At 42.9% G+C, this 144,179-nt stretch overlaps 1 protein-coding gene across 1 annotated transcript; it reads right to left on the bottom strand.

Annotated features, from left to right (window-relative positions):
• Positions 1 to 57,471: 57,471 nt before the first annotated feature.
• On the bottom strand, positions 57,472 to 121,880 carry SLC28A3 (solute carrier family 28 member 3). Its single transcript, XM_075276729.1, has 19 exons — positions 121,691 to 121,880; positions 119,567 to 119,619; positions 112,213 to 112,302; positions 111,572 to 111,627; positions 108,671 to 108,762; positions 107,162 to 107,351; positions 106,192 to 106,336; positions 103,803 to 103,916; positions 101,459 to 101,536; positions 99,926 to 100,006; positions 98,576 to 98,656; positions 98,131 to 98,256; positions 97,652 to 97,782; positions 95,281 to 95,449; positions 80,480 to 80,677; positions 79,124 to 79,205; positions 71,416 to 71,514; positions 68,939 to 69,065; positions 57,472 to 57,615 (listed from the first exon to the last, which is right to left on the bottom strand). The coding sequence occupies exons 1-19, from the start codon at positions 121,878 to 121,880 to the stop codon at positions 57,489 to 57,491; spliced, it is 2,229 nt and encodes a 742-aa protein (XP_075132830.1). The 3' UTR covers positions 57,472 to 57,488.
• Positions 121,881 to 144,179: the final 22,299 nt, after the last annotated feature.

The raw sequence follows: 144,179 nt of genomic DNA, 5'->3' as shown, positions 1-144,179 counted from the left end.
TCCCTATTGTCTAAGTCTTTATTGTATCTGTACCGCTTTTGGTAACCTGATCCTTATGCAGGAACTTTGGATTTTGGCCATGTATGGTGAAAACCTCAGGATGTGAATTGGTTAACCAAGGCAATAATACTTATCTTGAATTATCGAAGATATCCTGATCAGTGCGGCACATTAGAATTATGTTAGCATTATTTGTTTACCAGTTATTTAACAGCTGTACGAGGACACATACATGTGGCGACAGAAGCAGCTCCCCGATGCCTCGCATTAGACACATAGAATTATTTATATTTTATTCCCTCTAACAGCCATAATTTGCTCAATTGTTAAATATAGTTGCTTGATGTGCAACATTTGGCTCAGAATGGTTAGCAGCACTTTAGACAAACTGCTCCTGCTGTTTTGTGTATGATCGCTTCATGAATAAATCATCAGCTTTATATTCCCCATTTTGCAGAATCAACAGAGCTTATTATCCTTGTCAGTACAGCCACCTGAGGCTTCCTAGGCCTATACATACTTAAGAAGACATCAAGCCTGGGTAAGACAATCAGCCATTGTTTGCTTACTTGGTGTTTAATACAAATAAAGTTTTATCAGCAGTAGGTTCTCCGAGCTTCCCCATTGTGACTCTGATGCTTTACATATTAACCATTCTACATTAACCTTCACCTTGGTTGGGTCACACAATGATGGACATCACAAGATCTATCAAAATATATGAATTTGTACGCGAATAACAGGATGTTCCTTCAAGGGGCTCAGTGGTAAGCGCTGTCACCTTGCAGAATCGGGGTACTCGCTTGAAATCCAACCAAGGCCAACATCTGAATGGATTTTGTACATTATCAAAGTGTCTGCAATGGTTTCCACCCACACATACTGATAGGAAATTTAGATGAACAGCAAGATAAAGTGGCACTTGCCAATCTTGATGGAAACAAAGCACATTGCAGGCAGCATTAGAAATCCTCGCTTCTTCTGACTGGGATATGGAGAAGGATGGGTGTAATACATAGAAGTTGAACGTGGAGGGTGGGAGTCACTTGAAACATATCTCAGGCATTATCTTGTGCAGAAAGATGAGATTTTCAACTTTTTCATGACATTAGTATCATCGATCTAACCATATTATTATCATCATTATTAGCATCAGGCTGGGGGCTGCATATAAATGTCCCAATCCTATCTGTATTTTCAGCTGGTGATATAAACTTTTAAAGTCATATTACAATAGGAAATCTGAGAATCACATTCTTCTTATTTCACCAGAATTATGGTTATAAATTTAGTAATGCCTGAGATGTAAGTGTTTGAAGTGATCCCCGCTCGTCCCTCCCTCAATAATCAGCTTCTCTGTATTATACCTGTACTCTCTGTATTCCTTGTTAGGAAATTGGACAAAATCTGTTAATAATGTATACTGCAAAATGTATTAATGACAAAAATACTGCTAGAATATCAAAAGTTGTTTAAAAGTTTAGATTCAGTTTAGGTGTTTACAAGTTGGAATGCAGAAACTTTTTATTATCAGGATTGGTAAGTGCCATGTCATCCTGCTGTTGAAAGACACATTGCCTTTCACTCTAAAAAGTTGAACATCACTATGATCTGTGTGGGGGAATTTAACTCAGTAGAAGCAGTGGTGCGGACCCAAACAGTCAAGACGGGGGCACAAAATATGCAGCAAAACTGGTTTAGTTAGAAAAGAAAAACAGGAAAATAAATAAGCCTTGACTTCAGGCACAAAATGATCAAAACAAAATACAGCACTTCAGGCAAAAGCAAAACAAAAAAACCTGCTCGTCTGAGCAACTAACTAAACAGAACTGATAACCTAACTATACGTGTGGCTTACTTCCAGCCACATGAACAAAACAAGCGCAATATTGTCTCACCGGACTTAGGGTTACAGGACGGAACCATACACCTCCTTTCACCTTATGGCACTGCACTGTAATGCAGGAGCTGCAGCCTTTTTCTGGCCCAGTAATGAGCCCGGGATCTACACCTGGGCAGAGGCCTACTCTAGATCCACTCTGGACCACACATACGTTAGAATTCTGGAGCTGATATATCTGGACTCCAGCAGTCTGCCTGTCACCTTCTCACATCTGTTACACAAGTCTTAATATATTAGCCATCTAGAATTTGTCTAATAGATTTGTCCATCTAGTTTGTCTAAGAATAGTGCCATCTTTTTTCTTATGTAGGGGGATTTATATTGTGGGCCCCCCTGGTGGTGGTGTTTGCAAGGTGCTGTAGAATATGTTGCCACTATATATGCTAGATAAGTAATTAATTATGTACATTGTAGCACATTATTATTTATAATACATAACCGCTACTAAACCTAATTTTGTACAGAAAGTAAAAGTTTTCTGCACCATTGCCGACTAAATCTCTGTCTTCTTATGCACAATGGAGTTATGCATTACAATACCCTCCATTAACACTGGCAGCTATAATGCCCCATAAAACAGTTAAATCCACAGTACCAATCATGAATATCAGTACCTGCCATGCTGAGCTCATACATTACAAGTTATAGTTCTTCCATGTGCTACCAGCCACAGTGCTAAAAATGAACCATATCAGCCTGTCATTCTGATTTCTTTCAAAGGCTTGCCCACAATAAGGAAAAAATGTCTGTGCTTTTTATGGAAAATTATTCCATCGTCAATGGACAATACTAGACACAGCTTATGGACAAGAGTGGAACTGATTCTTTTCTATAGACTTGAATTTATCACCATTATATTTGGATTTTATTCCTTTCTCAGTTACAGAAGTTTTAACATCATATATGTCACATTTGGGTTGTGCTTGTTTGCTTTTTATTAATTTCATTAGTAACTGCTTGGCTGCTTTTTAGCTTTTCCATAGTAATGTTGAATTGTAAAGGGCTACCGAGAGTCTGAACAATCTATTCACCTCCTTTCTTATCAGACTCAGGCTGCTATTAGTAGCAACCCAATTTTTTTATACTGCCAGTTCTGATCGACTGCTATGTATTAGCATTACCAGAAAGTCAATGAAAATCTGGAATCCTGATACCAATAAGATGATACAATTTGTATGCACAGTGCATACATTTACACCGTAAGACACGAACAGGAATAATAACTACCAAAACACTGTTTGGAGTCTTACTGTATATTATTAATACAAATAAAAATTTTAACAGCTATGCTGATAGCAAGTTCTAAAATGTAAAGAAAGCTGTGGTGATGTGCAAGGACTTTTAATAATGGTAAGAATGCAGCAAATCCTCTAAAAGGTCAAAGAGATTAGCAGAAACAGATGAAAATGCTGTATTTTTCCAGTGTATGAATGTCAGAAAGTTGAATTATAACTGTGCATAATTAAATGCAAAAAAAGACTGTTCTAAAATAAGTGCTATGCAACTAAACAATGTGCAAAAATGTTCCAGGGTCAATAGCGGCTTTAAGGTAACTGGAGACAGGACCATTATCAGGGGAGAAAAGAAGCAATGTTGAGGCTCTGTCATTTGGCTTCTAAAGAATGCCCCTGGATAAAAGAGAAATTACATAACTTTTCACTTTTCTATGGAATGATTTGCTATAACTAATGACTATGGATCAGTCAGACCTATAAATTTGACACTATGGTAAAAGATGTTGAACAGTCTTAGGCCGATTTCATGTGGCCTTGAGTTCACAGTCTGGTATCTGCCTCACTGTAGGTTAGTATTTTAACAATATTTTCAGAAGTTGAACACAATGGTGTACCAGGAAACTGTTAGCTCCCTGCTCCAACATTCATCATACAAACCCCACTGTGTGGTTTGGCACATGCATGCACAATATGATGATGTCATTGTACCTGATGAATTGAACTGGACAAATGAGAGATGCAGACAGGTCTGTAGTGGGCAATAAGGGAGCATTATACTATGTGCGACCACTAAGTGGGTATTTTACTATGTGAGGACCACACATGTTCTTTTCTTCTTTACCTTCTATCAGTCTCCTTCCTTGCAGCTTGCGCACACTCCTGTACAATCCAGATAGCTCCGCCCACACAAGAGTCTGATCATATCCTAGTGGGCTAAAGGACCTTTGATGTTGTCATGACATCATCAACGGTCCTTTAGCCCATTAGGATTTAACATCTACTGCAAGAAGAGACTCCCGGAGTGGATGTTCAGCCAAGGACAGGTGAGTATAAGTGGGTTTTTTAAAAAAAATTTTATACACTTCCCCTGGGCTGGCATTTAATGGAAAGGGGCCCAGTCAGGCCCCTTTCCATTAACAATATGTATAGCAGTCAGGGAACAAGGCTTTCCTGGACTTATGTGGTCACTGCCACACCAGTTCCAGCTGACCGCGGACCCCATACCCTTCTGGGCCTGGTCGCAGTCGCACTCCCTGCGACCATGATTGTTACGCCAGTGACTGCAGCCCATCATTGGCCTCTGAAGCTAGATGATGTAATTTGATTTATCATAACAGCAGGACATGAAATGATGAGGAATGCCAGAAAGGAACGGGGCCCTACTGCTGAAACAGCAGAGGAAAGAAATGGTGAGGAACACTACCTTTTTACTTTTACACAAATTCCTGCTGTTGCTAAAATTTGGCAACAATGTTGCAACCCTAATTAAGACCCATCTCTTACATGGTCCTAAAGAACTAGAGTTAAATCCCTGCAGAGCCATATAATAAAAAGTTATCAAAGAATTAGACATTTCCCTAAAAGATATCACTAAAAAGTACACCTGGTCCCGCAAAAAAAGACACCCTACACATTGTTGTGCATGGAAATATAAAAAAAGGTTATGGATGTCAGAATATGGCGACTTTTTGAAAAAATATTTTTTCTAAGTTTTAGATTTTTATTAAGGGGTTAAAATGTAAATAAAACTATGTAAGACTGAGATACTACTGTTTCCACCATTTAACAGATCTGTCCCTGATATATCCATTGCAGTCTAAGGCCTTACTATAACTCCTAGGCAGCATGCCCGCTGCCTCATGGTTATGTTTGACTCAGACCTCTTCTTCACCCCCCCATATCCAATCACTCGCACGCTCATGCCACCTCCACCTCAAAAACATCTCCAGAATACGCCCTTTCCTCACCAGAGATACACTAAAGACACTTATTGTCTCTGATTAATTCTCGCCTTGACTACTGTAACTTCTTACTAATCGGTCTTCCCCTCACTAAACTCTCCCTTCTACAATCTATTCTGAATGCAGCGGCCAGGCTCATCTATCAGGCTAGACGCTACAGCGATGCCTCTGGTCTGTGCCAGTCGCTACATTGGCTGCCTATTCATTATAGAATAAAATATAAAGTTATCACTCTCATCCACAAGGCTCTCCATAATGCTGCACCTTTCTACATTTCCTCCCTCATCTCTGTCTACCGCCCAACCCGTGTTCTCCGTTCACTCAATGACCTAACACTTACATCCTCTATTATCAGAACCTCCCACGCTCGTATACAAGACTTCTCCCGAGCTGCACCACTTCTCTGGAATGCTCTACCCCGGACAATCAGATTAACTCCCAATTTCTACAGTTTCAAACGCAAACTAAAGACACATCTTTTCAGACAGGCCTATCACAATTTCTAATGTAAACCCTTCCGTACCGTAATTAGAATCCCTAAAATTAACCCTCATCTGTCCCCGCTCCCACATTACCCCCCACATGATATGATGCCATTTCAGGCTAACTTTATATGTCCAAGCACCATCCACATGTTAAAGGACACGACTGGTGACGGCTCATAAAGTTTTATGTTTGTGTAATGACAGTAACCTCTATTACAAAAGTGTCGGACCACTGTATAAGCAATACTACCTCCGATGCTGCCCCTGCTACCTCTTGTGTCACTCCCTCTATGTCATAGATTGTAAGTTTTCTCGAGAAGGGCCCTCAGTCCCATTGTATGAAATGACTATTTCTTTGTAATGTACCTCTGTCTGTATTTGAACCCTACAAATTGTACAGTGCTGCGGAATATGTTGGTGCTATTTAAATAAAATTTATTATTATTATTATTATTATTATTATTACTATTATATTATTAACCTTACTGAAACATGTAATACAGATGACTTTGTACAGAATAATACATTTTGGTAATATGAACAACAATTTGCCCTGTGGACATTAAGCCCTCATATGGCTTTATGAACGGAAAAATACAAAAGTTATGGGATGTTGAAGGTGCGGAGTCAAAAATGAAAGTTGAAAAATGTCACTGGTGGGAAGGAGTTAAAGCAATGGGGAATATACAAGTGCATCTCAATAAATAAGAATATCATCAAAAAATTATTTTTTTTAGTAATTCAATTGAAAAAGTGAAATGCATATATTATATTGAGTCATATCAAACATTGAACTTTTCCAAGTGTTTATTTCTGTTAATGTTGATGAATATGGCTTACAGCCAAGGAAAACCCAAAAGTCATTATCTCAGAAAATTAGAATATTATATAAGACCAACTGTAAAATAGTTATTTAACACAGGATTGTTGGCCAAATGAAAATTCTGTCCAGTAAATGCCATCAATACTTGGGGGGGGTTTGGGGGCTCCTTTTGCATGAATGACTCCATCAATGCAGAAATGTGGCATGGAGGGATCAGCCTGTGGCACTGCAGAGGTGTTATGGAAGCCCAGGTTGTATAATAGCAGCCTTCAGCTCATCTACATTGTTGGGTCTGGTGTCTCTCATCTTCCTCTTGACAATACCCCATAGATTCAGGTCAGGCGAGTTTGCTGGCCAATCAAACACAGGTATACTGTGGTTATTAAACCAGGTATTGGTACTTTTGGCAGTGTGAACAGGTGCCAAGTCCTGTTGGAAAATGAAAATTCCATCTCCAAAAAGCTTGTCGGCTGAGGGAAGCATGAAGTGCTTTAGAATTTCCTGATAGACGGCTGCGCTGACCTTGGTCTTGATAAAACACAGTGGACCTACACCAGCAGATGACATGGTCCCCAAACCATCAGTGATTGTGGAAACTTCACACTAAACCTCAAGCAGTTTGGATTGTGTACAGACTCTCCACTCTTCCTCCAGACTCTGGCACCTTGATTTCCAAATGAAATACAAAATTTACTTTAATCTGAAAACACCTTTGACCACTGAGCAACAGTCTGGTTCTTTCTCTCCTTGGCCCAGGTAAGCCACTTCTGATTTTGTCTTTTAGTCATGAGTGTCTTGACACATGGAATGCGACACTTGTAGCCCATGTCTTGGATATGTCTGTGTGTGGTGGCTCTTGAAGCACTGACTCTAGCAGCAGTCCACTCCTACATTTTTTAATGGCCCTTTCTTAACAATCCTATCAAGGCTGCAGTTATCCCGGTTGCTTGTGCACCTTTTTCTGCCACACTGTTTCCTTCAACTCAACTTTCCATTAACATGCTTTGATACAGCACTTTATGAGCAGCCAGCTTCTTTAATAATGACCTTCTGTGGCTTACCCTCCTTGTGGAGTGTGTCAATGACTTCCTTCTGGACATCTGTCTAGTCAGCAGTCTTCCCCATGATTGTGTCACTGAACCAGACTAAGGGACCTTTTTAAATGCTTTGGAAGCCTTCGCAGTTGTTTTGGGTTAATTATTCTAATTTTCTGAGATAATGACTTTTGGGTTTTCCTTGGCTGTAAGCTATAATCATCAACATTAACATAATATTAATTTTATGTGTAAATACTATTTATTAGAGCCATTAATTCAACATCTGCAATAAAAAAGTAACAATTTTAGAGTTTTTGCAATTGTAATATTAGGTGGTTAATGTGTGATCAGCCATTATATTATATGGAACCACTACAGAGGCATTTGACTGTGAGATGGACCATAGAGGGTTATTATATTGTATGGGGTCACTAAGGGACATTAAACTATTGGGGGACCCACTAATGAAACCTTTGCACTGTGTCCACCAAATGGCCCTCATGTATGGCCAGAGTATTTGTAGAGGGTCCAGGGGTTATGTTCATAATACAGACAGTAATATGTGTCTGAAACCAGCCCTACCTTATAAATATGCCGTGGTCTGCAGCCGGTCTACATCTTAGGAGCGCAGAGGCACAGAGATCAGCACATGGTGATGCCCTTCTAACAACATTTCAGCCTTTCCTCTGTGCCTCTGTAAGATCATCCTAACCTAGGAATACTTATTATTTATACACTGTTCAGAGTATTTATATGTAAGTTTCCCCTTCCATAGATGTAGTTCCTCATAAACACAATAGTCATAAGCCTTATGTGCCTACAGTTAAATCTGACCCTGGCTAACATAAATTGTAGTTGTTTACTGTACATGGAAGGGAATTCCCTTCTGTCACATAGAAAACAAGGGCATTTTGTAAGCATATTGAATAAACCATAGAATTAATAAACCATCACCTGTTACACAAATCACATGTTTATTATTTGGCTTCTGAAATTTTGAGTCAGTTCTCTGAATCTCGTAATAGAAATATTGGCAATGATAGTCAAAGATGATACGATATGCTTATCATTGTGCCTTATGACTAAACTAAGCTCTTTAATATGCAGAAACTCAATATCAATATGTATTTGTACCTAACATCATCCAGCTACATCAATATGTCTGTGCCCAACATTGCTCAGATACAAGATACACAGCCTTCTTTCATTAAAAAAAAAAAATCACAAATTCACATGTAAACATATTGACACTGAATTTAAAGGGGCTCTATCAGCAAAATCATGCTGATAGAGCCCCACATATGCGTGCATAGCCTTTAAAAAGGCTATTCAGGCACCGTAAAAGTTATATTAAACTACCCCCCCCCCGTTTTAAAATAATAACCTAAAAAAGAATGTGCTCTACTTACCGAACATGCACCCTGGGCGGGCATTCAGGGTGTGTCTTCATCTTCTTCCACGCCTCTTCTTCCTCCGATGTCCTCCGGTCCCGTCTTCCTCCAGCGCTCGCGAACGGCCAGTGATAGCCTGGGTGCATGCGCAGTAGCCGTAGTAGAAGCTGCATGCTACTGCGCATGCGCCCAGGCCGTTTTTTTATATCAGTGTCCGCGAGCGAGCGCTGGAGGAGTACGGGACCCGAAGACATCGGAGGAAGAAGAGGCGGGGAGGAAGATGAAGACACACCCTGAATGCCCGCCCAGTGTGCACGATCCGTAAGTAGAGCACATTCTTTTTTAAGTTATTATTTGAAAACGGGGGGGGGGGGGGGGTAGTTTAATATAACATTTACGGTGGCTGAATAGCCTTTTTAAAGGCTATTCACGCATATGTGGGGCTCTAGCAGCATGATTTTGCTGATAGAGCCCCTTTAACTACAATCTTATATTAGTGGCCAAAAAATTATGACCTACATGTTGCCTTTTAATGTAGAGGAGGATTAATATTACCAAATAATACCACATAGGACATGTCCATGGCTGAAAATAAAACACAAAGAACACATATTGTAACCCCCCCCTATATATATATATATATATATATATATATATATATATATATATATATATATATATATACATATTCTTCTATAGTGGTTCTAAAGGTTTTATTCACAGAAGCTTAACTAATCAACAACTTGTAGCATTGTCATTTTGCATTAGGCGCTTCCTACACCATGATGTAATAGTACAATACAGTATAGTACTACTGTATATTATTATGGCTTTGAAGTGACATTGTGACAATGGATTAATGGTTGGTTTCATCAACAGCAGCCGGTAACTACTTACTGCCCAAAGACTAAATATGGCAATCCCGATGTGACAATGGTCAACGGTGACTGACCAATCACAAAAGAGGAAGTTTTATATTGATATATGTTACAGAAACAAGAGTGTGAGTCTATTTCAGTCCTACCGCCAGTTCTGCTGATTATCCCAAATGAACCCCTCACTGGTGGTGATCCTAGTCTAGGGATCATCTCCCTTCAGCCCATAATCTGACTTTTTTCAATAATAAAGGAAAACAAAAAAAAAAATACAGTAAATAAGGTAGTTTAGGTAATAGACCTCTGCAAGATTGTTTGACACATCTTTTTCTACAAAATTGTGTAACATCTCAGTGAAACACTAGGAAAAGAACTGGTTAATCTGCATTTATTTCATGTAATTTTAACCCCTTAATGATGTATGCCATAATAGTTTGCAGATATCGGGCAGAAGCAGTGCGACCACCATAATCACTGATTCTCCTTTGTCCCCACAGACACATGCCCCTATCCCTACTTTGTGCCCCTTTGGTTCCAGTCCCTGCCTCTCCTCTTACATTTAGTTGCTAATATAGCTCTTATGTGGAGAGACCACGGAAACTATCTGGTTACTATGACAACTAGGAACTTTGTGAAAGCTAACAGGTCTGTCATAGGAATTAACTATTGAGGCTTTCCTAAAAAAAAAAATAAAAAAAATCATATAAACCTCCTTTCCCTCGAACACAAATACAATTAAATAAAGAAAAACAAACATAAACAAATTAGTCAACCCTGCATGCAAAAATGGCTGAACTGTAAACATATAAAAATATTTATTTCATATGACGAAGACCATAGTCAGGGGTTAGCACTGCAGCCTTGCAGCACTGGAGTCCTAGGTTCAAATCCTGCCATGGGCAACATCTGCAAGGAGTTTGTATGTTCTCCCCGTGTTTGCATGGGTTTCCTCCGGGTACTCGGGTTTCCTCCCACACACCAAAGACATACTGATAGGGAATGTAGATTGTGAGTCCTATATGGGACAGGACAGTGCCTGACAATATCTGTAAAGCGCCGCGGAATGTGATGGCGCTATATAAGTAAGCATAATAAATAAATAAATAATAAAAATAAGAAAGGTCACAATAACTAAATCGCTGTTCTTTCAACATTTAACCTCCAAAAAAGTTAAATAAAATGATCAAAATGTTGGGAAATCCCCATAATAGTATAAATAAAAAATAAATCTTGTACCACAAATAAGGACACCTTACACACCTCTATACATAAAAACACAAAATAGTTCCAGCTATCAAAATATAGCAACTAAAATCATTTTTCTATTTTTAAAAGTTTTGGATTTTTGCTATTGCTATAAACACGTGACAAAAACTATATAAATTTAGCTGTAGCTAAATATAGCTGTATATACAAAAATAGAAATATTTTGGAAGACGGAGTAAAAAAAATGAAAAATGGATACGGTGGAGATAGATTAAAAGGAATCCGTAACTAGAACCCAAAATATCAACTCAGATCCACGGAAAGATGGGTCAGGGTCACCTGAATCAAACAGTGCTTTCCCCTTTTGAGTTGGTGCCTCTGTTGCCAAAAATTAGTTTTTTGGAAAAACAACGGTGTTGCCGTTGTTCCAAAGAGATAAGCAGAAATCTTAGTTGTGCCAAAGAGCTAATTTGCATATTTACACAAAAGTAATTTATTGCCAATGGAGACACCAATTCAAAAAGGTAAAACCAGGTTTTGATTCGGGTGACCCTAACCTATCTATCTGGGGCTGAGTGTATATGCTGGGTTCTGGTGATAAACTCCCTTAAATTGAAATGAATATTATTGCTGTATAAGGCTTGTGTTGCTTTAAGACGAGCTAAAGGTACAGCTCTTGACTTAGAAGTTAGATTCTGATTAGGAAGGGAAAAAGCAGATCCTTCACTGAACAGGAGAGGAGACCGAGTGTAAACTAGAGCTCCTTGTTAGGTTGGCAACCTGTAGTCAGGAGATGGGCCTTCAGACGGCTCACTATATGGAATCAGTGTGCTTGACAGAGACTGGGATGGACCTCCTAGTTACAATCCAATCTATTGAACTCATCTGATCATGTTTGACACCCTTTTGGAACCTGCCCCTTATGATCTAAGCATTGCAGGTATTTTTTGGTGTTTAGTTGAGAGAATTGGAGAAGGAGACTATCCTAGCAAGGGAGACACTGACTGATTCCAGGGAGAACCATCTCCCAGATCCAACTCTATCTTTTTGGTCCCTAAGAATTGTGCCTCCATTACTTGGAAGATTGCTGTTGTTGTAGCCTACCTTACTTTAAGTAATCCGTGAGTTTTTACACCATTCAACCTTGTCTCCTGAATCCTCAATCCTGTGTTCAGCAAGGGCACTCCAACCAATATCAGAGTCAGGGAGGCTTACTGCCAGGAAGTGTCCAGGGGATACTGCTACCATCTTCGATACGATAGCCTTGAGGAGTTCTGGATGTTTTTGTCAAATTTACTATAGCCACCATAAGCCCCACCGTGACCAAATAGTTCTCCCATCTTCCCAGTTTTCCTGAGTTGCTGTAATTGATGCGTCACAAGCTTTATCATATAATTGGTGTGCCGCAAGTTTTATATCTAATCACTGTTACTACATAAGCAGACAAAACTATATTACAATACTACCTGATTGGTGAGCCACAGATTTTCCGAAATAAATTATGTCTCAAGTTTTACTCCTAATTATTGTAGTTTGAGTTTTACTTTCTAAGGGCCCGTGCACACGAAGTTAACGTGAGCGCATTTTAGCATAATACACGTGTATAGAATACACGTGTAAAAATAACACTCCCGTTGACTTCAATGAAATTTTTTACACGGGTAAAAAAACGCGTCACGTTTTTTGGCGCATATTTTGACGTGTTTTTTACATGTGTAAAAAATACAGCATGTTCATTTTAGCTGTGCAATTGTGAGTGATTCCCCATCAATTTAATAGCACAAGAAAAAAAATGCAACAAAAAGCGTTGCAGAAAAAATGAAATGTTTTTGCTGTTTTTTTGTTTTTTTTTATTTTACCAGTGTAAGAAGAGAAAGAAGGAACTGTTGCACATTCAGTCTGACAGATTAGTCTACATTAAAACAAATGTGGAACACAGCGGCCGAGAAAAAATATATTTTTCACGCCCACTTTACAACTTTGGGTCACTTGTTTTAGTGCATTGAGGGATCTATAAAACAGGGCATGACCTATTTTTTTGGACAGCCCATTAAAGCGTGATTAGCCTCCATTCACATATAGTGAATTATTATTATTTTTTTTTTAATGTAGATTGTGAGCCCCACATAGAGCTCACAATGTACATTTTTTCCTATCAGTATGTCTTTTTTTTTTTTTAGAATATGGGATAGAAATCCATGCAAACACAGGGAGAACATACAAACTCCTTGCAGATGGTCTTTTGCCCGTGGCGGGATTTGAACACCAGGACTCCAGCGCTGCAAGGCTGCAGTGCTAACCACTGAGCCACCGTGTGGCCCTCCTCATATAGTGAATTTAATGCAGTTGTGTGAATGTAGGCTTGGATAAGAAATAATATCTATAGTTTGTGTTGTATATATCTGCAAAAGCCAAAGGAAGCTAAATTTTTATCAATAAATTAAATTACAAAAATGATTTTTTTTTAGGTCAAAATGAATAGAATTCAAGGAGAAAAAAGATGCTGAAAGGGCATCCATAGCCTTTAATTCAATGTTTTAGGCTTGCACAATCACAATGTAAAATGTTTGTGGCGCCGTGCTTCACCGAATACCATGGTAACCTCTGTTATTGTGAAGGACTTGATAGACTGGACTGATTTCTAAAATTATAGTAGAGAGTACCAGAATGGTATTATATATACAGTATATATATATATATATATATATATATATATATATATATGCAACAGAATTGTTACCAAGCTGCACTAACAGGCACATTAACATCTTTGCAGATTCTACAAAGTGTTTTTATCAAAATGTCGTAAAATGAGACAAAAAGCAGGTAATTTGCTACATGTAATTTGTGAATTGTTATGTATGATACATTTCAGTGACTGGAGAAAATGAAGAGACATGCCTCTGACAGGTTCTCTGACATAAAGTGGAGACAAAACCAGGCGATATCATCTAAACAATTTTATCTGTAAATTAATGGGCTTTAAATGTCACCATTGTGGAAGTATCACTTTTTCATGAAGAAATGGTGCAGCCATTGATTTAGACTAGAGATGAGCGAGTAGTATTCGATCGAGTAGGTATTCGATCGAATACTACGGTATTTGAAATACTCGTACTCAATCGAGTACCACTCGCTATTCGAATGTAAAAGTTCGATGCAGAACCAGCATTGATTGGCCGAATGCTATACAGTCGGCCCATCAATGCTGGTTCTTCTCCTACCTTTAGAAGTCTTCTCCGTGCAGCTTCCCTGCGGCGTCTTCCGGCTCTGAATTCACTCTGCCAGGCATCGGGCCTGGGCAGAGCCGACTGCGCATGCCCGCTTGTAGTGCAGACATGCGCAGTCGGCTCTGCCCAGGCCCGATGCCTGGCAGAGTGAATTCAGAGGCGGAAGATGCCACGGGGACGCTGCATGGAGAAGACTTCTCAGAGGATCCAGCCCGACCCTCACTCGTGGACTTGGTAAGTATAATTTGATCGAATGTTGCCTACCCCTGAAACGAGCAATTCCCCCCCATAGACTATAATAGGGTTCGATTCGAGTAGTCGAATATTGAGGGGCTACTCGAAACGAATATTGAATCTCGAACATTTTACTGTTCGCTCATCTCTAATTAAGACTAAGTTCACACTTGTGTCATGTTTTTCATTTATAACATAAGGGAGGGCATATGCAAAATCTGTTGACATCAACGTGCACCTTTGACTTTTAACAAGGTCCATAAGGGTTCCAGAAATAAGCAGGATTTAGATTAATAAATTACAATTTGTAATATTTCCCTGCAAACTTATGTATCAATCTGTACAGCTTCTCCTGTTCTAGAACATTCTGCTGGCAGATGGAACATGTTCAATGTGACAAGTTTGTTTAAAGTTCAGCAAATAGCCAAAATAACCTTTGGCCACGACAACAATGAAAAATAGATTCATCAAAATTGATAGCTGAGCTGTCATATGTAGTATAGTAGTGGGGATCATAAATGATGGAGGTTTTAAGATAAATAATAGATAAGATAATCCTTTAATAGTCCCACCATGGGGAAATTCAGTGTGTTACAGTAGAATGGATAGTACAGTATTATATTCAAGAAAGAACACATACAAGCTCATAGCAGATAGAAAAAGATACTATAGGAGTAATAGTAATTAAGAAGAAAAGGACTTCAGGATCATTTAGTTCTCTGTGCGGAGTGATCTTCGCTTGGCCTGATGTAGATTATACAGCCTGATCGCGGTTGGGAGTAAGGACTTGCGATAGCGTTCCTTCTCACACTTAGGGTGAAGCAGTCGGTCACTGACAATACTGCACAGTGCTATCATGGTCTCATACATGGGATGGGAGTTGTTCTCCAGCATGGAGTATCCTTATATCACCCACCACAGTACTGGGTCCAGGGGGCTCCCCAAGTCAGAGCTGCCCTTCTAACCAGCCTGTCAAGTCTGTTTCAGCCCCTGGCTGGTATGCTACTCCCCCAGCAGGCCACTTCGAAGAATATGGCTGATGCTACCACAAAGTTGAAAAAGGCCCTGAGAAGTGCATTAAAAATGGCAGTAGTTGCTGAGTGAAAAACGGAAATCCTCTTTAACAGCAAATTAATAAATGGTTATTGCCATTGGCTGATGGGTATTACATGGTAGAATTAAAACACGACATCACTGCTATAAAAAGCTAATGTCTCAATATTAGAAAATCCCATTTTTCCGCAAAGTGGCAACTAAATATGTAACTTTTTTTCAGGTTTCCTTGCTTTATAGACATTTGCCATGCAATGCAGCAGTAGAGTAGGTTCTGGGCTTGTACATTTGTATGCATTTGGTGGCTTCTTTTTTAAGATACATAGCCTCAAATGTTAGGTACGTACGATGCGTCATGTTGCTAACCTGCAGAAAAAATATAATCAAGAAAAGTGCCTGTTGAACTGTATAATGTAAAAATAGTTTCCATGACAACAGTGACATACATGCTGTTCAGTAGAGATCTCATAGCGTTGTTAATTATAATCTTACTTCCTTTTACGGCAGGTAAATTACCTTGGTGTAGCCTGTTGCTAGAGTACACATTCACTATGTCCGCGGAAAATAATTACACATTATTTCAATGGACAGAAGACATATTTAGCAACATTTCTGCATGTACCTGCACAAGGCAGAAAGAAGGGAACTATTGCATTAGCTTTTATACATGAAGCAATACAAGTAGAGCTAGTAGTTTGGAGACATACATATAGCCTCTATATAATAGTTATAGGACAGATATTGAGATCAGTTCCAGGTTTATTATAGTTCTTCCACTCTTTCATTTGAGATTTTCACATTAGGTTTGGTCTTCCATAATGATGACATGGTATTGGATTTTCACATCATGTAAGTTTCCAACTTACATGATGTCGGTTTTAAAAACAACTTTCATCAAACAGATGAGCCATTGTGACCTGGTTGGCGAAAGTGACCAATGAGCCAGTACATAGACTTACTTAAAGAGCCTACTGATTCCAATTTATAAAATCTGGAGAATCCCTTTAATGGAATTTTATAGGGAATGCATTAGGTGACATTATAGAGCAGGGGTAGGGAACGTACGGCTCTCCAGCTGTTGCAAAACTACAACTCCCAGCATGCATACTTGCTTTGCTGTTCTGGGAACTCCCATGGAAGTGAATGGAGCATGCTGGGAGTTGTAGTTTCACAGCAGCTGGAGAGCCGAAGGTTCCCTATCCCTGTTATAGAGGAACATCATATACAAGGAAGTGCATCTCAGTAAAGTAGAATGTCATCAAAAAGTAATTTTTTTAGTAATTCAATTGAAAAAGTGAAACACATATATTATCTTGAGTCATTACAAACAGAGAGAACTTTTCCAAGTGTTTATTTCTATTAATGTTGATGATTATGGCTTACAGCCAAGGAAAACCCAAAAGTCATTATCACAGAAAATTAGAATAATTAACCCAAAACAGCTGCAAAGGCTTCCTAAGCATTTAAAAAGGTCCCTTAGTCTGGTTCAGTAGGCGACACAATCATGGGGAACACTACTGACTTGAAAGATGCTCGTAACCTGAGTGAGTCTACCCACTTTAGGGTGGGGTTTGATAAGTCCATATATGAGTCAAGACATGGTCATAATTGAAGAGACTGTTTCCCAGTTAGAAACTATTATTTTTGTCAATTAACAAAATTAAGTGAATGAGCAAAACAAAAATCTAAATCAAATCAATATTTGGTTTGACCACCCCTTGACTTAAAAACAGCATTGATCCTTCTAGGTACTGTTAGGCCCGGTTCACATGATGGAAAAGGAAGGGGAAAATTGTCTTCCTTTTCTGCTGCTGGCTTTTTTGTACGGCTAGCTGTCATGAGATGCCGATGCAGCGCTGGGGTCAGCGGCGGGTCAGAGGCTATTTAGACTACGTTTTGGCTGCAATCCACTGCTGGTTATTCAGTTTCCTGGTGGCAGCTCCCCCCTGCATTTCTGCTCTGCTCCTGACCCTGCACCTCCTGTACCTCCTTCAGTGTTCCATTTTTTGACCTAGGCTTGCCTTCCAGACTACCTCTCCTTGACCTCACAATTTGGATACCTTCTGACCTCTTGTGGATGACCTCAGCTTGTTTCCTGATTACTCCTGCTTGAGCTCTGCTTGGCTACTCTGTGACCTCTTGTGTATGACCTGGCTCTCCTGACTACGCATTTGCTTATCCCTCCTGCTACCTCATGACCTCCTGTGTACCAACCCGGCTTGATTGACTTAGTTTTGGGTATCCCTGGAACCTGCAAGACCTCTTGTGTACCATCTTGTCCTGTATGACCTTCCTGCGTGCTTCCACTATCTCCTGGCATTCCTCAGAACATCTCTCTCCTTGCTGACCAGCTCCTACTGTTTCTTCATCTGCTAACGTTAGTGTTTCTGGGTCCTCTGCTACTTGGGGTGTGCTGAGAGTGCGGCACTTTCTGGGCAGTTGTGGTTCTGGGTCCCAGAATTTACAAAGTCCAACTCCATCATCAGGAACTCTAGTGAAGACCTCCGGGGCCTGGTTCTGCTGTGGTTAGGAGACCATTGTACACTCTGGACCGTTTTGGCCTTGGTGTCTAGAGATTTTGGTCACCCAGGACTAACCTTCTGTTATTATAGTATCAGGTTCCTAACATTGCTCTTTTGGCAATATCATAAAAGGTACACTTGCACACAGTTTTGAAGGAATTCTTGTCATGTAACTGATTATCTATAAAATGATGGTAGTCTCATACCCAAAGCTGTAGCGGATGGTGGTAAAAGGAGCCTGAAAGTCAAAAGTTCAAAACATCAAACCCTTTTTGGTTTTGGCCCACCACCGTGTGCCGGCGCCCGTAGCAGTTATTGTATGTCCTATTTCAACTCAGATCTGCATCCAGAGGACGCAGATCTGAGTTGAAGACATACGCGGGTGAAGCGAGGAGCTGACACAGGTCAGCTCCTCGCTTCGCCGCTGCGCGCCTCTCTCGCTGACACATATGCGGCTGAAGCGAGGAGCTGACCTGTGTCAGCTCCTCGCTTTGCCGCCGCCACTACTACTGGCTTGTAAACGCGATGTGATGACGTCACATCACGTCTACAACTGTGCGCCAGTGAGAGAGAAGGAGAAGCTAAGTGTAATGTCGTGTACACTGAGGTGGAACGTGAAACTGGGGGCAGATGAAGGAGAGGATGGCATGACACTGGGGGCAGAGACGGAGAGGACGGCATGGCACTGGGGGAAGAGATGGAGAGGACGGCATGACACTGGGGGCAGAGATGGAGAGGACGGCATGACACTGGGGCAGAGATGGGGGGACATGACACTTGGGGCAGAGATGTGGGGACATGAATATGGAGTCAGAGATGGAGAGGACGGCATGACACTGGGGGCAGAGATGGGGGGACATGAATCTGGGGGCAGAGATGGAAAGGACAGCATGACACTGGGGGCAGAGATGGAGAGGACGGCATGACACTGGGGGCAGAGATGGAGAGGACGGCATGACACTGGGGGCAGAGATGGAGAGGACGGCATGACATTAGGGGCAGAGATGGGGGACATGAATCTGCGGGCAGAGATGGGGGGACATGAATCTGGGGGCAGAGATGGAGGGACATGAATCTGGGGGCAAAGATGTGGGGACATGAATCTGGGGGAAGAGATGTGGAGACATAAATCTGGGGGCAGAGATGGAGAGGATGGCATGACACTGGGGGCAGAGATGGAGGGGACATGAATCTGGGGGCAGAGATGGAGGGGACATGAATCTGGGGGCAGAGATGGAGGGACATGAATATGGGGGCAGAGATGGAGAGACATGAATCTGCGGGCAGAGATGGGGGGACATGAATCTGGGGGCAGAGATGGAGGGACATGAATCTGGGGGCAGAGATGTGGAGACATGAATCTGGGGGCAGAGATGGAGAGGATGGCATGACACTGGGGGCAGAGATGGAGGGGACATGAATCTGGGGGCAGAGATGGAGGGGACATGAATCTGGGGGCAGAGATGGAGGGACATGAATATGGGGGCAGAGATGGAGAGACATGAATCTGGGGGCAGAGATGGAGGGGACATGAATCTGGGGGCAGAGATGGAGGGGACATGAATCTGGGGGCAGAGATGGAGGGGACATGAATCTGGGGGCAGAGATGGAGGGGACATGAATGTGGGGGCAGAGATGGAGGGAACATGAATCTGGGGGCAGAGATGGGGGACATGAATCTGGGGGCAGAGATGGAGGGGACATTAATCTGGGGGCAGAGATGGAGGGGACATGAATCTGGGGGCAGAGATGGAGAGGACGGCATGACACTGGGGGCAGAGATGGAGGGGACATGAATCTGGGGCAGAGATGGAGGGACATGAATCTGGGGGCAGAGATGGAGGGACATGACACTGGGGCAGAGATGGAGGGACATGAATCTGGGGGCAGAGATGGAGGGACATGAATCTGGGGGCAGAGATGGAGGGGACATGAATATGGGGGCAGAGATGAAGGGGACATGAATATGGGGGCAGAGATGGAGGGGACATGAATATGGGGGCAGAGATGGAGGGGACATGAATCTGGGGGCAGAGATGGAGGGAACATGAATCTGGGGCAGAGATGGAGGGACATGAATCTGGGGGCAGAGATGGAGGGACATGAATCTGGGGGCAGAGATGGGGGACATGAATCTGGAGGTAGAGATGGGGGACATGAATCTGGGGACAGAGATGGAGGGGACATGAAACTGGGGGCAGAGATAGAGGGGGGACATGAATCTGGGGGCAGAGATGGGAGGACATGAATCTGGGGGCAGAGATGGAGGGACATGAATCTGGGGCAAAGATGGGGGGACATGAATCTGGGGGCAGAGATGTGGAGACATGAATCTGCGGGCAGAGATGGAGAGGACGGCATGACACTGGGGGCAGAGATGGAGGGACATGAATCTGGGGGCAGAGATAGAGGGGACATGAATCTGGGGGCAGAGATGGAGGGACATGAATCTGGGGACAGAGATGGAGGGACATGAATCTGGGGGCAGAGATGGAGGTGACATGAATCTGGGGGCAGAGATGGAGGGGGGACATGAATCTGGGGGCAGAGATGGGAGGACATGAATCTGGGGGCAGAGATGGAGGGACATGAATCTGGGGCAAAGATGGGGGGACATGAATCTGGGGGCAGAGATGTGGAGACATGAATCTGGGGGCAGAGATGGAGAGGACGGCATGACACTGGGGGCAGAGATGGAGGGGACATGAATCTGGGGGCAGAGATAGAGGGGACATGAATCTGGGGCTAGAGATGGAGGGACATGACACTGGGGGCAGAGATGGAGGGACATGAATCTGGGGGCAGAGATGGAGGGACATGAATCTGGGGGCAGAGATGGAGGTGACATGAATCTGGGGGCAGAGATGGAGGGGACATGAATCTGGGGCAGAGATGGAGGGAACATGAATCTGGGGGCAGAGATGGAGGGATATGAATCTGGGGGCAGAGATGGAGGGACATGAATCTGGGGGCAGAGATGGGGGACATGAATCTGGAGGTAGAGATGGGGGACATGAAACTGGGGACAGAGATGGAGGGGACATGAAACTGGGGGCAGAGATGGAGGGGGGACATGAATCTGGGGGCAGATGAAGGGTGTATATGAAACTGGGGGAGAGATAGAGGGGGGACATATAATGTACGGGTGACTGTAGGAGGATTATACTGTGTGCGGACACATGAAAAATTAATGAGAATGGGCGGAGTCAACATGACAGTGGGTGGGGCTAAATTTGTCCCTTTTTTGGTTCTTCAAAAGTTGGGAGGTATGGGTACAGGGGGCAATGGAAAGATGTTAGAAGGTGGACGGGGGGGGGGGATTGTTGGGGCATCGGGTGTGCGGCACTGCAGAGAGGGAACTGGGGCAATAATATATAATATATAAGTTTTTAGCTGGAGAACTACAAAGCACACAATACCTCCAAAGGTATGTGTGCTTTGTATTAATAATGATGTAGGCCGCTATGCTACTAGCATAGCAGCCTGTTTGGGGGTGGGACTTTCACTTTAAAGGAGTGTTAACATTGCGTTTTTGGCCTCCCTTGCCGGGATACGTTGGTAACCAGTCACAATCAGCTCCCCACTTATCCCTGCACGGAGAACTGCAGGCTCCCTTTTTTTGTTAATGGCCAGTTCTTCGTGCAGGGATAAGTTGACAGCTGATTCTGACTGGTTACCAACGTATCCCGGCAAGGGAGGCCAAAAACGCAATGTGAAAAAGCCCTGAGGATTTATTAAGAGGGCTCTTATAGATGGTGTTGGCTCTCTATAGGGGCTGTCACACGTAACAGACTGTACCTGCAAATAGAATCTGATTAAGCTTTGTAAAGCTGCTAAATAAAGGGAAATGTAATACATAATTGGTATGTCGCAAAATAAGGTAGTTTTAAAATGGCGGGGGGGGGGGGGGGCAGACACTTAGGCTGTATGGGGCCCCAAAATTCCTGATGGCGGCCCTGTATGCACTTACATAAGTAAGTATACTGGACATGAATGAAAATCTACTAGGAGGTGCAGTAGGTGGATGCTGGGAGGGGCTTCCTGGAAAAGCTCTGACACACTCACAACCAGGAACTAGAAACCAGGAAGTATTGCAGGGAAATATGACAAATTGTAAAAATGGTCCAAACACAGATAAAGGTGTTTAGTTATGTTTATTCATTCATATGACAAACATTTCCTTCCTTTATTCACATTTTTTTAGTTCAGTCAGGGAAATCCCTTTTTAACAAGTTTTAGGTGTTGTACATGAATTGTGAGAAAATGAACTTTGGGCTTTTTTGTCTGCTTTAATCTATTAGGCTGCATTCACAATATGTAAATTTTGTTGTTAGAGGTGGATACTCCTGGTTTTAGCTGATAAAAACGGCATCAGGATTTGCATGTGGGAATCGAGTCATATGGAAGTTTTAAAGACTTAAACTTGTTTTCGAATAATAAATTTTATTTAGCTTACTTGTATAGAGCCATCATAATCCACAGCGTTTAACAGACATTATTGTTGGTCACTGTGTCCCATGTAAGACTCACAATCTAAATTCTCTGTCAGTATGTCTTTGGAGTGTGGGAGGAAACCCACACAAACACATGGAGAACATACAAACTCCTTACAAATGTTATGTTTGGCAGGATTCAAACCCAGGACTTTGGTGCTGCAGTGCTAACCACTGAGCCACCAGGACAAAAGTACAATTATTAGTAACACCAGGAATAATATCAGTAACTATAGCAAGAGTTGGAAATGATTTTTTACAGTTCTTTACACAATTTAATAACATATTTTTCTTAGAGTTTTTTCCTTAACTATTCCAAATAGTTTGGTGCTGGGAAAGAAGACAGGCAACACATCTCTGCCAGGATACCAAGTGTTGGCATGTAAACTGGGTTTTCTGAGAGTGTAATTATCTTTTAGGGACTCTTCAATGGCAGAAAGATTGGGAATAACTGTCAGGTATTAGCTCATATTTTAGGTTTATTCAGAAGTGATCTGTAACATTAGGGCAATAATGTAGTTGTCATATTCCATGATATAAAAGCTAGAATGTCCCACAAACGTATCCATCTATTTATCAGTCTATCTAGAAATTCCAAAATCAAGGTCACGCCAGTAAATATACCAGGGTGCTCACCTCGGGGAATAGACTCTAGCCTACTAGATAAACAGCAAAAAAGTAGACAGCGCTCCGAATGGATGTGAAAAGCAGTGAAGGAAGTTTATAGTACCATGTGACGTTTTAGCTTAAACATGAGGTTTTCTCAAGTGTTACATGGGGAAATAAACTTCCTTGACTGCTTTTCACATCCATTTAGAGTGCTGTCTACTTTTTTTTTTGTTGCTGTCTATCTATCTAAAATGCAAAAACTGCAGTCGCACTCCGCATACAGCAGTAGGGCATATGGAAAAAGAAATCCAAAAAGCATTACTAATATAGTTAAAACACCTAATATAGTCTATAAATTAGAGGTTCTTTGTTATATACATTTGATCAAACAGTAAGTAGCCCACCTGCCACGACAAGGTGACATCATTCAGATGGGACCCTACGCTAAATTATTATACCTGTCTTGTATCCAGAATGGGTCTACAGTGTGAACACAGAGTAAGTAGGATCCATTTGGAGTGCTGCCTACTTTTTTGCTGTCTGTCTATCTATCTATCTATCTATCTATCTATCTATCTATCTATCTATCTATCTATCTCCTATCTATCTATCTATCTATCTATCTATCTATCTATCTGTCTGTCTGTCTGTCTGTCTGTCTGTCTGTCTGTCTGTCTGTCTATCTATCTTCAACATCTACTGCAATGTCAAACCAAATCAAACAGGCTTTATTGGCAAATCCAAATAGATATTTGGCATTGCCAAAGCTAGTAAAGTGTGTGTGGGGGGGGAGCTGGAGTCGAGGGGGAGAGTATAAGGGGGTGGGGTGGGGTGGGTGATTTGGGGTATAACAGTCCGTGTGTACGTTTTCATATACATCAATACTTTATCCAGAGTTCATACTGCTCCTTAGCCCATGTGACCAAACAAATAGCCTAGTCCATAGTACCTGCCAGTGGGTTTGTTTGTCCATATAATTACTTAGAATGTTTTTGCTGTCCTATGTAATTACAGATGTTTTAAGATTGAGAGTGTGTTGCCAAATAAAGCTGGGACATTCAGTAGCATATGTGCCCCCATGTGTGCATGTTCATCTACTTGTCTCAATTAAATAAATGCACCTATTGCTCAGGACACAGGCCAATCATACGCTAATGGACATATTATCTGATGTAACACTGCCTACTACGCAGTTGGCAAAATTGCAACAGGCTTTAGTGGTTTAAAGAGCTTAAATGTTGGTCTCTTCCTTCCAAAGATTAAATCTCGTCTGCTCCTGCATTCAAGTGTTGTAATAACGCAAAGTGATGCTGTAATATTATCCACTGACACTTTACCACTCATGTTCATTCAGCTAATGGCGGTTAACTACTGCTATTCTGGAGTTAGTGGTCTATTTGTAATAAGCAGGCTCTCTGTCCTTATATACTGGATAGTAACTGGACATAGCTATTGACATGCACTTACAGGTTCGGTGTATTTGTCTGCCAATTGTGGAAGTGAATGTTCCTCTGTTTTGACATATTTGAGAAAATATTAAGCACATTAACTTTTGAGCTATTAGTTCTTACCCATCGTATTTTATTTTACCTGTGGGCCTGTGGTCACTATTGAATGTATTAATATTCTACGTGTTACATCATATTGCAAACTGAACAAAACGTTGGAGTTTACCATGAACTGCACTCCTATTCCTACACTATGCTTGGGATGCATGCTTAAATGGAATCTGCCATTGTAGACAATCAGTCTGATCTGTAGGCAGTGTGTTATAGAGCAGGGGGAGCTGAACAGGGAGAGGAGAAGGTTTCAGATAGAAAGAAATAACTAAATAAGGTAATTCTCACTGAATTACTGTCTGTCTCTCTTTCTTTCTCTCACTATATATATATGAAACTATGCATTGCGGTTTTGAAAATCGCAGCATGTCAATTATATCTACGGAAACGCTGGTGGCTTTCCCATAGATATAATTGTAACAGAAAGTCCGCGGAGGAAAACTCTGTGAACTTTCTGTTCAAAGCGCAGCGGGAAGAACCGCAATGTGTTCATGCCGCGGTTGTTCCTGCAGCACTTTAGCGTGGCGTTTCCGGCTCATGAGGGCCTTAGCCTTAGAGACTGGATTGTGCAACAATTCCTTGTCAGTGGAGCTGAGTTGTGCCTATGGGTTGCACAACAGGAGATGTGTGGTGCCGCCTGTTTGACATCAGGTATTATCCCAGCTGCCTGTGGGGAGAGATGGCTTCCTGTTTAAGGGCCGCTCCTGTGCTCTGTGGGGAGAGGAGATAACTTGAGTTGAGACAGAGGGAAGACTTTTAGGAGAACAGGCCAGATCATTAGTGAAAGACCACTTGAAGGAGATCAGGTGAGTTGTGAAAGCCATGTGATCTAGTCACACAGAGGAGACAGTTAGGGGACACCTATGTTAATACTTTAGTCAGTTACCTGAACCAGTATACCTTAGAAACACCTGGCGAGCAGGAGCTCAGGACCAGTGGTGGGAGGCAACGCATCTTTAACAACAGCAAAAGGACATCATTTGCTCTCCACAGCCCAGAGGCCCGTAGAAGTTGCTATTCTATATTCTACATCACTGCTAGTGCTGTCATTATACCAAACCTGCTGTAGTTCAACATTAACAGTAAAGAGAAATCTGCTGTGTTTAACCTGGTGTTGTGTATGTCCACTGGTGGGCAGTTTTTGGCTCCTTGGGGGCCAGTGGAGAAGCAGCAGGTTGGTTGTAATGGCAAGGAGGAATGCCTGTGAACCCCTGATTACACCTTGACAAATGAAGGAACCTTATTGTTAGACCTGTTGCTTGGGCCTGAATCACAGGTGACAGTAGTTTTACAGAGATTTTTCTAAACCCACATTGTGAGAGGTCTAGACGTCTGTAGCAAAATGACCGATTTGTTCAAGTTTCTTAGGCTGCTTTCACTTGGAGTAACACTCCGCTCATTCTGACACGTAAACACATGTCAGAGTGAGTGCAGTAAAACAGAATCCCATTGAGTTCAATGGGTACGGTCTTACGCGCGCTACCTATTGAACTCAATGGGAGGCTTTTTTACCTATTGCTTTCAATGTGATACATGTGTGCTGACACAGATATCCTGAAACTGGTGGGTTCGGTACCTCAAACAAGCTTAAGAACCACTGCATTATACCTGTAGGAAAATTGCGGCTGTTTTCATATGTATAATTGATATGCTGCGATTTCAAAAACCGCAATGGTTTTGGAAGTTGCACCATATCCACTGCACATATTTTTCCACAAAGTGTGGATGGGATTTGCTAGAATCCCGTTCACTCTGCAGGAATTGTAAAATGTCGGGTTTTCCTGTGGTGTTTTTGCTACATGGGGCCCCATCCCTACTTTGCGGTAAAATAAAATACACACTGTGATTTTCGATTTTGGAAATCAAAGCATACCTACGGAAATGCCGGTTGTTTAGATATAACTGAAGCAGAATGTACGCAGTGAAAACCTTTGTAAACTTTCTGTGCAAAGGAACAGGAACAAATGTGAAGCGTCACCGCCAGAGTCTTTCCTGCAGCGTTTTTTTTTGCTACAGGACACCACATGGGGCCTTAGGTGTAAGGGGTTTTCTAGCTCATTTTTATTGATGATCTATCCTTAGAATAAATAATCAATAAGAGATAAGTGATTCCCCACTGATCAGCGGTATGAAGGAGCAATAGAGCCTGTTTATATCACACTCTGTTTATAGTGACTGGATCCAATTCCAGCCTTGTCATATAGACGTGTATAGGACCAGGTTCTAGTTACATTACATGGCCGCTATGAAATGAATGGCACTATGTAAACAGTTGGGAGCCCACTTGGACATGCATGCCTCCCCCATTCTGAACCTCTAGCTACACCTCTGGCCAGGCGATGTGGTTCAGGCCACTATGGGACATTATGCCATGTGGAGGAGCCACTATGGGATTTTATACCCTGTGAAGGGGCCACTATGGGACATTATACTGTGAGAAGAGACCACTGTGGGACATTATAGTGTGTTTAAATGGGGCGTTATACTATGTGGGGGCAAGGAAAGGGGCACTATGTCATGGTGGGAACCAAGTCAAAAGAATGCTATTGGGCCGAGTCTTTGCTAGTTAAGTCCCTGTATATATTTATTATACCCTGTCTGTGTATGTATTTATATATGTATCTGGGATGGGGGCCCACTCATTCTCTGCATTGAGCACTTCCATTAATACAGATGAAAAGCATTCATTGAAGTGTTAACAGAATCAGGTCTTGTTCACATGGTGGAATCTGGCGCTGATTTTGCAGCGGATTTCACCCCCAAATCATCAGCAGAATCTTCCCTCATTCTACCTCTCATTTAAAACAATTAAAGCAGGACTCAGAAAAAAAAGAGTGTCCTGCTGGATCCTGCTGCAGACTCTGCGCTGATACGAAGGCCATGGTTTGAGACTCCCCGCTGATTAGACTCATTCATTTGGGCAAGGGCCTGCTGATGCTCAGTATCCACCACTGTGAGCCATGGAGAAAAAAATAAAGAGGTATCCTGAGCAGATGTCTGCCTAAAATTCCTCTTTACTTTCTGATGCCTGAACGGTTTCTATCAACTTGCATGGAATGGACTGTAATACACTCAACTCCAGTAGGTCTGCCTCAGCAAAAAACACCACCCAATTTTGGTTGTTTTTTTTTCTTGCAGTGCACATGGGTTGCTCCAAAAGGGGCCCACTGAGGCACTGTTGCCCAAGGGCCCACAAAAACCTGTGGCCGGCCCTGACAATAGTAACATTATAAGAACATGAATGGGACCCAGGGATTGCACTACTACCTATTGTGTAATAGAAGTGAAGTTCTAGGAGACTTGGGTCTTAAAGTCTAAGCTTTTTTTCATCATTATTTTTTCAATTTACTGAGCCATATGGGGGCTTACATTTTACATGATGAGTTGTAGTTGTAGTACTATTTTGGGTACACATAATTTACTGATAACTTATATTACATTTATTTAGGGTGAGAAGGGATAAAAAGGGTAAACATGCCTTTTGTTTTCAGTTTTTTAAGCCATGCATTGTGCAATACAGCTAATACACTCAGTGGCCAAAAGTCATGAGAAGGTGCCAGATGCGCCATTAATAGCGGTTAGCCCCTCTGCCAGCCCTGATAACTGCAGCAAGATGACAAGGCATGGACTCCACGAGGTGTTGGAAGAGTTCTGGAGGGATATTGATCCATGCAGTCTCCACTGCAGCCCACAATTGGTCCTGTGCATTTGGCACTGGGTCCATGGAGCAGACACTGGTAACCACAGCATCCCATAAATGCTCTATGGCGTTGAGGTCGGGTGAGTGGGCAGGCCAATCGAGGGTTGTGAGGTCACTGGTGTGTTCATTAAGCTAGTACCGTGCCACCAATGAGCGATGACATGTTGCATTGTTCTGTTGGTACACAGTATCCCCATCAGGGAACTCTAACACCAAAAGGGGTGCAGATGATCTGCCATAACTTGCACGTATCGAGCACCAGTCATGGATCCCTGCACCCAGACCCATTGCGACCGTGTGAACATGGTCCAGACCATAATGGAGCCACCTCCCCCCTGGACATGTCCCTATTGGCATGCAGGATCCATGGCTTCATGGGGCATACGGCACACTCTCATACACCCATCAGCTCTGTACAACTGAAATCGTGATTCATCAGACCATGCCACATGCCGTCACTGTTCCATGGTCCAATGACAATGGTCGTGGGCCCATGTCAGTCTTTGAGCCCTGTGCGGCATCAGCAAAGGGACACGGGTTGGGCGTCGACTGTTGAAGCCTATGTGGTGCAGTTCTCGGTGTACAGTCCTGGTGGGAATGGGGTCCTTGCGCCACACATTCAAATCAGAGGTAATTTGACCCACAGTAGACCGGCGAGAGCCCCGTATGACTTTGCGGAGGTGACGTGACGTCCGTTCATCAAATACTCGTGGTCGACCGGTGTGCCGGTTTATGTGGCTGCCAACATTGTCTCTGCAATATTGCATGTCCACGCAAGACACTCTTGAAATTCTCAGAAACTCAAGTTCCTGGGTAATCTCCATGCGTCTTGCACTGATTATCATCCCATGTTCAAAGTCACTTAACTCGCGACGTGCTGCCATGTTCACGAGACACCTGTCTGCATCAGACTGCTCAGATATCCAGGCAACACTAGCGCCATCGGACGCATCGAGTCACACTGTTTGAGTGTCATATTTGACATGACTGGCACTGGGACACGCCTTCCCATAAGTTAATAATAATAAACATACCGTGCTAAGTTCCCACACTCTGACACTGATTTAAAAAATGCTCATACTGTACATCCTGGTTAAAGAAAATGTATGCAGTATGTTCTTCGAATTAAAATGCCTTCACTGTGCCCACTGAATAAAAATGTCCTCAATGTGCCTCTGATTTAGGAAAATGTCCTCATTGAGGTGTCAGATTAAGATAATGCTACCAAAGTGCCATTGATTATAAACAAAAACAGTGCACCACTGTGCCCCCTATATAGCTGTCTAAAACTGTACACCCTGATTAAGATAATTCTCACACAACGCCCCCTAATTACAAAAACAATGCTCCCTCTATGCCCTTTTAATAAATATATGCCTTACACTGTCCCTTTAATGAAAATAGCCGATCTTACCAATTTGCAAACAATATTCCCCTTCTGATGCATTGGTGCAGACTAGCTCCAGCCACTTCTGATCTACGGAATAGAATGGCTAGATAAAATCTTCTGTTGCTTGTGCAACAAACAAGGTGCTGAATGGTGGTGCAAGGAACTTAGTCATATTGCATTGCATCTGTAGAACTGGTGCAGCACAAATATTCTGCTTCTTAAGAACACAGATTCAATAGAATTTAAAGAATAGACCTGAGCTTTTCATATTCGGTAATCAGAAAAACAAAGTACACCCTGATCTTAGAACATTATCCACAACACACAACAGATTCCATTGTGTCATTATTTATGTACAAAAACTAAGAGCATTCCTCTCAACTGTCTCGGATTCTGCAGTATAGTCCCAGATTCTGAGGTATGTCCTGGATTCAACTCATCTGCGTCCGGAGAGGAGAATACAGTGGTGAACAGTAGTGGACAGCTCCTACAACCCCACAGTGTCCCTCTGTGCTCTGGGCCCGGGAGCTGTAGGCGCGATGTGATGACGTCACTCACATTGTATCTGCAGCTCTCTTAACAATCCGTGAGAGGAGAGTTCACATAGCAGCAGGGGAGCAAGGAGAGGTATGTATCCGTGTTTTATTGTGTTAAACTAGAGGCAGATGAAGGGGGGGGATATTAAGCTGGAGGCAGATGAAGGGTGCAATTAAATTGGGTACAAATGAAGGGGGAAATTAAACTGGGGGCAGATGTAGGGGGGTAATTAAACTGGGTACAATTGAAGGAGGGCAATTAAACTGGAGCCAATGAAGGAGGACATTAACTGGGGGCAGATGAAGGGAGGACATTAAATTGGTGGTACTTGAAGGGGACCTTAAACTGATGGCTTAGAAAGGGGGCATTAAGCTGGTGGCAGTTGAAGGGACAATTAAACTGGGGGAAGATGAAGGGGACATTACACTGGTGACAGATGAAGGGGGGGCATTAAACTGAGGACAGATTGAGGGGAGCATGGGGGCAACATGGTAGCTCAGTGGTTAGCACTGCAGCCTTGCAGTGCTGGAGTCCTGGGTTTGAATCCCACCAGGAACAACATCTGTAAGGAGTTTGTATGTTTTCCCTGTGTTTGTGTGGATTTCCTCCCATTCTACAAAAACATATTGATAGGAAAAAAAATGTACATTGCGATCCCTATATGGGGCTCACAATCTTCATTAAAAAAAAAAAAAAAAAAAAAGATTGAGAGGAGAATTAAACTGGGGACAGATGAAGGAGTGAACATTAAACTGGGGGGGGGGGAAGGAGGGTGACATTAAATTGGGGGTAACTGGAGGTCAGCATTAAACTGTGGAGGTAACTGGAGGGGGACATATCTGCCTCTAGTTTCCCCCATTTTAATATTCCCACCCCAGCTCCAGCTACCTCCACGGTTTAATGTCCTTCTCCAGCTGCCTCAATGTAATGCCCCCTTTTAGTTGGGGCATGAGGATAGGGACTTTATAGTGTGGGGCAATTGGAGGTGAACATAATGTAGGGGCATATAATGTTAGGGTGACTGTCGGAGCATTATACTGTGTGAAGAAAAAGAAGAAAATCTAGGTGGCACTACTGTTAACTACTAGCAAAAATTGCAACACTCAAGTGTATGCTAGGCTTGATGAAGCACATTCCACGTGTGAAACGGTCGTTGCCTTTTCACTCCTCTCTTCTTATGAAGATCGACTTGGTTTTATGAAGATCGACTTGCAATAAAAAGTTAAGTTGTTTCAATACACCTGGGTGAGTGCCCCCATTTTTCTCTTCTATTTTGCATAATACTGTGTGGGTGCACAAAGAAAAATGGGTGAGAATAAGCGGAGACAACGTAGAAGTAGGTGCAGCTAAATTTGTTGCGGCGTGCATAGCGCGCCACATATTTTGTCCCACTTTCTGTCCTTTGAAAGTAGGGCAGTATGCTACCAGGAGCTGTGTCTGTGTTTCCAATGGAGGTTAGGAATTGCCCCTAGTGTGGTAAAGTGGCCCCACACAGTTTAATGACTTTTTTGCATCCTCCATAGTATAATGGCCTCAAGCAACATACAGTACACATGCTTTCTCTGTTTGTGGACCCTGGGGTACAAGTGCTGCTACACATTTTATCATCAATTACATTGTGCAGCACCCCATCCTCCTTGTTGTTCACTGAGCTCCGGCGATCTCACAAATAAATCTTATGAGCACTGGAGCAAGGAAGGGATCTGGTGGCTGGGGAGCTGCGAGAGGTAAGTAATGATGAAATGAGTAGCAGCATTTGATGTCCAGGCTGTTCTGATTGAAGCACTCATTGCTGACACAACCAGTGGGTCTATTCCAAGAGCTCTGGGCTCCAGAACCTGCCTGGTTTGGACAGATGCTGTCTTCAGCCCTGCCTACATTGTCTTCAGACTTGTCTCTTATCAAGCACTTCTGAAACAGCATTGGTCGGCAATTGCAAATGAAACTGGCAACAATCTTAAAGGGATTGTATAATTATTCAACACATTTTAAACTAAAAGCGTTTACCTTGAAGGTCCATGTCGCTGGTTTTAAATTTGTCTTCATTCTTCATTGTGCTCAGAAAGCAAAGGGACGTCCCCCTTGTGCTCTGAGCACAGCGTTGTCATCCATTACAGTGCCGCCTTTCTTCTGCTCCAGTGGCCATTCTCCTCCTTTTTTTTTACAGCAGACCACTGCAAAAAGGCCAATGGAACAGCCGACTGCGCATGTTCGTCAGACATTTTATGGTGGTCTCTTACACGAGACGTTTACTTCTTGGTGTTGAAATTTCAATGTTGAGTGTATACTGTACATTTCCCTAGTATAACTCCTTTAATGGCCCTCTGATCCTCTAAATGTGGAAAGGGTCAAAAGATTACTACATTGACAGGAGTGCCAACCATGTTCATGTGACTGCCCTTTCCAATTGCATAAACTTTTTAGAAATGCTATAAAGTGAAAAGATCTGTCTTAGTTTAGCTATATTGTGTAAGGCTAGGTTCACATCTGCACCCGGTCTTTGCTTGGGGATTCTGTTCCCCATTCCTTTTGAAAAATGAGCAGAAACCAGAAGGATCCCATTATAGTCTATGTGGTCTGCGGGTTTCTGACTTTTTTAAGCGGATTATGTTTCCATTTGGGGGGTCCCCAAGCAAACCCCCCAAACAGAAACCTTAATGCAGGTGTGAACCTAGCATAAAACATACGATATGTGAAATATAACATAACAAAAAGGATATTTGTATTTGTTTTGTTCCTCTGCTTGTTTGTTTTTGTTATTGATTCTTAATGTGTATTGTACCCTCCAGATCTAAATTTGAGAACGTTGTCCACATTACAAAATATCAAACTTTTGAATACATTTTGGCGTCTCCTTATTTCTGCTTTCAGTTAGTCAACTGGCTTCCAGTTGAAAAGAGCACTACTACCACCACATGGCTAAGGATATGTACAGCAATTTCTATTCGGGAAAGTCTCATATGAACTGAAAGATTGCTACATGAAATAAACCACATCACTGCTGTTATGGAATTTACCTGGGAGTGCTGCCTTTTTCATACAGTGGCTTGCAAAAGTTTTTAGACCTCTTGAACTTTTTCACATTTTGTCACCTTACAACCACAAACTTAAAGAGGTTGTCCAGGCAAAAATGAACAACCCATTTAAGTTATAAATCAGCTGGAGAGAGTGAGAAAAAAAAGATAAAAAAGTTCATGCTCACCTTTCCATGGTGCTCTGGTGCCTCACTGCGTGGTCCAGTCTTTTCGTTTCGGTGATGCTGTTTGGCACACGTGACTGCTGAGGCAATCAGCAACCTCAGCAAAGGGCATGCAATGTCACTATCTTCGGCATCACGGGTCTCTTCCTGAGGCCTGCTGAAGCTACTGATCGACCTCTGAGGTCACGTGTCTGTTGTGGCCAATCGGTGGCTTCAGCAGAACTCAGGAAGAGACCCTTGAGAAGCCACAGCAGCAGAAAGACCAGAACATTCTGTGAGGACAACAGAGCATCTGGAACAGGTGAGTGATTTTTTTTGTTCTCCAGACATTAAAAAAATGCCTGGATTACCTATTTAAATGTATTTTAAGTAATAGATTTTTTTGGATGATGGATTGAACAGTGCTCCTTGGGATGCTCAAAGCTTGGGATATGTTTTTATTACCTAGCTCTGCTTTAAACTTCTCCACAACTTTATCTCTGACCTGTCTGGTGAGTTCCTTGGTCTTCATTATGCTGTTTGTTCACTAGTGTTCTCTATCAAACCACTGAAACCTTCACAGAACAGGTGAAGCTGAATTACACACAGTTGGACTCTACAGTATTAACTAATGAAGTTACTTATGTAATTGATTAGACTGGATTTTATTCAGTGATATCAGAGTACAAGGGGCTTTTACACATCACACTTTTCAGTTATTTATTAGAGATGAGCGAACACTAAAATGTTCGAGGTTCGAAATTCGATTCGAACAGCCGCTCAATGTTCGTGTGTTCGAACGGGTTTCGAACCCCATTATAGTCTATGGGGAACAGATACTCGTTAAGGGGGAAACCCAAATCCGTGTCTGGAGGGTCACCAAGTCCACTATGACACCCCAGGAAATGATGCCAACACCTCTGGAATGACACTGGGACAGCAGGGGAAGCATGTCTGGGGGCATCTAACACACCAAAGACCCTCTATTACCCCAACATCACAGCCGAACAACTACACACTTTACACACTCAATACCACCTCTCTGACAGTAGGAAAACACCTTGAAACATGTGTATTTGGCACTTGCAGTGAGGAGAGCTTGTCACCAGCAGTGAATTTGTCCCTTGTAGTAAGTTGAGGTTGGCACCAACATTTGTTTTGAAAATCAGGGTGGATTGAGCCTCTAACCAGCAGAGTTTGGGCAAATTCATGGTGGAGGGAGCCTCTAAAAACCCCAGTTTGGACCAATTCATGGTGGAGGGAGCCTCTAAAAACCCCAGTTTGGACCAATTCATGGTGGAGGGAGCCTCTAAAAACCCCAGTTTGGACCAATTCATGGTGGAGGGAGCCTCTAAACAGCCCAGTTTGGGCAAATTCATGGTGGAGGGAGCCTCTAACCAGCCCAGTTTGGGCAAATTCATGGTGGAGGGAGCCTCTAACCAGCCCAGTTTGGACCAATTCATGGTGGAGGGAGCCTCTAACTAGCCCAGTTTGGACCAATTCATGGTGGAGGGAGCCTCTAACCAGCCCAGTTTGGACCAATTCATGGTGGAGGGAGCCTCTAAAAAACCCAGTTTGGACCAATTCATGGTGGAGGGAGCCTCTAACCAGACCAGTTTGGACCAATTCATGGTGGAGGGAGCCTCTAACCAGCCCAGTTTGGACCAATTCATGGTGGAGGGAGCCTCTAAAAAACCCAGTTTGGACCAATTCATGGTGGAGGGAGCCTCTAACCAGCCCAGTTTGGACCAATTCATGATGGAGGGAGCCTCTAAACAGCCCAGTTTGGGCAAATTCATGGTGGAGGGAGCCTCTAACCAGCCCAGTTTGGGCAAATTCATGGTGGAGGGAGCCTCTAACCAGCCCAGTGTGGACCAATTCATGGTGGAGGGAGCCTCTAGCCAGCCCAGTTTGGGCAAATTCATGGTGGAGGGAGCCTCTAACCAGCCCAGTTTGGACCAATTAATGGTGGAGGGAGCCTCTAACCAGCCCAGTTTGGGCAAATTCATGGTGGAGGGTGTCTCTAAAAACCCATTTTGGACCAATTCATGGTGGAGGGAGCCTCTAAAACCCCAGTTTGGACCAATTCATGATGGAGGGAGCCTCTAAACAGCCCAGTTTGGGCAAATTCATGGTGGAGGGAGCCTCTAACCAGCCCAGTTTGGGCAAATTCATGGTGGAGGGAGCCTCTAACCAGCCCAGTTTGGGCAAATTCATGGTGGAGGGAGCCTCTAACCAGCCCAGTTTGGACCAATTCATGGTGGAGGGAGCCTCTAACCAGCCCAGTTTGGACCAATTCATGGTGGAGGGAGCCTCTAACCAGCCCAGTTTGGACCAATTCATGGTGGAGGGAGCCTCTAAAAAACCCAGTTTGGACCAATTCATGGTGGAGGGAGCCTCTAACCAGCCCAGTTTGGACCAATTCATGATGGAGGGAGCCTCTAAACAGCCCAGTTTGGGCAAATTCATGGTGGAGGGAGCCTCTAAAAACCCCAGTTTGGACCAATTCATGGTGGAGGGAGCCTCTAAAAACCCCAGTTTGGACCAATTCATGGTGGAGGGAGCCTCTAACCAGCCCAGTTTGGACCAATTCATGGTGGAGGGAGCCTCTAACCAGCCCAGTTTGGACCAATTCATGATGGAGGGAGCCTCTAAACAGCCCAGTTTGGGCAAATTCATGGTGGAGAGAGCCTCTAAAAACCCCAGTTTGGACCAATTAATGGTGGAGGGAGCCTCTAACCAGCCCAGTTTGGGCAAATTCATGGTGGAGGGAGTCTCTAAAAAACCCAGTTTGGACCAATTCATGGTGGAGGGAGCCTCTAAAACCCCAGTTTGGACCAATTCATGATGGAGGGAGCCTCTAAACAGCCCAGTTTGGGCAAATTCATGGTGGAGGGAGCCTCTAAAAACCCCAGTTTGGACCAATTAATGGTGGAGGGAGCCTCTAACCAGCCCAGTTTGGGCAAATTCATGGTGGAGGGAGCCTCTAACCAGCCCAGTTTGGGCAAATTCATGGTGGAGGGAGCCTCTAACCAGCCCAGTTTGGACCAATTCATGGTGGAGGGAGCCTCTAACCAGCCCAGTTTGGACCAATTCATGGTGGAGGGAGCCTCTAACCAGCCCAGTTTGGACCAATTCATGGTGGAGGGAGCCTCTAAAAAACCCAGTTTGGACCAATTCATGGTGGAGGGAGCCTCTAAACAGCCCAGTTTGGACCAATTCATGGTGGAGGGAGCCTCTAACCAGCCCAGTTTGGACCAATTCATGGTGGAGGGAGCCTCTAACCAGACCAGTTTGGACCAATTCATGGTGGAGGGAGCCTCTAACCAGCCCAGTTTGGACCAATTCATGGTGGAGGGAGCCTCTAAAAAACCCAGTTTGGACCAATTCATGGTGGAGGGAGCCTCTAACCAGCCCAGTTTGGACCAATTCATGGTGGAGGGAGCCTCTAAACAGCCCAGTTTGGGCAAATTCATGGTGGAGGGAGCCTCTAACCAGCCCAGTTTGGGCAAATTCATGGTGGAGGGAGCCTCTAACCAGCCCAGTTTGGACCAATTCATGGTGGAGGGAGCCTCTAACCAGCCCAGTTTGGACCAATTCATGGTGGAGGGAGCCTCTAACCAGCCCAGTTTGGGCAAATTCATGGTGGAGGGAGCCTCTAACCAGCCCAGTTTGGGCAAATTCATGGTGGAGGGAGCCTCTAACCAGCCCAGTTTGGACCAATTCATGGTGGAGGGAGCCTCTAACCAGCCCAGTTTGGACCAATTCATGGTGGAGGGAGCCTCTAACCAGCCCAGTTTGGACCAATTCATGGTGGAGGGAGCCTCTAAAAGACCCAGTTTGGACCAATTCATGGTGGAGGGAGCCTCTAACCAGACCAGTTTGGACCAATTCATGGTGGAGGGAGCCTCTAACCAGCCCAGTTTGGACCAATTCATGGTGGAGGGAGCCTCTAAAAAACCCAGTTTGGACCAATTCATGGTGGAGGGAGCCTCTAACCAGCCCAGTTTGGACCAATTCATGGTGGAGGGAGCCTCTAAACAGCCCAGTTTGGGCAAATTCATGGTGGAGGGAGCCTCTAACCAGCCCAGTTTGGGCAAATTCATGGTGGAGGGAGCCTCTAACCAGCCCAGTTTGGACCAATTCATGGTGGAGGGAGCCTCTAACCAGCCCAGTTTGGACCAATTCATGGTGGAGGGAGCCTCTAACCAGCCCAGTTTGGACCAATTCATGGTGGAGGGAGCCTCTAACCAGCCCAGTTTGGACCAATTCATGGTGGAGGGAGCCTCTAAAAACCCCAGTTTGGACCAATTCATGGTGGAGGGAGCCTCTAAACAGCCCAGTTTGGGAAAATTCATGGTGGAGGGAGCCTCTAACCAGCCCAGTGTGGACCAATTCATGGTGGAGGGAGCCTCTAGCCAGCCCAGTTTGGGCAAATTCATGGTGGAGGGAGCCTCTAACCAGCCCAGTTTGGACCAATTAATGGTGGAGGGAGCCTCTAACCAGCCCAGTTTGGGCAAATTCATGGTGGAGGGTGTCTCTAAAAACCCATTTTGGACCAATTCATGGTGGAGGGAGCCTCTAAAACCCCAGTTTGGACCAATTCATGATGGAGGGAGCCTCTAAACAGCCCAGTTTGGGCAAATTCATGGTGGAGGGAGCCTCTAACCAGCCCAGTTTGGGCAAATTCATGGTGGAGGGAGCCTCTAACCAGCCCAGTTTGGGCAAATTCATGGTGGAGGGAGCCTCTAACCAGCCCAGTTTGGACCAATTCATGGTGGAGGGAGCCTCTAACCAGCCCAGTTTGGACCAATTCATGGTGGAGGGAGCCTCTAACCAGCCCAGTTTGGACCAATTCATGGTGGAGGGAGCCTCTAAAAAACCCAGTTTGGACCAATTCATGGTGGAGGGAGCCTCTAACCAGCCCAGTTTGGACCAATTCATGATGGAGGGAGCCTCTAAACAGCCCAGTTTGGGCAAATTCATGGTGGAGGGAGCCTCTAAAAACCCCAGTTTGGACCAATTCATGGTGGAGGGAGCCTCTAAAAACCCCAGTTTGGACCAATTCATGGTGGAGGGAGCCTCTAACCAGCCCAGTTTGGACCAATTCATGGTGGAGGGAGCCTCTAACCAGCCCAGTTTGGACCAATTCATGATGGAGGGAGCCTCTAAACAGCCCAGTTTGGGCAAATTCATGGTGGAGAGAGCCTCTAAAAACCCCAGTTTGGACCAATTAATGGTGGAGGGAGCCTCTAACCAGCCCAGTTTGGGCAAATTCATGGTGGAGGGAGTCTCTAAAAAACCCAGTTTGGACCAATTCATGGTGGAGGGAGCCTCTAAAACCCCAGTTTGGACCAATTCATGATGGAGGGAGCCTCTAAACAGCCCAGTTTGGGCAAATTCATGGTGGAGGGAGCCTCTAAAAACCCCAGTTTGGACCAATTAATGGTGGAGGGAGCCTCTAACCAGCCCAGTTTGGGCAAATTCATGGTGGAGGGAGCCTCTAACCAGCCCAGTTTGGGCAAATTCATGGTGGAGGGAGCCTCTAACCAGCCCAGTTTGGACCAATTCATGGTGGAGGGAGCCTCTAACCAGCCCAGTTTGGACCAATTCATGGTGGAGGGAGCCTCTAACCAGCCCAGTTTGGACCAATTCATGGTGGAGGGAGCCTCTAAAAAACCCAGTTTGGACCAATTCATGGTGGAGGGAGCCTCTAAACAGCCCAGTTTGGACCAATTCATGGTGGAGGGAGCCTCTAACCAGCCCAGTTTGGACCAATTCATGGTGGAGGGAGCCTCTAACCAGACCAGTTTGGACCAATTCATGGTGGAGGGAGCCTCTAACCAGCCCAGTTTGGACCAATTCATGGTGGAGGGAGCCTCTAAAAAACCCAGTTTGGACCAATTCATGGTGGAGGGAGCCTCTAACCAGCCCAGTTTGGACCAATTCATGGTGGAGGGAGCCTCTAAACAGCCCAGTTTGGGCAAATTCATGGTGGAGGGAGCCTCTAACCAGCCCAGTTTGGGCAAATTCATGGTGGAGGGAGCCTCTAACCAGCCCAGTTTGGACCAATTCATGGTGGAGGGAGCCTCTAACCAGCCCAGTTTGGACCAATTCATGGTGGAGGGAGCCTCTAACCAGCCCAGTTTGGGCAAATTCATGGTGGAGGGAGCCTCTAACCAGCCCAGTTTGGGCAAATTCATGGTGGAGGGAGCCTCTAACCAGCCCAGTTTGGACCAATTCATGGTGGAGGGAGCCTCTAACCAGCCCAGTTTGGACCAATTCATGGTGGAGGGAGCCTCTAACCAGCCCAGTTTGGACCAATTCATGGTGGAGGGAGCCTCTAAAAGACCCAGTTTGGACCAATTCATGGTGGAGGGAGCCTCTAACCAGACCAGTTTGGACCAATTCATGGTGGAGGGAGCCTCTAACCAGCCCAGTTTGGACCAATTCATGGTGGAGGGAGCCTCTAAAAAACCCAGTTTGGACCAATTCATGGTGGAGGGAGCCTCTAACCAGCCCAGTTTGGACCAATTCATGGTGGAGGGAGCCTCTAAACAGCCCAGTTTGGGCAAATTCATGGTGGAGGGAGCCTCTAACCAGCCCAGTTTGGGCAAATTCATGGTGGAGGGAGCCTCTAACCAGCCCAGTTTGGACCAATTCATGGTGGAGGGAGCCTCTAACCAGCCCAGTTTGGACCAATTCATGGTGGAGGGAGCCTCTAACCAGCCCAGTTTGGACCAATTCATGGTGGAGGGAGCCTCTAACCAGCCCAGTTTGGACCAATTCATGGTGGAGGGAGCCTCTAAAAACCCCAGTTTGGACCAATTCATGGTGGAGGGAGCCTCTAAACAGCCCAGTTTGGGAAAATTCATGGTGGAGGGAGCCTCTAAAAACCCCAGTTTGGACCAATTCATGGTGCAGGGAGCCTCTAAACAGCCCAGTTTGGGCAAATTCATGGTGGAGGGAGCCTCTAATCATCCCAGTTTGGGCAAATTCATGGTGGAGGGAGCCTCTAACCAGCCCAGTTTGGGCAAATTCATGGTGGAGGGAGCCTCTAACCAGCCCAGTTTGGGCAAATTCATGGTGGAGGGAGCCTCTAACCAGCCCAGTTTGGACCAATTCATGGTGGAGGGAGCCTCTAACCAGCCCAGTTTGGGCAAATTCATGGTGGAGGGAGCCTCTAACCAGCCCAGTTTGGACCAATTCATGGTGGAGGAAGCCTCTAACCAGCCCAGTTTGGACCAATTCATGGTGGAGGGAGCCTCTAACCAGCCCAGTTTCGGCAAATTCATGGTGGAGGGAGACTCTAAAAACCCCAGTTTGGACCAATTCATGGTGGAGGGAGCCTCTAACCAGCCCAGTTTGGACCAATTCATGGTGGAGGGAGCCTCTAACCAGCCCAGTTTGGACCAATTCATGGTGGAGGGAGCCTCTAACCAGCAGAGTTGTGGGAAAGCAGGGTGGAGGGAGCCTCTAACCAGCAGAGTTGGTGGAAATCAGGGTGGAGGGAGCCTCTAACCAGCAGAGTTGTGGGAAAGCAGGGTGGAGGGAGCCTCTAACCAGTAGAGTTGCGGGAAAGCAGGGTGGAGGGAGCCTCTAACCAGCAGAGTTGTTGGAAAGCAGGGTGGAGGGAGTCTCTAACCAGCAGAGTTGGTGGAAATCAGGGTGGAGGGAGCCTCTAACCAGCAGAGTTGGGGGAAATCAGGGTGGAGGGAGCCTAGTATTAGCAGAATTGTGCAACGCTTATGGTGGATGAGTATGAGGATGCGGAGGAGTTGGAGAGGTTGAGTACAGACATGGAGTTTCATGTTGGGGTGCTTTACACAGGTGGGCACAAAAATGAAGGCTCTATCCAGTGGTGGTTCATTTTTATCAAAGTGAGCCGGTCGGCACTCTCAGCTGACAGACGGGTGCGCTTGTCAGTGATGATGCCACCGGCTGCACTGAACACCCTCTCAGATAGGACGCTGGCGGCAGGACAGGACAGCACCTCCAAGGCATATAGGGCAAGTTCAAGCCACAGGTCCAACTTCGACACCCAATACGTGTAGGGCGCAGAGGGGTCGGAGAGGACAGGGCTGTGGTCGGAAAGGTATTCCCGCAATATGCACCTATACTTCTCACGCCTGGTGACACTAGGACCCTCCGTGGCGGCACTTTGGCGAGGGGGTGCCATCAAGGTGTCCCAGACCTTAGACAGTGTGCCCCTCGTTTGTGTGGACCGGTGAGAACTTGGTCGCCTACTGGAGGAACTGCCCTCCCTGCCGCCAACGTCACATGCTGGAAACATCTCCATCATATTCTGCACCAATTGCCTGTGGCAAGCATTGATGCGATTGGCCCTCCCCTCTACCGGAATAAAAGACGAGATGTTGTTTTTATACCGGGGGTCAAGGATAGCAAAAATCCAGTACTGGTTGTCCTCCATGATTTTGACAATACGCTTGTCGGTTGTAAAGCACCCCAACATGAACTCAGCCATGTCTGCCACAGTGTTAGTTGGCATGACTCCTCTGGCCCCACCGGAAAGTTAAATCTCCATTTCCTCCTCATCCTCCATGTCTACCCATCCGCGCTGCAACAATGGGACGATTCGAAGTTGCCCGGAAGCCTCCTGTATCACCATCACATCATCGGACAACTCTTCTTCCTCCTCCTCCTCCTCCTCCTCCTCCATTAAACGCAGTGAAGCGGACAGATGTGTGGACCTACTCTCCAGCTGTGACGGATCGGATGCTATCCCTGACTCCTCTGTGTGATCTGAGTTATCCCTGATGTCAATCAGGGATTCTCTCAGAACACACAAGAGCGGGATTGTAAGGCTCACCATCGCATCCTCAGAGCTCACCCTCCTTGTGGACTCCTCAAAGACCCGTAGGATGTCACAAAGGTCTCTCATCCATGGCCACTCATGGATGTGAAACTGAGGCAGCTGACTTTGTGGCACCCTAGGGTTTTGTAGCTGGTATTCCATCAAAGGTCTCTGCTGCTCAACCACTCTATTCAACATCTGAAACGTTGAGTTCCAGCGTGTGGGGACGTCGCACGAAAGCCGGTGTTGTGGCACATGCAGGCGTTGCTGGAGAGATTTTAAGCTAGCAGCGGCTACTGTCGACTTGCGAAAGTGAGCGCACATGCGCCGCACTTTCACCAGTAGCTCTGGAACATTGGGGTAGCTCTTTAGGAAACGTTGCACCACTAGGTTGAAGACGTGGGCCAGGCATGGAACATGTTGGAGTCCGGCAAGCTCCAGAGCTGCTACCAGGTTCCGGCCGTTATCACAAACGACCATGCCTGGGCCCAGGTGCAGCGGCTCAAACCATATTGCCGTCTCATCGAAGAGGGCATCCCTCACCTCGGAGGCAGTGTGCTGTCTGTCCCCCAAGCTGATCAGCTTCAGCACAGCCTGCTGACGTCTACCAACGCCAGTGCTGCAACGTTTCCAACTCGTAGCTGGGGTCAATCTAACAGCGGAGGAGGAGGCGGTGGCGGAGGAGGAGGCGGTGGCGGAGGAGGAGGCGGTGGAGGAGGAAGAGGAGGGGGGTGTTCTTCTCGTGTCCCTGCCAGGAATGTTAGGCGGGGAGACGAGGTACACCGGGCCAGTTTGGGAAGCAGTCCCAGCCTCAACTACATTCACCCAGTGTGCCGTCAGTGAAATGTAGCGTCCCTGTCCGCATGCACTTGTCCACGCGTCGGTGGTCAAGTGGACCTTTGTGCAAAGCGCGGAACTAAGGGCCCGCCTGATGTTGAGTGACACGTGCTGGTGCAAGGCGGGGACGGCACACCGGGAGAAGTAGTGACGGCTAGGGACGGCATAGCGAGGTGCCGCAGTTGCCATCAGGTCCAGGAAGGCGGGAGTTTCAACAAGCCGGAACGCCAACATCTCCTGGGCCAGCAGTTTAGCGATGTTGGCGTTCAAGGCTTGCGCGTGTGGGTGGTTAGCAGTGTATTTCTGCCGCCGCTCCAATGTCTGAGAGATGGTGGGTTGTTGTAAAGAAGCGCCTGATGGTGCCTTTGATGGTGCAGGAGAAGGAGATAAGACAGGAACAGGGGAGGATGAGGTAAAAGTCAACAAAGTGGCGGAGGCAGATGAAGTGGTGTCCTGGCTCGTCCTCTGGAGTGCATCGCCAGCACAGTCAGCAGTGGCAGTGGCAGAGGCAGAGGCAGTGGCAGTGGCGTGAACGGCAGGCGGCCTTTGTCCTGCCATTGCTGCCTGCCACTGATTCCAGTGCTTGGATTCCAAATGACGGCGCATTGAAGTGGTGGACAGGTTGCTCTTCTCAGAGCCCCTAATCAATTTCGAGAGGCAAATTGTGCAGACAACACTATATCTGTCCACGGCGCATTCCTTGAAAAAACTCCACACCTTCGAGAAACGTGCCCTCAAAGTGGGAGTTTTTCGGGGCTGGGTACGAACTGGAACATCTTGGGAGATTCCGGGTGTGGCCTGGCTTCGCCTAAGCTGCTGACCTCTGCCTCTGCCTCTAGCTACCCTTTTTGGTGCTGCACCTGCCTCAACATCCACACTACTTTCCCCGCTTGACATGCCCCCTGTCCAGGTCGGGTCAGTGTCCTCATCATCCACCACTTCCTCTTCCAACTCCTGTCTCATCTCCTCCTCCCGCACAATGCGCCGGTCAACTGGATGCCCTGACGGCAACTGCGTCACATCATCGTCGATGAGGGTGGGTTGCTGGTCACCCACCACCAAATCGAACGGAGATGGAGGAGACTCTAGTGTTTGAGCATCTGGACACAGATGCTCCTCTGTTAGGTTCGTGGAATCGTGACGTGGAGGGGCAGGTTGAGGGACAATGAAAGGAGCGGAGAACAGCTCTGGGGAGCAGGGACAGTTGGGGTTATTGTTCTGTGAAGCTTGGGAATTTTGGGAGGAAGGAGGACAAGACTGTTGGGTAATAGGAGGAGAGGAGGCAGAGTCTGACTGGCTGCTGGACAATGTGCTTACAGCGTTCTCTGACAGCCATTGCAAGACCTGTTCCTGGTTCTCGGGCCTACTAAGGTTTGTACCCTGCAGTTTAGTTAATGTGGCAAGCAACCCTGGCACTGTGGAGTGGCGCAATACTTGCTGCCCTGCAGGAGTAGGCACGGGACGCCCTGTGGCTTCACTGCTACCTTGCTCCCCAGAACCATTCCCCCGACCTCGCCCACGGCCTCGTCCACGTCCCTTTCCGGGAGCCTTGCGCATTTTGAATTCCCAGTTAGAAATTGGCACTATATACCAGTAGCAAAAATTGTGGGTGCATGTAACCCCAATATATTCTTTGAATTACCAGTCAGAAACTGGCACTATATGGCAGTAGCAAGAAATGAGGGTATTTATAACCCCAATATATTCTTTGAATTCCCAGTCAGACAATGGCACTATATACCAGTAGCAAGAAATGAGGGTATTTATAACCCCAATATATTCTTTGAATTACCAGTCAGAAACTGGCACTATATACCAGTAGCAAGAAATGAGGGTATTTGTAACCCCAATATATTCTTTGAATTCCCAGTCAGACAATGCCACTATATACCAGTAGCAAAAATTGTGGGTGCATGTAACCCCAATATATTCTTTGAATTACCAGTCAGAAACTGGCACTATATGGCAGTAGCAAGAAATGAGGGTATTTATAACCCCAATATATTCTTTGAATTACCAGTCAGAAACTGGCACTATATGGCAGTAGCAAGAAATGAGGGTATTTGTAACCCCAATATATTCTTTGAATTCCCAGTCAGACAATGGCACTATATACCAGTAGCAAGAAATGAGGGTATTTATAACCCCAATATATTCTTTGAATTCCAAGACAGACAATGGCACTATATGGCAGTAGCAAGAAATGAGGGTATTTATAACCCCAATATATTCTTTGAATTCCCAGTCAGACAATGGCACTATATACCAGTAGCAAGAAATGAGGGTATTTGTAACCCCAATATATTCTTTGAATTCCCAGTCAGACAATGGCACTATATACCAGTAGCAAGAAATGAGGGTATTTATAACCCCAATATATTCTTTGAATTCCCAGTCAGACAATGGCACTATATACCAGTAGCAAGAAATGAGGGTATTTGTAACCCCAATATATTCTTTGAATTCCCAGTCAGACAATGGCACTATATACCAGTAGCAAGAAATGAGGGTATTTGTAACCCCAATATATTTTTTGAATTCCCAGTCAGACAATGGCACTATATTCCAGTAGCAAGAAATGAGGGTATTTGTAACCCCAATATATTCTTTGAATTCCCAGTCAGACAATGGCACTATATGGCAGTAGCAAGAAATGAGGGTATTTATAACTCCAATATATTCTTTGAATTCCCAGTCAGACAATGGCACTATATACCAATAGCAAGAAATGAGGGTATTTGTAACCCCAATATATTCTTTGAATTCCCAGTCAGACAATGGCACTATATACCAGTAGCAAAAATTGTGGGTGCACGTAACCCCAATATATTCTTTGAATTACCAGTCAGAAACTGGCACTATATGGCAGTAGCAAGAAATGAGGGTATTTATAACCCCAATATATTCTTTGAATTACCAGTCAGAAACTGGCACTATATGGCAGTAGCAAGAAATGAGGGTATTTGTAACCCCAATATATTCTTTGAATTCCCAGTCAGACAATGGCACTATATACCAGTAGCAAGAAATGAGGGTATTTATAACCCCAATATATTCTTTGAATTCCCAGTCAGACAATGGCACTATATACCAGTAGCAAGAAATGAGGGTATTTATAACCCCAATATATTCTTTGAATTACCAGTCAGAAACTGGCACTATATACCAGTAGCAAGAAATGAGGGTATTTGTAACCCCAATATATTCTTTGAATTCCCAGTCAGACAATGGCACTATATACCAGTAGCAAAAATTGTGGGTGCACGTAACCCCAATATATTCTTTGAATTACCAGTCAGAAACTGGCACTATATGGCAGTAGCAAGAAATGAGGGTATTTATAACCCCAATATATTCTTTGAATTACCAGTCAGAAACTGGCACTATATGGCAGTAGCAAGAAATGAGGGTATTTATAACCCCAATATATTCTTTGAATTACCAGTCAGAAACTGGCACTATATGGCAGTAGCAAGAAATGAGGGTATTTATAACCCCAATATATTCTTTGAATTACCAGTCAGAAACTGGCACTATATGGCAGTAGCAAGAAATGAGGGTATTTGTAACCCCAATATATTCTTTGAATTCCCAGTCAGACAATGGCACTATATACCAGTAGCAAGAAATGAGGGTATTTGTAACCCCAATATATTCTTTGAATTCCCAGTCAGACAATGGCACTATATACCAGTAGCAAGAAATGAGGGTATTTATAACCCCAATATATTCTTTGAATTCCCAGTCAGACAATGGCACTATATACCAGTAGCAAGAAATGAGGGTATTTGTAACCCCAATATATTCTTTGAATTCCCAGTCAGACAATGGCACTATATACCAGTAGCAAGAAATGAGGGTATTTATAACCCCAATATATTCTTTGAATTCCCAGTCAGACAATGGCACTATATACCAGTAGCAAGAAATGAGGGTATTTGTAACCCCAATATATTCTTTGAATTCCCAGTCAGACAATGGCACTATATACCAGTAGCAAGAAAAGAGGGTATTTATAACCCCAATATATTCTTTGAATTCCCAGTCAGACAATGGCACTATATACCAGTAGCAAGAAATGAGGGTATTTGTAACCCCAATATATTCTTTGAATTCCCAGTCAGACAATGGCACTATATACCAGTAGCAAGAAATGAGGGTATTTGTAACCCCAATATATTCTTTGAATTCCCAGTCAGACAATGGCACTATATACCAGTAGCAAGAAATGAGGGTATTTGTAACCCCAATATATTCTTTGAATTCCCAGTCAGACAATGGCACTATATGGCAGTAGCAAGAAATGAGGGTATTTGTAACCCCAATATATTCTTTGAATTCCCAGTCAGACAATGGCACTATATGGCAGTAGCAAGAAATGAGGGTATTTGTGACCCCAATATATTCTTTGAATTCCCAGTCAGACAATGGCACTATATACCAGTAGCAAGAAATGAGGGTATTTGTAACCCCAATATATTCTTTGAATTCCCAGTCAGACAATGGCACTATATACCAGTAGCAAGAAATGAGGGTGTTTATAACCCCAATATATTCTTTGAATTCCCAGTCAGACAATGGCACTATATACCAGTAGCAAGAAATGAGGGTATTTGTAACCCCAATATATTCTTTGAATTACCAGTCAGAAACTGGCACTATATACCAGTAGCAAGAAATGAGGGTATTTGTAACCCCAATATATTCTTTGAATTCCCAGTCAGACAATGGCACTATATACCAGTAGCAAAAATTGTGGGTGCACGTAACCCCAATATATTCTTTGAATTACCAGTCAGAAACTGGCACTATATGGCAGTAGCAAGAAATGAGGGTATTTATAACCCCAATATATTCTTTGAATTCCCAGTCAGACAATGGCACTATATGACAGTAGCAAGAAATGAGGGTATTTGTAACCCCAATATATTCTTTGAATTCCCAGTCAGACAATGGCACTATATACCAGTAGCAAGAAATGAGGGTATTTGTAACCCCAATATATTCTTTGAATTCCTAGTCAGACAATGGCACTATATGGCAGTAGCAAGAAATGAGGGTATTTGTAACCCCAATATATTCTTTGAATTCCCAGTCAGACAATGGCACTATATGGCAGTAGCAAGAAATGAGGGTATTTGTAACCCCAATATATTCTTTGAATTCCCAGTCAGACAATGGCACTATATACCAGTAGCAAGAAATGAGGGTATTTGTAACCCCAATATATTCTTTGAATTCCCAGTCAGACAATGGCACTATATACCAGTAGCAAGAAATGAAGGTATTTATAACCCCAATATATTCTTTGAATTCCCAGTCAGACAATGGCACTATATACCAGTAGCAAGAAATGAGGGTATTTATAACCCCAATATATTCTTTGAATTCCCAGTCAGACAATGGCACTATATGGCAGTAGTAAGAAATGAGGGTATTTGTAACCCCAATATATTCTTTGAATTCCCAGTCAGACAATGGCACTATATACCAGTAGCAAAAATTGTGGGTGCACGTAACCCCAATATATTCTTTGAATTCCCAGTCAGAAACTGGCACTATATACCAGTAGCAAGAAATGAGGGTATTTATAACCCCAATATATTCTTTGAATTACCAGTCAGAAACTGGCACTATATACCAGTAGCAAAAAATGAGGGTATTTGTAACCCCAATATATTCTTTGAATTCCCAGTCAGACAATGACACTATATACCAGTAGCAAGAAATGAGGGTATTTGTAACCCCAATATATTCTTTGAATTCCCAGTCAGACAATGGCACTATATACCAGTAGCAAAAATTGTGGGTGCACGTAACCCCAATATATTCTTTGAATTACCAGTCAGAAACTGGCACTATATGGCAGTAGCAAGAAATGAGGGTATTTATAACCCCAATATATTCTTTGAATTACCAGTCAGAAACTGGCACTATATGGCAGTAGCAAGAAATGAGGGTATTTATAACCCCAATATATTCTTTGAATTACCAGTCAGAAACTGGCACTATATGGCAGTAGCAAGAAATGAGGGTATTTGTAACCCCAGTATATTCTTTGAATTCCCAGTCAGACAATGGCACTATATACCAGTAGCAAGAAATGAGGGTATTTGTAACCCCAATATATTCTTTGAATTCCCAGTCAGACAATGGCACTATATACCAGTAGCAAGAAATGAGGGTATTTATAACCCCAATATATTCTTTGAATTCCCAGTCAGACAATGGCACTATATACCAGTAGCAAGAAATGAGGGTATTTGTAACCCCAATATATTCTTTGAATTCCCAGTCAGACAATGGCACTATATACCAGTAGCAAGAAATGAGGGTATTTATAACCCCAATATATTCTTTGAATTCCCAGTCAGACAATGGCACTATATACCAGTAGCAAGAAATGAGGGTATTTGTAACCCCAATATATTCTTTGAATTCCCAGTCAGACAATGGCACTATATACCAGTAGCAAGAAAAGAGGGTATTTATAACCCCAATATATTCTTTGAATTCCCAGTCAGACAATGGCACTATATACCAGTAGCAAGAAATGAGGGTATTTGTAACCCCAATATATTCTTTGAATTCCCAGTCAGACAATGGCACTATATACCAGTAGCAAGAAATGAGGGTATTTGTAACCCCAATATATTCTTTGAATTCCCAGTCAGACAATGGCACTATATACCAGTAGCAAGAAATGAGGGTATTTGTAACCCCAATATATTCTTTGAATTCCCAGTCAGACAATGGCACTATATGGCAGTAGCAAGAAATGAGGGTATTTGTGACCCCAATATATTCTTTGAATTCCCAGTCAGACAATGGCACTATATGGCAGTAGCAAGAAATGAGGGTATTTGTGACCCCAATATATTCTTTGAATTCCCAGTCAGACAATGGCACTATATACCAGTAGCAAGAAATGAGGGTATTTGTAACCCCAATATATTCTTTGAATTCCCAGTCAGACAATGGCACTATATACCAGTAGCAAGAAATGAGGGTGTTTATAACCCCAATATATTCTTTGAATTCCCAGTCAGACAATGGCACTATATACCAGTAGCAAGAAATGAGGGTATTTGTAACCCCAATATATTCTTTGAATTACCAGTCAGAAACTGGCACTATATACCAGTAGCAAGAAATGAGGGTATTTGTAACCCCAATATATTCTTTGAATTCCCAGTCAGACAATGGCACTATATACCAGTAGCAAAAATTGTGGGTGCACGTAACCCCAATATATTCTTTGAATTACCAGTCAGAAACTGGCACTATATGGCAGTAGCAAGAAATGAGGGTATTTATAACCCCAATATATTCTTTGAATTCCCAGTCAGACAATGGCACTATATGACAGTAGCAAGAAATGAGGGTATTTGTAACCCCAATATATTCTTTGAATTCCCAGTCAGACAATGGCACTATATACCAGTAGCAAGAAATGAGGGTATTTGTAACCCCAATATATTCTTTGAATTCCTAGTCAGACAATGGCACTATATGGCAGTAGCAAGAAATGAGGGTATTTGTAACCCCAATATATTCTTTGAATTCCCAGTCAGACAATGGCACTATATGGCAGTAGCAAGAAATGAGGGTATTTGTAACCCCAATATATTCTTTGAATTCCCAGTCAGACAATGGCACTATATACCAGTAGCAAGAAATGAGGGTATTTGTAACCCCAATATATTCTTTGAATTCCCAGTCAGACAATGGCACTATATACCAGTAGCAAGAAATGAAGGTATTTATAACCCCAATATATTCTTTGAATTCCCAGTCAGACAATGGCACTATATACCAGTAGCAAGAAATGAGGGTATTTATAACCCCAATATATTCTTTGAATTCCCAGTCAGACAATGGCACTATATGGCAGTAGTAAGAAATGAGGGTATTTGTAACCCCAATATATTCTTTGAATTCCCAGTCAGACAATGGCACTATATACCAGTAGCAAAAATTGTGGGTGCACGTAACCCCAATATATTCTTTGAATTCCCAGTCAGAAACTGGCACTATATACCAGTAGCAAGAAATGAGGGTATTTATAACCCCAATATATTCTTTGAATTACCAGTCAGAAACTGGCACTATATACCAGTAGCAAAAAATGAGGGTATTTGTAACCCCAATATATTCTTTGAATTCCCAGTCAGACAATGACACTATATACCAGTAGCAAGAAATGAGGGTATTTATAACCCCAATATATTCTTTGAATTCCCAGTCAGACAATGGCACTATATACCAGTAGCAAGAAATGAGGGTATTTATAACCCCAATATATTCTTTGAATTACCAGTCAGACAATGGCACTATATACCAGTAGCAAGAAATGAGGGTATTTGTAACCCCAATATATTCTTTGAATTCCCAGTCAGACAATGGCACTATATACCAGTAGCAAGAAATGAGGGTATTTATAACCCCAATATATTCTTTGAATTCCCAGTCAGACCATGGCACTATATGGCAGTAACAAAAATAGTGGGTGTATATAGCCCCAATTCTATTGCTAGGGGACTTGCAGGGTATTTCTGGGGTGAAGGTGGGGGGGCACACCGTTGGAACGGGGATTTGGGGTGTGTATATGGGGTATACGGGAATACACTGTCAGTGTTTTCCATTCAGGATCCTGGGAAAGCTGGGTTGCTGCGATTGAGCCCGTCAGTGCCACGTTACACTGACAAGATTCTCCCTGGAATTTAGCTCTTATAAGAGCTGTTGGTTGTCTTCTCCTTCCTATCCTAGCCTGTCCCTGCCTACCCAGAATCTAAGCCCTAGCTAACTGGACGGAAACCTCCGTCCCCGGTGAATTGCAAGCTCAGAATGACGCGAAGCTGGGCGGCGCTGTTCTTTTAAATTAGAGGTCACATGTTTTCGGCAGCCAATGGGTTTTGCCTACTTTTTTCAACGTCACCGGTGTCGTAGTTCCTGTCCCACCTACCCTGCGCTGTTATTGGAGCAAAAAAGGCACCAGGGAAGGTGGGAGGGGAATCGAGTGATGGCGCACTTTACCACGCGGTGTTCGATTCGATTCGAACATGCCGAACAGCATAATATCCGATCGAACATGAGTTCGATAGAACACTGTTCGCTCATCTCTATTATTTATTTGATTAAAATTTTGAAAACCATGTGTCATTTTCGCTCCACTTCACAATTATTTGCTACTTTGTATTGGTCTATTACAATCTGAATGAAATACATTTAAGTTTGTGGTTGTAAGGTGACAAAATGTGAAAAAGTTCAAGGGTTAGGAATACTTTTGCAAGCCACTGTATAGGTAGAGCAATACTGTATACTTTTTGACCCTGTCTAATGAAGCAGTATGACACATTTCCTTTATGTACAAATCATGGGAATAGATCTAAGAGTTGGCAGAAAGAAGTTATACTCGTATATGTCTACTTCCTCAAAAGTTACAGGTCACTGTCTGTAGCAACATATTTGACATACATACTGTAGAATTGGCTTTCTTACAAATATATCACATTCCAAATCTGCTGCCAATAGCATTGTTCTAATTTGCACAATATTTCACACATGACCACCATGCAAGCATCCACTTCTGTACTCACCAATGAAACACGGAACCACAATGTACTTACATTATGTTATCAAAATAGCATATCAAGCACTGCACAGTTTTTAAAAAAGTTACAAACTTTAATTCTCATTTTTTTTATATTATTCTTTTTTTTTTTTATCTTTCCTTCTTTCTATGTCTTTATTTAAGTATGAAGTTGAAGTCTTATTATACATCTGTAGCAGAATTAACCCGAACTTCTGAAATTGGATAAATTTCTGCAGCGTGATATCTTATCACAGAAGACAACAAAAACAATTAAATGTCTTTAGAGAACCATTTTATTTCATGGCTTCAATGACTTTTCATTGTGTTTTTATTGCCTTCTGTGATAAGATATCAAGGTGCAGTTTAACCAATTGCAGAAGTTTGGGTTAACTCTGCTGCATCTGTATATACAATATATAAGCTCTTGCGAGCAGGGCCCTCAGTCCCATTGTGTGAAATGACTTTCTTTGTAATGTATCTTTCTGTCTGTACTTGAACCCTACAAATTGTACAGTGCTGCGGAATATGTTGGCGCTATATAAATAAAATTTATTATTATTATATGGCCAAATTATTAGAGACACTTGCCCTTTCATGATTGTACGTCCCTGTGTGGGAACTAAACAGATAATCCTCTATTGTAGCATAAAATCTTGTGAGCAAGTTTTCCTTGGAAATAGATTTGCATTCATAATCTTAGAAACTATATTGTTCCAGAAACTATTTCATGCTCAGTTGTATATCAATCCCCAAATGACACTCTTCAACATTGAAATTGCAAAACCAAGAAGTGGAAACATTTTCAAACACCTAGCTCTAATCTGTGACATGTGGGAGGGGCACAGAAGCCATAGAAGTGTTGTGGGATTATTGTGAGACGTTCAAGTGCCAGTTATCACCACTTGAGAAGGAGAGAATCCTTTCACTAAGAAATCTTGGTTTATCAGTGGTTGAAAGAATGGCGAACTGGAATGACAGCATGAGGCAAAACAACAGAATTGATAATTAATTTCTTTACATCCCCCTTAATAAATGATATACAGCCCAAAATGATGTCATTGGAAAGTACAGTTTATCCTGCAACAATTAAGACCAAAAAAAAAAAAAAAAAAACATCTCTCCACAACAACAGTGATTTGTAAGCACTTTCAGTATCCTTGAAAAGTGAGCACTATAATAAGGGAATGATATAGAATAGGTCCTGTGGAAACAAATAATAGTGGTTTATATTGTTTCCTATATAATGCAGGGTTTAGGATTAAGCCTGATAAATGAGCTTTTCTATATGTCTATTAGCCTGATATCTTAACGATATGAAATAAAGAGATTATCTTAATTAAATGTTCACTCAGGCAGAAATTTATTGTTCAAAACTGACTGGATCTAAAGGGGTTAATATGCCTGGACCTAAAGGGGTTATTGTTCAGTTGAATAGGACCTAGAATATCTTATGGTTCAATGATGATTCACGTCAGGTTCAAGTATTGTAGGCCTAATACGGATATTGAAATGGGCCTTTTTTACGACTATCTAAATCAGTGTTTCTTAACCTTGTTTGAGGTACCGAACCTACCAGTTTCATATGCACATTCACCGAACCCTTCTTTAGTGATCAATCAAATATGATTTTTTTCCAAATTCAAGACATAGGTATATGTTTTTTTTACTGGTACACAAAATGAACCGTGCATAGGGCCTAGGGTTCGATCGAACCTTGGTTAAGAACCAGTGATTTAAAGCATTATCTCCAGGTCCATGAAAAATAAACACCACTAAAATGGAATCTGGGTGACTTTTTTCTTTGCATATGTCCATTAAAAATCAGTGTAGTCTGTTATTAACATGGATATCACATGCTTGTAGGCAGGGAAAGGGAAGCTAAAGGCTGGAAGGTTCCACTTTTCTTTAATAAAATATTTCACAAAGTTGAACGCAGTCAGATAGTGGAACTCTTTATAGGGTGTTACAAACCAATTGCATTTTTGATAAAGTAAAGGAAAGGAGACAAGTATGTATGTAAACAATTTATATCACATAAATAATATTCAGACAGTTTAATGTGTCATTTGAGATTATTATTGTGGCAAAGACAATGTTAAACAAAATTCTTTTTCTGGAAATGTACACTTTAATATAAAAATATACCGTATTTTTCGGACTATAAGACGCACTTTTTTTCCTCCCAATATGGGAGGAAAATGTGTGTGCGTCTTATAGTCCGAATGCAGCGTGCGCAGCGTCTGTGTTCCGTCTGTGCGAATGAAAAGAAGAGCAGCACGGTGCCTGCCTGCTCTGCCCCTCCTTCCCTGTCTGTGTCGCGTGTTTGCAGGAGCGAGATATGAGAGGCAGGGAAGTAGGGGCGGGCCAGACAGGTGAAGGAAGCGTGGTTTCAAGCTTGCCGAGAAAACCACGCCTCCTTCTCCCGTCTGGCCCGCCCCTCCTTCACTGCCTCTCAGATCTGGCTCCGGCAATGAAACCACACAGACAGGGAAGGAGGGGCGGGCCAAACGGGAGGAGGAGGCGTGGTTTTCTCGGCAAGCTTGAAACCACGCCTCCTTCACCCGTCTGGCCCGCCCCTATTTCCCTGCCTGTGTGGCATCATTGCAGAAGCGACATCTGAGAGGCAGTGAAGGAGGGACGAGCCAGACAGGTGAAAGAGGTGTGTTTTCAAGTTTGCTTAGAAAACCACACCTCCTTCACCCGTCTGGCCCGCCCCTTTTTCTCTTCTTACATAGCTTCACTGCAGGGTGTCTCTTTCCATCCATGGATGAGATTAGATAGAATAGATAGATAGACAGACAGATAGATAGATAGATAGATAGGATAGATTAGATAGATAGGATAGATTAGATAGATAGGATAGATTAGATAGATAGATATGTTCAAATCACCCCCATAGCCCTACAATACATATAAAACAAAAACATTACTGTGAAACACATACACATTTGGTATCCCTGTGTCCGAAAGCCCCCGGTTCTATTTACATTGGTGAAATATTATATTATTAGGTTATTAAATATTTCACCAATTTTTTTTCCTTAAAATTTTTTTTTTCCCTATTTTCCTCCTCTAAAACCTTAGTGCGTCTTATGGTCCGGTGCGTCTTATAGTCCGAAAAATACGGTATATAAAAAAATTGCATTTCTTAAGAACGAAAGAGTATCTGCATCTTAAAGACTATTTTACAGTCTAAATAATCTAAAAGACTATTTTACAGCCTAAAAAGTTAAGTACCGTATATACTGGAGTATAAGCCGACCTGAATATAAGCCGAGGCCCCTAATTTTACCACAAAAAAACTGGGAAAACTTGTTGACTCGAGTATAGCCGAGGGGGGGAAATGCAGCAGCTACTGGAAAATTTCAAAAATTAAAATGGTCGGAGTTTTTGGGTGCAGTAGTTGCTGGGTGCTGGGGAAGGGGAAGGGGTGTTTTGGTTTTCTGTCTGCCACTTCCCTGAGCTTGAGGACTGTTTTTTTTTCCCCCACTTGGAATTCAGTCTGGCTGAATATAGGGTATCTGCAGTGCTACTATTAACCCCATTCTGACGGAAGAAGAGCATTGATATTGCAGCTGGTCATAGACCCCCTCCCTCCTAAAAAAAAATATATATATATATATATTTTTTTTTTTTTTTGCTAACTCGAGTATAAGCTGTGGGGGGCTTTTTCAGTACAAAAACTGTGCTGAAAAATTCGGCTTATACTCGAGTGTATACGGTAACTTTGGAAATTGTGTATTGTTCTCTAGCTACATCATAGTAGCTAAGATGTGAGGGCTAAGACTACATGTTTGTTGACTAGTTCCAACAATCATGGTCATAGAGGTGAAGGGGCACTGCACTGCACAGCACACCACATGCCATTGAAGCCAGCTGTAACAGGACTATAGTCACTGACAGCAGTGCAGTGCACCTTACATTTTCACTGGTGCTGTCACCAGAAAGATGCCATTGTCAGGCTTAGATTTTACCTAGGATCCAGTCTAAAATCTAGTCTATTTATGACCCTGCTAGCAGGTCTGTGGAGATGTAGTGCTAGACTGTAATACCAGCTGTAAACTCAGGTAAACAGTACAGTAAGGCTGGGTTCACACTACCATTGTTAAGGAATGGCCGTTGCTGTTCTTCATCATAGGATGATGACAACGGACATTAAACTGTTGTAGAGAATGGGCACAGACTGATTTCTGTGTCCATTCCTATTGACACTAATGTAAATAAACATGACTATAGTGTTCTTCTGTCATGTTTTTTTTATTTTTGTAACGGAAGATTAAAATTGCACATGTAGGACTTTTCCTTCCGTAACGCCAGGTCCACCACATGGCGACCCAAAAGACGGAGACCCTATCTGCTTAAAAAGCGGTTACATGCAGAAATAGACTGTAATGTGGTCTGTTGGTTTCTACCGGGTTTCTGCTGATTTTATACTGAAACAAGTGGTGAGAAAAGTCCTCCTTGCAAGACTTTTCTCTCTGCCAATTTTAAGTGGAAACAAAGTAAACAAACATGATAGATGATAGCGTCCATCATGTTGTTTACATTAGTGTCAATGGGAACGCACAAAGAATCAGCCTGTGTCCATTCTCTGCAACAGTATAAAGTCTGTAGCTTTTCATCCTATGATGGTAGACAGCAACGGACATTAACAATGATCGTGTGAACCCAGCCTAACGCTACAGTAACAGAAAAGTAATGCAATGCATTTACAAACATACAACTTTTCATGTGGATTCATTCTATTTGTTTTATGTAAATGGAGTACCCTTCAATACATTTAGAAAAATTCTAACTGTGATCATACAGTGAAGTCAAACCTATGATAATGCATCAAACCATGTACAATTGAAGGATGGAGAACTAATTATCTGGCAGCATCCAGACAATGCATTCATGCTGTAGTTGCCTCCGATAGTAACATTTGTTGGACTGTCAGCAACAACCCTGAAACAAAAAATGACGATAAGACAATTGTTGCTATCATTGTTATTCTTACAGAGACTTGGCTTATTCTTAGTATAGACCATCAATATTAGAGTTGTGGGTGCCTGACTCCGGACCCCCGCTGATAAATTTGTGAGTGCTGTGATGGTTCTGTGTCTGGTCAAAGATGGCCTAGTGCTGCAGCTCATTTTATCAGCTGATATTGATGGCCTATCCTAAGGAAATGTAAGATAACTAATTAAAATTTTCCTAATACTCAAAGGATTTTTACATTGAAAATGTAAAGACATTCACTAGTTTATTGCTTGTAAAAATATATGGTCTATACATAATATTCATTCCTTCTACGTCCAATAGCAGCCCAATGGATGGGGTATTCCTGCCCCTGTGTGCTGTCAGGATAGGTGGAACTTTTAATCAGTCAAATCCCTCTCCCTATAAGAGGTCAGAGAGACCCCTCCCCCCTCGTGCTTTTCTGTCCTGTGTGTTGGAACAGGTGGTGGAGGCTCTGTGTTCTCCTGTATGGTTTGGAAGAAGGTGTTTTAAAGCCTTCTTCTTCTTCTCTTTCTGTTCCGCAATGGGATTTGGCTAAAGTTCTTCAGGGACTTTGTGGTGCCCCATTTGAACCCCTACAGGAGATAGCCTTGAAGTACCTAACCTATAAGGTATCTTTCCTCTTTGCCATAACCTCTGCTAAGAGGGTTGGGGAGCTCCAAGCCTTAGCAGCTTCTGAGCCCTATCTCACCTCTTTTGACAGGGGGTAGCTCAGATTTTTGCCAGGATTTTTGCCGAAGTTGCCATCCCAGCATAACCAGGTGATTTCTTTACCATCATTTTTTTTCTTCCCCTTCTTCCAAAGGAGAGGAGAAATTGCATACCTTAGACCTGGTAATAGGCCTGCGTATCTATCTGGAGCGCACCAAAACCTTCAGGAAGTCTGAGAACTTACTAATTAATTTCTCTAAGGGGGGTTAAAGCCTCCAAGATCACCATATCCAGGTGGTTAGAAGAAGCAATTCTTTGCTCTTTTCATTCGCAGGGTTTAGCTGCTCCTGATTTTCTGCGTGCTCATTGGACCGGAGCAGTCGGCACTTCCTATGCCAAGAGGAATTCTGTGTCACTGGAGCAGATGTGTGCTGCCACTACCTGGAGTTCTCACCTTACATTTGTTAGACATTACAGACTAGATTGGCATACCTCAGACGCTGTCGCCTTTGGGCAATCAATTTTGTCATCTGCATGCCAAGAGGTCCCTCCCTAGGGGATTATACTTGCTATCTCCCCATCCATTGTGCTGCTGTTGGACGTAGAGGGAATGGAAGATTATGTAGATAATCTGTTTTCCCTTAGTCCAAACAGCAGCACGAGCTTCCCTCCCATTTTTTATGTTTTCTGAAGATCTTTTCGGAATTCTTCTACTTTACAATTAACACGAGGGGGTAGGGGTCTCTCTGACCAGGAATACCCCAGTTGTGCTGCTGTTTGGACTAAGGGAAAACAGATTATCTACATAATCTTCTATTATTGTTTGTGTAAAACCCTTGAATTGTAACACAACTAGGCTTCAAAATAGTCCTACGTAAAAGAGAGTGATGGCAGCTGCAATAGTTACATCCAATGTGCAGTTCCAACATCCAAAAGACCAGCCTGGGTAAATCTCAGGCAAGCTTGGCTGGTGGTGGCACTGCCAGACATGGTTTTGGCGGCAGCCATTTACCATATGGCAAATTCATGGCAAGGTGTAAGATCTGCAAACAGATAATTAGCTGTGAGCGTGCAGGCACACAAGTAGGAACTAGATCTCTCTGTACGAAATGACTGAAATAGCATCACCAGCGTATTTGGCAAAGTCAAATTAGCAGTGGCACTAAGTGAACAAGGCCATTCCATTCCTTCTCCAAATGATTGTCTTTTTTTTTTTTTTTAAATGTAGATTGTGAGCCCCACACAGAGCTCACAATGTACATTTTTCCCTATCAGTATGTCTTTTTTTTTTTGGAATATGGGATGGAAATCCATGCAAACACAGGGAGAACATACAAACTCCTTGCAGATGGTTTTATGCCCTTGGCAGGATTTGAACACCATGACCCAGTGCTGCAAGGCTGCAGTGCTAACCACTGAGCCACCGTGTGGCCCCCAAATGATTGTCTTTTGTAGGCAGGCCACATCCATTTTATACCTAGCACATTCATTATTATCATCCCCATCTGCTTCTTCTCCTCCTTCACACAATCTGCACTCAGTTATCTGGCTGTTCTGCAAGTTTAACTCCCATCTGGCCAAGTTACTGGCCGTGCAGTCGCTGCCGTACCCCGTAGTGGATACAAGTGCATTTTGCCAACTGATGAAAGCACACAGGCTCCTTAGAGAATACCTAGCTGCCATTATTTCCTGAGGAAAGTTGTCCCAGCTTGATGGCCATGTGGTATTTTCCTTGTAAATGTCCATGTGGGGAAAGGTGTTTTCCACAGTCAATACATAGAGCAGTTGCCAATTATGGGCAGGGGACAATACATTAGCTGTCATGGCACACTGAGTAAATGTTTTGCGTGTCAGAGGCTGACAGTCTAGAAATGCAACAGGGCCTGGTGCTTTCTATTACTGACATTACCTTATGGGTACAGGGCAGGCACAGTTTCATCACAATCCGGGACCCATCCACCTCCTCACTGGACAATTTCCCACCCTCAGCTTCACAAGGGCAAGCCATTGGTTCCACTCACTCTCACTTGTTTCATGATTTAAGATGAACTTCCCATTTTTGCATATGCTGGAGTGTCAGTTTGAGCAGCAATATATGATTACTGTATGCAGCAAACACAGACACAATGATTACTTTTGGAAAACAGTCCATAAGTCCAGCTTTTTTTCAGCAGGCAAGCTAAGAGTATAGAGAGTATACCCCAATTTTTTTCTTGAAATTATGTCACTTGCCACTCACTCACTACACTAGTTGGTGTTGCATGGTGAACCACAGACCCAATTATCACTTTATTTTGTCATTTGTCACTCTTAGGACCGGGCCGCTGCATAAGCGGCTCGGGCTTTGACTGGGCACATTTTCCGCGCGTGCGTCCTCCTCCCCCCTCCCTTCCGCTCCCCCTCCCGGCGTTTGACGTCGCCGTGATGACGCGGACGGGTGGGGGGCGGAGCCACGCTCCGTCCCCTTTATATTCTTCGGCGCTGGGTGGGGACTTCCTTTCGGATCCCCGCCAGCGTCGAAGAAAGAAGCGTTCGCGATGTCCGAAGACACCCAGCGCCAGCAGCTCTTGGAGCTGCTGCACCGCAAGGTGAGGAAGGGACTGACTGGCTGGCGTCCCTGCTCAATACGAGCGGGGCGTCAGGCCAGGCCGCAGCCTCCTCAGTGCCAGGTCGGGCGGCCTCTGCCCGCCCTAGCAGGGCGGCGAGGCCTCCCGACCGGCTTTCACCTAGCCTGGCCCCCAGTGTACGGAGCAGAGTTCCGTCACGGGGGGCCGCATCAGCCGCTTCTCGCGCCGCCCGGGCTCCTGCACGTTCCGGGCGGCGTGTTGCTGGAGTGAGAGGCAGTGCGGCCGCCGGGTCCCGGCGCCGGCCTGCTCACTCCGCGGCTGTCACTCAGGCTGTGGGGGTTCTAGCCCCCCCCCCCTCAGCTGGGTCTATGACACTGGAGGCATCTTCTAATTTGCCTGGGCCCAGTGCTTCTGTGGCTTTGGCCCAGCCTGCAGCTTCTGCCCGGCCCAGTGCTTCTGTGGCTTTGGCCCAGCCTGCAGCTTCTGCCCCTGATTTGCCTGCCCCAGTGGAGCCCATGCCACCACCGCCTCCGCCTCCTGGCAGGTTGGCTAGGTGGTTTGGGCGCAGTGCGGCTCCTCCAGTGTTGGCCGGTGGCATAGAGGCCCCGGCTCCTCCCTCTGAGCCATTAGTCTCGGCTCCTTCCGATGCGGTGGGCCCCCCCCCCCATAGATGTCCCGGCTCCATTGTCACCGGTTCTTTTTCAGGGTAGTGATGAGGAGTTTTTTGATACTGAGTATGTCCCAGGTACTCCTCATTTCCCGCGCCATTCCCTTTCCAGCCGTTTCCGGGAGTCCAGTTCCCGTTCGTATCGCGGTTCCGGGGTGGATAGTAGATCTGCGAGGGTCCGGGATCGCTCCCCGCGTTCGCGTAGCTCCTCTCGTTCGCGACGCAGGCGTAGTCGGAGGGATTTGCGGGGTCATCGGCGTAGGAGTAGGCGGTCTAGGGGTCGCGATTACGATCGCTCTGAGTCGCGCTCGTCATCGTCCTCTCGGGGTTCCCATCGCTCGCGTAGCTCGAGGTATAGCAGGAGTTCCCGGAGGCGGAGTGGGAGAAGGGAATCTGTGTCTGCCCAGGGCGCTCCGGCCGTGCCTGCAGTAGCAGCTGCAGCTCCAGCTCCAGTACCAGCTCCGCAGCCTCCACCCCTGGCCGTGTCGGTGCAGCCGCCTGCGTTACCATCTGGTGAGTTGGCCTGTTCGCAGGCCTGGTCTTCCCAGTCGCCGGGTCCGAGTGGCGACATGCTTGACGTTTTGAAGTCCATGATTTCGCAACTTAAGGGTAGGACTCCTTCTCTTGTTTCCCCAGGTGCGGTTTTGCCGCGGCCTGAGCCGGTTGCTCCTCCCTCTGGTTTGCGATTCCGGGACACTTATTTTTGTGGGGTTGCTCCTCTTGGCACGCACGTGCCTCTGGAGCTGAGAGAGAAAATCATCAGTGGAGAATATATTGACATATGGTCGTTGCTGTCTCCTGATCATGTTACTGTTGATAAGGAACGGGGTTTTGGCAGGAGCGACGATAAGAAACCTAAAGTGGCTAAAACCTTTGCCAATTGGTTGCAAGCCTTTTCAACCTTTGTTTGCATTCTTTGTCAGTCTGGTTCTGTTGTTGCTGCGGAACTGTTTATTTACCTTGACATTATTTTTTCCGCTCATAAGTTGTATGGTGGCTCCGCTTGGTGGAAGTACGATGAGGAATTCCGGCGGCGGCTTGCGCTGCAGCCGGAAGTCGGTTGGGCTTTTAAGGCGACGGACATATGGATTCAGCTAATGTTGACGCCAAAGCCCGCAGCTCCCCCCTTTCCATCTGGGGCCGCCGGGGGGGTTTCTGCCTCCTCAGCGGCCTCTCGCAAGCCAGGTGCCTGCTGGATGTTCAATGAGGGGCACTGCCGGTTTTTTGCGTCATGCCGTTTTAAGCATGAATGCTCCATATGTGGCGGCGCCCACTCAGCCCTTCGTTGCGCCAAGCGGGGTAAACCTGCCAAGGCCGGCTCGGGTAAACCCGAGGACCCCGGTGAGCGCCTTAAAGATGCGCCCTTGGCTAGACCTGTACCCCAGGAAGGAGGAGGCAGGCCTGCTCCTTGATGGGTTCACTACAGGTTTTTACATACCTCATGTTTCTTGTTCTAATGTTGTTTTAGTTGATAACCTACGTTCAGTTCAGAAAGATATTCTTGTTGCTCAGGAGAAGATTTCCAAGGAGGTTGAGCTAGGTCGCATGGCTGGCCCCTTTTCTGAGCCTCCTTTTCCGAATTTTAGGGTGTCCCCCATGGGCCTGGTCCCCAAAAAGGAGGCGGGAAAGTATCGTTTGATCCACCATCTTTCCTTTCCCCCCGGTGAGTCGGTGAACGACGGCATACCGAAGGAAGAGTCAGCGGTGTCCTATGTGTCATTTGATAGAGCCATCTCGCTGGTGGTGAAAGCCGGTCGGGGTGCGCTCTTGGCGAAATCTGACATCGAGTCTGCCTTCCGTCTGTTGCCGGTACATCCCGATTGTTACCATTTGTTAGGTTGTCAGTTTGGGGGTTTCTTTTATTATGATATGTGTTTACCCATGGGGTGCTCGATTTCCTGCCGTTATTTTGAGATGTTTAGTACTTTTTTGGAATGGGTTGTTCGGCAGGAATCGGGCGCTTCATCGGTTATACATTATTTGGACGATTTTTTTTTGTAGGTCCGGCTGGTTCTCCTACTTGCCAGTATTTGCTCGATACTTTTCGTTATTTTGCTGCTTACTTTGGAGTTCATTTGGCTGCTGACAAGACTGAGGGTCCGGTTATGTCTCTCTCCTTTTTGGGTATTGGAATTGACACGGAGCGTATGCTTCTTCATCTCCCGCAGGACAAGTTGTCCCGGCTTTGTGCGGATGTGGACTTCTGCCTCAGTTCTCGCAAAGTTCCGTTGTCCCGTGTGCAGTCTCTGCTGGGTCAACTGACTTTTGCGTGTCGTATTTTTCCGATGGGGCGGGTTTTCTCCCGCCGCCTGGCTATGGCTACTTCGGGAGTCCGCCTTCCGCACCACTATGTCCGGATTACAAAAGTCTTGCGGGATGATTTGAAGGTTTGGAAATCCTTTCTTTTGGATTACTCCGGTCTTTCCTGTTTCCCAGAGGGTGAGTTGACCAATTCCGACCTTCAGCTTTTCACTGACGCCTCTGGAGCTGTTGGCTACGGTTCGGTTTTTGGTTCCCATTGGTCTTTTTCTACGTGGCCTCCGGTTTGGTCGTCCCTGGGCCTTACCCGCAATTTGACGTTGTTGGAGTTGTTCCCCATTGTGGTCGCCCTAGAATTATGGGGTCCCGCTATGGCGAACAAACGCATTTTGTTTTGGTGCAACGAGAGCGCTGTGTCGGCAATTAATAGCCTTTCTTCTAGTTCTTTGCCGGTTTTAGCTTTGTTACGGCGTTTAGTCCTCAGATGTTTGCAGTATAATATCATTTTCAAGGCTAGGCATGTCCCTGGAGTTGTTAATACGATTGCTGACTCTCTTTCTCGTTCGCAGTTGGGTCGCTTCAGAGACTTACACCCGGAGGCGGATTTGGAGGGCTTCCCGTGCCCCCCCTTACTATGGGACGTGGTCCTTCACCCCTGACTCAGTTGATGCGGGATTCGGTCACGTCGGCTACATGGACAGCTCACGGTAAGGCGTGGTGTGAATGGTTGTCGTTTGCTTCTCCTGACCGCTTGCTTGATGTGGACTGTTGCCGTGAGCTTACCTATGCTTTCTTGTCCCGTTTGCGTTCTGATGGGGTTACGGCGGCCACGGCGGCCCGGCGTGTGTCCGGGGTCGCCTTTGGTTTGAAGCTGCTGGGTCTCCCGGATGTGACAAAAGAATTTACCTTCCAGCTTGTTTTGCGGGGTTGGAAGAAGGCGCCGCGACCGGTAGATTGTCGCAGGCCGGTCTCCTTTTTTCTGCTGCGGCGTCTGGTTGACGCTGCCTCGTTGGTCTGTTCGTCTTCCTTTGAGGCAGCTTTACTTAGTTGTTCTTTTTGCCTTGTATTTTTTGGTGCGCTTCGTGTGGGTGAGTTGGTAGCTCCGTCGCGTTTTGTACAGGGTGGTTTGGCGGGAGATGATGTGGTCATTTTACAGGATTCCCTGTGCGTCCGCGTGAAGCGCTCTAAGACTGATGTGTACGGGCAGGGCACATGGTTGTCCATATCGCGTATAGACGGCCCCCTGTGCCCGGTGGCGGTGGTGCGGCAATTTGTTGCCGTCCGCCCGCCTTCTCCGCAGTTTTTAGTTCATAATGATGGTTCCTTTTTCACGCGCTTCCAATTCGAATCTTTGTTCAAACGATGCCTGTCGTCCGCGGGGGTTTCCCCGGCGGATTTCGGGACTCATTCATTCCGCATTGGTGCCGCTACTGCGGCGGATGCGGCTGGTCTCACGGAAGAAGAGGTCAAGCGCATTGGCGCTCTAGTTGTTACCGTCGGTATGTACGCCCGGGTTTGCTTACCGTATAGTTTTGCTTTTATTTCCTTCTTTTTAGCTTCATTTAGGTATTTTAATAAATAAAAAAAAAAAAAAAAAAATGGTTATTATTTGTATTTCGCCCATACTAATTTCTTCCCTTTATTTCTTTAGACACTTATCCTATCGTTTGGATTCTGGGCCATTCTTATGTTTACTGGGCAGCGCGACGTGCTGCTGTTCGCCCAGGTGGTCTGCAGCTTGGATTCGAACAGGCCGAGCTCCGGTGGCACGGAGTTCGGGGTTTGAGCTGGTTGCAGATTCTACCGCAAGTTGTGTCGATTGCCGGTTCCTCCCAGGCCCCTGTGGTGCTGGTGCTGCATGCTGGAGGAAATGATCTGGGTTCCATTCGCTTGTCGGAGCTGATCTCCCTGATTCGTTCTGATTTTGATCGTTTCCCTGCATTCTTTAATAACCTTGTCATGGTCTGGTCGGAGATAGTCCCAAGGGCTCGCTGAAGGGATGCGCGGGATCCGGCGGCTCTGGAAAGGGCTCGCCGGCTCCTTAAAAAGCATATCCCGTCATGTAAGGTCTCGGGGGGGAGTAGTAGTCCGTCACAGACAATTGGAGGGTGACAACAGCGTCTTGTTACGCAGGGATGGGGTTCATCTGTCGGACATTGGCCTCGACATCTTCTTGTCGGGCTTGCAGGATGGCATTGACCGTGCTCTCTTTATGCTGCAGGAGGGGGGTCGGACCCCGGTGTAGGGTTACACCGGTCTCCGGTGGCATGATCGGCAAGACCTTGTCCCCTCCCCTTACGTCATTCTGGATAAGGCGCGCCACCGCTGGATACAACAGACATGCACACCGCTATGCGGTGCCTGGGCATTCCTTGTGGCGCGCTTCCCTTTAAGTTGGGGCAACAGGTTTCTGCTGACATGTCTATTTTCAATAATAAAGCTGTGGCTGACCCCCACTTAACCCAAACGTATGTGTCTGTGCCTTATTTCTTAAGGGGGGTTAAGTTTTGGTTGTTAGTATCTGGGAGGGGGTTATCCCCCCCCTTCCTTTCAAGGGGTTTACATTACGCGGTGTGCTCAGTCTTAGGACCGGGCCGCTGCATAAGCGGCTCGGGCTTTGACTGGGCGCGTTTTCCGCGCATGCGTCCTCCTCCCCCCTCCCTTCCACTCCCCCTCCCGGCGTTTGACGTCACCGTGATGACGCGGACGGGCGGGGGGCGGAGCCACGCTCCGTCCCCTTTATATTCTTCGGCGCTGGGCGGGGACTTCCTTTCGGATCCCCGCCAGCGTCGAAGAAAGAAGCGTTTCCCTCCCTCCCTCCCTTTGCCTTTTTGCACTACACCGGGTTTTTTGTTTGTGTTTTCTTTGGATGTTTTTGTTTTTCCATTTGTTTGCCTTCGGTGTTTCCTGGTATCTGTTTTATTTTAGTTGTATTTCTTGTTTAATTCTCGGTTATTTATTTATTTATTTGTTCCCGTAGGTGTCACAGCTGGCATGATCGGCAAGACCTTGTCCCCTCCCCTTACGTCATTCCGGATAAGGCGCGCCACCGCTGGATACAACAGACATGCACACCGCTATGCGGTGCCTGGGCATTCCTTGTGGCGCGCTTCCCTTTAAGTTGGGGCAACAGGTTTCTGCTGACATGTCTATTTTCAATAATAAAGCTGTGGCCGACCCCCACTTAACCCAAACGTATGTGTCTGTGCCTTATTTCTTAAGGGGGGTTAAGTTTTGGTTGTTAGTATCTGGGAGGGGGTTATCCCCCCCCTTCCTTTCAAGGGGTTTACATTACGCGGTGCGCTCAGTCTTCCAATACAATGTTAATGTGGCAATCCCAAACATGGATAACCTGCAGGATAATCCATGTTCTTTTCTGCCTCCCAAGTGTTGTTTTCAGGGTCATAGAATTCTTTCCATTTCAGAAGGTATACTAGCTTTTTAGCTGCCAGACACGTCTCCCTTTACCATCATCTTCCATTTAATGTACTGCTGCTGATGCCACCACTGTCACCACTCAGGCAGACATGTTCTGCAGCCTTGTCCATGATATCATGCCCTGCCACACATGTTGCCACAGCTGCCACCACTGCCACTTGCCATCACATTCCACTATACCACACTGTTCGTGCCACGGTGTTGGTGTAAAAGCATAAAACCATTTTGATTTCACATATACTGCCATCACTGAATCATTTTTGATTACATTTTTTTTTTTTTTTTAAACTTTCACTTTGATAAGACCCATATTCGCTAGAAGGACTGTAAAACACAGTATTTTTTTGCTGTGGCCAAATCGTGGCATTTACGCCACATTAGGCCCCATCCTAAAAGTTCTCAACACTATGTTTGAAGCCAATTTAAGGTGTGGTTCGTACCAAACTTGTTTGACCTGAAACATATCTTGATCCCAATTCCACTCTATGTTATCGTTGTATGAGTTGCCCTATAATGGTTGCCATTCTGTGTCAGCCTGTGCTATGATCACAGAGGAGACACACTTTCTATGCAATATCTTAAGCATTGTCTAGTTCATTTAAAGAGGACCTTTCACGATATCCGGACACAGGCAGTGTTATATACTGCCAGAAAGCTGACAGTGCGCTGAATTCAGCGCACTGTCGGCTTTCCCGATCCGTGCCCGGTGTAAAGCGCTATCGGTCCTGGTACCGTAGCGCTTTACAGTCAGAAGGGCGTTTCTGACCATTAGCCAGAGACGTCCTTCTGCCTCGCGGCGCCAATCGCGCTGTGCTGTGGAGCCGGGAGGAACGCCCCCTCCCTCTGCTCACACAGCTTGTCCATAGACGAGCATTATCAGGAGCGGGAGGGGGCGTTCCTCCCGGCTCCACAGCACAGCGCGATTGGCGCCGCGAGGCAGAAGGACGTCTCTGGCTAATGGTCAGAAACGCCCTTCTGACTGTAAAGCGCTACGGTACCGGGACCGATAGCGCTTTACACCGGGCACAGATCGGGAAAGCCGACAGTGCGCTGAATTCAGCGCACTGTCAGCTTTCTGGCAGTATATAACACTGCCTGTGTCCGGATATGGTGAAAGGTCCTCTTTAATAGGTTGCAACATTTCTTACTTGTAATCTATGGTAAAGGTTAAGAAAATAGTTGTCTTCCATTAGTCGGGAAATGAGTTGTGTGTTACTGTTCACTGCTGCCTTCTTAGTTTTGCAGGTTGTTATTGGAAACTGTCGACAAGCTAGCTGTTAGAGATACTTTTACGGCTTAGCTGAGAAGGGCTATTAGTATTTTACATATGTTTTTACTCAGTACCTTATGCAAAACCTATACAGTATAGATATTGAAACAACTAGGATTATTGGGAGACAGTAACCTCGATGCCTACAGAATTGTGAAGCCCTACCCTGTACAAATCAGTACAAGACTAATAATAGCATGTAATTTGCAAGTTCTCAACTTTTTATGTAGGTTCTATTTATATATCTATTTCTACTGTAAAATAGTCACAAAAAGGTGGCCATGTACTTAGAATGTAGTCTCATTGGGTTTTGCAGGTTAAGCTACCGTAAATCATCAAACAATCATCTCAGAGCTCTTGAAAGGTCTTGTTAAAAACAGGCCTGTCTTAAGGGGTAAACTGTTAATACATAGTTACCTTGAATAGAGAGTCAAGCAGCATTCAGTAATCTCCGGTGTTATAACGGTCACGTTTGTGGAGTTAAGGAAGACGCTGTCTAACACATCGCTGCAAATGGTTTCTGCAATTGGTGGAGTCAATATTCCTGTAAATTGTATGAAATAACGGAAAAGTGTAAAAAAAAAATATTTTATATACAGATAGAAACTATCTATCTATCTATCTATCTATCTATCTATCTATCTATCTATCTATCTCCTATCTATCATCTATTTATATATCTATCTATCTATCTATTTATCTATCTCCTATCTATCATCTATTCATCTATCTATCTATCTATCTATCTATCTATCTATCTATCTATCTATCATCTATCTCTCTCTCTCTCTCTCTCTCTCTCTAGTTTGAAACAACTACCTAAGGGGTGTTCACACTACCGTCTGTGTCCGACAGGTAGTGTCCGCTCCTAGTGTCCGTTCAAAATCTGGCACAGACATTAGGAGCGGACACTTGCTGTGTCCGTTACACTTGTCATTCACTTAAATGGTGATCGGGTGCGTTCTTTTGCACTCTGTGCCCTTCCTTCACTGTCCGCATGTAAAGATGTCCGACTTTTCAAGCGGACAGAAAAACCAGACATGTCGGGTTTTTCTGTCCGCTTGAAAAGTCGGACATCTTTACATGCGGACAGTGAAGGACAGGCACGGAGTGCAAAAGAACACACTCGATCGCCATTTAAGTGAATGACAAGTGTCACGGACACAGCTAGTGTCCGCTCCTAATGTCCGTGCCAGATTTTGAACGGACACTAGGAGCGGACACTACCTGTCGGACACAGACGGTAGTGTGAACGCCCCCTAACAAATCAAGTTTATTATTCTTTTATCATTGTGCATCTCGTCTATACTGTATTATAAAAGCGAATGTCTGTTTGTCCTCTATAGGCCTGAACCATTTAGCCCTAGATATGGCACATAGGTAAATAGGGTGCCAGGAAGGTAACCTTGCTGGACATCACAGAGGCATGGCAGGAGAAACAGAAGGGTGCTATCACCAGTCACTTTTACAATGTCTCCATTCTATGACCAACTACCTCATTTGTTTTATAGATCCAAAAATAATCCAATGCATATCCCGCAAATGGAGACCTGACTAGCATTCTAAAACTTAGCTTTTAATGCGGCATAATGTAGAATTACAAATCCATTAGAATAGGAAAACAAACAATAAAGGGACGACATGTACCACTTACCTTCGATATGCCATATTAAGAACTAGGTTTTAGAATGCCAGTACAGCCTCCATTTGCTTGATATGTTTTGGATTATTTTTCAATCTATTTGTCTGCCCTAACTCAGAGGGTTATCTTTCCTTGCTATTGATCCCAGGACATCAATCCACCTCTTTACATAGAGCTATGTAAGTGGGCTGTTAACACATTATCTTCTTTTTGGGTTCTCGTTTTTTTTACACCAGTTTAAAGCATCCCCCATTGCTTCTTATACATTTTGGGCACATAGAATTGTTTTTATTCAGAACTCCTGAAGACCAGCGGCAACTGCCAGTGGATCTTCCTTACTTTGGATCCTCTAAGAAGTTTTGAAAACTAAAACCAAGCGCAGTGGAGGCTTAAAGTCACTCTGGTCATGACATTTTCATTTCACATTTTTACAGTGTATTGAACTTTGCTTTAAAGCATGGATCAGCCTCCAGGGCACCCTTGGAACAAATCCAATGAACACACAAACAAGCCAACACTTTATGATATCACTAGAAAAAGTACCCATAGCTGCCTGGTTATAAACATCTTAAAGGCAACGGCCTCACTTAGTGGGCCACTCCCTGAGTATAAACATCTTAAGGCTATGTTCAACATAGTGGACCACTGCACAAAAAAGCCCGCAGAGGTTTCCTCTGCAGACCTTGTACTTCCATTATGCATTTAGGGAAACCGCCAGCATTTCTGTAGGTATAATTGCCATGCTGCGATTTCCCAAACTGCAACATTTTTGGAAATCCCAGCATGTCCGCTGCACATATTTTTCCCTAATGTGTGGATGTGATTCACTAGAATCCCATCCACCTTGCAGTGACTATAAAACGCCATGGAAAAAAACGCGGCTACACCACATGGGGCCCTGGCCTAAATTAATCTCCTGGTTAGAGTAAATAAATATTGTTTGTATAACTTATGAAATTAAGGTTATTTCTTTATCAAGTACTTCAAGATGTCTGTTTGCAGTCTTTCGATAGAAACCTTCATTTGTTCCTTCCATCTGATAAAAACATGTACTGGTCATGTGATGGACACACTGGTGCCCGACTCATTGGACTAAATGGACCTGATACATATACTTTAACTTTAATCAGCCCTGCAGCTATGTGTTCTTGATACAGAATCTGTATTAGAAAATATTGCAACTTTTCAGCCAAAATACTCATATAGGTGATGAGAGTGCATAGTTAAGTAAAAGGTAAAATGCATACAATACCTGCAATACAAGCGGTCATGAAGCATGCTACTGTACCAGCGATCATTGCTCTAATAGCACCTGCTGCAATGTCACCTTTTCTGCTTGGTGCCATTGAGGCTGTAACAAACAGAGAAAATTTATCAAGTGCCATGTTACTAGATAAAAAATAAAGTACAAAGCTGGTCATAGACATAGTTATTGATCCAAGGTTTTATACTGATTGCCGAACTTGGAATCAAGAAGAATTTTTTCCCCCTGACACGTGGCAAGCATAGTCAACCCGCCCAAATGTTTTCAACCAATTTCTTAGACAAAAATATAGGTTTAAGATTTCTATAACACAGAACCAGTGATTGTGCTGGCTAATATTTCTTGTATCAACAGGAATAAAAAAATAAATATATAGAAGATATCCAAAATTTGACACGATCTTGTTCCAGAAAGAGGTACCATTGTGGAGTAACATCTTAAGATAGAAAAGTTAGCCTTTAAGATGTGCTAAATTTATCAAACATCATGCAGTGCTTAATAAATTGGGAGCAAATTATGGCAGCACAATCTACTGCAAAACTGGTTTTCAAAATTTTCCACCCAGTATAGGTGCAGATTGTTATCATGTTTTATGTAGATTATGAAGACATAGTCAGGAGTGAATTAAAAATAAAATAGAAGTAGTGCTTGCCCTTTATAGTCTTCACTGGTTATTAGCCACACCTGGTTTTGTATTCAAAAACTGCAGTAATAAACATGAACAAAACCTAAAATATGTATTGACACCTTTTGCCTGAGGGCAGACATTAAACAAAAGCTGTGCTTTTTTTGTGGCAGGTTTTACTGCATGTTTTACACCCAAAGCAAACAGTGTCTTCAAAAAGAATGAGAAATATAAAAGAAGCAGTTGCACATCTCACTTTTTCTAAATCCACTCCTGGCTTTGGCTCAGCAAAAATCTGCAACAGAAAACTCATTTTTTGGCTGAGGGTCAGTGCACACAGAGTTTTTTGGCGCTGATTTTGACGCTGAATGCTGAATCCGCCTCAAAATCAGCCTCCAAAAAAAGCCTCCCAATATTACAGTGGGGCAAAAAAGTATTTAGCCAGGCACCAATAGTATAAGTTCCACCACTTAAAAAGATGAGAGGCGTCTGTAATTTACATCATAGGTAGACCTCAACTATGAGAGACAAAATGAGAAAACAAATCCAGAAAATCACATTGTCTGATTTTGTAAGAATTTTTTTTTCAAATTATGGTGGAAAATAAGTATTTGGTCACCTACAAACAATCAAGATTTCTGGCTCTCACAGACCTGTAACTTCTTCTTTAAGAGTCTCCTCTTTCCTCCACTCATTACCTGTAGTAATGGCACCTGTTTAAACTTATCAGTATAAAAAGACACCTGTGCACACCCTCAAACAGTCAGACTCCAAACTCCACTATGGTGAAGACCAAAGAGCTGTCAAAGGACACCAGAAACAAAATTGTAGCCCTGTACCAGGCTGGGAACACTGAATCTGCAATAGGCAACCAGCTTGGATTGAAGAAATCAACTGTGGGAGCAATAATTAGAAAATGAAAGACATACAAGACCACTGATAATCTCCCTCGATCTTGGGCTCCACGCAAAATCTCACCCCGTGGGGTCAAAATGATCACAAGAACGGTGAGCAAAAATCCCAAAACCACCCGGGGGGACCTAGTGAATGAACTGCAGAGAGCTGGGACCAATGTAACAAAGCCTACCATCAGTAACACACTACGCTGCCAGGGACTCAGATCCTGCAGTGCCAGACGTGTCCCACTGCTTAAGCCAGTACATGTCCGGGCCCGTCTGAAGTTTGCTAGAGAGCATTTGGATGATCCAGAAGAGTATTGGGAGAATGTCCTATGGTCTGATGAAACCAAACTGGAACTGATTGGTAGAAACACAACTTTTTGTGTTTAGGGGAAAAAGAATACTGAATTGCATCCATCAAACACCATACCTACTATAAAGCATGGGGGTGGAAATATCATGTTTTGGGGCTGTTTCTCTGCAAAGGGGCCAGGACGACTGATCCGGGTACATGAAAGAATGAATGGGGCCATGTATCGTGAGATTTTGAGTGCAAACCTCCTTCCATCAACAAGGGCATTGAAGATGAAACGTGGCTGGGTCTTTCAACATGACAATGATCCAAAGCACACCACCAGGGCAATGAAGGAGTGGCTTTGTAAGAAGCATTTCAAGGTTCTGGAGTGGCCTAGCCAGTCTCCAGATCTCAACCCTATAGAAAATCTTTGGAGGGAGTTGAAAGTCTGTGTTGCCAAGCGACAGCCCCAAAACATCACTGCTCTAGAGGAGATCTGCATGGAGGAATGGGCCAACATACCAACAACAGTGTGGGCCAACCTTGTGAAGACTTACAGAAAACGTTTGACCTCTGTCATTGCCAACAAAGGATATATAACAAAGTATTGAGATGAAATTTTGTTACTGACCAAATACTTATTTTCCACCATAATTTGAAAATAAATTCTTACAAAATCAGACAATGTGATTTTCTGGATTTGTTTTCTCATTTTGTCTCTCATAGTTGAGGTCTACCTATGATGTAAATTACAGACGCCTCTCATCTTTTTAAGTGGTGGAACTTGCACTATTGGTGACTGACTAAATACTTTTTTGCCCCACTGTATGTATATATATATATATATATATATATATATATATATATATATATATATATTACTGTATTATGTATAGGAGAGGAGGGATTGACTGAGTAAACACTGATCGACTTTCTATATTGCTAATTCGAGCTTGTTTTAGGCAATTGTAAAGGGACTCCAACACTTTAACCGGTTAAGGACCAGGCCTAGAAGTACATTAAGGACCGGGCCTCTTTTTTCAAAACTGACATGTGTCACTTTAAATGGCAATAACTTTGAGACGCTTTAACTTACACAAGTGATTTTGAGATTGTTTTTTCGTAACACATTATACTTCATGTTAGTGGTAAACACTAATCAATATTTTTGTATTTATTTATAAAAAAACTAGCAAATTTGATGGAAATTTGGAAAAAATTGCAATTTTCAAAATGTGAAATTCTCTGCTTTTCAGGCAGATAGTCATACCATTCAAATACATGAATAAATATTATCTCCCATATCTCTGCTTTATATTGGCATCATCTTTTGATTGTCTTTTAATTCATTTTGGATGTTACAAGGCTTACAAGTGTAACAGCGATTTTTCAGATTTACAAGAAAATTCCTCAAACTAATTTTTTAGGGAACACTTCAGTTCTGAAAGGAATTATAAAGGCCTATATAATAGAAACCCCCATAAATCACCCCATTTTCAAAACTGCACCCCTCAAATTATTCAAAACAGCATTTGGGATGTTTGTTAACCCTTTAAGCATTTCATAAGAATAAAAATAATATGGAGGTCAAATTTAGACATTTCATTTTTTTTCACTAATACATTCATTTAGACCTAAAATTATCACATTCACAAAGGGTTAAAGGAGAAAATGCATCTCACATTTTGTTATGCAATTTCTCCCATGCACAGAAATACCCCACATGTGGGTGTAAACTGATTTTTGGGCACACGGCAGTGCACGAAAGGGAAGGAGCGACACTGGGTGTTTGAACAGCAGATTTTGCTGGAATAATTTTCAGGCACCATGTCGCATTTGCAGAGCCCTTAGCGTACCAAAACAATGGAAACCCCCCAAAAGTGACCCCATTTTAGAATCTACACCCCTCACAGAATTCATCAAGGGGTATAGTGAGTATTTAGACCCTACAGTTGTTTCACAGATTTTACTAACATTGGGATGTGTAAAAGAAAAATTACTAAAATGTCACTTTATCCCCAAAGTTTTCATTTTCACAAGGGGTTAAAGGAGTAAAAGCCCCCCAAAGTTTGTTAAACAATTTATCCTGAATACGGCAATACCCCATATGTGGCCATAATCTGCTGTATGGGTACATGGCGGAGCTCAGAATGGAAGGAGCGCTATTTTGCTTTTGGATGGCAGATTTTGCTGGAATAATTTTTAGGTGCCATGTCGCATTAGCAGAGCCCCTAGAGAACCAATACAGTGGAAACCCCCTAAAAGTGACCCCATTTTGGAAACTACACCCCCCACAGAACATATCAAAGGGTAGAGTGAGCATTTCGACCCTACAGCTGTTTCACAGATTTTATTAACATTGGGACATGAAAATGAAAATTTACTTTTTTTCCAACAAACTGTCAATTTAGCCCCAAATTTTTCATTTTCACAAGAGGATAAAGGAGAAAAATATGTGGCCATAATCTACTGTATGGGAACATGGCGGGGCTCAGAATGGAAAGAGCGCTGTTCGGCTTTTGAAGGGCAGATTTTGCTGGAATATTTTTCAGGTGCCATGTCGCATTTGCAGAGCCCCTAGTGTACCAATAAAGTGGAAACCCCCTAAAAGTGACCCCATTTTGGAAACTACACCCCTCATAGAATTTATCTAGGGGTTTGGTGAGCATTTTGGCCTCACAGCTGATTCACAGATTTTATTAACAATGGGACGTAAAAATGAAAAATTACTTTTTTTTCCAATTAATCGTCCATTTAGCGCCATATTTTTAATTTTGCAAGTAACTGAAGAATTAAAAGCCCCCCAGAGTTTGTTACACAATTTCTTCTTAACACGGCAATACCCCATATGTGGCCATAATCTGCTGTATGGGTATACGGTGGGGCTCAGAATGGAAAGAGCGCTATTTGGCTTTTAGAAAGCAGATGTGGCTGGAATAGTTCTCAGGTGCCATGTCGCATTAGCTGAGCCCCTAAAGTATCAATACAATGGAAACCCCCCATTGTGACCCCATTTTAGAAACTACACAGGTGACAGTAAACTGGAATTCACCAAGAAGTGACCCCATTTTGTAGGGACAATTTTAGGGCCTCTGCAAATGTGACGTGGTGTCCAAAAACAAAGAATCTAAATCTGCACTCCAAAAGCACATATCGCTCCTTCACATCTCCGTCCTGCTGGGTACCCAAATAGCGGTGTATACCCACATGTATGACACTGGTGTACCCCGGATAACGTACTTAATGCCATATGTGGGTATAAATGGCTGTTTGGGCACAGCCGGGCACAGAAGGGAAGGAGCGCTTTTGGTTTTTGGAGCATAGTTTGGTTTTTGGACGTCATGCCACTTTTGCAAAGCCCCTGAATTGCCAATAAAGTGGAATCTGCAGACATGTCACCCCATTTTGGACACTACCCCACTCATGGGATTTATCAAGTGGTGTAGCGAGCACTTTTAACCCGAGTGTTACATTTATTTAGTTTCCAGAAATGAAATCACAGCTGATAATGAGAAGTTAAAAATGAAAATTTTCCAGAGATTCGCCATTTTAGTGCCCGATATGTTGTGCCCAACTTATGTCAGCAGAGACACTCCAAAAACTGGTAAGTGGGTATCCTGGGCACAACAGCTTTTAGAGCGTTCATCTCTGATACAAGATGGGCACAACATGTTACGCACTGAAATGACGGATTCCTGGAAAAATTGTCATTTTTCACCTCTCACAATCAGCTTCGTATTCATTTATGGATAATAAGTTATAGCAACACTTGGGGGTTAAAAATGCTCTCTCTACCCCTGGATAAATCCTTCAGGGGTGTAGTTTCCAAAATAAGGTCTCATATCAGGGGATTCCACTTTACTGGCGTTTCAGCTCTGCAAAAGTGTCATGGCATCCAAAAACCAAACCGTCTGTGCTCCAAAAACCCAATAACCCTTCTTCCCTTTTGCGTCCAGCTGTGCCCTAATATCAGTTTATACCCACATATGACATTACGTCCGTTATCCTGGGTACACCAGTGTCATACATGTGTCATACATGTGGCATAAACTGCAGTTTGGGCGCACAGCAGGGCGCAGAAGCGAAGGAGCGCTATGCGGCTTTTGGAGCACAGATTTGGATGTTTGGTATTTGAACGCCATGTCATGTTTGTAGAGCTTGTAAGGTACCAGGAAAGCGGATTCCCCAAAGGAGTGACCCCATTTTGAAAACTGCACCCCTCAAAGAATTTATCAGGGGGTGTAGTGAGTATTAGTATCCCAGACGTGACTGCACAGCGGATGGTGAAGAGGGAATATATAAGCTGTGCGGAGAACATTGCAAACACCAAATTCCCTACTATGTCCCAGTAGCTCCTATGTTTGGGGGAGTCACTCTGGGGGTCACTTTGGGGGTCACTTCTGGTGTCTTTTCCCTCATAAGCTGTAAATCTGGGGTGTCCCCTGATATTCGCTCGCACAGCTTATATATTCCCTACCTGCCGCAGCCAGTTGTGTTCTAATAATTTGGCGATTTTTGGGGGGTTTTGCCTTGACATTGCTAGATGCTATAATTTCTTTATTTTTCTGGTGACGCGGCCATATAAGGGCTTGTTGTTTGCGGGATGAAATGCATTTTGTAATGACACCATTTTTGGGTGCCTACAACTTATAGAATACATTTTATTAACTCTTTCTTGCTGGATTAAAAAAAAAAAATCAATCCTGCATTGAGTTTTACATTTTAAATTTTTCACCATGCAGCGTACAGTATAAGTGACATGTGTCCTTTATTCTGCGGGTCAGTACGGTTACGGCGATACCTCATTTATGTTATTTTTTTATGCAATACTAAGTCTGCTGAACAAAAACACATATGGGGACATAAATCAATGTTTTTTGCATCGCCATCTTCTGAGAGGCGTAACATTTTTATTTTTCGGTTGACAGTGTTGGTTGAGGGCTTATTTTTTGCGGGAAAATGTGCGCTTTTTATTGGCACTGTTGTGGGGTGAATATGACTTTTTGATCACTTTTTATAGCATATTTTGTAGGATGAGATGACAAAAAATCATTACTTCCGGCGAGTTTTTTCCGTTTTTTTTTTCCGACGTTCACCGTGTACATTAAATATTATTTCAGTTTTATTGTACAGGTTGTTACGGATGCGGCGATACCAAATATGCATTGCTTTTTTTAATTTTTAGTGCTTTTTTTTATATAATTCATTTTGTATAGAAAAAAGGGATTTTTGGACTTCAGAACTTTATTACTTTTTTCATACACTTAATTTTTTTTTTTTAACTTTTTTTTTTAACTTTTTCATCTGTCCCTTTAGGACACTTGAATCAGTTGATGCTTTGATGAAAGCATCAACTGATTCTGCACAATAGCAGACAGGACACGAGCAGGACATGAGCCTGCTCGTGTCCTGTAAGCTGCAGAGGAAGTGAGCTGCATCGCTCACTTCCTCCACCGTCTGGCAGGATCACCAGGTATGTGGGGGCTCCGGTAGTCTGGGGTCACTGGCCAGACCCCAGACTACCTTTTACTGACATCGGCACCCCCCGATCTCGCCGCGGGGGGTGCCGATCCCTTTCAATTGTCGGCGGATCCCTTTCGATCGCGCCGTGATGTTTGACGGCGCGATCGAAAGGGTTAACACGTCCAGTCGGACTCAGTTCCGACTGGACGTTATGGAGGAAGGGCTTAGGTGTTAGTAACACCTAACCCCCCCCCCCCCCCCGCACCCCTCCCCCCGCCAGAAAGGTACCTAAAGGCCGGATGTATTTCGGCAATAGTCCGGTCTTTAGGTACCAGCACATGAGGCCGTAAATTTACGTACGGCGGTCCTCATGTGGTTAACATGACACATATAGAATAAAATATATGTACGTACATAATCCACCAATAGTGATTCCTAAGGAGCCAAAATTTGCAAATCCACACAAAGCATATGTTGCAATAACTTCAGACCGAATCTAAAACAGAAGACATAACAAGAATGAGAATAACCAAAACCCGTCAAACAATTAAAAAATGGATTTTTGGCTTCTATTTATAGGTTTAATTGAAAATATATTTGAATATATATATGTATATATATATATATATATATATATATAGTTATATAGCTCTATCATTTTCTGCAGCACTTTACAGATATTGGCAGTCACTGTCCCATACAGGGCTCACAATATACATTCCCTATCAATATGTGTTTGGAGTGTGGGAGGAAACCCACAGAAAACACACAAACTCCTTGAAGATGTTGTCTTTGGTCAGATTCAAACCCAGGACTCCAGCGTTGCAAGGCTATAATGCTAACCACGGAGCCACCAAATAGTCAAGAGGATAATTTGAAAGTGTATCTACTTTAGTAAGAATAAAATGGAATATTTACAGGTAACCAATTAGTAGAATGTCTAAGGGGGCGTTCACACTACTAAAGTCTGTCACTGTTTTGCGCCATAGGATGACAGCAACAGAGTTTAGCATCACAGACAGATTCTGTCTCCGTTCCCATTGATACTAATGTAAACAACATGATGGAAGCTAGCTTTGTAAGCTTTGTAGTGGAAGATAAAGTCCGTCATCTTATGATGGAAGACAGCAACGGACTTTAGTAATGTTAGTGTGAACTCCCCCTAACTCTCATGTTAAAAGCTTAATACATATATATATACAGTACTCACTGACAACATATTTTACTTACTATAGAATAGATCCAATTTTTTGTGCTTAAAGAGGAGCTCTCACGTCCTCGGGCACATGTGATGTAATGCACCAGAAGAAAGCCGTCATTGCGCTGAATTCAATGCACTATTGGCTTTCCCATTCTGTGCCCCCGCTGAAGAGCTATGAGTGCCATAGCTATGGGTATGGGGGCGTTCCTCACTGCTCAATCTCATGGCTGGGTGGTAAGGAAAGCCCCCTCTCACAATACAGCGAAATAAGATGCTACCGTGAGGAGGGGCGTTCCTCACAGACTGTCAGAAACGCCCTTCTGACAGTGAAGACCTACGGTACCGGCACCGATAACTCTTCAGTGGAGGCACAAAACAGGAAAAGTGATAGTGTGCTGAATTCACCGCACTATTGGCTTCCTTTCAGTGTATTACACCGAATATGCCCGAGGAGGTGAAAGGTCCTCTTTAAGAGAATGGTTTGCCGCTAAGAATATTAGATATTTAGAAGGCTTTCATTTCTCACCAGACTATCTAATACAATAAAGTTTGGGCAGAATCATACTTACTGACATATATTGCTTTACTCCATTTAGAAGCAGAGGTCCATTTTCCTTCCTCTTCTTAATAAGCCCAGCAAGGTATTCATATGCAACAAACTCATTAAAAAATGTCTTGTATCCTATAAGTTTTCCAACTATGAAGCTATCTTCCCAGTCTACACCCATCATAAAAGAGAAGGGCATGAAGACATAGGAACATATTATCTGCACAAAGAAAACAAACAACAGTTATGTTTATACACAGTATGTCCATATTATTTATTAATATACTTTGATATAGTTCATTTGTGCTTATCCTGGGCAAGTTCAATGTACTCCTACAGGTTGAGGTTGGAATACATGTTCTGGAGAGATTATAATATACAGAGTGATTCATAAAGGATGGTGCAAAGGCCTGTACTTAAAGAGACATCAGTGGTAAATAAAGATGAGCGAACACTGTTCGGATCAGCCAATCCGAACAGCACGCTCCCATAGAAATGAATGGAAGCACCTGGGACGCAGACTTTGCCGGCAGGACGGCCGCTTAACCTCCCACGTGCCGGCCGCTTCCATTCATTTCTATAGGAGCGTGCTGGGAGCGTGCTGTTCGGAACGGCTGTTCCGAACAGTGTTCGCTCATCTCTAGTGGTAAATAGTTTCGTTTCCCACAGCAACCAATCACAGCACAGCTTATATTTTTCAGGAGCCCAATGTGAAATGTTCTTACATAGGGTAACATAACATGGTGACATCAAAGCAAGACATCAAAAGCTTTCTGTGTGTTAGAATTTGCAAGAGCGGGGTCTGTTGTGACATTTGGTAAATGTGCTCCACATAGAAAATACATTTTGCATTGAGTGAAACAATTCAAAACTACTGGGTGTTTATGTCATGGGAGAAGTCCGGGCCATCTAAAGACTTCAGAAGAGACAGTGAAGAAGATTCGAGCCTTGTACAAGTGTATTCCACATTGCCACAAACCACGGTATGGCGTATCTTACAAAAAGGTTTGTGAAAACCATTCTGATTCAAGAGCTGAAGCCAGACAGCAAACAAAAACACTGCTTTGTATTAATTTGCAGCGCCTATTGGAAGAAGATGAATTCTATAACAGACTGGTGTTCAGTGATGTCGCTACCTTTAACCTCATTGGGGAGGTCAATTGCCACAATGTTAGAATTTGGGCTTCAGAAAAAACATGTGACCTTATTGACAACATGAAGGAATCACCCAGTAAGTAATGCTGAAGCCTCACGTTGGTAATGCACAGCATTTTTGCCACTGCAGAAACAAGGCGGCAAAAAACGATGTATTTTACAGTACCTGCAAAGTGAATGGGATTCTAACTAATCCCATCTACATATTGCAGAAAAAAATCTGCAGCAGAAAAGCTTTGTTTTCAAAAACACCCACATTTTTTAAAATCACGGCATGTCAATTATACCTGCGGAAACACTGGCGGTTTCCCCATAGGTTTAGTAGGGGCAGAAAGTTTGCAGAGAAAAACTCCAAAAAAATCCAATGAAAAATGCTGTAGGAAAAAAACCATGATGCATTTCTGCCGTCCTTTTTTTGCTGTGTTTCGCTACATTGGGCCTTAGCTTAAGTGTATTCTGTGCAATGAGCAGATGCAATGATTTTGGTCCCTGCTTTCTTGCCAAGGATGCTTGGCCACTCCTATCTGGACATGTTAATGGAAAGGCTTATGTTACACATAGCGAAAGATCTGCCTAATATACCCTATTAGAGATGAGCGAACACTAAAATGTTCGAGGTTCGAAATTCGATTCGAACAGCCGCTCAATGTTCGTGTGTTCGAACGGGTTTCGAACCCCATTATAGTCTATGGGGAACAGATACTCGTTAAGGGGGAAACCCAAATCCGTGTCTGGAGGGTCACCAAGTCCACTATGACACCCCAGGAAATGATACCAACACCTCTGGAATGACACTGGGACAGCAGGGGAAGCATGTCTGGGGGCATCTAACACACCAAAGACCCTCTATTACCCCAACATCACAGCCTAACAACTACACACTTTACACACTCAATACCACCTCTCTGACAGTAGGAAAACACCTTGAAACATGTGTATTTGGCACTTGCAGTGAGGAGAGCTTGTCACCAGCAGTGAATTTGGCCCTTGTAGTAAGTTGAGGTTGGCACCAACATTTGTTTTGAAAATCAGGGTGGATTGAGCCTCTAACCAGCAGAGTTTGGGCAAATTCATGGTGGAGGGAGCCTCTAAAAACCCCAGTTTGGACCAATTCATGGTGGAGGGAGCCTCTAAACAGCCCAGTTTGGACCAATTCATGGTGGAGGGAGCCTCTAAAAAACCCAGTTTGGACCAATTCATGGTGGAGGGAGCCTCTAAACAGCCCAGTTTGGACCAATTCATGGTGGAGGGAGCCTCTAAAAACCCCAGTTTGGACCAATTCATGGTGGAGGGAGCCTCTAAAAACCCCAGTTTGGACCAATTCATGGTGGAGGGAGCCTCTAAAAACCCCAGTTTGGACCAATTCATGATGGAGGGAGCCTCTAAACAGCCCAGATTGGGCAAATTCATGGTGGAGGGAGCCTCTAAAAACCCCCAGTTTGGACCAATTCATGGTGGAGGGAGCCTCTAAAAACCCCAGTTTGGACCAATTCATGGTGGAGGGAGCCTCTAAACAGCCCAGTTTGGGCAAATTCATGGTGGAGGGAGCCTCTAAACAGCCCAGTTTGGGCAAATTCATGGTGGAGGGAGCCTCTAAAAACCCCAGTTTGGACCAATTCATGGTGGAGGGAGCCTCTAAAAACCCCAGTTTGGACCAATTCATGGTGGAGGGAGCCTCTAAAAACCCCAGTTTGGACCAATTCATGATGGAGGGAGCCTCTAAACAGCCCAGTTTGGGCAAATTCATGGTGGAGGGAGCCTCTAAAAACCCCCAGTTTGGACCAATTCATGGTGGAGGGAGCCTCTAAAAACCCCAGTTTGGACCAATTCATGGTGGAGGGAGCCTCTAAACAGCTCAGTTTGGGCAAATTCATGGTGGAGGGAGCCTCTAAAAACCCCAGTTTGGACCAATTCATGGTGGAGGGAGCCTCTAAACAGCCCAGTTTGGGCAAATTCATGGTGGAGGGAGCCTCTAACCAGCCCAGTTTGGACCAATTCATGGTGGAGGGAGCCTCTAAAAACCCCAGTTTGGACCAATTCATGATGGAGGGAGCCTCTAAACAGCCCAGTTTGGACCAATTCATGGTGGAGAGAGCCTCTAAAAACCCCAGTTTGGACCAATTCATGGTGGAGGGAGCCTCTAAACAGGCCAGTTTGGGCAAATTCATGGTGGAGGGAGCCTCTAAACAGCCCAGTTTGGGCAAATTCATGGTGGAGGGAGCCTCTAACCAGCCCAGTTTGGACCAATTCATGGTGGAGGGAGCCTCTAAAAACCCCAGTTTGGACCAATTCATGGTGGAGGGAGCCTCTAAACAGCTCAGTTTGGGCAAATACATGGTGGAGGGAGCCTCTAAACAGCCCAGTTTGGGCAAATTCATGGTGGAGGGAGCCTCTAAAAACCCCAGTTTGGACCAATTCATGGTGGAGGGAGCCTCTAAAAACCCCAGTTTGGACCAATTCATGGTGGAGGGAGCCTCTAAACAGCCCAGTTTGGACCAATTCATGGTGGAGGGAGCCTCTAAACAGCCCAGTTTGGGCAAATTCATGGTGGAGGGAGCCTCTAAAAACCCCAGTTTGGACCAATTCATGGTGGAGGGAGCCTCTAAAAACCCCAGTTTGGACCAATTCATGGTGGAGGGAGCCTCTAAACAGCCCAGTTTGGACCAATTCATAGTGGAGGGAGCCTCTAAAAACCCCAGTTTGGACAAATTCATGGTGGAGGGAGCCTCTAAACAGCCCAGTTTGGGCAAATTCATGGTGGAGGGAGCCTCTAAAAACCCCCAGTTTGGACCAATTCATGGTGGAGGGAGCCTCTAAAAACCCCAGTTTGGACCAATTCATGGTGGAGGGAGCCTCTAAACAGCCCAGTTTGGGCAAATTCATGGTGGAGGGAGCCTCTAAACAGCCCAGTTTGGGCAAATTCATGGTGGAGGGAGCCTCTAAAAACCCCAGTTTGGACCAATTCATGGTGGAGGGAGCCTCTAAAAACCCCAGTTTGGACCAATTCATGGTGGAGGGAGCCTCTAAAAACCCCAGTTTGGACCAATTCATGATGGAGGGACGCTTTTAAACAGCCCAGTTTGGGCAAATTCATGGTGGAGGGAGCCTCTAAAAAAACCCCAGTTTGGACCAATTCATGGTGGAGGGAGCCTCTAAAAACCCCAGTTTGGACCAATTCATGGTGGGGGGAGCCTCTAAACAGCTCAGTTTGGGCAAATTCATGGTGGAGGGAGCCTCTAAACAGCCCAGTTTGGGCAAATTCATGGTGGAGGGAGCCTCTAAAAACCCCAGTTTGGACCAATTCATGGTGGAGGGAGCCTCTAAACAGCCCAGTTTGGGCAAATTCATGGTGGAGGGAGCCTCTAAAAACCCCAGTTTGGACCAATTCATGGTGGAGGGAGCCTCTAAACAGCCCAGTTTGGGCAAATTCATGGTGGAGGGAGCCTCTAACCAGCCCAGTTTGGACCAATTCATGGTGGAGGGAGCCTCTAAAAACCCCAGTTTGGACCAATTCATGATGGAGGGAGCCTCTAAACAGCCCAGTTTGGACCAATTCATGGTGGAGGGAGCCTCTAAAAACCCCAGTTTGGACCAATTCATGGTGGAGGAAGCCTCTAAACAGGCCAGTTTGGGCAAATTCATGGTGGAGGGAGCCTCTAAACAGCCCAGTTTGGGCAAATTCATGGTGGAGGGAGCCTCTAACCAGCCCAGTTTGGACCAATTCATGGTGGAGGGAGCCTCTAAAAACCCCAGTTTGGACCAATTCATGGTGGAGGGAGCCTCTAAACAGCCCAGTTTGGACCAATTCATGGTGGAGGGAGCCTCTAAAAACCCCAGTTTGGACCAATTCATGGTGGAGGGAGCCGCTAAACAGCCCAGTTTGGACCAATTCATGGTGGAGGGAGCCTCTAACCAGCAGAGTTGGTGGAAATCAGGGTGGAGGGAGCCTCTAACCAGCAGAGTTGTGGGAAAGCAGGGTGGAGGGAGCCTCTAACCAGCAGAGTTGGTGGAAATCAGGGTGGAGGGAGCCTCTAACCAGCAGAGATGTGGGAAAGCAGGGTGGAGGGAGCCTCTAACCAGCAGAGTTGTGGGAAAGCAGGGTGGAGGGAGCCTCTAACCAGCAGAGTTGTGGGAAAGCAGGGTGGAGGGAGCCTCTAACCAGCAGAGTTGGTGGAAATCAGGGTGGAGGGAGCCTCTAACCAGCAGAGTTGGGGGAAATCAGGGTGGAGGGAGCCTAGTATTAGCAGAATTGTGCAACGCTTATGGTGGATGAGTATGAGGATGCGGAGGAATTGGAGAGGTTGAGTACAGACATGGAGTTTCATGTTGGGGTGCTTTACACAGGTGGGCACAAAAATGAAGGCTCTATCCAGTGGTGGTTCATTTTTATCAAAGTGAGCCGGTCGGCACTCTCAGCTGACAGACGGGTGCGCTTGTCAGTGATGATGCCACCGGCTGCACTGAACACCCTCTCAGATAGGACGCTGGCGGCAGGACAGGACAGCACCTCCAAGGCATATAGGGCAAGTTCAAGCCACAGGTCCAACTTCGACACCCAATACGTGTAGGGCGCAGAGGGGTCGGAGAGGACAGGGCTGTGGTCGGAAAGGTATTCCCGCAACATGCGCCTATACTTCTCACGCCTGGTGACACTAGGACCCTCCGTGGCGGCACTTTGGCGAGGGGGTGCCATCAAGGTGTCCCAGACCTTAGACAGTGTGCCCCTCGTTTGTGTGGACCGGTGAGAACTTGGTTGCCTACTGGAGGAACTGCCCTCCCTGCCGCCAACGTCACATGCTGGAAACATCTCCATCATATTCTGCACCAATTGCCTGTGGCAAGCATTGATGCGATTGGCCCTCCCCTCTACCGGAATAAAAGACGAGATGTTGTTTTTATACCGGGGGTCAAGGATAGCAAAGATCCAGTACTGGTTGTCCTCCATGATTTTGACAATACGCTTGTCGGTTGTAAAGCACCCCAACATGAACTCAGCCATGTCTGCCACAGTGTTAGTTGGCATGACTCCTCTGGCCCCACCGAAAAGTTCAATCTCCATTTCCTCCTCATCCTCCATGTCTACCCATCCGCGCTGCAACAATGGGACGATTCGAAGTTGCCCGGAAGCCTCCTGTATCACCATCACATCATCGGACAACTCTTCTTCCTCCTCCTCCTCCTCCTCCTCCTCCTCCATTAAACGCAGTGAAGCGGACAGATGTGTGGACCTACTCTCCAGCTGTGACGGATCGGATGCTATCCCTAACTCCTCTGTGTGATCTGAGTTATCCCTGATGTCAATCAGGGATTCTCTCAGAACACACAAGAGCGGGATTGTAAGGCTCACCATCGCATCCTCAGAGCTCACCCTCCTTGTGGACTCCTCAAAGACCCGTAGGATGTCACAAAGGTCTCTCATCCATGGCCACTCATGGATGTGAAACTGAGGCAGCTGACTTTGTGGCACCCTAGGGTTTTGTAGCTGGTATTCCATCAAAGGTCTCTGCTGCTCAACCACTCTATTCAACATCTGAAACGTTGAGTTCCAGCGTGTGGGGACGTCGCACAAAAGCCGGTGTTGTGGCACATGCAGGCGTTGCTGGAGAGATTTTAAGCTAGCAGCGGCTACTGTCGACTTGCGAAAGTGGGCGCACATGCGCCGCACTTTCACCAGTAGCTCTGGAACATTGGGGTAGCTCTTTAGGAAACGTTGCACCACTAGGTTGAAGACGTGGGCCAGGCATGGAACATGTTGGAGTCCGGCAAGCTCCAGAGCTGCTACCAGGTTCCGGCCGTTATCACAAACGACCATGCCTGGGCCCAGGTGCAGCGGCTCAAACCATATTGCCGTCTCATCGAGGAGGGCATCCCTCACCTCGGAGGCAGTGTGCTGTCTGTCCCCCAAGCTGATCAGCTTCAGCACAGCCTGCTGACGTCTACCAACGCCAGTGCTGCAACGTTTCCAACTCGTAGCTGGGGTCAATCTAACAGCGGAGGAGGAGGCGGTGGCGGAGGAGGAGGCGGTGGCGGAGGAGGAGGCGGTAGAGGAGGAGGAGGAGGGGGGTGTTCTTCTCGTGTCCCTGCCAGGAATGTTAGGCGGGGAGACGAGGTACACCGGGCCAGTTTGGGAAGCAGTCCCAGCCTCAACTACATTCACCCAGTGTGCCGTCAGTGAAATGTAGCGTCCCTGTCCGCATGCACTTGTCCACGCGTCGGTGGTCAAGTGGACCTTTGTGCAAAGCGCGGAACTAAGGGCTCGCCTGATGTTGAGTGACACGTGCTGGTGCAAGGCGGGCACACCGGGAGAAGTAGTGACGGCTAGGGACGGCATAGCGAGGTGCCGCAGTTGCCATCAGGTCCAGGAAGGCGGGAGTTTCAACAAGCCGGAACGCCAACATCTCCTGGGCCAGCAGTTTAGCGATGTTGGCGTTCAAGGCTTGCGCGTGTGGGTGGTTAGCAGTGTATTTCTGCCGCCGCTCCAATGTCTGAGAGATGGTGGGTTATTGTAAAGAAGCGCCTGATGTGCCTTTGATGGTGCAGGAGAAGGAGATAAGACAGGAACAGGGGAGGATGAGGGAGAAGTCAACAAAGTGGCGGAGGCAGATGAAGTGGTGTCCTGGCTCGTCCTCTGGAGTGCATCACCAGCACAGTCAGCAGTGGCAGAGGCAGAGGCAGAGGCAGTGGCAGAGGCAGTGGCAGTGGCGTGAACGGCAGGCGGCCTTTGTCCTGCCGTTGCTGCCTGCCACTGATTCCAGTGCTTGGATTCCAAATGACGGCGCATTGAAGTGGTGGACAGGTTGCTCTTCTCAGAGCCCCTAATCAATTTCGAGAGGCAAATTGTGCAGACAACACTATATCTGTCCTCGGCGCATTCCTTGAAAAAACTCCACACCTTCGAGAAACGTGCCCTCGAGGTGGGAGTTTTTCGGGGCTGGGTACGAACTGGAACATCTTGGGAGATTCCGGGTGTGGCCTGGCTTCGCCTAAGCTGCTGACCTCTGCCTCTGCCTCTAGCTACCCTTTTTGGTGCTGCACCTGCCTCAACATCCACACTACTTTCCCCGCTTGACATCCCCCCTGTCCAGGTCGGGTCAGTGTCCTCATCATCCACCACTTCCTCTTCCAACTCCTGTCTCATCTCCTCCTCCCGCACAATGCGCCGGTCAACTGGATGCCCTGACGGCAACTGCGTCCCATCATCGTCGATGAGGGTGGGTTGCTGGTCATCCACCACCAAATCGAACGGAGATGGAGGAGACTCTAGTGTTTGAGCATCTGGACACAGATGCTCCTCTGTTAGGTTCGTGGAATCGTGATGTGGAGAGGCAGGTTGAGGGACAATGAAAGGAGCGGAGAACAGCTCTGGGGAGCAGGGACAGTTGGGGTTATTGTTCTGTGAAGCTTGGGAATTTTGGGAGGAAGGAGGACAAGACTGTTGGGTAATAGGAGGAGAGGAGGCAGAGTCTGAATGGCTGCTGGACAATGTGCTGTAAGGGTTCTCTGACAGCCATTGCAAGACCTGTTCCTGGTTCTCGGGCCTACTAAGGTTTGTACCCTGCAGTTTAGTTAATGTGGCAAGCAACCCTGGCACTGTGGAGTGGCGCAATGCTTGCTGCCCCACAGGAGTAGGCACGGGACGCCCTGTGGCTTCACTGCTACCTTGCTCCCCAGAACCATTCCCCCGACCTCGCCCACGGCCTCGTCCACGTCCCTTTCCGGGAGCCTTGCGCATTTTGAATTCCCAGTTAGAAATTGGCACTATATACCAGTAGCAAAAATTGTGGGTGCACGTAACCCCAATATATTCTTTGAATTCCCAGTCAGACAATGGCACTATATACCAGTAGCAAGAAATGAGGGTATTTATAACCCCAATATATTCTTTGAATTACCAGTCAGAAACTGGCACTATATGGCAGTAGCAAGAAATGAGGGTATTTATAACCCCAATATATTCTTTGAATTCCCAGTCAGACAATGGCACTATATACCAGTAGCAAGAAATGAGGGTATTTGTAACCCCAATATATTCTTTGAATTCCCAGTCAGACAATGGCACTATATACCAGTAGCAAGAAATGAGGGTATTTGTAACCCCAATATATTCTTTGAATTCCCAGTCAGACAATGGCACTATATACCAGTAGCAAAAATTGTGGGTGCACGTAACCCCAATATATTCTTTGAATTACCAGTCAGAAACTGGCACTATATGGCAGTAGCAAGAAATGAGGGTATTTATAACCCCAATATATTCTTTGAATTCCCAGTCAGACAATGGCACTATATACCAGTAGCAAGAAATGAGGGTATTTGTAACCCCAATATATTCTTTGAATTCCCAGTCAGACAATGGCACTATATACCAGTAGCAAGAAATGAGGGTATTTGTAACTCCAATATATTCTTTGAAATCCCAGTCAGACAATGGCACTATATACCAGTAGCAAAAATTGTGGGTGCACGTAACCCCAATATATTGTTTGAATTACCAGTCAGAAACTGGCACTATATGGCAGTAGCAAGAAATGAGATTATTTGTAACCCCAATATATTCTTTGAATTCCCAGTCAGACAATGGCACTATATACCAGTAGCAAGAAATGAGGGTATTTATAACCCCAATATATTCTTTGAATTCCCAGTCAGACAATGGCACTATACACCAGTAGCAAGAAATGAGGGTATTTGTAACCCCAATATATTCTTTAAATTCCCAGTCAGACAATGGCACTATATACCAGTAGCAAGAAATGAGGGTATTTGTAACTCCAATATATTCTTTGAATTCCCAGTCAGACAATGGCACTATATACCAGTAGCAAAAATTGTGGGTGCACGTAACCCCAATATATTCTTTGAATTACCAGTCAGAAACTGGCACTATATGGCAGTAGCAAGAAATGAGGGTATTTGTAACCCCAATATATTCTTTGAATTCCCAGTCAGACAATGGCACTATATACCAGTAGCAAGAAATGAGGGTATTTATAACCCCAATATATTCTTTGAATTCCCAGTCAGACAATGGCACTATATACCAGTAGCAAGAAATGAGGGTATTTATAACCCCAATATATTCTTTGAATTCCCAGTCAGACAATGGCACTATATACCAGTAGCAAGAAATGAGGGTATTTGTAACCCCAATATATTCTTTGAATTCCCAGTCAGACAATGGCACTATATACCAGTAGCAAGAAATGAGGGTATTTGTAACCCCAATATATTCTTTGAATTCCCAGTCAGACAATGGCACTATATACCAGTAGCAAGAAATGAGGGTATTTGTAACCCCAATATATTCTTTGAATTCCCAGTGAGACAATGGCACTATATACCAGTAGCAAAAATTGTGGGTGCACGTAACCCCAATATATTCTTTGAATTACCAGTCAGAAACTGGCACTATATGGCAGTAGCAAGAAATGAGGGTATTTGTAACCCCAATATATTCTTTGAATTCCCAGTCAGACAATGGCACTATATACCAGTAGCAAGAAATGAGGGTATTTGTAACCCCAATATATTCTTTGAATTCCCAGTCAGACAATGGCACTATATACCAGTAGCAAAAATTGTGGGTGCACGTAACCCCAATATATTCTTTGAATTACCAGTCAGAAACTGGCACTATATGGCAGTAGCAAGAAATGAGGGTATTTATAACCCCAATATATTCTTTGAATTCCCAGTCAGACAATGGCACTATATACCAGTAGCAAGAAATGAGGGTATTTGTAACCCCAATATATTCTTTGAATTCCCAGTCAGACAATGGCACTATATACCAGTAGCAAGAAATGAGGGTATTTGTAACTCCAATATATTCTTTGAATTCCCAGTCAGACAATGGCACTATATACCAGTAGCAAAAATTGTGGGTGCACGTAACCCCAATATATTCTTTGAATTACCAGTCAGAAACTGGCACTATATGGCAGTAGCAAGAAATGAGATTATTTGTAACCCCAATATATTCTTTGAATTCCCAGTCAGACAATGGCACTATATACCAGTAGCAAGAAATGAGGGTATTTATAACCCCAATATATTCTTTGAATTCCCAGTCAGACAATGGCACTATATACCAGTAGCAAAAATTGTGGGTGCACGTAACCCCAATATATTCTTTGAATTCCCAGTCAGACAATGGCACTATATGGCAGTAGCAAAAATAGTGGGTGTATATAGCCCCAATTCTATTGCTAGGGGACTTGCAGTGTATTTCTGGGGTGAAGGTGGGGGGGCACACCGTTGGAACGGGTATCGGGGGTATATATCGGGTATACGGGAATACACTGTCAGTGTATTCCATTCAGGATCCTGGGAAAGCTGGGTTGCGGCGATTGAGCCCGTCAGTGCCACGTTACACTGACAAGCTTCTCCCTGGAATTGAAGTTATATGTAAGCCCAATATATTCTTTGAATTCCCAGTGAGACAATGGCACTATATGGCAGTAGCAAAAATAGTGGGTGTATATAGCCCCAATTCTATTGCTAGGGGACTTGCAGGGTATTTCTGGGGTGAAGGTGGGGGGGGCACACCGTTGGAACGGGTATCGGGGGTATATATCGGGTATACGGGAATACACTGACAGTGTATTCCATTCAGGATCCTGGGAAAGCTGGGTTGCGGCGATTGAGCCCGTCAGTGCCACGTTACACTGACAAGCTTCTCCCTGGAATTTAGCTCTTATAAGAGCTGTTGGTTGTCTTCTCCTTCCTATCCTAGCCTGTCCCTGCCTACCCAGAATCTAAGCCCTAGCTAACTGGACGGAAACCTCCGTCCCCGGTGAATTGCAAGCTCAGAATGACGCGAAGCTGGGCGTCGCTGTTCTTTTAAATTAGAGGTCACATGTTTTCGGCAGCCAATGGGTTTTGCCTACTTTTTTCAACGTCACCGGTGTCGTAGTTCCTGTCCCACCTACCCTGCGCTGTTATTGGAGCAAAAAAGGCGCCAGGGAAGGTGGGAGGGGAATCGAGTAATGGCGCACTTTACCACGCGGTGTTCGATTCGATTCGAACATGCCGAACAGCCTAATATCCGATCGAACATGAGTTCGATAGAACACTGTTCGCTCATCTCTATACCCTATACCTTAATGAAGCTCAACCAGAATGTTGGATCAGCTGTGCTGGAGGCAACGACTCACCAATGGTGCACTGGCCTCCACCATCACCAGACCTAAAATCCTGTGACTTCTTTCTGTGGGCCTATATCAAGGACCCCTCCCCAACCACAGGATATGAACAACTGGAGACAATGTATCACTGAAACAGTGGAGTGCATATCTGATGATATCCTAGTATATCTCTGGACAGAAGTGGACTGTCTCCTAGTCATCTGTTATGCCACCAATGGAAAACACATTGAACATATGTAGTGTATAGATAACATGGATAGATAGTGTGTCTTTTCCCTTCAAATTTCTGTTACATTCTCTCAGTTATGCTGAGACTAAAATTTTGCACCATTCTTTTTGAATCACCCTGTATTTCCTGTAATAAAATTAACTTTACATAGTATTAGGATCCAATATAGATGCAGTTTTTAGATACTACTATTTCTGCAGACAATATGTATGCGAGACACAATTTTTTGAGATACTTAAATGTAGTCTAACAGAATACTCAGACTAACATCAGAGGACGAAGGGGAAGTCTGTCAACTACATAATACATTCTACACTACTAACAGTGCCATTTCAGGGACATCAATAATATCAGAAGCATACCTATAATGTTCTAACATAAGTTTGTTGTGCAACTTAACTTCACAACTTTAAAGCCTAGCAGTAATACACATATGACAAGACAAAAGTGCAAACCCCCAAAAATTCTTTAGGTGTGCACTTTTGTCTTGTGATACTGTATACGTTTTGTATCTTGCTTTATAGGTAAATGATAGTTTCATGTGTGGACATTCCCTGAATACAACAGCGAGACAGCTAAAAGGGGAAGATGTCAGTCAGGAAAGAGAAGATATGCTGGGTGGCGATACAACCAAGGGCCAGACCCCATTGCACTTCAGTTTGATCTGCATAAAAACTAGTTCTACAGCTTGCTACAATGATTTCTGACAATAAAGATATACTATATGGACAAACATTGGGACACCTACACATTACTCAATAACCCATTCCAAATCCATAGGTATTAATATGTATTTGCCCCCCCCCCCCCCAAACACTCCCCCTCACAAACTCACCCAACCAGTGCTAGATGTCTAAAATGTCTTGGTTTGCTTTTCAGAATAGGTAACGTCTCTTGTTATGGAGAGACTTATTAAACCATGGAAGCCCTGCTAAGAATTCTGGATAAGGAATATGGAAATAAAACTTTATTGGTGGAATAGAGGAACTTGTTCATAGCGCCTCCTTTTTTAAGAAAGCTCCCTATACATTAATGCATGGTTTTCAAAGAAAAGTAAGTGTATAATCTGGGAATAATGGCCAAGCCAGAATAACTCCTCCAAATGGAAAAGAGTCCCATTGCAGACATCAGTTTGTTGGCGCTCATCAGTGTATACCATTAATGTCTCCTAAATGGTACTATTAGTACTGTAGCATGCATTATTTAGCTGGCAACCTTTAATCTAGAAGGTGGTGCCTGAGGGGACAATAGTATCAGGGTCAGTGCACACAGAGTTTTTTGGTGCTAATTTTGACGCTGAATCCATCCTTAAAATTAGTTGATTTTGAGGCGGATTCAGCGTCAAAATCAGCACCAAAAAACTGTGCACTGACCCTTATGGTGTGGTTCCTGCTGCAGATTTTGTACTTTGGGCCTTAAAGCGTACCTAAACTTTTAGGCTGGGTCCCCACGGGCCGGAAACACCGCAATTTGGCCGCGGCAGAACACCGCGGGAAAAATCGCGGTGTTTTACAGTACTTTCAAAGTGGATGGTATTCATGTGAATCCCATGCCCACTTTTACAGAGAACTATTTCACTGTCTCCAAAGTACTAGAGGAATAAAAATAAAACTTCACTTTTATTGAGAATTTAAATTGAATTAAAAAGATTGATCTTTTTTTAATTTCATGAAGTGAAGGTCAAGGTAACAAACTTTGTAATATACTTTATAAAACAAAAACTGCCTAGTTCTTTAATAGTTTTTCTCCTCTTGTTTTGTCTCCTCATCAATACTGCCCATACTCAAAAAGATTATTGCACAATGAATATTATGGAGAAGGAAGGGTGAAGAGGAAGAGGACATACTAGAAAGAGGGCAGAGAGAAAAAGAGAAAAGAATTGTAAAAGTTTATGCACACTTTAATATTATGGCCCTGAGTACAACAGGAAAAGTACAACAGTTTAACCTTTCAGGAAATAATGAGAAACTTAGCAAATATTTAGCAAATTCCACATAGTAATGGGGGAGTTGTGAGAGTTTAGCTTTAAGCCTCATTCATATGGCCCTGTTCTGGCCAGTATTTTGCATTAGTATTTGCAAGCCAAAATCAGGGGTGTAACGTAAATGTGGAAGAGGTACAATTCTTTATATTATACTTTTTCTTTGTTTGTTTTCTACTCCAGATTTTTGCTTAAAAATACTAATACAAAATAACTAATATAGTGCCATCTGAATGAGGCCTTAACCTGAATCAAAGTCAGCTTCTTTCCACTAAACCATTCACAATTTCATCTTTAAGTCTAACATTTACCTCAAAGCTCAGTTGTGGGTAATCAAACATATTTCCCAGCCATGAGAGGACAGCATTGAAGAACGCGAGCAGCGACAGAAAAGCCATCAGGTTCACTGCTATGTTCGCAACCAAAGGAATCGATGCAGAAGCTCCTTGACTTGCGGCTTCTAGAATATTTCTAGCATCCCTGAACCAGAATAATGCAGAATAAATATACCAGATAATACATTAAAAAAATCTGTTTTTATATGACTAGAAATTATTTTTTGTTAGATCTTAGAATAGATTGTAAGCCCTCGCAGGCAGGGCCCTCTACCCCACTGTGCCAGTCGGTCATTGTTAGTATTATATCTACCTGTATATTCTGTGTATTGTATGTAACCCCCAAATTGTATGTAACCCCCAAATGTAAAGCACCATGGAATTAATGGTGCTATATAAATAAATACATAAATAATAATAATGATAATAATAATAATAATAACAACTATCTGTAAGGCTGAGGTCCTACACTGCAGAAACAGCTTTTTTTTGTCGCAGATTTTGTTGAGGGTTTTTGAGCTAAAGCTGCAAGTAGAATGAGCAGAAGGGAGAAGTATAAGAACTTCCTATATATTTCCCAATCCTTTTGTAGTCATTCTTGGCTTTGGCTCCATAATCCGCAACAAAATCTGCAACATAAACAGCTGCGTTTCCGCAACGTGGGGCCTCAGGCTAAAGGCTGGAAAATACTATGTGTTTTATGTATCTCCATAATGATTTGTAAAGCAACTCTAAGCAGATAAGGCTTTTAAATAAATAGCCCAGGACTAGCAGAATATTACCCAGAATGGATTTTACTGGAAAATCTATCATAATATAAATATATCTGTGAAGCAAATTGAACTTTATTACATATAGTCAGCCAATATTTCACCAAATATTATCAAAAACACAAATACACAAGACAGGGTACTACTAAAGCCAGATATACACTGGAGATGGCTGCTTGCCCAAATAATATTCTTCCATAAACATGCATGTTCACCATGGTCTTAAAATTTTGTATAAAAACAGGTAGAAAATGCAATAATTATGTAAGGCCTCAAATAGGAAGTTAAAGGAGTTATACCATGAGGTGAGAATGGAAGGTCCTTATCTATGGTGCACATTCAGCCTGACCACATCCAGTGCTGGGCAGCACTCCCATTCACCTCAATGGAAACGCTGGTGATAGCCAAGTGCTGTACTTCGGCTACCCCAGGTGGTCCAATCGAAGTGAATGAGAGCACCAGAGATAGTAAAATGATTTATTTTAGCCATCTCCAGCGTTCCCATTGAAGTTCATAGGAGCGCTGTCCACCACCAGTCATGCCTACAATCAAACTGGTTGAAGTCAGACTGAGTACTCAGCGGGATAAAAAGAATTCTGGATGGTTGGGGTCTCAGCAATCAGACCCCCACCAATCAGGTATTTATTTCCTATCCTATGGATAGAGGATAAATACTTACTATGGTATAACCCCTTTAATTTCTATAGTTTTTTTTTTTTTTTATAATAGGAGTCAAAGGCACATGTAAACACATATATAGGTACTTTAAATTGTTTACCTAACATTTTGTATACTTTGAGAAATCTTTCCACATAAATGAATAAACCATATTGACAAAATATGCCAGCATTTCCATTAGTTGTATCTTAATATGTGCCAACTAGAGCACATCCACAAATACCATATCATAGTGGCTGCGTTGGGACATGGAAAGCTTGACTTGTTCCATTAGCTTTCCGCCCCCTTCACTCCCTTGACTCAAAATTTGAATATGGAATAATACTTAAATATTGGACAATTAATATAGTACTTGGGCATTATAAAGACACTGTTGGACAATGCAGGAGATGCACTGTGAGATACTGGGGTGGGGGAGGGGGTAGATTGATTTGACAGTGTCCCTTTAAATATATTGGACCTACAAATAGAGACAAGTTTGTGCGCTGGGCTTAACCCAACTGTGCGTTAGCACGAGATGTGCCAGAATTAACAATCGGTTCCAACCTCTAAATAACGATTAATAATGTGAACTACGGCGAGATATTGTGCGCCCGAAAAGAAATCTGTGCCAGTGTAGATATTCATTCTAACTCACACAGTTTTCTGGTGGAAATTATTGTAAATCTGACTGGCCATAGGATCCCTCCCAGTTTCCAACCCCATTCCAACCACTTTCATGAAAAGTGCTGAATCGGTCTCTAAATGTGAAAAGTCACAATTTCTTGCATAAAACACATGCATGTGCAACAAAAATTGTTTAAGTAACACCCAAGGCATGATAAATTTGCCCCATTGTTTTTATTAATTATTTTATTCTTTTCTGAACAATGGCCCTGTCAATGTTATATACGTCTTACCCTTTCTCCAGTTTAAGTCCATGCTTCATATTTATTTTTATTGGTTCGGTTTCTGGCCAGAATAACTTGGCTATAGCCAGTGCAGCTGGGGCAGACATGACAGAAGCAGTCAATAGGTGAGAAGAAGATACCTACAAATATAAGATGCAGCCATATCATTCATCTGATATTCAGTTTTTTCTTTCTTTGTGAGGGAGGATAACCTCAAACCTATCTATAAAGATTAGTCTGATATAAACGCTTTCTTCTAGCCACAAATATAACGTTAGATTTCAATTATACCAGTTTGCATGAAGAGGAACATGGCTGCCCTGGGGTACCCGCCACAAGTTCTGGCCTCAATAAAAGAATATAATATACTTGGCAGAGTTGCAAATAAAGAGGGGATTATATTTAATTCACAAAGTAGGATTATATTTAGGACAGCTATTACCAACTATATCAATGTAAAAACAACTGTAACAACAAATGTTACTTACTCCAAATGAAATGTATGCTCCAAGGACACTTCCGGCAATGGTTGCAAAACCAGCAGTCATTACTGCATGTATTTCTGATCTTGTCAGGTGTTCCAGATACGGCCTTATCAAAAGGGGAGATTCAGTCTATAAAAAAAATGTTATCAATTTATCTATATTATAAAAGCAAATATCTACTTATCTGACCTCTATACCAGGGGCGTAACTTAAGGATCAAAGGCCATGGTGTATATATATCATAAGCTAAAAGTGCACTACCAAATAAACTGTTTGGGTATGCACTTTTATCTTCGTATACTGTATGTGTACTTGTGCTTATTTTATAGGACATTACACAAAAGGCGCATGTGTGGAATTTCATTAAACAAAGTGGTGAAACAGCTACAGGTTCAAGATGTCAATCAGGGATAAAAGTGTATATTGTAATTGAAAAATGATCACATACCTGGCCCACAAATATGTTCCCAGCAGCAACTAATGATTCTGTAGGACTTGTTGACATAGTAATTTGCATTAACCAACCAACCTTTGAAAAAGAATTTTGAAAAAAAAAGTTTTAAGATATACATATGATAAGTATCTTTATTTACTTCTTGACTACTGGTACTTACTGTTTTATTGTATCTGTTGCATCATTTTGTTGTCCTTAACTCATTACAACTCATGCCAAAACTGATGTAAAAATTCATCAATTGCCATTAGTCTATTTTTTTTTACAAGTTTCTACTCCAAAACTATAAGTTGTGAGCAGTCTTTACCATGATGGTCCACAAAAAGGTAGTACTGACCCCCCAAACCTCATTCCTTCCTCTCTCCTGGTTCCCATGTGAGCTACCAAAAAGGCGTCTGTCACAGAGACTAAGCCTAGTTAAAAGTTAACCCAAAAAGAAAGATGAAGAAGGGCAACATTAGTTTTTCTTATGCTTCAAAAAATTTCTATTGTTTTGTTCTAGTTGACCAGTTTTTTAAGACTGTTTGGACTACTTTGGATCCGTTAAACTCTGTCAATGATCGCCATTTCTTTTTCTTTCCTTTAAAATGGTCAAAGAGGGATGTATGGAGGAGTTTTTATTTAAATAAAAAAATAATAAACTCCTACCAGTATTTGGGTTTTTAAATATTTTGTTACTGCGTTAGTAATGAGCAGTTGTCTAATCGACTGCTGCCATTACTAAGGTGGGGCTTAGTGTTAGCCAGCAAGATGGCTACCACTATTCTTCCATTACTACCCCAGTATCTACTATCATGAGGGGTACTGGGAAGAGCCAGGTAAGGCACAGTACACAAACATTTAGAGATAGTCTGGTACTGGAGCAGCTGCAAGCTTGTGTTATTATGCTGGAAAGTTCCAAAAGCATAGATTTTCCCACCTTGATAATGCTATGGATTATCGTTATGAGAAAAGGAGGGTCTTAATTTTCCTTTTTTAAATTATTTTTTATTTATTTTTTTAAATCACTTGGAGTCCTCTCATTCATAACCAGCCAGATATGATATAGCAATAATAGCTTGGCATTACCTATCAGGTTGTGAAAAAACATGTTTTTTGGCCCTTTCCAGCCTAACAACATCAGCCTGGTGCAACCCCAGTATCAAACCACCTCTAGATGGTTGTTTGCTGGTGGTGGGTACTGGGATAACAATCAGGTATTAGTAGTGATTAGAGTAATGAATGCTGTAAACCAGCGAGATTACTTGACCGCATTTGCTCCATTTTCTAGTAGGATGTATATTTTAGGTGTATTAGGACTGTAGAAGCAAGGTTTAAAAGGTATAAAACAAATAAAATATTTACCTTTTTAATTAGCCACTGCATGAAACCAAGGTAGTAAAGCATTGACATGACGGTGCTGAAGAATATTACAATAGGTAGAACCTAAGGGACACAAGTGAAAAACAGATCTCTGATACAGCTTTTTTATGGATGTAACAATGGTTAGTCTACGACTGAGAGTCAGGGTACCAGAGCAGAAAAAGTTGGTGCCCAAATAAGTATGGAAGATGCAATTCTCTTATAATAATAAACAAATTATGGAAAACATAATGTTTTAATAACAGACAAGCAAGCAATACAAAACGTGTCAAACTTATATTAGGTGGGAACCATGTGAGACCTCAAGATCTTTTTCTGAATTTGGTAATCCTTGATTTCCCATCCAACCAGCATTGTTATTTATGATTAAGGATAGGCAAACCATAAGGATGGGTGAACTTCTGAAGATTCGTTTTGTATAGTGTTCAAATGAAGCATTCTTTTGGTTCAGTCCAAATATGTTTGGATAAAACTGGACTTGAAATTATAATACTAGCAGGTCTCTTCAAACCCCAGAATATAATAGGTGTAAAAAGTAAAACAAATTTATATTCATCTTCCATCATGGCGTCCAGTGATCTGTGCCTTCCTCCTCCTTCTGCATGACGTCAAAGAAGAATGCCAGAGCCGTCATATGGTGGTCTACTGTGATGTCATGCTCCTGGGGTCACTGCTGAGGCCTGTGATTGGTCCCCAATGGTGACATGGACACACGAATCATCAGGACATGACGTCATCAGGCAGAGCAAAAGAAAGCGCCAGACATTGTGAGAAGTCCCAAAAAAGGTGAGGGAAGAGTATAATTTTTTTATTATTATTTACACCTCTCCCGGGCCTCCACCTATTATACTTTGGGGCCTAAAGAAACCTCAGAGTATAATAATTTACCGAAAATCATGTAGCATGTGGCCATTGTAGGTCGTCCAAGACAAATCTCAAATTGTTCATCAGGAACCAATTCACCCAACATTTAAAGGGGTATAAATGTAAACTGCCACTGCCTATTTTACTTTCCAACTGAAATGGCAGGGAACATTTTTGGTATAGACTCTGCAAATTTGCAGCAAAATTTATCAGTGCAAGTGGATGGAATTTTAACAAAACACAATTCACAACCAGCCCCAACAAGTCCATGCAGATTTGAAGGAATGCTCTAATCTGAGTTAGGCCTTGTTCACATATCACTGTTTTAGTCAGTGATTAACATCAGTGATTGTGCACCAGAACCAGGCGTGAAAACTACACAGTGGTAAAGATAAATTGGAAAGATTTGTTCCTGTTCTGTGTTTTTACCATCTCCTTACAATCACTCACCAAGTGACTGACGTGAAAATAAAGCCAAATTCTGTAAATTCCTTGTATTTAAAATGTATTACATCCAAGGCTGAATCTGCATTCATAGCTACATGTTTATTTCACCACATTTTGACTTAGACTTACTGATTTTGTGAAACTGTGCTGCCATACTAGCTGTAGAATGAAAATTCATAGGTAGAAAAACTCTTTAGGGCTCACCTTAAAAGCGAAAAAGTGGTCAACATACTTTTCTCCAAATACAAACTTTGATCCAGTATCTGAATATTCCAGGAATGTCTGAAGCAAAAGGATGAATATATAGCAGTTTTAGTAACTGGTCTTCACTCTACTGTCCAACTAGAGAATCCTGAGAACTCTCCATCAGTAGACGCCTTAGTAATATTGGTGGTATAATATGTGTATACTACTGACCTCGGACTGATAGTTAGTTTTGTCTCCCAAAGCTGTTCATGCAATGCACACATAATGTACACATAATGGTGAACTAGTGCAGTGTACAACTCATATTTTCTGCTTCCTTATTGGTGGCTCCGTTACTGAGATATTAGCTTTTTTCCTGATATGATAATGAGCTGCGCTTACCAGTGCCGCTCTATCTCTCCCTGCTATGATTGACATGTACCCTGCCTTACCCTGTCAGTCATAGTAGGTAGGTAGCTCTGGTGCAGTTATACAATCAATTACCTCAACGTACCAAACAGTTCATTAGCATCAGGAAAAAGCTAATCTCTACAACGCAGGAACCATTGGTAAAAGCAGAAAAAAGCATTTTATTCATGTGAACACTGACTATTTGATAGTTCTTACAGTTTAATAGGGACTGTTCTGTTGATACACTGCCTTTAAAGGGATTCTATCATTGGGAAATCTCATTTTTAACTAAACATATATTTGCATAGCCTTTAGAAAGGCTATTCCAGACATACTTTTAATTTGTTAATCCTCCCAGCCATTTTTGAATTATCCCGCTCTTATTGATATGTTAATTAGCCATCTCTGAGCACTGTCTGATGTGTGTACAAAGGGGTAGGTGAGAGTAGGGAGGATGATGCTGCTGATGACGACTCATCAGCGTCCCTGCTCTCACCTTTTTGGACAAATACCTCCACCCCTTTTTCATAGTCAAGTCCCCCTCTTGTACCCTGTGTCTTTTAAAAATAAAATTGTCTTCAGTTACACTTATCTGATCAAGTGATCCCATGAATTATAATTCAGTTAATATTCATCCCATTTAAAAGGCCCACAGGCACACGTAGTTTATATACCGCTAGAAAGCTGACAGTGCACTGAATTCAGCACCCTGTTGGTTTTCCCATTCCCCAGGTGAAGAGATATTGGTGCAATAACCGATAGCTCTTCACTGTCATAAGGGCGTTCCTGACAGTCTAGTAGCCATGACACTAAGCGTTGAGGTGGATGTGTTCCTCAAAGCTTAGCGTCATTGCTGGGCGGTAAGGAGCAGTACAGAGCTATGGACGATTACTGTCAGGAGAGGCGTTCCCAGCTAGACTTTCAGGAAAGCCCTTATGACAGTGGAGAGCTATCGGTTATTGCACTGATATCTCTTCCCCTGGGGCACATAACGGGAAAGCCAACAGTGTGATGAATTCAGCGCACTGTCAGCTTTCTAGCGGTATATAAAACCGCGTGTATCCGAGGACATAAAGGGTCCTCTTTAATCTACCCTGACTGTAGATATGCCCCTGCTTTGTAGCTTCCTATCAGTATGGAGATTAAAATACATACACTAAATTAAAAAATGACAAAAAAAGTGAAAACTGAAAAAAAAACATATTTAGCTAGTTTGGAATTACATTTTAATTAGTCACACCTTCTCACTATACTTTAATTAAATGAAGACACAGATTCATTTTATTGCTTTGTCTTCCCATGTACGTTGTAAGAAACAAGTATGACTGGAAAGTCTAGTTTAAATGTGTTACATAGGAATACAGTTTTTGTCTGCCAGGAATATAAGGCTGGCCAATACCCTAGGCGTTCCAGTTACTACAATGAACTACAGATGACTATTTTCCCAGAAACACAAACAGTATATCTAATGCAGTCTAAATTGTGTGCACCATTTGCTATAGTTATGTAGTGAATAGAGAACTTGTTGTATGGAATAACAATTGTCGAGAGCATTACATGGCAAAATACATACAGATAAAATCAGATGTGGACTGACAATACACTAGGCACAAGTACTATGACTAGTGATGTCATCATGCCCTAACCCTTAGGATGACAATGGGATACCAGGTTGATAACAAATATTGGCAAGAGTCTACAGCTGAGCCCCATTGCATTACAGTGATTGTGGGGGTCAAAAGTAAATAATTACTTTATACTGAATTGTCACCAATAATTATTTTGATTATATGAATATCTAATATTGGAATTGGGCATTCATGTAGCAGTAATCTGGGGTACATGGGTGTTCATGACATATTTTCAATGGTAATAAATGAGTTAGTTCAGATTTGATAATATCTTTTCAATTGTTAAATTATACATTTACAGACACAATTTTTTTTTTTACCTGAACTTGAATGCCTAGCCAGTCGAATGCATCAAAACCTGGCTTTGTTCTTAAGATAAGTAGTCCTAGAAGGAACTGTAATCCAATACCCCAAAATATTTGTCGCCAGTGAACCTTCAATACATAGATACAGACAGGACATTAGTTCTTTTCCTTACTTTGCTCTAATATTATATATTCTAGTCTCTATTTTACTTTTTTTTTTTTCTCACATAGGGAACATACATCACTATGTACCCTCTCTCATTCCTCATATGCCACACAGATTTTATTTTTAATTACCAAAACCCAGTTATTTATAGGTCCATGTATTTCTTTATATTCAGAACTGTTACTGTATATACCCATACAGTCCTATGAAAAAGTTTGGGCAACTCTATTAATCTTAATCATTTTTAGTTCTAAATATTTTGGTGTTTGCACCAGCCATTTCAGTTTGATATATCTAATAACTGATGGACACAGTAATATTTCAGGATTGAAATGAGGTTTATTGTACTAACAGAAAATGTGCAATATGCATTAAACCAAAATTTGACCGGTGCAAATTTATGGGCACCTCAACAGAAACGTGACATTAATATTTAGTAGATCCTCCTTTTGCAAAGATAACAGCCTCTAGTCGCTTCCTGCAGCTTTTAATCAGTTCCTGGATCCTGGATGAAGGTATTTTGGACCATTCCTCTGTACAAAACAATTCAAGTTCAGTTAAGTTTGATGGTCGCCGAGCATGGACAGCCCACCCTCAAATGATCTGAAAACAAAGATTGTTCAACATAGTTGTTCAGGGGAAGGATACAAAAAGTTGTCTCAAAGATTTAACCTGTCAGTTTCCACTGTGAGGAACATAGTAAGGAAATGGAAGACCACAGGGACAGTTCTTGTTAAGCCCAGAAGTGGCAGGCCAAGAAAAATATCAGAAAGGCAGAGAAGACGAAAGGTGAGAACAGTCAAGGACAATCCACAGATCACCTCCAAAGAGCTGCAGCATCATCTTGCTGCAGATGGTGTCACTGTGTATCGGTCAACAATACAGCGCACTTTGCACAAGGAGAAGCTGTATAGGAAAGTGATGAGAAAGAAGCCGTTTCTGCAAGCACGCCACAAACAGAGTCACCTGAGGTATGCAAAAGCACATTTGGAGAAGGCAGCTTCATTTTGGAAGAAGGTCCTATGGACTGATGAAACAAAGATTGAGTTGTTTGGTCATACAAAAAGGCGTTATGCATGGCGTAAAAAAAAAAAAACAGCATTCCAAGAAAAACACTTGCTACCCACTGTAAAATTTGGTGGAGGTTCCATCATGCTTTGGGGTTGTGTGGCCAATGCTGGTACCGGGAATCTTGTTAAAGTTGAGGGTCGCATGGATTCCACTCAGTATCAGCAGATTCTTGAGAATAATGTTCAAGAATCAGTGACAAAGTTCAAGTTACACTGGGGATGGATATTTCAGCAACACAATGATCCAAAACACCACTCCAAATCGACTCAGGCATTCATGCAGAGGAACAATTACAATGTTCTGGGATGGCCATCCCAGTCCCCAGACCTGAATATCATTGAACATCTGTGGGATGATTTGAAGCGGGCTGTCCATGCTCGGCGACCATCAAACTTAACTGAACTTGAATTGTTTTGTAAAGAGGAATGGTCCAAAATACCTTCATCCAGGATCCAGGAACTGATTAAAAGCTACAGGAAGCGACTAGAGGCAAAAAGAGGAGCTACTAAATATTAATGTCACTTTTCTGTTGAGGTGCCCATACTTTTGCACCGGTCAAATTTTGGTTTAATGCATATTGCACATTTTCTGTTAGTACAATAAACCTAATTTCAATCCTGAAATATTACTGTGTCCATCAGTTATTAGATATATCAAACTGAAATGGCTGTTGCAAACACCAAAATATTTAGAACTAAAAATGATTAAGATTAATAGGGGTGCCCAAACTTTTTCATAGGACTGTATTTATCATAATATTCAATGCTTCCTTCTTTCTTAAAGGGGTTGTCCACTTTCAGACTAATATTGAGAGACAAATGTTATGGTTTGTATAATAGATAGTTGTACAATTTTCCAATATATTTTCTGTATCAATTCCTCACAGTTTCCTAGATTTCTGCTTGCTGTCATTTATTCTGCTTAACTCTAGTGGATAAAACTCTGACCATGGTCATGTGATACAGTCCATTGTCATGTGATTGGAGAGTCCAATTCCCCTCATTAGAATTCACACATTATAATACTGTCATGGTAGAATAAGGATATAACCACACTTTTCAGGGTTGAATGTTTAGCAACAAATACATGAAGCCTCTAGCCACCACATATGGGCATTATTTGGCTCCCAAGCTCTTAACCATTTATAATTAAAAGTGATTTCTGTACCTTAGTTGGATGTTTGGAGAAGATGAGCATCAAGAGAACATACATGACAAGACCACCAAAAGAAATGAGCTGATTGCTTCCCATTTTTGCTGTGTCAAAAATGAGCCATAATATGATTGCAGCAATAAGACTTAACCAAACTACCCTAGGGGTGAAAGGACATAATATTCAAATTTCACAGAAAAAAAAGCTAAATACTGTATATGAATTTCAGACCTATAAAATATTGCATCCTTTAGTTGTAGATAGACAATGTAGAATGTAAAAAATTACAGTTCTGAATACCAGGGTTCTGTAGTAAGCCATTATGTAGGTACCTAGGTAGCATGTACCATATTACCAAAGATCTCTATTGAGATTTATTTATAGATTTTTAGCTATTCACTTTTATAATCACCTACACAGCAGCAAATCAGCTGCCTCTATGCTATAGCTGCCATAGCTAAATGAACATTTTTGCAATATATATTTACTGACAATCAAAATGTTAGGTAAGCTTGTAAATTTTAGTGGACTTTTTTTTACACATGGAGGTTATGCCACAAAAAATATTTATCCCCTATCCATAGGACTGGGAATAAATTGCTGATCAGTGGAGGTCTGACCTCTGAAACCCCTATTGATCCTGAGAACAGGGAAGTAGGTTTCTCCCATTTAAAATTTAGCGTTGGACACAGAATTCAAGCTCCTGCTCCATTCATTTCAATGTAAGGTTTGGAGATAGCCAAGTGCACGTTCTGCATTCACAGCTACATTCCGAATAGGACTAACCCACAGAAGCCCTCAGGGTTTGTGGAGGTCCCAGCAGTTGAACCCATACTGATCAGCTGTTTCCACCACAATGCGACATAAGTACTTTAATATCACTATCACCAAAATGTCTAGTGAAAATGAGATAACTGACCAGTAGTGGACATCAAAACTGAGGAATTAATATAAAACATACATTGAAACACTGTATAGGACTTACCATTTCATCCAAAACCATTGTTTTTCGAAGAATGAACCAACAGGGGAGAAGAATTTGACAATTTTTCCTTCATATTTGTCCATAAATAAATCCCAGCATACAAAAAAGATGACCAGTAGAGTTAGAACAAAGAGAGCCAAGGCCCTTTTAAAGTTCAAAGAACAGGCTGCAATCACCATCGCCAAGAACCCTTAAAGAAAATATGTTACCATTTATAAGGTGATACTTAAGTTTGATTTGGTCATGTGATTAGATCATTTTTTATATGAATAGATCACAAGGCACAGGGTAAAGATTAGGCTGTACATTTTTCTGTAACATAAGATAGAGCTCTGCTGATATTGACTAATGCTGTACTTCACAGCCTTCCTACTCTCTTCAGCACACAATACTTGGAATACTGCAAGTTTTCTGTGCCATTTAGCTGTTTTCTTATGCTTTTTCCAGATGCAGACGTTACATGGAAATACAGAGCTATATTCAGTATTGCATACAGAGGGAATACAGGGAGTTGGTAGAGCAGGAAGTCTGTGAGTTGAGACTTCATCCAATAGCTGCAGAGCAGGAAATGATGCCAGAGAGGAGCGTGTCAGTTTGGTAATTTCACTGATATAGCCCAGTAACATCACATTGTTTTGATATATCTTATGCTATTCAGAATCTCTAAATACAGAACAGATTAGAAAGTTGTATTTGAGGGATCTGAAAATGCCGCCAATGGGAAGGAGTTAACAATAAGAGATACCTTTAGGAGATGCCTTTTAGGCTTCAAAATGAGTGGTAAATATTAAAGAAGTGCTTTTTCGCTAAATTCACTATGGAATTAGATTTTTTTAAAAAATGTAACAAAAATTGCAACCTTTCCACATCATGTGACCTCAGCCATAAGGGATGTTCCAGGTCAAAAATATTGACGACTTATCTTTAGGATAGGTCATGATTATAATATTGATGGGGTTTTCAGCAGCTGCCAGTGCCATACGAAATACAAAGTGCAGAGTTTGTGACATAGCTCAGATTTTTGTGCAGTAGCAACACTGTTATTAAACCTCAGCACCTTCGCTTGAAAGAGACCTAAGCTACCATAGGACATCACAACCACTACTGAGAGAATTTGGCATAAAATGTATATGCATATTTTGGCACATATATGGTACATTTTGGCACATCAATTTTTTTGCCTTGCCCAAAAAGTGGCTAAACAGAAAAGGCTTCACAAGGAAGGGTTAAATGGCTTAAATGCATTATATTGTGCCAAACCTTTTAAGTAAAATTCTGTTTTGTGCGAATTGCTAAGAGAGGAAGCACCAACTGCTTTACAAGGATGGTGTCATCGAAATGGTCAAGTGTAATATAACCTAGGCTTTCTGATGGCTCTTCTATTGCGAGATTGGAGGGCCTAGCCTATAACATTCCGTTTGTACTCACTACATTGCCTTGTTGAGCTTAGATTCATTTTGTTATGAAAGGTATCTTAGACCTGTTTAGCACTGAGCAATTCATTCTTACCTGCTATCAAAATGCCATAGATCACATGTTTAATTATGTGTTTATGTTTGTTGTAGAAGGAACATATGACATCATATTTCTCTTCAAAGTATCTGTGGAAGAAAAGACACTGAGATGTGCAGCAAAAAATCTAAATGAGATAACAGAAAATAATATCTATTTCAAAGATGATATGAGAATTCTGACATTGGGTAAGTTCTCGCTACTGCTGTGGGTTTACTATTATATGGCCCTGATATTGTGACTGACATTAAAGGAGTATCCCCATCTCAAAGATCCTATCTATACTGATCGCTTATGTAAATTCAAGTTTTCCTAAATACATTGCTTTAGTAATGCTTCTCACTTTGCCTGCTATGTGAAATTATTCCTTCCATTGCTTACACATTGTTTCCTTGGTCCCTGTTCTATATCTAATAACACAGGTCACATGATGACTCAATACTCTCTGGGAAGGGGGACCTGAGTTCTCTTGCTGATGTACAGCTCTGCAGTCAGGACAATCAGTTTAGATAATTGTAGTTTGCTGATAAAGGCTCAAACAATGCTGTTATCTCTCTATGTAAAAACAAAATTAAAGTTTACTGCAAGTCCATTCTTTCCTCTGCAAGTTTTTTATTCTCTCCAAACCTGTGTAATGTAATATACATTTACTGTGCATATTATTTGATCTGAATTTAAATTAGATTTCTAGTAATGGTAATAAATAATCTCTCATGGTAAAGGCAATGTTTATATCTACTGAGGTACTTCATAGTGTCCTGTCCATCAAATAGTGAAAGCCGCCCACCAGCTTGTTGAAGAATACAGGAAGTAAGAAGAAGAGACAACAGGTAAATTTGATAAGACATGGAGATGGGAAAACCCCTTTAAAGTTTGACAGAGTGACTTATACAAATTAAAAACTTCCTGTTTATCTGTCTTCATTGACTAGAATATTAAAATAAAAATATAAGGTCCCAAATGCTATGGAACCTGAAAGCAGACAGAAGGAACATTGAATTTTTATTCTAATGACAACAGATACAAACAGAAAGTCTTCCATTTGTATCTGAAAAACAGGCAAACTAAAAAAAAAAGAATCTGAGGTAGAATCCCTGGTTTGGAAGGCCCACGCTAGTTGTAAATCAGCCATCATAATCTCTGGTTATTTTGTGAAAATTGTGTGCATAAAGAGATTGTGAGGGTAACTGTTATATGTAGCTCATAGCTATGACCTTATCTGTTAGCCTTAGATGAGACAGGAAACCTTTGTAGATCTGCACCCCATAGGCAAGATATTGCAGACATTTTGTGGATTGTGGGACAGATTTAAAGCACTCTTTTCAAGAAGAAGACTTCTCCTGCAAAAGACACCAACTGACCGGGAAGTACCATCAAACAAAACCTCAGCTCCAACTCAGTAGAAGATCCTCAGGATTGTGTCATCATGTGGATGAAGTTCAACTGTTTGTAACTTGTTTTTCATCAGTAAGCCGTGAGCTTTGGCAGTCTACATGACAGTCTTCATTCTGAACTCACAATCAAAGGCACTCCAACCACCATCAGGATCAGGGAGGTTTACCACTATGATGTGTCCTGTGGGAATACTACCACCACCATTGTACACACTGCAGGCTCTCTCAGCACTGCACTGACCCTGAGGAGTGCTGAAGGGTCTGTGAGAGATCGTTGTTACCAAGTCTACTACTCTTCCTCCTTTGGGTGCATGACATCACAGAGTCGGCATCTGGTACTCTACTGTGATGTCATGCAGCCATGGTCATGGCTGAGGCCTGTGATTGGGCTTCAGTGATCATATAGGCATGCCAAGTGTCATGGCGTCAAAAAGTGGCTACAAGATGAATGGAAAATAAGTAGGAAGCAATTATACAACTCCATTCTGCTCAATCCACTCCTGGCTTTGGCTCAATTAGCCACAGAAAAATCTGCAACAAGCTGCTTTCCGGCAACATAGGGCCTAAGCCTCATAGTGTTTTGAAGATTCAATAAAAATGTTTACTTGCAGCACAAAGACATGCTATGTACTGTATGTCTGTATTGTTTGATCTAGTATACATATTTGTCCTGGCTTATTTGCTTGCTTTTATGTATCAGTTCTACGTACAGTATAATGCTCTTTTTCATCTACAGTGCCTGCAGCTGTTGTGTTACCAGTTCGTGGTATGTCTTTGCACAGCCTGACACTGTCCAATCTGAGCTGCCAACGCTAGACTGTGTAGGAAATATAGAATTTTCAAATACAGAATATCCACAATCCAAACGCAGCTGCACCTCCCAAGGAGCGGACAAACTGGGAATTCAACAATATAAAACAATAGAGTAGCACGCAGAAGGGATGGATAGATATCTTTAACCTCTTACATGATGATGAGACTTTTTACAGACTTCTATTCACAAAGATTACATCAACCAAACTCACTGAACAGAGAATGGAGTGCAACCACAATAGTGAAGCACTGTAAAATATTGGGCTACAAATAAGCACTTTTATTCTATACACAAGTAAATCCAGCATATCATAAATAAAAATAGGTAATCCACCACGCCTTTCTATAAATTCTGCACAATCCTTTATTAGATTGTATTTAGAATGTATAATGACACACTTGTTTGAAAAAGGAACATTATCAAGGCCCATCCATACATCCATATGTGTGATGTGCTGTTATATTTGCAGTGAATGTTATAATTAGTGATATTTTCCAGTATCTATACTTGCCATGTTATAGGCAACCTGCATGAGCTGAAAAAACATCCAAAGTTAACCTCCCTGCTACGTAAACATCACATGTTCAGACACTCAATGATCACAGTGTTTGCAGTGTTTTCAGAACTGTCACGTGAAACAGCATTACCAAAATGTATGCTAAATGTTGCGAAACAGAATGGCCAAGATACCTTATATGACCAGAAGTTCCTTTGTCGTTTTTAGTAAATGAATCCACATCATCCAGCTGAAATTAAAAAAAATATCAAAAAAGTCAGAGAAACAAGAAAAAAGTGACAATTGTATTGGCAGATATGGTATGGCACATCTATGGTTGTTATACTGTAATTGATACAATCTTCAGTCTAGATCAGGGGTGCTCACACTTTTTCAGCGTGTGAGCTACTTTATTAGCTGACCAAGGCAAAAGATCTACTAGGGCGGGGTCGGGCGGGCTTGTAGGCGGGTCGGGTATGTGGGCGGGGCCAGGCGGATCATGACAGCAGGAGACAGCGGCGTTCTGTGGCTGCCCAGGGATCCCCGCTGTCTGCTTCTTCACAGTGCAGGCTGAGAGTTATCTCTGGACACTGGCAGGCTGGGGCTGCGGCAGCCCCGCCTGCCAGTGTCCGGAGATGACTCTCAGTCTGCACTGTGAACAAGCAGACACCGGGGATCCCTGCATCCCGCGATCGACCCATATGTCCTTTGCGATCTACCAGTAGATCGCAATCGACGTATTGGGCACCCCTGGTATAGATTATTACATCTTGATACATCTATATCATATGTTGAAGACAAAATGAATTGAAATGAATGTTAACCATTCTTTTACCTGGGTAATAATTACAGAGTCTCCATTAATATGTTTCGTTTTCTGAAGATCATTAGTATTTGGTTCATCTCTATCAGCAGATTCATCATTCTGTAAAATATAAGCATATACATTCATTATTCCAATAGTCAATCATTAACAAAGCCTAAATGGTTACAAGTAGAGATGAGCGAGTAGTATTCGATCGAGTAGGTATTCGATCAAATATTACGGTATTCGAAATACTCGTACTCGATCGAGTACCACTCGCTGTTCGAATCTAAAAGTTCGATGCAGTACCAGCATTGATTGGCCGAATGCTATATAGTCGGCCAATCAACGCTGGTTCTTCTCCTACCTTTAGAAGTCTTCTCCGTGCAGCTTCCCCGTGGCGTCTTCCGGCTCTTCATTCAATCTGCCAGGCATTGGGCCTGGGCAGAGCCCACTGCGCATGTCTGCTTGTAGTGCGGGCATGCGCAGTCGGCTCCGCCCAGGCCCGATGCCTGGCAGAGTGAATTCAGAGCTGGAAGACGCCGCGAGGACGCTGCAAGGAGAAGACTGCACGGAGGATCCAGCCCAAACCCTCACTCGTGGACTTGGTAAGTATAATTTGATCGAATGTTGCCTACCCCTGAAACGAGCATTTTCCCCCCATAGACTATAATGATTCGATATTCGAGCAGACAGCAAAACCCAACATGTAGGTTTTTTCTGTCCGCTTGAAAAGTCGGACATCTTTACGAATGGACACTTAAGGACAGGCACGGAGTGCAAAACAACGCACCCGATCGCCATTTAAATGAATAAAAAATGTCACGGACACAGCTAGTGTCTGCTGCTAATGTCTGTGCAAGATTTTGAATGGACATCAGCAGCGGACACTACCTGTCGGACAATGACGGTAGTGTGAACGCTCCCTAAGTCTGTGTTAAATAGAGTCCTAGGAGTCCCAGAATGACATACGCAAACCACTAAAGCACATGACATGATGCATATGGATAGCAGATGAAATCTATCTACACTTCTCCTGTTTCCCCAACTCTCTATAGTCTATGGATCCTTCCTCAAAATTAGAGCTGGGTAAGTGCATTATGAATGCAGAACACATAAAGAATGAATCAACCCTTTATGCACTGCCTACTCCTGTTAAACAATACATACAAAGTGATGTATCACAGCAAAAAAAATTGAAAAAAGATGACTCACACAGTTTGTTCTTGCCTAATATTGCCCAAATTACCCTTTCAAGTTTAAATCTAATTGTATTTCCAGTCTCAGAATTGTTGACAATCATTATTATATATGTAATGAATTAAAAAGACCGGAAAAACAGGGCAAGGGACAGGCTAAAGTAGTAGGAGGAAATAATTGTGCTGCTATAAAGCCACCCAACAGTGCAAGTACTAATACTAACAATAAAAATGTGGGTGGTAACAACAACACTACTTCCTGCCTTAGCAGCCCCAGCAGTAGCCAGAGCGTTGTACTTCCTGAGAATAAAAATAAAGTTTATGAAAGCAGTGAATTGCCAATGTTGAGTCAGTGTGTTCCTCGTCCTACTTTATAACATGTAATTTAACATGCTGTCTTTCTGCATTGTCATCTATTTCCTCTTCATCTTCAGTGACCCCATTCCCTAGTAGTCATGTGGCATGTGCTGAGAGAGATGCTTCCCGTAGCCCAAGACTTTCTCTTTTTTATGAGTTGGATGAGAACAGTGTTTTTTGGGTTTAGGGGAGACAGAGGTAGAAGACTTGACTGTTGCTGGTGATGGAGGTAGTAGTGGAAGGGGGTGTACTAATGGTAGTGATGCTGATAGTGGCAACTAGGGGGAAATCTGTTGGGAATAGTGAGGTTGTAGAAAAACCTTATTGCTATGATGAGTCAAAAAAGTTGGGAAGATGGTGAAATTACTGTATCTGATAATGATTCTATTGTAGATAAGACCTGGCAACTAGGCTAAATTGACGTAAAAGGAAGAGGGGTGCAGCAGCTGCAATAGTAAGAATTCTATCCAAATAACCTGCCTGCTGCCTACATGTCTAAAGAAAAACAGAATTACATTTAAAGGGATTATGCAGGATTAAAAATCATTGCTGCTTCCTTCTTCACATCTTTTAGTTTCATGGCAATACTATAGCTCAGTCCCATTAAAATGAATGGGACTGAGCGGCAGCATGGCCATGTGACAGACGTGATGTCATTTCCAGACAAGAAGAAAGCAGCCTTTTCTAATCCTGCACAGCCATTTTCAGAACAAATATTCACCATAGATAGAGTATTCCTTATACTTCAGAGTAACCCTTGAAGTGGTTGACATGACTACAAAGAGTAAAACTACTATAAGGCAGTACGCACTACATCTCACACAGCTGTATTCTGCTGGCAAAGAAAAAACAAAAACCTCAGTCATTGCTACCTGTAGATAAGTGTCTTCAGAATTAGATTTTAAGTCTTTTAACCTGCTTACCAATGCAGCAATTTGTACTTTTTTTTCTCATTTTTAATGTTTTAATCTCTACCTTCCAAAAGTCATAACTCTTCTGCACATAGAGCTGTATGAGGTCTTATTGCTGCCCAGTCAAAAGAATATATTAGCTATATTTTGTAATTTGGTATGAGTGCACTGATACTACATTTGTGAAGTTTTTCTTATGTCTTAACATCTTAACAAAAATCCGAAACTGAAAAATAGCAATAATATTTATTTTTTCAGGAATTCTGATGCCCATCTTTTTTGCGGGGCAAGCTGTACTTTATGTTTATACCATTTTGGGAACTGCCAAATGCCTCACCCCCATACTTGAATCTTACCTAAACTAAGACTAAGTAACGCAGAGAGATAGTCTGCTACAGAACACTCCTAATTTAACTTTCCAGCAAACTATGTTACATTGAACACCACAGCCTACAAGTTTTAAGTCAATCTCTTTTATTATTTTCTATATTCCAATAGGAAAAAATAGTGACACCGATTATAGTGGTTACAACTAGACACTGGTATAAATATGGTGCATTTTGGTACATGTTTGGCACATCTTTGTAGCAGTGTGGTCCATTGTTGGCACAATGTCACGTCTAGTTTGGGATAAATGTTTGGACATGCTAGACACGTGGATGTCAATGCGTTGAAAAAGTGGATTTGGCTTATGTGTGCACAATGTGCAAAAAATATACCAAATTTATTTTTGTAAAACTGTGGCTAAAAGTAAGCCAACTAGAAGGTGGTATAAATGTAGAATAGACAGTCTAAAGATATGCCAGATTTATCATCCAGCATCAGCCAACGTGAAAAACTTGAGAAAGTGACACTGTCACATTAAAAAGATAAAACAACATTACTGCTTTGTGAAGGTTCTGCATCTAAATGCTGAGTCTTTATCTTCTAAGATTTCATACTCTTATAACATAAGGCCGGGTTCACACAGGTTTTTTGGTCCGGAACCTGAGGCGGAGGCTGCCTCAGGTTCTGGACCAAAATACAGGTAGCTGTGACTGGATTCCGGTGCAGTGCACCGGCATTCAGTCACGCACTCCACTCCGGATTAGGCCCAAATGAATGGGCCTAGTCGGGAGGGAGTGTCTTCAGGCGGATGTTGCGAGGCGAATCCCCCGAAAGAATGAGCGTGTCACTTCTTTTTTCCGGGAGCGTCTCTATGTTATTTTTTGGGTGCACCATGTGTATTTCGCAGAACCCTAAAAGGGCTCCTGTCACCATCATGGGAAGTAATTTACAGCTTCCAGCAGTTCTTTCTGACTATTATGTATAAGGATATATCTTTATTAGTTATCTATTTTAATCTTAATTTTCCCTATTTTTGGTATTTTAGAGCTACAGTTTCAATTTACAATGGTCATCCTAGATCCAATTAAAATTGTAACTTGAGCGACCACTGTACTGTAACAAATACGACTTTCACCCATAACTACTGTAGCATTAGGTATGCAATCCATCCAATCAAAATACAACATAGAAATGTTACAAAATAAAAGCCTAACAACAAAAGCAAAATAATGGAGTGTTTATTAGTGTAGGTAAAGTTGTTGTTACCCACTTGTTTAACCCTTTAATATAGATAATTGTTACTCCTTTACTGACATGGCTAAGCCTGATTCATCATCACAGTTTGGTCTAATTCCCATGAACCTATTAGATCTAACAAGTTGATTCATGCAGAGCATCTTGTCAACACCTTCAGTTAGCCCTTAATATTTCCTTGTTGTTTATATGGGATTGGACCAATTTAAGGTAAGACTAGGACAAGCATTTATTAACAAATAACATAACATGACTGGACAAGATACTAAATTGCTATGTGATAACTGACACAACCAAGCAAGAAACGAGTGTTACTTTGTTACAAGTAAAACGTATATTATCCTCAATTTACAGACAGCCCTTCATGTCCTCATCGATGTGTGGTGTTATATACCAGTAGAAAGCCGACTGTGGGACATTATAATGTGTGTAAATGTGCGTTATAATGAGTGGGGGCCAGGAAAAAGGGCACTACTTTGTGTGTTGGAGAAAAGTATGCTTTGGGGCCTAGTCTTTGCTAGTTATGCCCCTGATGGGAGTCAAGCAGTTGGCTGAAAAAGTTGACCTAGTTTTGAGACACATGCATTGTATCAATCAGTCTCTCAATAGATAGATAATTTTGATATCTAAACAACAAATTTCTGACAAGTTTATTACACAGAAATCAGTTTGCATCAACTTGCATTCATCAAAAGATACACTGCAAAAAATCAGTGTTAGAGTATATTCACACATGGCACACGTGGTCACCGATCATTGTGCTGAAAGGTCACTCAATATGCAGCCATGATGCAGTAACAGGTTACATTGTAATAAAAGAGGACTTTTCACATCCTCATCGATGTGCGGTATTATATACCAGCAGAAAGGTAACAGTGCATGGAATTCAGTCCACTGTCGGCTTTCCCAGTATGCCCCCGGTGCTCGAGATATCAGTGCCGTTAATTTCAGGACTGATATCTCCCCACTGTCAGAAGGGTGGGCCTTACAGCCTAGCATCATTGCTGGGCTGTGAGGAATGCCCCCGACAGTGCAAGTCTACATAAAAGTAATGTGATGACAATAGGCTGTAAGGCCCACCCTTCTGACAGTGGGGAGACATCATCCTGAAATTAACGGCACTGATATCTCCAGGACCAGGGCACATAACAGGAAAGATGACAGTGGGCTGAATTCAGTGGTATATAATACTAGGCATTGATGAGGATGTAAAAGGTCCTCTTTAATTGCAATATGACAAAGTGTTCCTGCATTATGGCTGCAATAAATAAACAAAACATGACAGAACTGCCATGTATGAATACAATCTATACACTGGTCAACCTTTTCAGTTAAATAGTTTATGACTTCCGTCAGGGGCGTAACTAGAAAAGTCTAGACCCCATAGCAAACTTTTGACATGGCCTGCCTCTTTCATATCCAAACAACATAATGCCCTATTTCCTGGTCCCTCCATGGTATAACATCCCAATTACACACACTATAATGTCCCACAATGGCCCTTGCAGACAGTTTGATGTCCCATAGTGGCCTCTTCATACAGTATGATGTTCCACAGTAGCCCCTTCTCACAGTATAATGTTTCATAGCGGCTCCTCCATACAGTATAATATCCCATAGTGGTCCCTCCACACAGTATAATGTCCCATAGCGGCCCCTTCTCATAGTATAATGTCTCATAGTGGCCCCTTCACAAAATAGAATGTCTTATAGTGGTCCTTTACATAGTATAATGCCCTATAGGTCCCTTACAGTTTTACTCACCTCTCCTGCATGAGTCCTTGCTGTCTTCCTGTGCTTCTTACTGGGGTTGTGACCACCCTGACCCATGTGACATCTGTGACATCATTGAAGAGACCATAAAAAGACCCGCCCCAGAGCCCAGGAGTGTTGAGTAGGATTGTTTTTTTATTTTTTCACCTACTCTGGGTGGCTCTCCCAAGGTGTGTCCAACAAATCCCAAGTACCGCGGCTCCTGCCCAAGGCAGTTTATGCTTCCCTTCAGCCCTCCAGGGTGCCCTGTGCATTCCATAACACATCCCTGTCAGCGACATCTGTTCAGCATCAGCGACATGATATGATAATCACGAGGCCCCCTAGTGAACTAAAAGGGAAATGTAGGTGGCCGTGGGCAGGAGAGGGGATCGATAAGTAAACAAGGCCCGTTTCTCCAGCAGGTAATGGCCTATTTATTTATTTATTTATTTTAAAAAGAAGCCGCAAGGGCCCACCGAGTCCCCTAAAGTCGCCACTGGCTCCAATGTATCTTAAATAAACACATTAATGAAATTTATAAATATTCTACCATCTTAAACCAGAGCTGCTTTGCTCCCATATGTCTCCAAGGTTGCAGACTACACAGTCTCTGTAGTCTCCTATTACAGTTACTTTCTCTTCCATCTGTACATTGCTTCTTGCTAATCTATCAAATGCATATTAGCAAATTGTAGGGAACTGATAGAAGCTAGTAACAAATTAGATTGACCTACGCACAGAGTTTTTCTTGTAGTCATTGTGACACATAGATCTAGATGGGACTATATATATACACAGAATAGTGGGATATTTTTAGCCAAAATGTTTGAAGCCTAGCCAATCTTCAATAACTTGTAATATCAATCTTAGGAGGGAATTGGGTAAATGGGTCCAAACATTAGTTCCAAATTGAATTGTTATGAGAATTATGTGATTTATCTTGTACTAGCCTCTTCCCGCGACTTCGTCTGCGTGTTGTTGGCATTGATGATCCGCCTATATTCAGCAAATTGCTGCCGTCGATGGTTTGCCTGCTCCCCGCCCACACTCTCCAGCTGCACCAAGCCCTGCCTACTCCTTGCATCTCTACAATACTAGTCTATATATATTTCAAATCACCCCCATATCCTTAGAATACATATAAAACAAAAACATTACTGTTGAAACACGTACACATTTGGTATCCGTGTCTGAAAACCCCCGGTTCTATTTACATTGGTGAAACATTATATTATTATGTTATTAAATATTTTACAAATTTTTTTGCTTCAAAATTTTTTTCCCCTATTTTCCTCCTCTAAAACCTTAGTGCGTATTATGGTCCAAAAAATACGGTAAGTTTTAATCGAGGTTACAAACTATCTATTTGCCAAGTTTTGAGGAACAAACACACAAACATCCAAACACACAAAGTTTCACATTTATAATATTAGTAGGATAGGATAATAAGAGACTCTCATACGAGGAAATTCTCAGCTCTAGTTATACGCACTTATTTAATGCTAATGAACCAACTTTCTGAATTAAAGCCAAATAGCTATAAAAACAAGTTATTATTTAGGCTGACTATACCCATCTTACAATCTGGTTCAGACAGTATATGAAGCAAGCAGGGAGTTTCATTGCTACTGAAACTGCCGAAAAGACAAACATGATGATCCAGATATACGACTTCCCGTTTCAGTAAAAGAATTATCTAATGACATTTCTATATGTCTAATACAGCCCAAGAAAGAACTCGGCTATAATGCAATACAAGGTGTGGAATGAATTGCAAAACCATGTTTAGGGTTGATTTCTCATAAATTTTAGTGTTGGTATAATGATTTGATCAGACAAATCACTCTCTGTAGGGGTCATTTAAAATTTTGAAAATGAATGCAATTCAATGGCCATCTGTGTACATAGAGGCAATGTTAAATAAAGAGTAGAGATTCATTATAGAATAAAATATAAAGTTATCACTCTCATCCACAAGGCTCTCTATAATGCCGCACCTCCATACATTTCCTCCCTCATCTCTGTCTACCACCCAACCCGTGTTCTCCGCTCACTCAATGACCTAACACTTACATCCTCTATTATCAGAACCTCCCACGCTCATATACAAGACTTCTCCCGAGTTGCACCACTTCTCTGGAATGCTCTACCCTGGACAATCAGATTAACTTCCAACTTTTACAATTTCAAACGCAAACTAAAGACGCATCTTTTCAGACAAGCCTATCACAATTTCTAACGTAAACCCTTAACCCTCCTCTGTCCCCGCTCTTACATTTCCCCATATGATATGATGTCATCTTATGCTAACTTTATAAGTCCAAGCTCCATCCACATGTTAAAGGACACGACTATTGACGGCTCATAAAGTTTTATGTTTGTGTAATGAAAGTAACCTCTATTACAAAAGTGTTTTACCTCTGCATAAGCAATGCCGCCCCTGCTACCTCTTGTGTCACCCCCTCTACCTCATAGATTGTAAGCTCTTGCGAGCAGGGCCCTCAGTCCCATTGTGTGAAATGATTTTCTTTGTAATGTATCTTTCTGTCTGTATTTGAACCCTACAAATTGTACAGTGCTGCGTTATATGTATATAAATGAAATTTATTATTATTAGAGATGTAGATTTCATTTTTTTTGTTTCCTAATCCCTATAAGTAAGTCTTTGGAGTGTGGGAGGAAACCCAGGCAAACATAGGGAGAACATAAACTCCTTACAGATGTTGTCATTTGATTGGATTCAAACCTAGGTCTCAAGCACTGCAAGGATGCAGTGCTAACCACTGAACCAGCATGCTGCTTATTTCTTTCATCTTTTTGTCACAAAATGTGGGAATACTACATGTTTGTGGGCAACCAGAATAATAATAAAAAAAGATAGAAATGGAAGAGGTGCGAGGTCTCTGCTATTAAAGGACAACACCCCACACTGCTCATTTACAGGTGTTTGACTGTCCCTGGATGATCCACTTTTCACATATGTCAAAAACAAGTACTTTTTTATTGTTTCATTTTTTTCATTTTATATGTCTTTGGGTCTGTGAAAAAAGGATGACACATGGATGTCATCTGTTTTTGTTTCACAGGCCATTAAACTGTCATTGGTCTGATGCATCCACAATGCATCAGTATCAGTGAGAAAAGGATGTGCTTAAGGTGTCTGAATATTGAAATGAGTGGGTATGTATGGTGTACACAAAAATCTGGATACCAAACGTACGCAAAGGTGTACCTAGTGGGGAAGGGGGCAGAGGGGGAATCCCCACCCTGGAGTTGCCATTAATACATTCTTTACTTTTAACTACATCGGCCTCTGCAGGACACAATCTACTTCAAAAATAATGTGTAACTGACTCTCTGCCTTGTAAACAGCAAGCCACTTCAGGCCTGCGGATTACAAGGTACCGAGACCACAGACAGAAGATGTCTGCTTTTCGGAACAGGTGAGCGTGAGGTCATAGCATCGCACCTCCTGTGCTGAGATGCAACCCTCTTATGCGTGGACATGGCGCATACAGTGCAGAGTGAAGAAGTTGAGGGTTTCCTTTATCCATCAAGGGTAGGTGAGTATACCTTTATATTTATTATACTTCTATATTTTTTTTAGCGCATGTGTGGGTATTTAATGAGATTCTATAATTAGAATCCCTTTTTAAACTAAGTACACATCAGAATAGCATTAAGAAAGGCTATTTTTTCTCTTACTTTTATTTTTGTGATCCATACCATCGTTCCTGAGGAATTTCTTCTTTCTTCTATATGTAAATGAGTTATCAGACAGCACTGGAGATGTTCTGCTGTGCTCAAACAGCACAAGGGGTGTCTCCTGTGCTCTCCGAAAACTCTCCAGCAACACTTCTGTCTTCTTCTCCGGTTCGCCTCTTCGCCAGGTCATTGGCCGCAACTTCAGCCAAAAGTGCCAACTACATTTGTCTATCGGCCATTTTCTTGTGGCCTCTTACACGAGCGCCTGTTCGTCCACAGAAAATCCACACAGGAAAACCTCAAAATCCATGACCAAGTGGATGACATGCTGCAGAATGCCGTGTCCACTGAGTGAAAGCACCCAGGAAAAAGCCTTTGTCTTGTCCAGAAGATTTAAAACCTTGTTCTCAATATAGGAATTGGGGTCCACTGCCTAAGGTTAATATGGCAGTAAACAAACTTTCTAGGTGTATTCCATGGACAGACAAGCTGAGTGTTCCCTGAAAAGAGCTTATTCTGCTTCCTTAGCCCAGTGCAATGTGGGCATTGCATCCATCAAGGTGGCTAGGATAATATTAATAATAATAATAATAATACATTTTATTTATATAGCGCCAACATATTCCGCAGCGCTGTACAATTTGTAGGGTTCAGATACAGACAGATACATAACAAAGAACTTCATTTCACACAATGGGACTGAGGGCCCTGCTCAAGAGAGCTTACAATCTATGAGGTAGAGGGGGTGACACAAGAGGTAGCAGGGGTGGCATTGCTTATACAGTATTCAGACAATTCTGTAATAGAGGTTACTGTCATTACACAAATAATACTGTATGAGCCGTCACTAGTGGTGACCTTTAACATGTGGATGGAGCTTGAACAGATAAGTTAGGCTGAAAATGCACCATATCAAGTGGGGTAGTGTGGGAGCGGGGACAGAGGAGGGTTGAAATTTAGGGATTCTAATTGTAGTACGGAAGGGTTGACATTAGGGATTGTGATATGCCTGTCTGAAGAGATGTGTCTTTAGTTTGCGCTTAAAGCTGTAGAAATTGGGAGTTAATCTGATTGTCCGGGGTAGAGCATTCCAGAGAAGTGGTGCAGCTCGGGAGAAGTCTTGTATACGAGTGTGGGAGGTTCTGATAATAGAGGATGTAAGTGTTAGGTCATTGAGTGAATGGAGAACACGGGTTGGGCGGTAGACTGAGATGAGGGAGGAATTGTATGGAGGTGCGGCATTATGGAGAGCCTTGTGGATGAGAGTGATAACTTTATATTTTATTCTATAATGAATAGGCAGCCAATGTAGCGACTGGCACAGACCAGAGGCATCACTATAGCGTCTAGCCTGATAGATAAGCCTGGCCGTTGCATTCAGAATAGATTGTAGAGGGAAGAGTTTAGTAAGGGGAAGACCGATTAGTAAGGAGTTACAGTAGTCAAGGCAAGAATGAATCAGAGAGACAATAAGTGTCTTTAGTGTATGTCTGGTAAGGAAAGGGCGTATTCTGGAGATGTTTTTGAGGTGGAGGTGACATGAACTTGCGAGTGATTCGATATGAGGGGTGAAGGAAAGGTCTACATCAAACATGACCCCGAGGCAGCGGGCATACTGCCTAGGAGTTATAGTAAGGCCTGAGACTGCAATGGATATATCAGGGACAGATCTATTAGATGGTGGAAACAGTAGTAGTTCAGTCTTAGAGAGATTTAGTTTCAGATAGAGCGAGGACATGATATTAGAGACAGCAGAGAGACAGTCACTGGTGTTCTGTATGAGTGCAGGGGTGATGTCACGGGAAGATGTGTATAGTTGGGTGTCATCAGGATGCTATGTCATGATCTCTTTTCTCTTAAAAGAGATATTGATTCCAGTAATAGGGCTAGTTCACACGGGATTTTGCATGTACACATTCCGTCGCGACGGGATGCCGGTGCATTGCAAATTAATGGGCCTAGTCCAGAGGGTGGTATCGCAAGGAGGATGTCCACGGCTAAATCAGCTGCAGAATCCACCTGAAGAAATGGCAGCTCTCTTTTTTTTTACCACGAGTGGAAACAAACCGCTCGCGGAAAAAAGAAATGACCTGCTCCCATTGATTTCAATGGGAGGCGGATTTTTTAGCAGGATTCTGATGCAGATTCCACGTCAAAATCCTGACCATTTTTCCCCATGTGAACTAGCTCACAATCTGCTGGCCTCAATGAAAAACATCTTTGAGGCTTCACTACATCAGGTAAAATTGACTACGAAGGTCATGGCACTCACCACTGCCTCACACGGATCCTTATGGCTTAAACCCTGTATTGCTGACAATGCCTCTAAATTTAATATATGTGGTTTGTCTTACAAGACTGGAAAATTATTTGGTCAAGAGCCTGATAAGATTATGGAAGGTCTGGTAGACAAGAAAGGTAAATCCCTTCTGCAGTCATTTCGGGGATCTGATGAACAATGCCATACGGTACAATCTTCACAGAGACCTCAACAATCTAGAGGTCAATATCAGGGAAATCCCAGGTTTCAAAAGGAGAAATCCTGAATATAGTAACTCCAGAGGTGAGAAGAAGACTAGAAAACCAGAATTCTGACTATTAGGGCTCGTTCACACGGTGTAACATCCCGCGAGATTTGGCACGTGTACGCCGCGTGACCCTTTGCGTGCCGTACACGCTCCCATTCATTTCAATGGGAGCGGGGATCGTATGCGCTGCGCTAGTTTGCGGCCGTGCGTTTATTCACGGCCGCAAACTAGCGCGGCGCATACGATCCCCGCTCCCATTGAAATGTACGGCACGCAAAGGGTCACGCGGCGTACATGTGCCAAATCTCGCGGGACGTTACACCGTGTGAACGAGCCCTTACTCTCCTCTTCCAGTGTGTGAGATTCCAGTCAGTAGTTGTCTCTTCTTTTTTCTAAAATCCTGCAAGAAGAACATATCAGACCCTTGAGTCCTGGAAATAATTCCATCTGAGTACAACATAGAGTTCTCTGTGCCTCCCCAGGAGAGATTTATTCAGACCACTGTCTTTATGCCGTCCGCCAGCAGGCGTTACAGAGGTTGGTAAAGAATGCATAAAAATGCACGTTTTGGAAGAGGTTCCAATTAATTATGAAGGGTCTGCGGTTTATTCACCAGTCATCCTGGCAACAAAACCTTCAAGGGACTGGAGAATGATTATTGACTTGAGATACCTAAACCAATATATCATAAAGAGAAAACTCCGGATAGAGACTGTATGGTCAGTCATATCTATTCCACAACAGGGAGATTATATGGACATACTAGATCTAAAGGATGCCTTTCTACACATCCCAATTCTTACTTTTTACTTTTCAGTATCTAAGGATCGTGGTGGACAGAAGAAAAGGACCAGAGGTCCATTGTGGAAGAACCGCGGTCTCTGGTGTACAGAAGAGGATGGTAGACCAAGATCCATACTCAAATTATTTATTGGATATCATACAGCACAGCACACAGCACAACGCATTTCAGGCCTTACAATGGCCCTTTCTCAAGTGCAAAAAGAAAGTCATCTGTCCCTGGTGCTCTGGTGTCCCCCACTGCTGTCCAGTCCAGGGGTGCCCCAGGGCTTGTTTGGGTGAAAGTCTTCACTGCATGTGACTCCTGATGTGAACCAATCCTTATATGTATCTATATATGTAGATAAATAATCAATCCTTTTTCTAATCTGTTATTTTTCAGATTGTAGTTTGGTTTTTTTTGTATTCTATTTTCTGTACATAATTATAGGTTCTGCTATTTTTGTCTGTGGTGGTCATAGAGGGTCATCTAACACACATTTACCTCTCTTCAATTTGGAGTAACTTCTGCTTCTTATGTCTTCAATAACAACAGCACAAACTGCAAGTGAGAAGAGCTCAACAGCTCCCGCAGCAAATCCACAATTTTTTGACTATTGGGACCGCTGACAGAACCGCCGTAGAGAGGTTTATCATCTCTGCAAGTTATGGAACAGTTACATTTTAACTAGGTTGCCTTCTTTGGATCATCCCCTAATGAATCACAGTATACCGATGATGAAACACGTAGGGTAAAAAATTGAGGTGACATTATTATGAGGGACAGTTGTGGACTGCCCTTGTAAGGGCGAGAGCTCATTGGGGCTAGGGACTTTATAGATATTTATAGGGTCATGGAAGACTGCAGCTTCGCCTGACAACAGGATGGATGGTCCCATTGCCTCTAGCCAGAAATAACGCTCCCAACCTTGGTGAGATCAAACCTTTATTATCATTATTATATTCCCTGCTTGGTCTCCATGTTGGTCCATCTATTTAAAGCTGAGGGTCTTTAAAACGTATTATTCCCTGATTGAGGATGTATTTCTTTTGGCTACTATCCATTATTATATAGTCATTGATATATGTTGTAGACAATTGCATGTTAGCACCTCAACTATATATTTACTGTATTTATTACACTTTACCCTGGGTTTATGACTGATTTTCTTAGGTGTCTGCATGTGACATGAATTGTTGTTCATGCCGTAGATAATTCTACGTACATTTAAGTGTTTTATCTATCTGTTCATATGGGTACTCATTTTTAGTGTTAGGATTAAAAGTTAATTTTTATCCACCCTGTTGTGAGGCTTCTTATGTCTTCACCAACGTGCTATCCTCCTTGGCTGCAGTGCTCAGATCCAAGGGATCTCCATTGTCCCTTACTTGGACTATTGGCTGTTAAAAGAGAAGAGCAGGCCTATAACAGAATCTATCTACCACTATCAGTTCCCTAGGGTGGAGAATCCATTTAACATATAGTCCCATATAACTCCAGCAACTCAGAAGCAGTTTCTTGAGTTCATCATCAATTCTGGCCTGATGAAAATCTCGCTTTCACCCTCCATAAAGGAGAGGATATAGCAGCCACATAGTTTCTGTTGATCCCCTGTCCAGTCACCATCAGGATGGGCATGAAAGTTTTGGGGCTAATGTCCGCAGCCATAAATGTGGTTCCATGAGCACTATGGCACCTTTGCCCCCTCCGGAGGGAAGTTCTATTGGCCTGGAATCACAGTCCCACCAGATAGTCAAAAGATTCTTCCTGTCTCAAGAAGCCTGTCTTTCCTTAAAGTGGTGGATTCATCTAAGATACAGGAAGTCCACGGTCCAACCTCATTGGACGATGTTGACAACGGATGCATCGCTCTCAGGTTGGAGAGCCTACCTAGATAAGATAACTTTCCAGGGGTCTTGGAATACCTACAAGAGCATGATGTTGTCCATATTGGAAGCCCTCGCGAGCAGGGCCCTTTACCCCACTGTGCCAGTTAGTCACTGTTAGTATTATATCTGTTTTGTATATTTTATGTACCATATGTAAACCCTCAAATGTAAAGCACCATGGAATTAATGGTGCTATATAAATAAACAATAATAATAAAATAATAACTAGAGGGAACTCTGAGCTGTACGATTGGCACTTCTCCAATCAGCTGAAGGGGAAAGCAGTCAGAATATGTTCAGACAACATGACGGCAGTTTCCTACTTGAACAAATGAAGGAACTCAATCTTAACCTCTTCTCAGTGAAGTGAGGAGGATCTTGAGGTGGGCAGAAGAGAATTTAACTCATCTCTCTGCTGTTCATATCAAGGGATCGCTGAATGTCATAGCAGACAAATTGAGTCGTCGACAGTTCTCGCCATTCCAGAGGTATGGTCTCTCCATCCAGAAATAGGATTATCCAGAAGTAGATAAGAGAATAAAAAAGGGAAAAACTCGGCAAAATGCAATGAAAAACACCGTGGAAAAAAATGTGATGTGTTTTTTGCTACATTTTTTCAGCAGTGCTTCGCTGCGTGGGGCCTTAGCCTAAATGTTTTGTCAGAAATATGTTGTAAAGCTTTTACTTCGTACACACTGACACTTATTCGATCACTTGATACAGGATAAGCAGAAAAAATGAGTTCATGTCGAGTCAAGTATCATTAAACGAAACAGTACTCATGTCTCACCTAAAGTGTTTGTTGTCCATCTTAAGTAATATAAAAAAAACCATTAATGAGTCGATGGTTTATTTCATAGAATCTTAAAAAAGCACAAAATAAAATCATATAACTGAGAATAGGAGCAATCTCTATTGTACTAGTCCAAAACCTGTGGTGTGATTATTCTGAAAAACTGGGGAATAACCTTGTTGGTTATGATATATTTAAATAATATTTTCATGATATTTATTTAATAAAATCCTCCACTTTAGTAATACCTGATGCTGAGTCAGTGTAAGACTGGGATGTCGAATTATTTATAGGGGCCCAGAATAAGGACCCCTGCAGATCAGCTGTACTGAGATAGCGTGGCTAATAATAATAATGCCATGCTGCTCACCCGCAATATGATGTGTACCACTGCACTACTTAAACCCACCATTACGCTCTCTATGGCAAGTGAGAAGTGTGATAACATTACTGATCTGCACAGACAGTCTAAGGGCTAGTTCACATGGAGCGTGGAATGGCGGATTTTGGTCCTGATTCTGACACGGGAAGCCGCGTCAGAATAGGGCCAAAATGCACCTGTCACGACTGTCGCAGATTCCGGAGTCCAGAGGGTGCTGCCGCGAGGCGGACGCTGGGGCACAATCAGCCGCGGAATCCGCCTGAAGAAAGGGCAGCTCGCTTCTTTTTTTGCATGTTCACGTAAAAAAGGAAGCTAGCGGTCTACATAGACCTCTATTGTGAGGGGGCGGATTATGACGTGGATTCAGCGCCAAAATCCACCCCCTCTTGCCCTGTGTGAACGAGCCCTAAGGGTGCGTTCACACGATGTAAAATGGAGCGTGATCTGGCACGTATACGGCGTGTAATAGTTTGCGTGCTCAAAAAGATCCCATTGATTTCAATGGGAGTTACGAGCGTATACGCCGTGTTATTTTGCGCCCATAATTTTGCGGCCGCAAAATCAGATTACGGGCGCAAAATAATGCGGCATATATGCTTGTAACTCCCATTGAAATCGATGGGATCTTTTTGAGTGCGCAAAAAGCTGACACACGTATACGTGCCAGATCACGCTCCATTTTACATCGTGTGAACGCACCCTAATACACCAGATTTATCAAACAGCATCACACAGTTTGATAAATCTAGCACAGTTTAAGACTGTCTAATCAATTAGACAGTATTAGTAAATCTGCCCTATTGTCTTATTTTTAATACTGCCATCTTGATATGTGGCAAACCTTGTACACTGTATAAATATGCCACTACCTCTAAGCTACCCTAAGAGACATGTGACTTATATAACATACATTTACTGCAATCTTTTGCAGGAGGAACACATATTAATAAAAATGACTGTTATCTGCACAATTATTTTTCTACTAGGATCTCACTAGTGATAGAGGGCCATGCCAAATAATAAAATATTGCTCACCTTATCAATTATTATTTTTCAATATGGTACAACATTAAAATGCACACAAATAATAATAGCTGAAGCTAGATGTAGGAAATAAACATATGATCACTCCGGTCAAGATAGCCTGCCCAGCTGTGTCTCTACAACCACTACAGCTTGTGTAGCAGATATATACCAGGTATATTTCTATTATTGCTATATTACTTTACAGACACACTGTGAATACTTTGTTCCTAGAATGTGAGAATATTTAAGCTCCATAGTCATTATTTAACTGTTCTGAACTTGTACTCAGAATTGACTTAGTGGAATGGTTTACTAAAGTTAAAAAATAAAAACAACTAAAAGAAAAATACAGGAAAGAGAATGTATTATATATGATATATACATTGCTTATTGTACCTCTAGCAGCCTTAAATATGTGCAGTCCATTCCTGTACTTGCTATGTCATTATATACCATTTGTGTAATACTGTCCCAGTGATTTATTAACACAGGACACATTGATACAGCTTCTGGTATTACGGTGAATAAGTTGGGGAGAGGAGTCTGGAATGTAAGGGTGGTAAACATGGTGTTTTCTTTTGTATCTGGGCACTTATTAACCCTCGTTTTTCATTTTCTGAGTGCTTTCATCCTCTGTTATTCTGGTCACATACATTATTATGCAGATTGCAATAGGTTTGGCTAACTATCTAAAGTGTATGGGGATCTCCTGACCCTCAATTGATCACAGATAGCAGGGGAGTCAAGAATTGGTTAGCTGCACTTCAACTGCAAGTTCTGATCTCAAAATGAGAAGAATTACCATGCAGAGGATCAAGGTGTTTGGCAGCAACGTTCTGTCCTCTTCCATTCAGCACACAAGCATTGCATTGTCAAATGAAGCAAGACTATGTATGGGGGAGTTGGGCAAGCTTACTGTTGGCTAAAAGTTTTGGTTTGCTTTAGGTTATTATAATAAGCTAGTCACAGGGAGGGAGGCTGCTGCTGATGACTCATCAGTCTTCCTTGGCTCTCACCTTCCCCTGTTTACACACAGCACACAGTGCTCACTGAACTTCTGATGCTCCAAGTTGGATAATTAGCATATCAATAATAGCGGGCTAATTCAAAAATGGCTAAGAGGATTAACAAACAAAAGGTATGTCTGGAATAGCCTTTATAAAGGCTATGTAAATATAAGCTTAATTAAAAATGAGTTTTCCCAATTATAGAATCCATTTAAATGAAATACATGATGCTCATTTTTGTTATATCTATTATACATAGTAGAGGAGATTGGTTGTATACAAGGGTCCATCAAGTGCAACCTATAATCCTACAGCATTAATCCAGAGGAAGGCAAGAACCCCAAGAGATTTATGGTGGTTTTAAGAGACAAGACCAGAGTCATATCTAGGCTATTCTTTACCTGGTGCAAAAATTTCGATCTCTGTTGTATACCTGTATTTACAATGTTTAATCCAGTTTGTACACTGAAGCATTACATAATTCTCTAGTATACTTTCTATATCAATTCTTTGTGGGTTTTATACATCTTTGCCCCTGTGATTCATGGTTTACTTCCAGTGAATAAAAATCAGTCCATGGACATGTGATGTATGGTCCATGGTCATGTGATGTATGGTCCATGGTCATGTGATGTATGGTCCATGGTCATGTGATGTATGGTCCATGGTCTTGTGATGGACAGCTCATTAATCACAGCACAGTAATCAGACATCTACTTGGTAATGAGCTATGCTCTTGTGTAACCATCACATGACCATGGACCATAAACCACATAACCATGGATTATCCATCATATGACCATGCACTCATGTTTATCTACCAAAAGTAAGCAAAATGAATGACAGCTAGCAGAGACCTACAAAACCATGGGGAATTGATACAGAAAATATATTGGAAAATTGCAGAACGTTTCATTATACAAAAAAAATAACATTTATTTGCTCAATCTGGACAAGCCCTTTTATTAAGATACCCATGGGACAGTTTGTTCACTGCTGTCCTATGGCACCCAGAACAAATGACCCTCTTAAACAATGGCCCAGACCACTTTCACTCTGCCTTGAAAACAATGGCTTCTAATGACCATATTGTTCGAGCATGGTGCTAGTAATTAAACCTACTGTAAATCTGATTTCTCACACAAAGAACAATAAATTAATCAGCATGTCATCTGATCCTTTGGAATGTGACAAGAATAAATATTAAGCAACAGCCAGCTTTCCAGACGTTTCCATATCCCACTCTACTTTTCCATTGGGAAAAGCTCAACAAACAGCAAATTATTTCAATGAGTGAATTAACTGTATATGGTGACAGTATGGATGTTATTATTATTGGCAGCATCGACAAAGTTTGGAGATCACTTCAGTTATGTACTTACATAGATAGACTAGCTCTGACATAGGTCTCTACTAGAGATGAGCGAGTAGTATTCGATCGAGTAGGTATTCGATCGAATACTACGGTATTCAAAATATTCGTACTCGATCGAATACTACTAGCTATTCGCAGTAAATATTTGATTCAGAACCAGCATTGATTGGCCGAATGCTATACAGTGTATAGCATTCGGCAAATCAATGCTGGTTCTGAAGCAGGCTCGTCCTTGCTAGTCGGGAGAGCTGGCAGCTTGTTGTTACGAGGGAGCTGACTTTTTCTCATAGGAATGCATTGACCAGCATTGATTGGCCAGTGTACAGCATTCGGCCAATCAACGCTGGTTCTGCCAGAGGCTCGTCTGTGAGGAGGCGGAGTCTAAGATCGGACCACAGCAGTCTCCATTGTGGGCCGATCTTAGACTCCGCCTCCTCACAGACGAGCCTCCGGAAGAATGAGTGTTGATTGGCTGAATGCTGTACACTGGCCATTCAACACTGGTCAATGCATTCCTATGAGGAAAAAGTCAGCTCTCTCGTAACAGCAAGCTGCCAGCTCTTCTGACTAGCAAAGACGAGTCTGTGGCAAATAAATGTTGGTTCTGCAGCAGGCTCGTCTTTGCTAGTCAGGAGAGCTGGCAGCTTGCTCTTAGGAGGGAGATGACTTTTTATCAGCGCAACTGCAAGCGTTGTGCAGTTAAAGCGCATGGACCCATAGATTATAATGGGGTCTGTGCGCTTTAACTGTACAGCGCTCCTCCTCAACACTCCTCAACTGCACTTCGCTCCTCCTAAACACTCTCCTCCTGCTACTCGTGGACTTGGTGACTCTCCTTTAGTCGAATAGTGGTTTCCCCTGAAACGAGCATTTTTTCCCATAGACTATAATGGGATTCGATATTGGATCGAGTAGTCGAATATTGAGGCTCTACTCGAAACGAATCTCGAATATTTCACTGTTCACTCATCTCTAGTCTCTACCATTCCTTTAGGGGATAAAGCAATGATAGATGTTATCACTACTAAACTGTTGAATATATCCTTGTATTTGAGATTTGTGTTTTATTACAGTCATAGAGAAAGGGCCTAAGCTGACCTGAATGTACAAGTTGTAGTATTAGGTACAACTGCTTGTATGGACAATCTGTTGTGTCTATGTTGACAATAAAGGGGATAATGTACAAACACAGAACTATTTTGATGGTAAGCCAGGGTTAATCCAAAATGCAGCACTCTCTATGTTTCTCCCCTTTTTATTTAGACAATTTTAAGGATACTGATGACTTATTGTTAGAACCTGCTTCTAAGGCCATGTGACATCACATTCAGCCACATGGTCTATTTGCAGATCAGTCCCTTTCATGTGAATGGGCATGTGCTGTAATACCAAGCCTATACAATACTACTGTATATAAACAATGGACGTATCTTGTGTACTTCCGCTACACTTCAGCAACAAAATTTTAGCATCATTTGTGATTTTTTTTTCCTATGATTAAATGCTGCCAAAGAACAGGAAACTGCACGTCTTTGTATATATGCATTGTATTATGAATTCTTAAGTAGAAATCGCATGCCTTAGCAAATTAGTAGGAAATAAAAAATACAAATTGTAGGAATAGCAAAGGCACCAAACAAAAGCCCAACTTTGCAATGTATTTCCTTTCCCTTGAAACCTTTCATTTTTATTGTAGTTCAGGTGCCATTATTGTATGTTTGAAGGCTTTTACAACCTGTGCCAATTGAGGTCTTGGTGTAGCCCTTACATCCAATACCTGTAAATGGAATCTGTAAAGTACATCTCAATATCTATAAAGACTGAAAACTACTTTTGGGCCATTGTAGTAACTAAAAATTCTGTCCCTATTCTGTACTAAGACAAGTATGAGATACTAGGGCTCAATCTCTAAAAGTCAGTAATCCATCAGTCATATGTTTCCATTTGCTTTAATGTTTGCAACTATTTCCACTTGAAGTGTGTTTTGTCTTATGCAGGTTAGTCCAACATGCTGTGACTACATTGTATACCAGTACACTGAAGCCATGATGATATATTAGTGGGTATGCAGGTGTAGAAAAATACAGTAGAATGAACCCCATACATGTGTACACTATATGTAAAGATTTACATTTTAATCTTAAGCCTAGCTGTAGTCTTTACATGCCGTATACATAAATGGAATCTGTAAAGCGCATCCCAATATCAATAATGATTGTGAATATTTATTTCACTAGGAGCTATTTTGTTTTACTATAAATAGAGATGAGCGAAACTCCTAAGGTTTCTTTTAGGTCCATTTCAGCAGATCCCAATGGAAGATGCCATTAAATAATTTTGGTTGAAGTTGATAGTGCTCCAGTTGCTCTGAAAAGTCATGTAAGAAACTCTGAGTTTTCCTAAGACTTGTTTCAACTATTTCCAAGGTCTTCAACACAAAAGAAGCATTAATCTCTCATAACAGTGGTAAGTGGGTGTGTGACATCTGATTTTTAATAACCATCACATAGCTGTTTTAAAAACCATGGGTGTATTTATATGTTCACTTTTTACAGATCATGAAAATAAAGAGACTTAATCAAAGTCAATTCATCTGTTTTTTTTTTTTTGTTGTTTTTTTTTCCGTAGATTGTGAGCCCCATATAGGGATCACAATGTACATTTTTTTTTCCACTCAGTATGTCTTTGTAGAATTGGAGAAAATCCATGCAAACACTGGGAAAACATACAAACTCCTTGCAGATGTTGCTCCTGTTTTCAGTGATTTGTATTAATCGAATCACAAAAGTTTCAGATTTGCTGAAATCTAGACATTTTTGACAGTTTGTGATTAGACAAATTGCTTATCTCTAACTGTAATGCTATGTTTTGATAAATAAATGATAAAAATAAGGTTTTGGAGGATGCCAGCTTGTGCCTGTTCTCCATCTTACATTCCTTTTTCAGGCGCTTGTCCAGAGCTCATCCCCTCCTTCACAGTTATCTATAATGGGATGAAACTTCTTGTCTATGCCTTATCCAGTAGTTATGCACTAAAACTTATGTGACAGCTTTATAGCCAATCGTGTTCGGATAATTATAATATTTGCATCATTTCTTTGTCTATGCAATGTATAACCGCACCTACAATGTATAAAAACCTCACCATCCGCCATTAAAGTTTAGAATCCATTATACACATAATATATAGCTGTGTATGTGTGATTCCCTGAGCTGGCTCATACCAATTGTGCCAATTTGTACATCAATACAGTGATACACTCATAGAGTGGATTGAACTTATACAGTCTATAAGGAAAGTAGTAAAGTACAATTAATTTAGATATATAGTACAATCACAATGTACATTAGAGGACCAGAAGTGTTATTGTATACATGCGGAGGATTATAAAAATCGAAAGTCCCTTGCACCTGCTTTTCATTTTCCCACATTGCTTATTATTTTTTTCAGATTTTGCTGTGGATTTTTGAGCCAAACCCAGGAGTGGAGCAAAAGCTAGAAATATAAGAACTTCATATATATATATATATATATATATATATATATATATTCCCATTTCTTTTGTAGTCATTCTTGACTTTGGTTCAAAAAAACGCAGCAAAATCTGCAACAAAAAAAAGCTGCATTTCCGTAATGTGGGGCCTCAGCCATAAATTGATTTAGGAGATTTACATTTCTTTCATTCTGTTGAAGCAGACACTTTATATTAATCTGTTGTATAAATATCCTTCTCTTATTTTCCCATATATATTTTTCATTGAAATGACTGATGTGATCTTTTCCAGCTAAATGTTTTATCTCACTTCCTTGCCTTTTCACAAGCTGGAGGATGAGCCATTCAGTACACACCTCTCAGCAACTTCTCCAGCAAGCAATGCTATCTGGCAAAAAGTATCTAAATGAACAAGTCATAACATGGAGTGTTTGGCAATTTGCACAGATCTATTGTATCACTAGATTTGTTATTGTGTTGCTGACTGCACCTGTTTCTTGCTTGCTTAGTGTGCTTGTATAGTTATTGAAAGGACAGTCTCGTGTGCATATGATTGGAATATAAATCTGGAAAACTGGTTATATATACTGCATAGACTATATGTTACAGGTTAATGAGAAAATTCAAGGAATTCACTTTCCACACATGACATACACACACATTGACCTACCTGAAAAGCAGAATTAGTGTGACCAATTGATCCGTCTCGAGTTTTTTCACTGAGCTCCATGTCACATCCACAAGAATTTGTAAATGTTCCAACCACACGAATGATTCCTGAACACACAAGTACAGAGGTTTACCTGCCTGCAGTCACTCCCAGCTTGTATTTTGTTTCCTTGCTCCACCCTTTAAGAAACATACTTATTCATTCTAACATAGGTTGCTAAAGACCGTGGATTGCTCATTTCCATATAAAGATGGGAACTTTTGCAATCTCATGTGTCATTGCTCTATTTACCCAGAGGTGACAACTGTTTCATTCTTATACCATGTACACGTATCACACATAGTAAATGTTAGTTAACTTATTGCAAATGACAGAAACTTACGTACACAAATGAAATCAGTCGAATGATTTTGTAATCAATTGGGAAATACAATACACAATGGCTATATACAGTCATGAAAAAACAAAGTACAACCTCTTTAAGTTCGATGGTTTTACATATCAGGACATCATAAAAATTATGGTCAATAAAAGGTCTTAAAATTAGGTAAACACAACCTCAGATGAACTACATGCAATAAATTTGTTTTAGTTGTAGATTTTGATGTGTTTGGGCTATTAGGCTACTGCAGCAACACATTGATTCCTTTCTTTGTCAGCCATTCTGTTGTAGATCTTCTTGTGTGCTTGGGATCACTGTCCTATTACATGATACAGTTTTGACCAAGCTATACCTGTTGGATAGATGGCCTCGCATTTGCCTTATCTATACTTTGTTACAGAGGATATCATGTCCTTATACATACAACCATCAAAGTACTTTGTGATATAGGGGGCAACACAGTGGCTCAGTGGTTAGCACTGTAGACTTGCAGCACTGGAGTCCTGGGTTCAAATTCTGCCAGGAACAACATCTGCAAGGAGTTTGAATGTTCTCCCCATGTTTGTGTGTATTTCCTCCCATAATCCAAAGACGTACGGATAGGGAAAAATGTACATAGTAAACCCTCTATGGGGTCACAATCTACGTAATAATGGGCTTTTCTGTCCAGTGAAAACAAGTGAAATATATTGAAATGACCTCACTTTGATGTGTCATTTCCCCATTTAAAGCTATGGGTGTATCAGATGATGATAGTGTACCTATGTAGAAACAATTGCTGTTGACATACCTCACAAAAGAAGCCTCTCAGTAGGAAACATGCATAGGACTTGAGACTAATGACATATCTGTGTAAGTTATCATGTCAGACTGAAACTGTAACTTACACAGGACTGCTGCTTCTCCCTCTATGTAAAGAAAATATTTCTGTTACACAGGACTGCCTTCTTTATATGTGAAGGCGAAAATCCTATGTAATAACGTTATAGGCAGTGGGGTCAGGGTGGCAATTAAACTGTAACTGTCTACTGATTCCTCAATATAGAGGCCCTCAGGATTTGGACAAACTCTGGAGGGGCCCAGGTGTCTTTAAGAATAATGAGCCATAGTGCACATGGTGTTATATCCCCTAGTGACTCATACACAGTATAATGTCCCATAGTGACCCACAAACAGTATAATGTACCATAGTGGTCCCTGCACACAGTATAATGTCTCACATTACCCCTTGCACACAGTATAATGTCCCATTGTAGCCCCTACATGCACTGTAATGCCTGTAATGGCTCCTCCACACAGTATAATGTCCTATAGTGGCCCTTCACACAGTATAATTATTTATAGTGGTCCATACGGTTTTGTTTATGAATGTTCCAAAAGTTTCGGGGGTTTGCAACCCATAAACTATTATTACATTATACTCTGGTTAAACATAATAAACAGTGTTACTCACCTCTCCTGGATCATGTCTTTGAGACATCATGAATGACGCTGGCATAATTTTGAGTCGTGAAGCTGACGAGACCGCTGAGGCCTGTGATTGGTGTCATTTGTGACGTCTCTAAGACCACAGGAAAGGTGAACAACACTGTTTGCTATATTTATCACCTCCTCTGGGCCTCAGAATATTACACTTTGGGGTCTAAAGAGACCACAGAGTATAATATCCGTTTCCGTTAGGACCTGTGACGCCCCAACAAAACCGCTAGAAGAACCTAGATTTGTTAAATACAAACTCTCAGTGCCGCGCGGTGGCCTCCTTTCTGAAGGTATAAACTCAGGGCAGTGACCCATATCCCATTCGGCCCACCGAGAATTTTCCCGGTGATATACATTGGCCAATCTACCACTGGATGCACCTAATTTGAAACTGATTCTAGTGCCTCACCCTTGTTTGACCTGGTAATAAGAAATAGGGAGAATGATTTTATTATAATTATTTTAATTTATAAAGGAAACTCCTTATGTCACGCACAGTTTGCTAGGTCAGTCTTGCTAAAGTGCTTGCTAGAACACGTTGCAGCTTTGAGTCCTATTGGCTTCTCCCAGGGTTTCCTTAGGAAAGCTGAAGGTACCTTACAGATTTATGGATTATCGTCTGTGAACTATTTTCGACTCTCCTAATTAAAGTCAGGAGAGAAACCATCAGGGAATGAAGCTGCTATGTGTTTTTTAGTAAGTACTTTAATACCTTTGCCATAGCAAGCAGCAAGGGTCTCTTGAGTTATCACGTACCGTACATTGTGCATTTGACTTTATAATAGTTCCAAATTATGTCATAGCATATTATCATTTTAGGTTTTACTTACTTGTACTCCTCGATGTCTCTGTTGTTCCCTCTCAATCTGAAAGGTTTATTGATACATTGCAGTCCTTGCCAGTATTTGCCAGTCACAAAATGAACTTTCAAATTTTGTTTACACACTTACAATGATTAAAAAAATCAAGTACGTAACCCCCTGCCCTTCCCCGATGGCCTATGAATCTTTATTTCTATGTCATATAATAGTATGATGCATTTATATACTATCAGGAAGACTATAATAACAATAATACATAGATATAGAATAGATATGAAACAGAGATAGGTATAAGATATAGATAGATAGATAGATAGATAGATAGATAGATAGATAGATGTCAAGTTGCTGGTGGATGAGTGCTTTTTATTGTTTTTCCATATCCATCGGAGAGATCAGGTTACTGCTACGCAGCTTGAGGGATCATTCTCCATTGTTGGTGCTGCAGAATTTTTATCTCTCCATAGATATATAAATTATATAAATATGAGACAAATATGCAACTCCCAGGAGCTAGGCAAAGTGGAAATGGTGTGAGTGGAGGAGGCTCAAGATGGTGGCTGCTCTGGTCAGGTACAGGCCTGACTACAGGCCCTGAGGCAGAACATTGATGGCAGGAACATGCAGTATTGTTAAGAGTCCAAGTCGGTAATCCCTGCTGTCTTTGGTGGTGTTTTAGAGTGTCTTTGATGATATGATGTGTGAATGAAGCACAGGAGACAGGGTGACAGTTAAATACACAATTTATCTCCAGTGACAGAGCAACATGGAGGCACATTCACTTACAGCATGCAGTATCCACACATTGGACACTCTATAAAACACAGACAGGATTGGCATCTGCTCTTCACGTCCTCCTCTATTCCTCTAACCCTTTCCACCATGGCAAAACCCGTGGTCTGGTCTTCTCTTTCATCCACTCTTAAGAAAACTTTGTCTGTGGACATCAAGGTTTATTCACTAATACAGCAGTGGGGTTTTCAGCACAAAGCAGATACAAGAAGGCTTAATCTGTGAGCAGGGGTCCGGGGCAGTGACAGGCAGGGATGTGCAGGGCCCACCAGTGGAATTGTGTCTAGGGGCCCTGCACCAGGATCCCTGCAGCTTAGCTGTAGTTAGACAGTGTGGCTACAGGTAATAATAATGCCATGATGCTCATTTGACTGACAATGTGTACTACTACACTACCTAAACCCACTGCTACATTCTCTATAGCAAGCTGGCTTTTGGAATTGTTAACATTACTTGTAGCCGCACGGTACTGGAAGCTGATCTGCAGAGGTCTAGGCTGTCAGACCCCTGCAGATGTAATATTGATGACCTATCCTAAGCAAAGGCCATCAATATTAGAAAGATGGATAAACTCTTTAAAGAAGTTGTTCAGAAATTGGAACAGCCCATGTGGCTGGCAGGAGGCTTAAAGTAAAACAAAAAAAAGCATACTCACCTGTCCCCAGCACTCAGTTTTCTGCCACCAATGTTAATTCAGTGCCGGTACTTTCACGCAGGGTCTCTGCACATCATTTCAGAATTCATAATTTTATACAGTAGAAGTAAGCAGAATGAATGACAGCACACAGAGATCTAGAAAACTGTGAGGAATTGGTACTGAAAGTATATTGGAAAATTCTACAACTTTTTAGTATACAAACATTAACATTTGTTCATCAATATTGGTCTGAGGCCTGCTTCACATCTGCGTTCGGTATTCTGTTCGGGGGGTCCGCATGGGGACCCCCCAAATGGAATACTAAACGCATTGTACGCATTATAGTCTGTGGGGTCCGTGTGCTTTTATAAGCTCACTGCTTACCAATGCGTTAGGTATTCCATTTGCGGGAGGGGTCCCCATGCGGACTCCCTGAATGGAATACCGAACGTAGATGTGAACCAGGCCTAAAAATGGCCTACCCCTTTCAGAGTAGGCAGATGCAAGATTTCAAAATTTTCATTGCTGTACACCCTCTCTGAGTACAGGATGTAGCCACTCTGATCAATTATTAGCTACAGGTAAATTTGAGTAAACAGTCAATGGGTAAATGTATGAACTGTGCAGTTCTATAACTGTCCATTCATCAAATCCCAATAGCCTCATATCATATATGTAAAACATTTAAAGGGATTTTACAGCAACTTATTCTTTTTCCACTTTTCAACTCTTTACAACAGTGCTTTGAAATTAATGTAGTGGGGATGAGTATTTCTGACTATTGTTTCAGACTTGGAGGATTAAACCCATTCTATTGGCCTCAACGGTTGGTCCTCCACTGATATTGAACTTATTCCCTAACCTATGCAAGAAGACAAGTTGATGAGGTGGGAAAGAAAATGTCATGGACATTCCAAAAGTGAATCTTGTACATGCATTCCATCTTGCAGACAGTATGTTATATATCAGGAGGAACTGAACAGATTGATGTATAGTGTTAAGGGATTCATTATAACTTGTCCTTTTATAACACATTTATTTACTAGAGATGAGCGAACACTAAAATGTTCGAGGTTCAAAATTCGATTCGAACAGCCGCTCAATGTTCGTGTGTTCGAACGGGTTTCGAACCCCATTATAGTCTATGGGGAACAGATACTCGTTAAGGGGGAAACCCAAATCCGTGTCTGGAGGGTCACCAAGTCCACTATGACACCCCAGGAAATGATGCCAACACCTCTGGAATGACACTGGGACAGCAGGGGAAGCATGTCTGGGGGCATCTAACACACCAAAGACCCTCTATTACCCCAACATCACAGCCTAACAACTACACACTTTACACACTCAATACCACCTCTCTGACAGTAGGAAAACACCTTGAAACATGTGTATTTGGCACTTGCAGTGAGGAGAGCTTGTCACCAGCAGTGAATTTGGCCCTTGTAGTAAGTTGAGGTTGGCACCAACATTTGTTTTGAAAATCAGGGTGGATTGAGCCTCTAACCAGCAGAGTTTGGGCAAATTCATGGTGGAGGGAGCCTCTAAAAACCCCAGTTTGGACCAATTCATGGTGGAGGGAGCCTCTAACCAGCCCAGTTTGGGCAAATTCATGGTGGAGGGAGCCTCTAAAAAACCCAGTTTGGACCAATTCATGGTGGAGGGAGCCTCTAACCAGCCCAGTTTGGGCAAATTCATGGTGGAGGGAGCCTCTAACCAGCCCAGTTTGGACCAATTAATGGTGGAGGGAGCCTCTAACCAGCCCAGTTTGGACCAATTAATGGTGGAGGGAGCCTCTAACCACCCCAGTTTGGACCAATTCATGGTGGAGGGAGCCTCTAAACAGCCCAGTTTGGGCAAATTCATGGTGGAGGGAGCCTCTAAAAAACCCAGTTTGGACCAATTCATGGTGGAGGGAGCCTCTAACCAGCCCAGTTTGGACCAATTAATGGTGGAGGGAGCCTCTAAACAGCCAAGTTTGGACCAATTCATGGTGGAGGGAGCCTCTAAAAACCCCAGTTTGGACCAATTCATGGTGGAGGGAGCCTCTAACCAGCCCAGTTTGGGCAAATTCATGGTGGAGGGAGCCTCTAAACAGCCCAGTTTGGGCAAATTCATGGTGGAGGGAGCCTCTAACCAGCCCAGTTTGGACCAATTAATGGTGGAGGGAGCCTCTAACCAGCCCAGTTTGGACCAATTAATGGTGGAGGGAGCCTCTAACCAGCCCAGTTTGGACCAATTAATGGTGGAGGGAGCCTCTAACCACCCCAGTTTGGACCAATTCATGGTGGAGGGAGCCTCTAACCAGCCCAGTTTGGACCAATTCATGGTGGAGGGAGCCTCTAAAAAACCCAGTTTGGACCAATTCATGGTGGAGGGAGCCTCTAAACAGCCCAGTTTGGGCAAATTCATGGTGGAGGGAGCCTCTAAAAAACCCAGTTTGGACCAATTCATGGTGGAGGGAGCCTCTAACCAGCCCAGTTTGGACCAATTAATGGTGGAGGGAGCCTCTAAACAGCCAAGTTTGGACCAATTCATGGTGGAGGGAGCCTCTAAAAACCCCAGTTTGGACCAATTCATGGTGGAGAGAGCCTCTAACCAGCCCAGTTTGGACCAATTAATGGTGGAGGGAGCCTCTAACCAGCCCAGTTTGGACCAATTAATGGTGGAGGGAGCCTCTAACCACCCCAGTTTGGACCAATTCATGGTGGAGGGAGCCTCTAAACAGCCAAGTTTGGACCAATTCATGGTGAAGGGAGCCTCTAAAAACCCGTTTGGACCAATTCATGGTGGAGGGAGCCTCTAACCAGCCCAGTTTGGGCAAATTCATGGTGGAGGGAGCCTCTAAACAGCCCAGTTTGGGCAAATTCATGGTGGAGGGAGCCTCTAACCAGCCCAGTTTGGACCAATTAATGGTGGAGGGAGCCTCTAACCAGCCCAGTTTGGACCAATTAATGGTGGAGGGAGCCTCTAACCACCCCAGTTTGGACCAATTCATGGTGGAGGGAGCCTCTAAACAGCCCAGTTTGGGCAAATTCATGGTGGAGGGAGCCTCTAAAAAACCCAGTTTGGACCAATTCATGGTGGAGGGAGCCTCTAACCAGCCCAGTTTGGACCAATTAATGGTGGAGGGAGCCTCTAAACAGCCAAGTTTGGACCAATTCATGGTGGAGGGAGCCTCTAAAAACCCCAGTTTGGACCAATTCATGGTGGAGAGAGCCTCTAACCAGCCCAGTTTGGGCAAATTCATGGTGGAGGGAGCCTCTAAACAGCCCAGTTTGGGCAAATTCATGGTGGAGGGAGCCTCTAACCAGCCCAGTTTGGACCAATTAATGGTGGAGGGAGCCTCTAACCAGCCCAGTTTGGACCAATTAATGGTGGAGGGAGCCTCTAACCAGCCCAGTTTGGACCAATTAATGGTGGAGGGAGCCTCTAACCACCCCAGTTTGGACCAATTCATGGTGGAGGGAGCCTCTAACCAGCCCAGTTTGGACCAATTCATGGTGGAGGGAGCCTCTAAAAAACCCAGTTTGGACCAATTCATGGTGGAGGGAGCCTCTAAACAGCCCAGTTTGGGCAAATTCATGGTGGAGGGAGCCTCTAAAAAACCCAGTTTGGACCAATTCATGGTGGAGGGAGCCTCTAACCAGCCCAGTTTGGACCAATTAATGGTGGAGGGAGCCTCTAAACAGCCAAGTTTGGACCAATTCATGGTGGAGGGAGCCTCTAAAAACCCCAGTTTGGACCAATTCATGGTGGAGGGAGCCTCTAACCAGCCCAGTTTGGACCAATTAATGGTGGAGGGAGCCTCTAACCAGCCCAGTTTGGACCAATTAATGGTGGAGGGAGCCTCTAACCACCCCAGTTTGGACCAATTCATGGTGGAGGGAGCCTCTAAACAGCCAAGTTTGGACCAATTCATGGTGAAGGGAGCCTCTAAAAACCCGTTTGGACCAATTCATGGTGGAGGGAGCCTCTAACCAGCCCAGTTTGGGCAAATTCATGGTGGAGGGAGCCTCTAAACAGCCCAGTTTGGGCAAATTCATGGTGGAGGGAGCCTCTAACCAGCCCAGTTTGGACCAATTAATGGTGGAGGGAGCCTCTAACCAGCCCAGTTTGGACCAATTAATGGTGGAGGGAGCCTCTAACCACCCCAGTTTGGACCAATTCATGGTGGAGGGAGCCTCTAAACAGCCCAGTTTGGGCAAATTCATGGTGGAGGGAGCCTCTAAAAAACCCAGTTTGGACCAATTCATGGTGGAGGGAGCCTCTAACCAGCCCAGTTTGGACCAATTAATGGTGGAGGGAGCCTCTAAACAGCCAAGTTTGGACCAATTCATGGTGGAGGGAGCCTCTAAAAACCCCAGTTTGGACCAATTCATGGTGGAGGGAGCCTCTAACCAGCCCAGTTTGGGCAAATTCATGGTGGAGGG

Source organism: Leptodactylus fuscus, chromosome 1 (assembly GCF_031893055.1).
Source record: "Leptodactylus fuscus isolate aLepFus1 chromosome 1, aLepFus1.hap2, whole genome shotgun sequence".
Classification (NCBI taxonomy): domain Eukaryota; kingdom Metazoa; phylum Chordata; class Amphibia; order Anura; family Leptodactylidae; genus Leptodactylus; species Leptodactylus fuscus.
The sequence above is the reverse complement of the archived record's forward strand: the minus strand, read 5'-3'. Positions and strand labels throughout refer to the sequence as shown.

What these genes read in the sequence shown, in the direction of transcription:
- SLC28A3 (XM_075276729.1), bottom strand. Translation starts at nt 121,880, where the DNA reads ATGACCTGGCGAAGAGGCGAACCGGAGAAGAAGACAGAAGTGTTGCTG. An exon ending in ACTCTGTAATTATTACCCAG is followed by an intron (nt 111,628 to 112,212) that starts GTAAAAGAATGG and finishes TTTTAATTTCAG; the next exon opens with CTGGATGATGTGGATTCATT. An exon ending in TGCAGTGGCTAATTAAAAAG is followed by an intron (nt 98,657 to 99,925) that starts GTAAATATTTTA and finishes TCTTTTTCAAAG; the next exon opens with GTTGGTTGGTTAATGCAAAT.